The sequence below is a fragment of the Dermacentor andersoni genome, chromosome 4 (assembly GCF_023375885.2).
Source record: "Dermacentor andersoni chromosome 4, qqDerAnde1_hic_scaffold, whole genome shotgun sequence".
NCBI classification, from domain to species: domain Eukaryota; kingdom Metazoa; phylum Arthropoda; class Arachnida; order Ixodida; family Ixodidae; genus Dermacentor; species Dermacentor andersoni.
The window spans coordinates 22,068,757-22,175,716 of NC_092817.1; the positions used below are offsets into that span (position 1 = coordinate 22,068,757).

Consider the following 106,960-nt stretch of genomic DNA (forward strand, 5'->3'; position numbering starts at 1 on the left):
CATTTTCCTTCGCGAGGACATCGGCCATAATTGACCTCCCACGAAAGCGGGGAAACCTTGTAAGCCTTTTATATAACGTCTCTAAACAGGTCGAGAACCAAGGTTCAGCCATTTTTATTGAAAGTCTGATTAACGCACGCAAACTTCAAAATTCTCCTGCGTATTCTACCTAACATTCCTCACACTTCCTCAAAATATTAACTTCGTGAGTGATCTAGTTTGCTTCAGAAAACCATGAAAAAAGGCACAAAACGTTTTGGGGCGCGCGGTCTAGTTGCACTTCTAACGTTTTTGAGTGCTTCTAGCTTCGCAGTAAAACATCAGTACAACAAGGGAAGATCGAGGTGTATTGGGACTGTCATAGACTCTCACAGCACTATAACAGAGGGTCTGTACACGCGCGAAACATTGCTCGCATACTACTGTTACTATTCAGCAGTTTCAACTGCTGGGTTGGTTGGCTCACCTGTTCTTTACAGGAGGCGATAGCCGGGCGCATTTGAGGCCGGTAGTTCCTCCGCCCATGCGTCTAATCCGTTGTTCATAAACGTGCTGCCCCGCGTCCATGAGTTTAGTGTCACGTATATCTGCGAGCGGAAGCTACGAATCCTCGTTTCGCACTTTCCTCAGTAGTTCGGGGAACACATCTACAACACACACGCATATCGAAAACCTCTACGCAAGTTGCATTCACCAATGGATATACGTGTTTGATTGAAATGGCTGATAGCGCCGAGTGCAATGCCTGCGGTGTCGAGGAGACTATAGAACACCTACTGTGCAACTGCCCATCGTTTGAAACTTAAAGACATGACTTCTGCACAGTTCTAAATCAGTTAGATAGAAAACCGCTCACCTAGAACAAGGTCTTGGGACTATGGCCTCGCATATCGCAGCTACAAAACGCCACAAAAGCGCTGCTGCGATTTTTAAAGGCTTCTGGATTGAGTGACCGTCTGTGATTCGGACTGAGTGACCGCCAATGATATAGAGCTGAAAACTGTTACCACGTCGGCAATGTCAACAGTGAACTTTCCGTCCTTCTCTTAATCTTTCACTCACCTTTTCTCTTCCCCCAGTGTAGAGTGGCCAACCGGGCTGAGTCCTGGTTAACCTCCCTGCCTTTCATTTATCATTCTCTCTTTCTTCGTAAGTTGTCAAACAAAGTCGTCCTTTGGACCCTCAAACGCCAGCAGGTTCCGAATGAAATGTTCCGCGTCTGTACATTTCATTTCAAAGTGTCTTCTGCGAGCTCCCGCCACCCTTTTGCATTATCATACCCGGGGAGGGGGAGAGCTCTCACAGTTTTAGACCCCCAAGCTGAAGCAACGGACGACGTACAGTTCAGAAACTAAAGGAAGACATCTCGGAACTATTCAAACACGAAAAACAAAAACGCTAAAATTCGAGCAAGACATCGTCATCGCTTAGTGACTTTTTGCTAAAAATGAAGTGTTTTGGGTCGCAATCTGGTTACTATGTGACCCCCTCTCCCGCCTTCCTTCCCCCAAAAATGAAAAAGAGAGAGAGATAGTAATATAGGAAGGCAGGGATGTTAACCAGTCAATAGTCTGGTTGACTACCCTACGCTGGGGGAAGGGAGAAGGGGAAGCGAGAGAAGGGAGAGAGAAGGGAGAGAGAAGGTGTAGATATGTGTACGGACAGCACTTGAGTTAAAGACGCTCGCGCAAACCAGAAGTTCTGAGAAAGCATAAAAGTGCCTTCACTGCCTTCTGAGCCGATGATCGGTCGGGACGGTGCTCTAGTAACGTCTGTTCACTCAGAGGGTGATCATCTAATTTCCTCAATGTGTTGGACAAAGATTGTCTTTGTGCTTGAAATTTAGGACAATGGCACAATAAGTGTTCAATGTTCTCCTCGCATCCGCAATCAGTCATTCCAATTAGTGCTGAGTAGACATTCGTGAAAGTAACTCCAAGCCATAACCGACACAGAAGAGACGCTTCACGTCGGTGTAGACCGGCTGGAGGTCTGAGTTGAAGTGACGGGTTTAGTCTGTGCAGTCTTGTGTGCCTTGTATGTGCGGTGTTCCACCCTGCTAAGGAGATCGTGCGTGCTAAAATGCCAAGTTGCCTCGCGGCGTCGGTCCTTGAGAGAGGAATGGGGACGCAGCGGTCTTCTTGGTTTGATGTCCGAGCTGCCTTATCGGCGTCATCGTTTCCTATGATACTATAATGACGTGGTATCCACTGGAAATAGATATCATGGCCTTTTTCTCTTAAGTGATGGACAAGTTCCACGATTTCGCACGTGAGCTGATCGTGAGCTGCATGTCGGAGAAATGACTGCACACATTGCAAGGCCGGCCTTGAATCGCAGAAGACTGCCAATTTTCAAGGACTTTCAGCCTTTATCACATGAAGTGCGTCGCGGAGAACCACGAGCTCTGCAGCTGTACACGTAGTGACATGGGAAGTCTTGAACCGCTGGGTTATTCTCATTGTTGGTATAACTACAGCGCCACCGGAACTGGTTGATGTAGTTGATCCATCAGTGTAGACGTGTGTGCAGTCGCTGTATTTCTCGTACAAGAGAAGTAAAGTTAGTTGCTTGAGCGCTGATGATGGCAAGTCCGACTTTTTCTGAAGTCCTGGGAGTGTAAGGTTTACTTGAGTACGGCGCATACACCATGGAGGAATGGAAGGCCTTGCCGCAGGTGTGTAACCTGACCTGAGAGAGGCATGGTGCGCGAAGACAGTCGCACTGAATGTCGTGTGGGGCCTATCTACTGGGAGACTTGCGAGGTGGTGGGTAGGGGTCCGGGCGAAGTGTCTTATGTGCACACGCATTGCTTGAATGCTAATGTGCGTTCTAATAGTGGAATCTTGAGCGACTGCAATAACTTCAGTAGTTGACGCACTCCGCGGTAGACCAAGGCATATCTTGAGGGCTTGGGCTTGGATGCTTTGGATTACATTCAGGTTAGTTCTGCAGGTGTTGGACATGACCGGTAGGCTGTACCGCGGGAATCCAATAAATCCAAAAATGAAGCTTATCAACACTGATTACTGTCAAACAGACAGCCCTGTCGCGGAGCATTTTCAAAGATAACACTTTCCGCCGAACTCTTCTCAAAAAGCAGTTTCAAAAATAACGAGAACTATGTGCGTGGCAATATCACTGTCCTGATGTGCGGACAAACGGAAACACTTTTACGAAACAAGAGCGAGATTCAGTGATTCCCGCAGAACCCGGACGGTATCTTACCTTCTAGCGTCGGCACCGGAGCCAGATGAGCTCGCACGGCAACGTTGAGGGCTGCATCGATCTCACACAATGTTCACGACTACTCTGTCTGGCTGGCCTTACATGGCTAGTCGAAGGATCGGAATCCGGAAATTGATTCACGACCAGAGACCAAAGCACGTCGCGGTTCTTCAAAGCAAACCCACGAGGCATAACCGATCACATCGGAGTGAGACGTCCTGCAGAAGGTGCTTTTGAATGTGCATGAGCGTACCAGGACACACGTCTGCACATTTGCTTGCTTTTTCTGTCATATGCCTGCCACAGAAAGAAAGTAAACACGCGCGTAGATCCGACAACTTTTGCAAGGAAAAGAAAGAAAAAAGATTGCTCGCGCATCCTGCCTGGAGGAAAAACGAAAAGAAGCCAGGGTGTGATCGAACTCACACGAACTGTGGCACGCACGAAGCACTGCGACCCCGCGCCGCAACTGCCACAAAATTAGTCGCTGTAGAAATGTTTCTTTTCCCTCTCTCTTTCTTTTTCCTCGCTAGATCCACATTCCGGTTCGGGTCAACACTTGCGAGCCTGGGTGCCAATCTATACGATATCACCAGGACGTCTGATTTCAACGTTCGCGAATGCATCCGGAGTTACAAGCCGTCAGTTATCGTAAAAAAAAGGAAAGAAAAAAAAATACTGCTAAACAGATAAGGAAAATGCTTGTCGCAGATTTCGTACTGTTAGTAACCCCGAGGGCGTGTTTCGCAGATAACGCGCCAAGTTCACAGAACGAAACTGGCGGACCGCGAAGCGACAGTCGCACAGCGTTTTTGCCCGTTTCCGCGCTAATCAGGCAGTGCAGTCACCCCTGCCGATTGCTTGCAGAGACAAGTGTCGCAGCTGCGCTTGACGCCAGCTCCGCTAGGTCAACGCCGCGTGTTAGTAAAACAAACAGCGCGGCAGCGTGCTGTGCGAGGGCGGCTTATAGTCGGATCGTTCAGCGAGCGAGGAATTTGGAGATGGTGGATTTTCCCGAGGACTCTTTCGACTTTCTCAAGTACGTATGTACGTTTAGCTCGATATGAACAAAAATGCGCGAAGTAATCAGGCTCGCACAGGTCCGTACAATAGGCACAATAAATGACTCTTTTGCATATTATTATTATTATTATTATTATTATTATTATTATAAACTATATACACAGGCAGAATGAGAATAGAATACTAAAAATAAATAAAAGAAAGAAACCACCATGCCCACTATTTTGTAAAGGAGAGGGGAGAAACAAAAAAAGCGACGGGACCTGCCGCAGTAGCCCGGTGCCAAAGGCGCTGCGATGCTGAGCTTGAGGCCGTGGCGGCAGCATTCCGATGGGGGCCAAATTAAAAGAACGCGCATGTTTAAAGATGTAGGTGCACGTTAAAGAACCCCATGCGGTCAAAATTAATCATACCGCGGTTTTGGCACGTAAAACCTTAGAATTTAATTTTTAAGTTCTTAAAAAGGAGAAACAGAAGAGGAAGGCACAACACAACGCACTACATGACACTTACTATATGAGGGCTATCGAGTCTCAAAGAAGGGTCGAGTCCGGCAGCCTAGGAGAATTCCTGTATACCGCTTCGTGAGCCCCGTATTAATAAAGTTAGGCCTTCCGGAAAAAAAAAAAAAAAATTAAGCGAAGTTAGAGAAAGATCAAACCGATGGAACTTAGTGGAGTAGTACAGAGCGACAGCTGTTGATAGTTGAGCATTCTGAAACCAAGTGAACAAGTGCTCAATTGTTTCGCTGTAGAGTTCCACAGTCCAGGCACGAAGGGCTCGGTGCACAAGATAAAAAAAAAGGAATCAAGCAAGTAACAACGGTACAATAAAAGAAAACACGACATACCCTGCGTCTCGTCCTGTCTTCTCTCTTCGTTCTCGTTTTTGTGCGCTTTTACACTTTCAAGATGCAAGTAAGCTAACTAGCCCAGTTGTCCATTCTCATATACTCTGCGAACCATCGCTATTAAAGGAAAGTATACATGCATGCTGTCATGCATGCATACCCAATGATGCAAAATTTTCTGAAATTTTGAAAGCGTGACAAATAAAAAATCACCGCCCAAGCACTCCGTACAGATGGTTAACTAGTGAAGCTGAAACGTTCGGCCCCGGTGTTTATCACTGGGTTAATCCCGATGGTTCATTAAACGACGGCTCGGTATACAGTTGCTGCTTGCGCTCGGCTGCACGAGCCTGTTCTTGTGCCCGGGCTGCAGCATCGGCACGACGTAGACGAGCTCGTTCCCGGTTCCGCTCGCGGCGTTGTTGATTGAAAGCTGCCTGCTCCTCAGGAGTACCTATGACGCGTGGCCTGTTCCATTCGGAGCCGGAGAGGAACTGCTGCGCGTGCGCTCGGTTGCGACGGAGAGAAACGACGTCACTACTAGCGCAGCCAATGGCGCGCCTCTCTTTCCCTGTCTCTCTCTTTTTTTTTTTTTTTTTTGACGCGTGTGCATAGGTTTGCGTAGGAAAGTTTTCGGCGTACAGGCGACAAACGGACGGACGGACGAATCGGCTAGCCATATACAGCTTTGCTGTAAAAAAAAGAAAACAAAAGAAAAACAGTTTTTCCCGATAGATACGGTAACACTGGAAAATTATCGCCTTTTTACCATACACTATAAAAGAAGTGTACACTCTTTGGGGTGTATATTTGCCACACAACGATAATCGTCATCTGTCTTGCTTGCGTTTCCTTTCTTGAAAACACTGCGCTCGCTACTTTCCTGTCGAGAATACTGTGTCACGCTGATAACGCGCATGCCGTTCGTGACTTGTAAGTACCGGTCTCGCAGCGTTAAAGAAAGGAAATGCGGACAAGACGGATAACGATTATTGTTGTGTGGCAAGATACGACCCAAATGGTGTAATTTTTTTTAAGAGTGCACGAAAGTAAAAATAACAGTAGACGAGGGTGCATGCAAAGGGACTTTCTAACAGATGTGTCAACATGTGGACATTTTGTAACAAATAACCCACTTTTTCGCTCGAACATTCTTTCTAGTTTTTGGGATGCTCGTCTACCCGGCCATGAAAGTTTACACATTTATTCCATTAGACAAGGGAAGCTGGCGTACTATACGCTCTCTTCCGTAACCTTTTATCTTGAGATTACGCATGGAGTGTTAGCCCCACGTTCTATTCCTTGTTGTGGGTCCGCCACGGTAAAAACAAGGTCAAACATGCGGACGCTTCATACTCATGACACGATGGGCAAGGAGAAGTCATAAGCGCATACATTTTATTCTGCGACCCAGCTAAAAGCAGTTTACTATGATAAAGTATTCTCTAAAAACTGTTTTTATTCATTCCGTGAAAAAAGAAATGTTTAATAATAATTGAAGAAATGAAGACCAAACTTTCATAAATTTCTTGTCGGAATCTCAGTACCTCCATTTAGATGTGAAGTCATGATTTTTTTCCATATATATATTTGAAGTCCTTTTAGCCCCAGTTCTCATAATTTGCTGGCTTGAGCCTTTGGTTCATTCAGAGCGCAATTCAGTCCTTTAATGAAAAACAGTTAATTATAAGTAAATGCAAATGCTGTCGAAATTAATGAAGCCTTGAGGAGCCTATGTGGAGAACTTCACAGCGTCCTTACTCGGATTTCGAATTTGTATTTCTTGCCTTACCGAGCCTTCTCCTTGCGATAAGATGGAAAATCTTTGTACTTATGAAGCGTAACTTACTAAAACTGTTTAAATTAACTTTTTTTTTCTTTGGCGTACCTTTCAAAGAAAACTTGCCGGTCTGGCATCAGATCAAGTTAATGAAATTGTCACAAGCAACACCTTCCCAATGTTCCTGTAGAAGTGCGCCAGTTCGAATTGAGCAGCCTGACAGAAGAAAGGCTTGCGTCGAGACTGAGAACCAATAGAAAGAAGGAACTCCTGTTGAAGGAGGGGTATTTTTTTTTTTTTTTACACTGAGACAGAAAGCCAACCAAATCTGTTCCTTTGCAGATAACAGCTACTGGCGAAAAAAATTCTCGAAGTATAATGGGGAGGAGGGTGGGAGTGGTTTTGTACAACCGCAGAGAAAGCGCGAACAGTACCACTACAGGATGGTGCCGTTGAACTGACGCCAAGAAACGCAAGCTCAAGAATTCTGTATAGAACTGCCAACGTCTCTCGGCTTACGTGCGCAGTTCACCCTATAAGTTAAAGCAGTACTGAGACAAACTCCTTTTTTTAGGGGTAGCTCTCGACTTCGCAATTGCCGTGAGTCTGCCAAAACTGATCGCGTGTGGGATGGAAACGGCCACGAGTCCTTCTCTCTCTTGCGTTGTTTTGGCCGTCTCACGCTCGTGGTCTGGTTGTTTATCTGTGTATAAAAAACAAGGCGTGTCACTAAATTACTACAGTTGTTAGTCAGCGCCGTGCATCTGTGTTTCTTCTTGTAGCGTCCCATGTGGTAGTTCACTGATCATAATCACGGTAAGAAAGTTCGATGAATCGACTGTGCCACAAATAAAAATTACAGCACATTTTATGCGACCGTTCAGAACGCGCACCAAGTGCAGTGCTTCTTCGGACGTGAAAAGGGAGACTATTCTTGTCACCGAAAGTGGAGGTGGCGGCCTCGTGGTATCACACCGATTAAACTGCGTCGTGCCAGTCAGTTGGGGGCGGTGGCTAAACGCCATACAATGCCCATTTAGCAGAAAGCTTCCATGTTTTCCATTCCAATTGTGCGCTTCTCGGGGAAACACAGGGAGACACATACGGGATGACCAAATAAGAGAAAATTAAGGAAATCGAAGAATCCGTTGAATATAATGCGCTATTCCATTAAAAGATCGGTGTCCATTAGAGATACCCAACGTTACTAGACTAGCTTCAGTTGTAAAACTCCCCGCCCGCGCGCTTACAGCCGCTGTCGCCACTTCTGTGACAGCTGCCAGATGGCAGCGATGTTCCATCGAGCTCCACTGCAGACGCCTCGTCACAGCCTTGAGCTCGTGCGGACAGGCAGTTTGCGCGTGTTTCACGCTCGCTGGCGTTCTCCCTTGTCCGAATTAGTGATACCACGAGAAAGTGGTATCCACCTACAGCAATAATATTTATCGCACCAGTTCGTTAATACTGAAAGAAAGGTAAACTGCACGAAAGGAAGAAACGCATACAGCGAAGCGCAGAAGCTGCGTTTCTAAATGTGTGTTTCTTCCTGTCGTCTTAACGTTTCGCGAGGTTAAGGCTTACGAGCCTGAATATCTGGCCAAAGTGCGTGATTGTAGGAGGATCTTCATCCGCACCGAAGCTTCTCACCACGCCAAAGAAGCGCTACAAGAAGAAAGGTGAGGTCGGTCTTTGTGCACACTAGCCACAAAAAAAAGAAAAAAAAAAGTAGGATTTTTCATTCCGTAAAGATGGTTAATCAGCGACGCTGAAACGTGCGGCCCCTGTGTTTATCACTGGGTTAATCCCGAGGGTTCATTAAGGTATTTCTCAGTTATGAGGTTACACACACAATCGGCTGCGACGGAGAGAACGACGTCACGCCCGCAGTCCGCAGTTGTCGCTTGCGTTCGATGTCTCGAGTTTGCTCGGCGGCATGGTTAGCAGCCTTCGCCTGCTATTTGCCGCTTGTGATTCTTCGAAATTAAATTTCTTCAAAATTAAATCTTTCCGTTACGTAAGACCATGAGTGGCTCATACTCCCTTAAGGAATGGCTCATACCCCCGTAAACGCGGCCTCCCCATTACGACGACAGAAGCGAAGTGAAATTCTACGCTGGAATGATGAATGGTCACGCAGCCAGCTCGCCAGCTGTGGAAGACGACGACGAACGCGGGAGCAGTGGCACGAGCGGGTGCCGTTAATATCGCAGAGAGTTCCCGGTCGGCACGAGGAATCGCTCTGTTTTACGCCGTGCGAAGCGTCGCATTGCAGGGAGCACAGAAAAAGTGGTGCGCCGAATTGTCGACATCGTTCCGATAGCGGCCTATGCAGCTAGATACGCAGCACGTCGGCATCGTCTGCTGATATTCTTAAAAAACTTGGCGAAGGCCACAGTTCCACGGATGACATGCTTGCTGAAATTCGCCGTCAACAACGAACCACAGAATACACCAACGCTGCACCGCGTGCTTAGTCCGGCCCGCCCGCGTAGCCGGCCAGTGAGGAAGTGAAGTCTTTATTCTATGGTGAAGCCGGGCTAAAGCCCCTCAATTTTTCAAAAGTAGCGCCATTCTTAGATCTTTCCGCCACCCCGCTCACCCTGGCGCGTCCTCCTCTACGCCTCCTGTCGCCCCAGCCTCCTCCGCTCCCCCATTGGCCAATCTGTGTCACGTGGAAGCGGGCGCCGCGCTTTTGTATATTTTTTTCTTTCCAGCGCGGAGCAGGCGCCGCGCTTTTGTATATTTTTTTCTTTCCAGCGCGCGCCGACCTCCATTGTTGGGCCTGCGCGACGAAAATACAGCAGGCGGATTGACGGAGTGCGTTAGCGTAATAGAACGTGCAGGGCCGAGAACTTAATTGCGATGCCATGCTGCTGCGCCTTTGGTTGCCGCAACAGACACAGCGAGGGCAAAAAGCTTTTGCTTTGCCGTCCGGCGGGCGCAACGCAAAAAGAAGTGTGGATTCGCAGGATCGGGCGGGCTGACTTCGAGGAAGTGGCAAAGAACGCACGGTTTAGTGAAGTAAGGCCACGGCTACTCACAACCTCTTATTTTGAGCCTAGTCCACGCCTTCCGCTTCGAAAAAGTGGGTGTTCATGCTCTGCGTGGTTTTTAGCGCGTTGTCTGACTTTCTTTTTTCGAATGTGCTCTCTTTGTTTCATGTAGTATCGTCTTGCGGTGAAATGCACGCATCTGCAGCTGGCCTGTGACATAAAAGCGACTTTCTTCAGGGTGTGTTTTGAGCGCCACCAGCAGTTAGCACATTCTCGACGCTATTGCAAGGCTCACTATGACTTACGATGCAGTCTTTTAGCTTCGAATGTACGCCCGCATGTATTGATTTGGTTTGTGGTGATTAATGTTTTTAACGTTCCGAAGCGACTAAAGCTAGGATGGAGGTCATAGTGGATGGCTCCGGATAACTCTATCTAGCTCGCCTGGGGATGTTTAACGCGCACTTTGATCGTAGAGTCGTACGTGGGCCGGTAAATTCTTCGTTGGCGTTTCATAATACTCGCGCGGGCGCGCTAGCGCTGCTTTAGAAGTTGGCGCCTTGGCGCGATTGTATTTCTTCAATAAATTTTATTTACTAGTGTAACAACTTGTCATATTTCGTATTATTTACGGCACCTCCAGGGCACCAAAGCGGCAACGGGAACACCAAAGCTAGAACCAGCGCTGGATGGGGCTCGCCGAAGCCTGTGCATGCCAAGGGGGTATAAGATCGCGGACAGCCAATTTTGTATGCGAACACTCCCTGCGACGCCTGCATTAGTGTAATGTTACGTGCTCTTCAGAGGCCTCCGTTAGCCATTACATGTGCCCTCCTGGAGCAGTACTTGTAAAAAAACAAAACAATATATCGTCACGATTACCAAAGCACCCCGCAATGAAAAAACAGCCCTGTTGCCAGGCATTGCTGACAGCACACAGCCGGAATCTCTCACGCGCCGACCGAACAAAAGTGTCCTGCAGGTACGTGAATGAACCTACGAAACCACGTACACATACTTTCACGCTGTCAACACCTGAAACTTTGGTAATTATGCGCGTGTTTGGGTACACCGCGTGCTTGCGTCGTACGTGTTTCAGCAACACGAACACTCAACGTCGCGCGCTTTACGCCTTAAATACGCCTTGAATAATGGTCATTTTCTCTATTTCCTCCGCAATTCTAACACGAAATTCTAAAGGCCAGTTACCGATTGACGAAGAAAGATCTCGATTGAAAAAACTGCTCCGCAGGGCTCGAACGAACTTTTCTAAGGATTTCCTCCCGTAGCGTGTTAGCCGTCGTCTGCTACGGCAGGCCCACCACCGGCAGCGCCACCGTCGAGGCCGCGCCGAGCGGAGGAGGAGGGAAGCGAATGGCGCTACTTTGGGAGATTGAGGGGTTTTAAGCCGGGCGCGACTGCAGCGCCACGAAGGCGCGGGCGAATGGCGGTTCCGCGCAACGGCGCCGAGTTTTAAAACTGAAGCTAGCCTAGTAACGTTGAGAGATACCAACGAGTCGACATTATCAGGTTACGTGTAAGAATTCATTTTTTTAATTATTATGCAGGACAAAGGTGTGCTTACTAGCCCTATAATGTCGGTCAGCATAAGCCCCTCTGCTGGTACTCGAATTAATCTAGCCTTCGTATATATGTCCCCAAATGTATGTGCCGAGATACCGACCGAACCAGTCGCGAACAGCAGCCGCAGCCGCCAAGCCAAACACGGAAGGAATAGGCAAAGAAAGATTTGCTTTAATATAAATGGCATTGGTCAGCGCAGTCTGGTTATGTGAAACCCGCGTGCTCACACGGCGGTGGTGCCACTTCCAATAGTACACCTTCGCTCATGGCGTGCGGTAACAAACGGCAACGGTTGCGAGAGAGCCCCACCTAGAAAACAAGCAAATGACCCCTGAATCAATTACGCGTGAAAGGGGTCAGTATAAAATGGCACTCAAGAGCGTTCAGTTACGATCGAGTGAATCGGCAGTGCGGCGTTTACGGCCCACCGCGCACCGGCAAGATTGATTGGCTACCCGAGTCCGGACGGCCCGGAGAACATTTCAAGCCCTCGAGCAGCGCGAGGCCCAATCTGCATGGGCGTCTCGCCAGCGCACGTGACCGTGGCGACCCTTTCTAACGATAGCGTGGCGCTGAAGTTCAAAGTTGGTATCTTTCTCTCGCAGACACACGCAATACCCGATACCAGAACCCGCGCGATACCATTGCGAAAAAGCGAATCTCTTCTGTGGAAATCGAGGCCTGTATATAACGTGAGAATTCCGCTCGCTCGCTTCTAATTCATTCTTATCAATCACCGTTCGCGGCCGAGAAATTCCGGTGCTAACGTGAGGGCAGCCCCACTCGGACCACACACAAAAAGCGCAGAGGAACATAATCGGAATAGAATGGTTACATTATATGACACCATGAAAGGGTACAATCAGCACCAAGGTACACGAATTCTGCTTCAACAGCGAAGCTTTGTTTTCAGCGAAGCCGTACGGGGATTCTTTCGCAACATCGTGCGTCCCTCGAGTGGATGACGATGTTTTCCGTTCACATTTTCTTTAATGCGCTAAGAATTTCCTAACAAAAACGAACAAGTAAGGTCAAATGCGGTGAACAGGAATTCTAATCGTGAGCGTGTGTACCGCTGCTCCCTCTCGTGGTCAGGGTCACGAGTAGGAAGTTTACAGAAAATGGACTGGAGTGCATACAGCAGGCGTTACCAACTCTTGACTGGGAGCTTGATTACCACTCTCGTTGAAAGAAAAGTGTACAATCATTGCATTCGACGGGTGCTAACATATGGGACAGAAACTTGGAGTTAACGAAGAAGCTTGAGAACAGGTGAAGGACCGCGCAAAGAGCGATGTAACTAAAATTGTTAGGCGTAAGGTTAAGAGACAGGAAACGAGCGGTGTGGATCAGAAAGCAAACGGCGACAGCCGATATAGTCTAGTTGACATTAAGAGAAAAATAAATGCTGCTGCGGGCAGGCCGTGTAATGTGCGTAGGGTAGATAACCGCTGGACCATAAGCGTTACAGAATGTGTGCCGAGTGAAGAGAAGTGCAGTCGAGGACGACAGAAAATTAGTTGGGCCGATGAAATTAGAAATTTGCAGGCGCAAGCTCGAATCAGCTAGAGCAAGACAGCGGTAATTGGAGATAGCTGGTAAAAGCCTTAGTCCTGCAGTGGACATAAAAATATGCTGACGACGACGACGACGACGACGACGATCATGATACCACTACTATTAGGATGGCCACCGAGAATTGAAAATGTTGGTTCCCCTAAAGCGTTGCCCGCTTAACCGGTTAACTCGGGGCGAACTTCAATTTCCCTCATTTAAACGCATGTAAAACGCAGACCTGCTTTCATTGGACAACCTCTGAATTGATTCGAATGAAATTTGTTGCGTTTAAAAGAGAGCTGAATTCTACCGATTGTGCGCCCACACTTTGTCTCCGGGGTTGTACTGTACCTCTCTTCGCCCTAGGTTGTACCGGTTTGCGTCGACGTATTGCTGTTGTATGATACGGTGCCTTGCCAACTGCCGTGCTTCTTCTGCCCTTTCTATGTACTCGCTAACGTCAGGGTCGTCTTCGGCGCTGTTGTCTACAGGTAACATCGCGTCTAGTGTCGTTGTTACTGTCCGACCGTAAACAAGTTCAAATGGCGTGAAATGTGTCGTTTCTTGTACTGCAGTATTATACGCAAAGGTGGCATATGGTAGAATACTGTCCCATGTCCGATGCTCGATGTCCACGTACATTGAGATCATGTCAGCGAGCGTTCTATTGAGCCGTTCAGTCAGGCCGTTTGTTTGTGGATGGTACGCTGTGGTTTTTCTATGAGCAGTATGTGTTAGTTTCATAACAGACTGCATCAAACGGGCCACGAAAGCTGTTCCTTTGTCTGTTATGAGTACGTTAGGTGCGCAATGTCGTAATACTATGTGTGAGACAAAAAACTGAGCCACTTCAATGGCGGTTCATTTTGTAAGAGGTCTCAGCATACCGGGTCAGATAATCGGTTGCTACCACAATCCACCGCTTTCCTAAGGTTGAAACGGGAAATGGTCCAAGTAAATCCACTCCTATTTGTTCAAATGGCGCTGTTGGTGGCTGTATCGGTTGCAGAAAACCTGCTGGTTTGAGTGGCGGTGTTTTGCGTCTTTGACAATCTAGGCACGATTTGACATAGTGCTGCACTGAATTCATCAACTTCGGCCAGTAATATTTCTGGCGGATTCTCGCCAGAGTCCTACTAACGCCTAAGTGGCCAGCTGCAGGGTCATCATGGCAAGCTTCTAAGATTTCAGCTCGCAGCGATGATGGTACGAGAAGTAGAAACGTCTCACCACTGTGCTCGAAGTTTCGTTTGTAGAGGACGTTGTTTCGGAGGACATACGAACACAATCCGCGAACGAAAACTCGAGGCACTTTCACTTGTCGACCCTCCAGGTACTCGATGAGCAGGAGTAATTCCGGATCAGTGCGCTGATGATGAGCCATTTCCGTCGTATTCACAGCCCCAAGAAATGGGAAATCTTGCTCGTATTCAGGTGACGTAGCTTCGATTGGTGCGCGTGATAAGCAGTCAGCATCATTGTGCCGGACTTGTAAACGACCGTGATGTCATACTCCTGTAGACGCAAACTCCATCTAGCGAGTCTTCCAGAAGGGTCCTTGAGGTTCGCCAGCCAGCACAATGAGTGATGGTCGCTGATGGCTCGAAACGGTCTGCCATATAAGTATGGCCGGAACTTACTGATGGCCCATATAACCGCCAGGCATTCCTTTTCTGTAGCTGAGTAATTTGTCTCGGCTTTCGATAAGGTACGGCTTGCGTACGCAATGACTTTTTCTTCTCCATTCTGCCACGTATGGCACCGAGACCGATGTTACTCGCGTCGGTGTGGATGTCCGTTTCGGCATTTTCATCAAAATGGGCGAGTATAGGAGGACTCTGCAAACGCCGTCGTAGTTCAGAGAAGGCGTCTTCTTGTTCTTTCTCCCACACAAAAGGGACATCTTCTTTTGTCAATCGCGTGAGTGGTTCGGCAATCTTAGAAAAATTTTCTACGAAACGCCTGTAGTAGGCACACAGTCCCAGGAAACGTCTAATAGCTTTTTTGTCTCTTGGCTTCGGAAACATTCCTACTGCAGTGATCTTCTCAGGATCGGGGCGGACGCCTTCAGCACTGACAATGTGTCCGAGAAAGCGGAGCTCGCGAAAGCCGAAGTGGCATTTTTCGGGTTTTATGGTCAATCCCGCCGTGCGAATAGCATCCAGAACTGCTCTCAGTCGCTGCACGTGCTGCTCGAATGTAGTGGAGAAGACCACCACATCATCAAGGTAGACGAGGCACGACTGCCATTTCAGTCCGGAGAGAACAGTGTCCATCATCCGCTGGAATGTGGCTGGCGCAGAACACAGACCAAATGGAAGCACCTTAAACTCGTATAAACCATCCGGTGTCACAAATGCCGTTCTTTCGCGATCTCGCTCGTCCACTTCTATCTGCCAGTATCCGCTTTTGAGATCCAGAGAAGAGAAGAAGTAAGCATTGCGTAGTTTGTCCAAGGTGTCGTCGATGCGGGGGAGTGGATAAACATCCCGCTTCGTGACGAGGTTGAGTTTCCTGTAGTCAACACAAAATCGTAGCGTGTTATCCTTCTTTTTGACAAGGACTACCGGAGATGCCCACGGACTATTGGATGGCTGTATTACACCGTCCTTGAGCATTTCCTGTACTTGACTTCTTATCGCTTCTCTTTCCTTCGGAGCTACTGGGTACGGGTGTTGGCGAACTGGTCTTGCAGGTTCTTCGACCACAATGCGGTGTTTTGCGACGGGAGTACGACGGACTTTCGATGAAGTCAAAAAGCATTCTGCAAACTCTGTGACCAAGTTCACAATCTCATCTCTTTGTAGTGATGACAGCTCTCGGTCAATGTCGATAGAGGTAAGGACACTGTCTAAGGTGGCAGAAGCTGGTGATGCTGCATCGAGGGTTGACACATCCGAAAATTGTGTATAGTCATGAAGAGACGCTATGGCTGTTCCCTTCGCCACTTGTTGTGCCTCATTGCCAAAGTTAGTCAAAAGGACGTCCGCATACCCGTTACGCAGGTGAACTAGGCCTCTTGCCACGCATATTTGCTTTTCTAGTAGCAGCCCGATATTTCCGTCTGCAAGTCCCTCATAGTCACGAAACATGTCGCTCCTTACAATGACAGTCATACTGCACCGTGCCGGCACCGTCACGTCTTCATCCACAATAGGGAGAGAGGAAATATGTGGCTGTTCTGTATCAGAAATGGTAACAGCATTTTCTGTGGAAAACAACACGCGTGATTCTTGCAAGTCGATAATTGCGCCATTCGTTCGTAAAAAGTCCATGCCCAGTATCAGATCACGGGAACACTCAGGGATAACAATAAAGCTGCAGACGTATGTAAAGCCTCTAATTCCTATTCTTGCTGTGCACATTCCTACGGGGTCGACTAAGTGTCCCCCCGCTGTACGTATTGGAGATCCGGTCCAATGGGTCAATACCTTTTTCAATTTTCTGGCGAGTACACTGCTAATAACTGAATAGTCCGCACCAGTGTCTACCAACGCAGTCACTTCGAAGTCGTCGATGATGACGCGCAACTCGGAAGTAACGGTGTCATCACTGCACTTGTCGGTCGTTTCGTCACTGCCGTCGTCTTGTCGGATTGGCGATGGAGGGCCTTCGGTGTTCCGGGCGTCAGCGGCCTTGCCTCCACAGGTCGCTGGCTCTAGTTTTCCCGTCGCGGACTTTGGGAGCGACGCCTCGGTGAAATGGAAGCGGGACGCGGACTGGGCGACCTATAACGCATAGGCGCTGCTGATCGAGGTTCATGTTGCTGGGGGTTCCGAACAGTTTGGCGCGTAGATAAAAATGCATCAATCTCATAAGGACGCTCACCGTTTCGAGGGCAAGGCGCATTCACAGAGAAGCCACGCAGTCCTACTCGGCGATACTGGCATTCCCGGTATAGGTGACCAGCCTCTCCACAGTGGTAGCAGAGGGGACGCCGGTCTGCAGTGCGCCATACATCGCTTTTACGTGGGCTTCCTTCTGGCATGGGCTGAACATTGCGAGGAAGTACCTGGGGTATTGTGGCCGTTCGTCCAAAGTCGGCGCGTCCTAGGTCCTGACGTAAAGCTTGGGCGTACGATATCCGCGGCTGACGCTCTGGCTGTGCGTGGGGCCGTACCTGAGGCTCTGGCTCACAAATTACTTGCCGGACTTCTTCGCGTATGACATCAGCAAGTGAGGACACCGTAGGAGGGCTTTGGGCCAGCTGCAGTTTCTGCAGCTCTTCCCTTACGACGGACCTCACCATTTCGCGTAGGATGTCCATGTTGTTGGGGAGGGCTCCTGACCCAACGTCAAATGATGCGACGCATACATCTCTGTTGTACTGCCGCGCACGCTGCTGCAGCGTCTTCTCCATCGTCGTCGCCTCTGATCGAAATTCGGCTACAGAGCGGGGCGGATTACGAACCAGGCCGGCAAAGAGTTCCTGTTTTACACCGCGCATTAGGTGCCGCAATTTCTTGTCCTCAGCCATGTTTGGGTCGGCTCGGCGGAAGAGGTGGGTCATGTCTTCAATGTACATGGTCACACTTTCATTATTCCGCTGGTTCCTCGCTTGAGGAGCGGCTTCTGCCCTCTCTCTGCGGTCCGTGCTCGGGTACGTAGCTAGCAGCTCTCGCCGGAAGTCGTTCCACGATGATAACGACGCTTCGTGGTTTTGAAACCACGTCCGTGCAGATTCCTCCAGCGCGAAGTACACATACCGGAGTTTCTTTGTCTCGTCCCAACCGTTACACCTGGCGACACGCTCGAAGTTTTCGAGCCAGTCCTCGGCATCCTCGAATGTGTCTCCGTGGAAGGATTCTGGCGTCCGGGGTGAATCAGCGACGACGTGAGAAGGGGTTACTTGAGTAGCCATCGCACTGGTACCTCGGCTGGCTGCCGCCGCTGCCCTTGGTGAATCGGCGAGAGGACCAAACTCGGGGGCCTCACCTCGTATGCGGCGACTCGCGCGTTGGTGGACAGGCGTTAATTCTGTTGGCTCCAAACTTCGGGGATCCGGGCTACCTTCCCTGGCGTGTGTGGGGCTTGGAATCATACCCAGCACCTCCACCAGATATGTAACCAACAGTTACAACAGCCGTTTCTCAGAAAACTGATTTATGCTGGGCGAGCCTGTGCCCGTCAACAAAAACCGACTGAGCACTCAACAACAACAAAAGCGTCCCTCGAGCTTCGCTCCTTCGAACGTCGTTCTCCTCTTTGTCGCATTCTGTCGCGTGCCAATCGTCCGATTCTCGCGCACGAGCCGCCGGCCTGTCAGCACCGGCCGAGCGTTGCCTTGCGGTGCTTTGCTTGACGCTCGCGGTGTGGCGGCTATGCAGTTGGGATATGTCGGTCGTCTTTGTCTTCTCGCAATACTGGCGGCAATATATGTATCGGTAGGTGCAGTTTACAAAATTGTCGTGTTGTTTTTATCAGAGCATACTTGGTCTAATGAGAGAAGTTCTGCATTTCCCATGTATATTAACTGGGAAATCGGAGTTGGCCCCGAGACAAAGCTAGCTCCACTTAGAAAAAAAAAAGATACATTCAATTGTACAACAACGGAAACTCTGCTGCGGGCAATAAAAACTAAAAAAATAAGATGCAACGTAATTTCTAGACTGATTGTTGTGAGGGTCTTAATGGGGACGTCAGGTTTCTCGCCGAGTACGCCGCCTGCGGCGCACTTCAGCAACGACCGCTAGGTAGCACGAAGCCAGGCATCTCGGAGCTCATTCTTGTCGCCCAAGCAAGCCTTAACATCGATAGGTTTCAGGAAAAGTTTGCTAAAATTGCAACACAGTTTGATTGGAAGCTACGGCGCGCCATGCTATGGCGCTGCTCGACAAAGCGATCGAGTCCGAGCTGTGACGCCAGGCGATACGCCGCGCTCGAGCACTATGGCTCTCTCGCATTGGCTGACTCGCATTGGCTGAAGGCAGAGGTCGCTTTGAGAGAACGAAGAGATGGACAAAATGGAGGCGAATCTACTATTACGTTATGACAGGCGCTTCCCCAATTTACATGTTCAAATAAGAATCTGTTGCTTCACTTGTATATGTCATAAAGGGATCTCAATTTCGTCTCAAGTAAATAAATAATAACAGAGAGAGAGAGAGAGATAACAACAACAACAAAAAAAAAAGAAGGCTAGGCACCCTTTATGAGATGTCCTTAAGGTAACATTTCTGCACTTTTTTCTGTTGCCGTTTTCTGCTCGCCACTTTGACCACAATGTTGGTTTTTTAGAACAAATGAGTATCTGGTGTCTCTAACGTATTCCCACAGCTGTTTTTATCAATCAATCAATCAATCAATCAATCAATCAATCAATCAATCAATCAATCAATCAATCAATCAATTTAACGGGCCCAGACACAATCCTACGATCTGAGTGCCAGCCCCCCTCCCATCCACGCAGACATTAAAAATATACTGCCGGAGGTTATAGGTAAAAGAAAGAGAGGAAACAAACAAAAAGTGAGAACAAGGCATAATGCGAGAAAATAAATACAATAAACAAGAAAAGACCATTATGAAAAGGACAGTTTGCATACAACAAGACGCAAGGTAAGTTAAATAGAAAATGCAGGAGAAAGGCCCTTAAATAATGTGTGAGACGATAAAATAACAGCGCAAAAGTTCGGAAAAACATAATGACACTGAGTAAAAAAAATATCGATATTAAAAAAATAAACTTTATAACGATTGTATTCTGTGGACGCTTGAGTGTCGGCTATGACAGGTGGAAACTTGGAATGGTGTATGTAATCAGCTGATCTTGCCCGGCATACGCAACATGACCCAAATGAGGAGTTCGGGCCAGGCGAGGATATCGTGAATGAGACTGAAAAGAAGCAAAAGCTCAGCGTGTATTGGTCGGCAACGAAGTGATAGCATCGACAATAATCCAACAGTCCAGTGCCCTTGTGATGATATGTGCTTATAAACTTTATAACTACTATAAGCTACTACTACTACTACTACTACTACTACTACTACTACTACTACTACTACTAATAATAATAATAATAATAATAATAATAATAATAATAATAATCTTTCGTGCCTTCATCGTTCAGCATTTCTTCATTCATAGTTATCCCCATATCACGTGATCGAAAACTAGTGGCGATTTTCTTGTTTACAAGTGCAATAAATTTATTGCAGTTGATCATCGGCATTTTCCTTCCCCAGATGTTGTGGATTAATTAGTCCCTGACAGTGTTGCGATTCCGACTGTCATCATTGCCAGTACTACTAATGCCAACTAGAAAGAAGCTCCTTCTCCCTCCCACCATTTTTTTTCTTTTAAGCAGGTGGGCAACTATACAACTTTCTCATGGAAAACCTCTTGTCAAATCCAGTGCGCAACTTTATTGCCGAGTACAACAATGAAAAAGAAAAAAAGCAATGCAGGCGAGTTATGGGATGTTTAGCAAGCTGGGAATATACAAGCACGTCTCTCCACGTGCTCCGATACGTGAAAACGAGAGAGAGAGAGAGAGAGAGAGAGAGAGAGAGAGAGAGATGGCATAGCTTATTTGAACGAGCAATACTAGTTAACTTGACTACGTCCTTGCTATTATGAATAGTTGGCGTGGCCAAGGCTGATCAGAGCACGCTACTATATAATTGAAGAAGTGTGAACAACGCCAATCGGTGGCACTAACAGTGAGGAAAAAGAAGAAATGAACGCAGGCGCAGTTTGACAGGGGAAATAAATGCAAATAAATATATAAACATCAAGCACCAAGAACGCAAATTCCAAGAAATTGGGTTCACAACCTGCGAGACGCCCCTTGCCACATTCTCGTCTGCTGCTTTTCCCAAAATTTAGTATTTCTTAACGTGTTTATTTTGGTGTAATATATCGAAGGACCGAAAGAAGCTGATTACAAGCATAGGAATAAGTTACAGCCGTTGTTTTAGGACACGCAAACCGAGCGACCTATTTTGGCTTCTTATTTAATAAGACTAGCAGATAAAAATAATCCGCAGTTCAATGCAGGCAACAAATTATCAAACCAATGTTCTTTGTGTTTACACGACGGGCTACGACGGGATAACTGCTTTTATTGACGGTTCAAGACGGCGACACGTAGTTGTGCGTTTGGGGCTTGCTTACGAGGCTTCCATGTTGGCAACAAAAACATCACAACAGACCAAGAACTTACGCTTCAATTTTGCGGTATACATACGGGCGGTCTAAAGACTCTATAGTAAAAATAAGATGAAGCAGCAAAAGAAAAATTGTTTTTGTTTTTGTTTTTGCTGGTGTATTACTAAACTTATCCGTTCCGCATGTCACATGAAGGTTTGAAGAGTTACTCCTTACTTGCATAACAGGTTTGAGCGTTGTATATTCGTCTTCCGAAGCACCTATAGATTGGAGTATAACTTCTGGTGAATACTTGCAGCAAACGATATTTTTATTGGATATTTATATTTTTTTTACAGAGTTACGGGCTCTGACACAAATAGTCAACAAGGACGGTTTCATACTTTTACATTGCTGCCGATTATACGGCATAATCCACGGGGTTTTTTCCAGACGCCGAATGACCGCTTCCTGCGTGATGTAATCCGATCGAACACTGCTGCGCCACTGCGAACATCACTTCCGGGTAAAACAAAAAAAGAAAACGGTATCCACTGAACGTCGCCGACGGCGCCGCGAACCCAAACAAACCCATACGACGCACTCGCCGGTCGCCTCTGGCACTACTTCTTTATTAATCGTCCTATGGCGCAGTACCAGACGGCTTGGCCGTTGCATTGGGCAGCCGTTATGCCAGACTTGGGTGCGCAGTTACATAGCGACTAGCCGCAAAGTGCGCAGAGGCGACTGCCGAGCCGAAACAGACGCACAGACACATACACGAGGAAATAGACTAAAGCGTGCACCACTGCCGCGGCTTCAAGGACTCCGCTCGGCTCTTTGCATCCAGTGCGGCCCGAATAAACACAGCATCGCCGGTGTCGGCGCTAGCACGTCGATGGCGCAAACGAGGACGGCCTTTAACTAACGGGTGAGGCTCACCGCTTTCGTTTTTCGCGACGGAGCAGGTTCTGACGCAGTCTGGCCGCTACGCAGTAGTGGTTGGCCGGCGGCTCGCACTTCCGCCCACCGGCGGGTGGTGAGGGGGGGACGAGGTTGCCCGCGGGCGGACAGGCGAGGGTAGCCAGTCCCCGAAGCGGCTGTCGGGGGTAGCCGCTGGTTTCGCCGCCGCTGCGGCGAACAACACACGCACGCACGCACTCCAGCGGCGTGTTGGGGGCAGCGCTCGTGAGCGCGCGTTGCGGAAGTTGGGAGCCCACGGAGCGCGCGGCGCCGCCGGTTCCCTGAGTGTTACAGCAGCGGCTGTTGACCTCCTCCATGCTGTTGACCCCCGACGCCAGCGCCATCCACCGCCTCCCAATGCACTAGCACGGCAAGAGCGCCTCTTCCTGCTCGCTGTGTTTTTCTCTGCGTTTTTTCCTCGCCCTGTGACGTCCGCGCCGCCGTCTGGGAGATGGTTCGTCTGCACTTTTCGGCCGCCGCTGCCTGATCAATAGAAGACGGCTGCAGCGCGCGCGCGCGTAGCAGCCGCTGCTCGAAACCGCGAGTGCGTGGCGCTGCGCGGTTCATTTGAGTGGGGTCGTCGGAACACCGGCACGAAGTGGGAGGCTGCGACCCTGGCCAGAGCATCTGCCGCGGTTGCGCAACGCCGGCGGCACGGCGGTCAGTCACCGAAGAGTTGGCCTCCCCTGCTGCTGGGAGAGAAAGTCCGGGTGGGCCAGGCGCTTCCGGCGTGACGCGTTGCGGCAGAACGTCGGCTTCAGTAGCTACTGAACAGACTGGCGCTGGAATGGCGCTGGATTCACACAGCTTTTTGTTCGTAAGAGGCTGCCAATGCGTTCTCTATCTTTTTCTTTGCTGCCACAACTCCTCGAAAACCTTCCTCTAGCATGGATAGCCTAGCACTCATATGGAAGCTCCAAAGTTACTGTGTGTGAGTGGCACAGTGAATCTACGCCCTGGGATCGTGTTCACGGACATTTTCGAACGGAAGAACAATTTCTGATTGGCGCACAAATTGGCTATCGTGACGTAGGTAATGATGTACCAGCTCTTGGAAATCATGGTTCGTGTGACCCACTATGGCGGGGTTTTGTGATCTTATGCACCACAGTGATGCGGTGATGTGCGGCAGTAGTTGAGCCGACGATTCATGCTTGGGTTTCGATTTGAGTAGTTTCGAAAGTGCTCCGTGGAACCGCATGGCGCCCGATGCAGGAAGGAACTAGTGCCTCTGTACAGGGTCCTGAATATATCGCTGAGCGCTTTCGAAAAGAAGCTTTGCGCTCACCGCTGCACTGTTGCTTAATTGCATTTTGGCGTCGACTTTGTAAAGTATAACGTCGCTTTCTGCAGCTGACGGCAGACAGCGACACAAGTTCAGCAGCTCACATCCCCACAAGCGCAGGCGAATTTGCACTTTTTATTGCGAAAGCAGTTATATGGACACTCCAAGCGCATTTCTGCCGTCGCCGTGAGGTTCCGCATAAAATCCAAGGGCGATAAAACCGTCGCCGCGCGCCGTAGGCTGTATGTGCGAGAGAAAGCGGGCGAGGGTGAGCCGGCGAACGCGGTTCAATCTCGCGTGCGCGAGCGTGGACCGCGTGTCAGAAGCGTGCTCTCTCCTGTCACGCGCGGGGCACGAGGATGACGCGAGGGAGTAGGGAGGGGGGGGGGCGTTCCTCTGCGGCGGCTACTTGGGTTCCTCCATGTCCACTTCTCCCGCCGCTCCGTACATAGTGGAGACAACCGCGGCGTTTACTACGCCGTTGGTCACGCGAATTGCGGACGCCGTATGGACGCGTTGCCGGCGCTCGTTTGTCTTGAAAGCGATTGGTGCCGTGGCCAAAGTGCCCGCCCGCGCGGGCCTCGTCTTCAAAGCGATCTGCGATGTTTGGAGAGCGCGAGTAGTGCCGGTAGCTTCGTATGCGCTGTGCTTTCGATGTTTCGTTCGCTTTCAAGCGACAGATGCACGGAGGTTAATTGGCTGGCGTTTGCTGCCGCGATTCCTAACTCCAGCGTTTTCACTGACAGTTTCCGCTGTCACCGAGTGAGATGTGTTCATGTTTACCTGTGCGCGCGGGACACCGTGCTCGTTAATTTCCTTAAAACACGTTGGCGGGCTAGTTGGTTTGAATCCATGATACAATGTGTAAGCGCGACATAAAAGGGACGTAGAAAGAAGCAGACACACAAAGGCAGAGTCGCCTCTGTGTGTCTATTTCTTCCTACGTCCTCGTTCATGTCATGCTTACACATTGTATCATCGTTAATTTAGTTAGTAAGCGAATTTTTACAAGTTTATGCGACCGCTAAAACTACTATCCTTACTTCGCACAGCTATTCACTAATTTGCTATCGCAATTGGTGCTTCGCCTTTCGGGCGAAACCGTGACATTTTCGTTAAAAACCAAGCAATTAACTGTGTCAAGTGTTATAATTTAAACGAAGTAGACGCCAAAATGCGATAGTTCTGCAAAATTCGAGCTAGAGCTGTGCAAGCTGAGCGCATAACCTTTTTTTCGAACACACGCAGCGAAATATTCAGGACCCTGTATATGCTTCCCTAGAGCGCATAGTTGCACCTCTCATTTCCCTGCGCCGCTACTCGCCGACTGCCATCACGTGGTCAAAGTGACGTTAAAAGTACCGCCGAGCTGTGAAGAAACCAACTACACGGACGCAATGCCGATTTTTTGGTTTCCTTCAATGCCATGAACATCGCCATCCGCCGCTTCCACAACACGCATGGCATGAATGATACGACATGTGATGACATCACATGGCACAAATGACATGTCATAACATATATTATATGACTGCAGGTATGACATGTCACGACAGCGATGACTTGCATGCATGACGTTAACGACCTAACATGCATCCATGATATGAATGGCATATGACATGCACGACTTCAAATGAATGACTTACCATGGCAAGGATGAGATGAATGGCATGACATGCATCGCATTACAGATTATGAATGGCACGACATGAACGACAATGAGCCCATGTATAGTTGTGCAAGCTAATTCGTAACATGACATGAATAACAAGATTTTAAAAAATGGAACAGCGTCTATCCGCTCCTGCAGGCATGCAAAGTTTGGCTCCTGCGCGCACGAGGAGTGGCTTTACCGCATTGCTTTGGACTAAAACGACGGACCTTTGCGGTACTCTGCTCCCTTTGGGAACATATGCAGTGACACTAGAAATAACTTTGAAGAGAGCAGATGCTCTCCGAGTATTGCGCATCTGGTGCCCCGTATCGTACAGCGAGTACTAGAAATAAACCTAATCAAATAAATCCGCAAGCGAGAGTCCTCGCCCTAGGCGGAAGCGTAGGCGCTGGTCGTTCGCCGCTCCCTGTCCACCAGCACGCGCTAGTCCTCAGGGTCGGGGCTGGTCAGCCGGGTCTGCCACTGGTACTTCGGCTGGTACTTGCGCATGTGTACCTCGGGGCTGTCGCGCTCCCGTGGTGCAACAGGCACCTTGCAATGCCTGGACTTTACAGTCACGTGGGGCACATCCACGATGGCGTTGATGAAAGAGTTGGTCTGTAGTTGCTACCCCTACCTGCTAGGGTGTGGGCAGAACGTCCTGTTCAGTCTTAGGTGCTGTAGGATGTCCGCCTACTTCTACAGCGCGCCCGGCAGGAATGCCTGATGTGAACGTGTTCTCAGGCCGCGGCGAAAGCGATCGATTATCATGTCAGGTGACAGACTAGAAAGAGAGGAAGGGTGACAACAGAGGCGAGGGATACCTCCACCTGCAGTTTTTACTTCTACCTACAGAAACGGCGAAACCTTAGTGCAAACGAACACACACATACTTTTTCAGGCATAATGTTGTTTGTGAAAGGTGCAATCCGGCAATATCCAATATATATATATATATATATATATATATATATATTGTAGAGCAACGTGAAAAACTCCCGATACAGCTTTCTATTCTCAATACGTTCTACGTAAAAGTGTTTTTCGGAGCTTGAAAGAAGTCGGCAAATGCACGCAAAGTACCTCGAGCAGACAATCACGCGGCCATTTTGCGTGTTTTGCAGAATAATCAAAACCGCATCAAAGTTATGTTCGCCGTATCAGTCGGGGACCGGCCTTTATCAAGAAAATAAGGGCAGTATTCAACCGATACGTCGCAAACGAATTTTATCCATTTTACAACGTATATATATATATATATATATATATATATATATATATATATATATATATATATATATATATATATATATATATATATATATATTATACGAGGGTCTTGAATCCGGCTACATTGATGCCTTCAGGTAGCATATGTGGGTTTATGGACCAGTTGCCTTCACCCAAAAAAATCACGTTCTCGTGACGCCTGCGGCAAAAAGGACGTCCCACGTCCGCCGCCAAGGTCTGTGTGTGGTGGCGCTGGCTAACACTCCCAGGGTTCTACTAGGACACATAAATACCCAAGAAAGTGGATGGGAAAACAGCGCCGCGGTAGCTCAGTTGGTAGAGGATCGCACGCGAAATGCGAAGATTGTGGGTTCGGTTCCCACCTGCGGCAAAGTTGTTTTTTCATCCACTTTAATTTCCATTAATTCTTCGTTTCTTTATTTCATTTATTAAGCACAAGTAATTTCCCCTATGTTGTCCTTGGTGTCAATGTTTGTTGGCTTCTTATGATATGACTAATAAAATCGGGACCCTCGGTTAACCCCCTTTCTTCTCGTTCATATATATATATATATATATATATGTGTGTGTGTGTTTCTTTCTTAATTTTTTTGTGGTGTGATTGGTGCCACTAATTGTTAAGCATAATATGACAACCTTTGTAAACCCTCTTTGTTGCCAACATTCCTGCAGTAGCAATGCTGTAGTCGCTACTACATTTCCTTCGCGCGAATGCTGTTTGAAATAAAAACTCGCAGTTCTAGAGTTGTCTTCCTTGGTGCTCCGCCTCTGCCTTAATTGTATTGGCACTGGATACATCGGCGCTTTTAACAGTTTAGCAGCTGGTATAACTAAACGCCGCGACGCTAGATGGCCATGCTATACACAATGGACAAGAGTGGCAACAAAAGTGGAGTTAACAATACTGCATGTTAATATATTAAAGGCCGTTCGAGAAAAACTTTCTGCTGCGACGCTATCTGAGTTTCCTGTCTCGGCGCGCAATGGCTTGAATTATATCAGCAACATTAAGAAGCGAGCGCGCGGACTTCGAAAATATGTGTGTAGTGGGGGGCGTGGATATTGGAGGAACGCTGTCTTCACCCGATCAAGTGCCAATATGTCTGCTTCGAACGTATCCCGGCTTCCAAAGCGGGAAAGACCGTCTCGAGTGAGTCAAATGTCCTATGCCTCCGCACGTGGAATTCGAACGCGGTGCAGCTCTCCATCAGCTGCGCACAATTTCTCGTAAATTTTGCTGAGCGCGAGTGCGAGCACGAATATTCCCTGCCGATGCCACACGGACTAGCTTTCCCTATCCACGGCAGCAGTAGTCAATGCTAGTGGTCGACCACATAAATACATAAAAAAGCTTACAATATAACGCACGAAAATTACGGAGGCGGATAAGAGTCGTTCGAAAAGCCAGCTAGTTTCTTTTTAATTGATATGATATAAGGAAATGTTGGTGCACAATTTAAGGCGCCGGCAACTCCTTATCTCTTGATTGGTTCCATCATACAACACACAGGGTTCAAGATTACATATCAAATAATCTTTTCACACAAGCACGAGTACTTATCACGCAACGTTTTTACAGCAAGACTATAATACATACAATATACAAGTTAAATGACACCACGGTTTTGTAAAAAAAAAAGTCTGAGAAATACAAATTATACTGTCGCCTAATAACACAGTCTCTAGTCAGCGGGCGGTACTTGCATGATGTAAATTCATTATCACATATGGTCACAACAGAACTGTCAACATAACATAATCCACAGACACATACATATATACAGCAGCATTGAAATGAAAGGGACAATAAAAGTGTTAAGAGGAAGCTTTAGCTCGGGTGCTCCTATCTAAATTTAGGTCGTCAATTTTTTATTAAAAATTGGAAAAAATCGCAAATTTTCAGAAAACGAAACTATCAAGTTTACAACTCTGTAACTCAGCAAGAATAGGTGATATCGCAATTCTGTGAATTGTACCTAATAGCACATCTAAAGCGGACAAATTTGACATTTTATACATGAATCTCAAAAAATTTATTAATATGTAATTACAACTTTTGCAGAACCCTCGTAAACAACGTAACAAACTCACGTAAGATGTAAAATGACATATGAAATTTGTCCGCTTTGAATGATCTAATGGATGCCGTTTACAGAACCGCGATATCTGTTCTTGATGCCGAGCTATTAGTTTGTAAACTTCGTGCTTCTATTTTTTTTCACACTTCTGAAATTTTGTAAATCTCTTTAACAAAATTCAAGCCCTAAATCAAAATTCCGCTTCCAACAGTCACTAGAATTTATCTTTCTCTCTCAAATGCAACAAATTTCATTAAAATCGGTCCAGGGGTTATCTCAGAAAAACGTTTTTGCGTTTTTACATGTATTTGAATAGGCCGCGTCGGAGTTGGGCCCGAGCTAAAGTTTCCTCTTAATAACGGCCTACAATGCCTCTGTCTTCAAGAAAAGTATTTAGTGCTTTTAAAGCGCTCTTCTGTAAGGACGTTGTTGGCCAAGGACCCAAAAGTTTCTTTAAACTGAAAGGTCTGCGGTCTAATTTAATTAGCGTTGATTTAAGTCGGCATCTTGGTGTGTCGTGATGTGGGCAATCTAGGAGGAGGTGATATATACCTTCGTCTACAAATCCACAGTCACATTCTGGGGTTTCCGCACGGCCAATTCTGTGTAACAAATACTCTGTTTGGGCAGTGCATCGCCTTAATCGATGAATAAGGGTTTCCATAGTTCTGTCTAATGACAATGAAAATTTAAATTCATTAAACGAATCAGTATGTTATAAGTCCCAGCTCTTAGAATTCTGGTCAAACCAAGTGTTTCTAGACATTTTGAAAGACGTTGTCCTTATAATGCAGCGTAATTCATTCTTTGATATTCAGAGCGGAACCGCATTATCTTTGAGGTGTGCTTGTCGTGCTGCTTGATCGGTTGCGGTGTTGCCAGGAATGTTGCAATGGCCTGATATCCACTGGAATGCTACTGCATGTTTCGCTTCGCTTGCTTTATGAGGTGTTTAAGTGTTTCGTATATTATACTGTCACTGAATGTTTTCCCTTTTGTGCTGCAGAGTGATGTTAGAGCCGCCTGTGAATCGCTGAATATTACCCATTTTTGCGCATCTCTTACTGACAATATAAATTTTGTCGCACATAGGATTGCGAACAGTTCAGCCATTGTGGACGAAGTCGCACGAGATAACTTAAATGATTCTTGTTTGTTGAGGTGCTGTATAATGAATGAAGTTGAAGATGTTGCTGTAATGGAGCCGTCTGCATAGACGTGTGTGTATCCTGAATACCGCTTATATATCTGGTAAAGTGCTAGTTGTTGAGCAGCTTGAATGAACGTGTCTCTTTTTCTGAATATGCCATCTACTGACAATTCGATTTTTGGAAGTGTAAGCAGCCATGGAGGATATTCGATGTCTGAGTTCCAAAAGTCATTTCTTGGCAATATGTGAAGATTTTCTCGAATTTCTATATTAACATAACTTCTATCTCGTTTCATTGTCTAGAGTCAATGGGTGGCTTTTATGCTGTGATGTGTGGGGTGCAACCTTGCACGCTGAGCTCTTAGCAATATGGGGAGCGGTCAACACCATTCCCATTGACATGGGAGACATTGTAGAGCAGAGTGTGCGAAATAATTATCGGATCCTTACCGATTCGTACGAAGCAGTGGCCGAATTAACGCGGCCTACGACAGATGATGCGGTGGCCAACGACACCAGAAAAAAGCTAAAGAGAATACAGGACAATGGGACAAATGTTGAAATCCTATGGACACCGGGGCACACCGGCACGGATGGGGGAAACGCAGCCGCTCACGCAGCTGCCGCGCAAGCGGGTGGGCTTGATTACGCGTACAGCTCCCCACACTCCATTTCTTCGCCAAACCCCGCGGACCAAAATCCATACCTAAAGATATTGGCCGCAGGCTCTCCTAGCAGAGCACTGATGCATTACATTCGTACTAAAATAAAAGCAGACAGTAAACGGAGATTATTAGAAGCTACACCAGTACATGTGTTTGACGACAAGGGCGGGCTTACCCGCACGGAAGAGGTTTTCTTGAATAAGGTTATGGCCAACGCTGCATACACACCACACATACTTGAGAAATGGCACCAACCCAGACAAGCTACGATTGCGAAGACTTACACCCGATGTACACATTGCCAGGAGTCATGCAGAGCAGACTTGCAACACCTCATTTGGAGCTGTGCAGCTTTTTCACAAGGGAGATCCAACATTCAGCATCTACTACACGGAGACATTAGAACACTAGGAATTGCAATACAAACTAACCCGGAAACACAGAAAGCCATTGCGACATATGGCAGACAAAGTGGCCTGTTTCGAGTAGTGTAGAAGGGGTCGATCAGCCCATGTGAGAGCGGCGGACCTGAACATGCACCTGAGCCTGCATAAAGCGGAAGATCCCAGACTGAGATGAAGTGTTTCAGCCAACAGTCTGGGCACCCACATTCCCTTCCCTCCTAATCCCCATCAGCGGCCTAGAGCCGTCCCCTTCCTTAAAATAAAGGCTTTATTCATTCATTCATGCTGTGTTTGAAGACGGAAATAACGTCGGCATGTTTCTGTAGTTCGCATAACTGGAAATGGTGATTGGCGAGCTTCAGCTATTACGAGAGAGCTAGCAGTCGCTCGTGGAACTCCTAGACATATGCGTAGTCCTCTAGCTAAAAGTCTTTCAAGTCGCTCTTCTGACGTGTGGGAAAGTCCGTGTAAGATGGGCGCGGAATACGCAATTTGTTTGTCGTATTAATGCATTGTAAACGTTCAGCATGGACGGTACTGATCCGCCACATGATGTGCCTGCAAGTCTGCGAAGTACAGTCACTATGGCATTGACCTCGTTTTCAAGTTTATTTATGTGGGGTGCCCAGGATAGCTGCCTATCAAGTATTATGCCAACAAATCGATGCTGTGTGACAATCATTAGAGGGTGTCCTTCCAGATTAAGAGTCAAATTTTTTAACTGCCTCCGAGTGAATGGCAATGCAGCTGTCTTTGCGTGTGATAGAACCATTCCCTCTCTCTCTCCCTCTCTCTCTCTCTCTCTCTCTCTCTCTCTCTCTCTCTCAAAAATCGGTTAATGATATCGATGCCGTCTTGCAATGCCATCTGAATTGAACATTACACCCAGATGTCCAAATACACACACCATGCGCGTGCAGTGAAAACCTTAACTGTGATGACAGTCTTCTTGTTAGATCAGCCATGAAGCAGTTAAAAAAAAAGGGGCTGAGTACGCTTCCCTGTGGTACTCCCTGTTTAACAACATGTTCAAAACTTTTTTCTTCACCCGTCTGAACGAATATTTTGCGACCTGATAAAAATTCAGAAATCCACCACAAGGACCTATCAGACAGACCAAGTTCCAACATGCTTAGCAGAACATGAACGTGACTAACAATGTCAAATGCCCTCTTGATGTCTAGGAATACTGCTATAGTCATGTTTCCACGTGCACGCTCGTGCTCCACACATGTTACTTATCTAATATTGCATCCATTGTGCATCTATGTTTTCCAAAACCTACTAAGTAGTTGGACAACACATCCGTTTCATTACACCACCATTGAAGTCGTACGTCAATCATTTTCTCCATTACTTTTCATAAACAACTTGTCAAACTAACCGGGCGGAAGGATTCAAGGCACAAGGGCGTCTTACCCGGTTTTAATTTTGGTTGATTCGAGCGACTTTCCAAGAGTCAGGTACAGTTTCTTCTATCCATAAGTTATTATAGATGTCTAAGAGAGCATTTGTACCTGTCGGTCCGAGCTTTCTTGGTATATTGTGCGTAATGCCGTCCGGCCCAGCAGCGGACTTTTGGCGACATGATACAATTGCACATTGAAGCTCGCTTAATGTGAAAGTGTGATCTTATTGAGGATGTTGGGCCCAGTAGCAAGCAGTAATTTTTTTTGCTTAGCTAACAGTACTGAAATATCAAATTCTGCACATTGCGATGAAAAAGGAGGTCTGGAAATAAGCTCACAAAATTCATCTGCGACTATTATCTCACACGTGTACCGAGCTACAGCGAGAGCACAAAATGGGAAGCTTTGTGTTACAGGTCCGCTTAAAGAACGAATTACTAGAAAAGTTCGTGGGACAGACGTGTGAGGAGACAGCGTGCCGCAGAAATCGCGCCAGCACCGTTTGCCTAAATTTTCCATTCGTCTGCGCATTACATTGTGTATTTTCTGAGCGTACGTTTCTGTATGCTTCTAAACTTCCGCTCCGTCGGTACGTTCTTTCGGGTCGACGTCAGATGGCTCTTAGGTGTTCATACTCTCCATCAACTGCAGCATAATCTTTTGGAATTGGGACCTTCTTTGTGCAAATGTTCATATTATCCTGCAAAAATTCTGTAAATCTTTCCACTGTTGCATGTTAATTTGATCCGTTAGGTGGTACCGAAAAGCTTGCCAGTTGGTTAGTCTGCTGTAACGCCTGATATCATAGTGCATGCCAGGGTGATTTACGAGGATGGGAAAATGATCACTTCCCCGCGTTTCCATATCTGTTGTCCATCCCACACCATTCACTAGATCATGTGAACACAGGGTAACATCTATGCAGCTTGAGTAATTATATCCACGAAGAAATGTTGGCGACCCATTGTTTAAAACAGTCAAGTTGCATTTATCTATGGCGGACTCAATTACGTTACCCCGTGCATGACAATGATCATTGCCCCAGATGATGTTGTGTGCATTGAAATCGCCACATATAAATACATTAGAATGAGCTACTTTGAATATATCCACCAGCGCTTCTACTGAAATCCGGTTTGAAGGTTGTAGATATAAATTAATCACTGTTATATAGAGCTTGCCAAAGGATACTTTACATGCGATGAATTCCGGGAAGTCTGAATCACTGCACTGAATTTAATAAGATGGTAGGTCCTTTCTGACGCACAGGAGCACTCTGCTAAAGCACCTTGAGGAGAAGTCTTGTATATCACATAATTCGAGAGGCGAAATCGTCATTGATTCCCACCTCTTGAATGCAATGTATTGGGAAGTTGTATTGTACATGCAGTTTACGAAAGTCAGCACACTTCCTTCGAAGACTGTTGGCATTCCACTGAAATATGGAGACATTTTTGTAGCGGTTATTCATGTACTCCGATTTTCGACCCGGATTGCTGACACAATAGTGCTTCTAGAGGCAACAAGGCTTTCACTTCTGGTAGGTTGTTTGCTTCCGGCAGAGCAGATAGGATTGCCTTAAGAGCCGCGAAAAGCATTGGCAAAATCAGTTGTGTCACCGATACGGTGGTATGTTCGCTATTAGCTGGCGTTACTTCTGCAGCAGGTGCGTAGGGTCCTTGAGAAAAATGTGTGCGAATATGGGAGCTTTCTTGTATATTACTTTCTGCCTGTTGTCGTCTGGGTTTCCGTAGCATTGATGCATAAGACTGGGCGCTTGACTGCGATCCTCTTGATTGGTCTCTTGATTGCAGTGTTGGTTGTTCTCTTGAGGAGGGATAGCTTGTTGGTTCTGTTGGCTGTGGTGGTTCCGGGGCCCGCTGAGGTGGGTGATCTTGCACTGGATGAACAACCTCAAGGTTTGGGGCGGGTTCATTGCGTCGCGGTTGTCTTCCATGGATTAGTTCATGTCGACACATTTGTGCCGGTGCCTTTTTCTGAGGCAGCCTAAGAAGGAGGCGGCATGGTTCCCCGCACAGTTTGCACATTTAGGTTGAAGTGACTTGCCCTCCTTGTGGTCATGTTCTTCTCAGCAGATTTTGCATCGACGTGTGCTGCGGCAGGTTTTCGCCATGTGCGTAAATCTCTGGCAATTATAGCAGCGACGTGCTGGTCCTAGGTATTCCTCGACAGGGTAACTGGTGAAACCCAAGTAAATTCTTCTTGGAATAGGGCGATCGTCTCTGAAAGTCAGAATTACCGTGTGAAGTGGATGTGACTTTACTGCTCCATCTTCTTGGCGGGAATACCTTATCACTCTGCGTGCTGATCTAGCTCCTGCGTCTTTCAAGATGTCTAGGAGTTGTTCGTCTGTATACTGCAGAGGCACATGTTTTACTTTCCCAACGTTTCGCGTGTATGACTCTGGGATGAAGGGCTTGACTTCCAGGCCGCCTACACTTCAGAGCATCAAACGGCGTTTCGCCGATGCTAAGGAAGCAACGCTGACACTGAAACTTCCATCTCTGGTCGTCCTGAAAGACTGTACTTTTTCTTTAGCAGCGGAAACTATTTAGGCAGACACTCGCTTTGGATTTACTTGCCAAAAAGTAGTACCTTCACTAGTTGGGCGAAAGACAACCGGAATGCCTTCGGCTCGCTTTTTCTTATACATGACCAAAGTAAATGGTGCATCTTCACCCATCTCTTCATCACTTAGCTCATAATTTGATGTTGTATCATCGTACTTGCTTGCTGTCTTCTAGGCGAGGTTTCTCGCTCTCGGCTTCACCATCATCCATTATTCCTGAATTCGCTGAAGTTGATCCCGAGTTATGGAGAACCAAACGTGCCGGCTTTATGAAGCTTTGTGACGCTTGCAAGGGCCCAGGCTTTTCATTACGGCCTGTAGCATCATTCATATGGCTTGTTAGATTTGGACGAGCATAAGGCTCGTGACGATGTTCTCGGCTTCCAACCACCGTAGCGGCAGGGTAATAGCCAGGTCCTCAAAAAAGAAATGGCGTACCTGTAAGGCGCCTGACTCGATGAATCTTCACCCGAAGTCTTATTAATCAATCGTCGTCAATGATAACCGTAAATGTCCAAAAAAGCAGCAAAATAAGAGCACCACATAAATACAACGACCGAACAGATACGCTTCTTCTTCTTTTCCCTTAGCTAGTTGGTTGGTTGGTGCCAATTGTGAAATGCGAGGGATGATAGCCTTGGAATCGGGCATTGGTAGAGGATAAAAAAGAAAAACGAAGGAAAGAAAATTAGTAAAAATAAATATTTGAGGAATATTAAAAACGAATAAATAAATCAACACACCGAAGTGACACGTTGCGTTAGACTATTGTGCTGTGAACTTGAATAAATAAATAAATAAATAAATAAATAAATAAATAAATAAATAAATAAATAAATAAATAAATAAATAAATAAATAAATAAATAAATTAGGGATGGTAATACTTCTGCGACCTATTACTGCCGAGAGTAAGATGCATGACAGTTTGCTTGTTTCATGCAAACCAAATGCCTACGCGCGAAGGGAGAAGACTCCCCGAAAAATTTGGCCCAGCCGAAGCTGGCGAACGGGACCTCCCGGAAGACGTTTCCTTTTTAATGAAAATCCTCTAAGCTAAGAAGAAATGTTTTGTAATTTCAGTTCCGTTGCTGAATTGACAGTGATGGGACAGAGCCCAACCAGGTCTGTGTAAATAAAAGTTGAGCGGAGATATTCGACAATGAATTCTAGTAAGCGAAACTTTGATGCGGGACAAAGCCTGCTGGCTAAAGCTCTGAATATCAACACTAAGAAAATCAATGAGCGCTACGTTTCCACACGACACCCGCGGCTACCCGCCGTGGTTGCTTAGTGCCTATGGTGTTGGGTTGCTGAGCACGAGGTCGCGGGATCCAGTCCTCACCACGGCCGCCATATTTCGATGGGAGCGAAACGCGAAAACGCCGGTGTACTTAGAATTAAGTGCACGTTAAAGAACCCCAGGTGGTCGAAATTGTCCCCCACTACGGCGCGTCTCTTAATCACATCGTGGTTTTGGCACGCAAAACCTCATAACTGAATTGAATTGACACCCGCGGCTCGTCGTCTTTCTTATTATTTTTTGTTTTTTGTTTGACACGTGTAGCAACATCAAGGAGCAGGGGCACGTCGCCCAAGTGATAGCGGCGTTCCGTCGGGCCACTTGAAATCAAGACGCGCCGAGTGGTGGAGTGCACTTTTTACATGGCGCTGTCGTCGTCGCCGTAGCAGCAGAAGCCGTGCTCTTGGGATCGGTGGCGCCTCGCGGATCGCCTGCGACGGAAATGCTGCGGGAATCGAGAGTGGGCACGTTCGTTCTCCGCTTTTTTCTTTGGATGGGGTAAGAATGAAGCCAAACATGCGCACTTTTGTCTTATTTTTGTTCTCAACAACCTCGCTATTCGCTGATATGGAACGCTACGCCTGGTTTTCTACAGCGCCAGCTTCGCGACTGTGGCGGTCTTAGTGGTTGAAGGACTTAAGGGCAGGGGCGTCCATTTATTGGTAAGAAATGCAGAGCGTCTCTAACGTAGTGGTGACGTTCTCAAGCATACAAAACATACCGAACATACAATGGTTTTCAGTTCCGCTTGCAGCTCACCCCCTTCTGCATAATCCAACGACTTTTTGAATCTCTGCTCATTGTTGGCTCTTTCACACCTGGAACAGCCAACACACTGGACTTAATACTAAAGTCACGCCCTGAACTTGCGTCTAATATTTTGTACTTACCTGGTTTAAGAGACCACCTACTTCTGGAATTTAGTATTAACACTCCTATCTTAAAGAAGCACGCGTACGCTAAAGTTATCTTGGATTGCAACAAAGCAAATTTTGAGGCAATTAACTGAGTTATCAAATTTTCTCGACTTCTTTCCTACTAACTTTGATGACCGGACGATGGTAATTGGCAGTTATTCAATACTAAACTTCCCGAGCGCGTAAAGAAGTACATCCCCTTGCGCAAGCTCTCCTGCAACATCAACGCTCCTTGTTACAACGCTCACTTAAAACGCCTGGCAAATAGTAAAAAGCGGGCACACTGTGTCGCTAAGACTTCTTCTGAAACACGATGGGAAGCTTACTATGCTGCTAACAATGCATACGTGTCAGCACTAACTCTAGCAAGAAGTACATTTCTTCAAGAAACGTTACTTGCCATGTTAACTAACAATCCCCCCAAAATGCTGGCGAGTCATTAACCCTTCCAACCACAATACTGTCACGTGGCAGTGACGGTTGAGGACACAGCAACAATACTGTGAAAGACGAAACTAACTTTATTGGGTGAACCTGCGCCCAGAAAAAACAGGCTACACTCAATGCTCAACGAAAACGGCGAACACATCCGGCGATCGTCGAAACTTTGATCTGCAGGTCAAGCGCGTCGGCTTTTATACATCAGTTGTCGAATTTTCCAGAGTAATCGTTGGCCACCCGCGTGGCTTCCACAGTTCTACGCCATTCGCGTCGCGCATACGTGCAATCAGATTACACCAAGTGCGGTGACAGACAGCGGATGGAACCATCGATACATTCCAGAAACTTTCAATACATGCAGGCGCGTCCTGCGCTGTGCGATAGCATTTGTTAGGGGGTGAAACCTGGCCGCCCGATAAACAAGTACACGTGTCAATACTATTAACCTTGTTTACGTCACCGGTGCTACTATATCAGATGACGAATGTTCCTCCGCTCTTAATAAAATTTTCTGCAATAATTTCGTCATTGTTCCTAAGCCACCACTCCCCGCCATCACATCATGCGCATGCCTTCCTATGAACACAATAATTCTCGATCCTTGCGGTGTTGCCAAGGTTATAGAATCACTAAAAAATTTCTGGCTTGCCTGCCCACGACCTCATTAATTTTGAAAATTCTAAAAAAAAACACTACCTTGTGTTCATCAAATATTCTTTCGAAAATTTTTCAGCAGTCTCTTGACACTCACCACAACCCCGCTGACTGGAAGCTCGGAAGGTCATTCCACTCCACAAGTCTGGTAATAAGAATTCGCCTAAAAATTATCGCCCCATCTCTCTAACCAGTATTCCTCGTAAAATATTTGAACATATTCTGTCTTCTCAACTTACCTCATTTCTCGAATCCATCAAATTTTTTCCTTCTTCCCAACACGGCTTTCGAAAATCACTCTCTTAATTTGGGAAACCCAGCTACTCTCCTCCATCAACAAACTACACTTAATTTTGGATCGTAGTTCCATGGCCGATTGTATTTTTCTGGATTACTCAAAGGCATTCGGTCAAATTTGTCACAAACTACTATCTCTTTAAAGTTAAGCAACATTAATATAGATCTAAATCTTCTTAACTGGCTTGAGTATTTCTTGACTAACCGTCTTCAGCTTGCTGAGTGCAATAATAACAGATGATCTGCTAAACCTGTCCATTCCGGGGTTCCACAAGGGTCCGCTTTAGGTTACCTCCGGTTATACGACCTGCCTGACTGCGTTTCTTCTAACGTACTCTTATTTGCTGATGACTGCGTCTTTTTTCATGAAATTGCCGACGATAACGACACTAGTGCCCTTCAACCTGACCTTGACGCCTTATGTAATTGATTCTACGCATGGCTTATGCAACTAAATCCTAACAAATGCAAGGTTATGCGTGTAACTCGAACCTCATCCACGACCTCTTGCTATTTCCTCAATAATGTAATCTTGGATTCTGTTGCTTCCTACACTTATCTCAGCGTGAATATAATATCAGCCCTAAACTTTACTCTGTACACCAGCATCACACTGTATCATTGCTAACATAATGTATCATTGTATCAGTATCAATGCTAACCGCATGCTAGGTTACTTCCGTCGAAACTTCTCCTTTGCTCCGTCATCCCTAAAACTACTTCTCTACAAAACACTAGTCAGAACAAAACTTGAATACGCGTCTTCCATATGAGATCCTTCTTCTAACACTCTCATTACTACACTTGAACTTGTCCAGAATAACGCCGCTAGATTTATCACTGCCAACTATCATCGCACAGCTAGCATCATTGAAATAATAAAAAAAAATGTGCAGATCCCACGCACTGTAGGAACAGATGTAAGTGAAGCTTTCTGTGCTGGTTGTGTTGAGTGGCGATCATTAGCGGTGATGTTGACGGCGAAAGCTAAGTTCTTCAGCGTTTAGTATAACACGAGAGTGGCGAGTTGACCTTAAACGTTACCTTGCGTGCACCACTGCTGTTTGTCTGCGTACCACACAGAACGCATAGGGAGAAGTGTTTGCTTGAGGCGTTGTTGTGCGTCATAATTCATAACATCTGAGACGGTTGAGCATTGTCGTTGCCTGACATGGCACATCGCATCGTGACAGAAGTATTAAACTTGAATTATATTATGGGGCTGTACGTACCAAAACGACAATCGGATTATGAGGCACGTCGCAGTGGCGGACCCGGGATTAATTTTGACACCGTGGTGTTCTTTAATTAACGTGTCCCGAAATCTAAGTGCACGTGCGTTTTCTATTTCGCCCCCGTCGAAATGCGGCTGTCGCGGTCGGGATCAAATTCGCGACCTCTAGAAATGCCATATCGCCGCAAAGCTACCGCGGCGGGCACAGAAGTGTTATTTGACGGTCGACCGCTTCCTTAGTGTCGACTGGACCCTGCGGTATGCTTTATTTAATGCGGCTTTGCTTCTGCACGCCCTGCGTAATTTGTCCTCTTGACATATCTGCATGGTGTTTATTTTTCAGAAATAGTAGGAACGTACTGTACCGTACCCTGTACGTAAGCTTATCCAGTTTTTCCACAAACGCTGTCGCGTCAATAGTAGCAGGGTTTCCTTGCCTTCTCACTGTTGCAGAACACGGAAACATCGGAACGCACCTGCATGGCTCGAGCAGATCTCCGGTACTTAGTAATAGATAAAACTTAGCTTGCACACATACGTTTCCACTGTTTCCAAAAGAATGTGGCAAATACGCTACGGGGTATACCCACACACCCAGCACACGGCATGTACCAGCTGCAAAGCGGCGCCGTTTACGAATAACATAAGCAGCCCATCTTTCACCTCATTGGTCTATTCTCTTTCGTTGCTCATACAGAGTTATCGCGGAGCTCGGCGAGCTAGCAGTATCCGCAGAACGACCGACAGAGATCGACAGCAATGGATACGACGAAGGTATATGCTGGCACACTCAGCACGCTTTGTCTTTCTTGCGCTTTAACTGGCCTAACCACGATTTTTCTATTCAGGTGCCAATATGGCATCTCTTCTCCCTTCGGGCCTCGCCATGACGTCACGAGTTTTGACAGCGACTGCGTGGTCGGGTCTAGTGAATTGTTTAATGACGAAAAAAAAAACGCTATACTGCACTTTAAAGCAACCAAAACGTTAGCCTATGACAAGCTTCGAGAACTTTCTCCCCTCCCCACTGCAGGATAGCCAACCGGGCTCAGCCTGATTTTCCTTCGTGCCTCTTCCTTATTACCCATCTCACTCTCTTTCTCTCTTTTCCAGCCACGAAAAAAGGATTTGAAATTCGTGACGTCACATTGACGTACCGGAGTTGATATTTCGGCGAGAAATTCAATACCAAAAATTTCTGTTGTCATTTGACCAGTAATAATAAACAGTTTCCTGCCAGATCAATGAAAATAGTTTTGAATGAAGACTTTCCGTGTGCAAACTTATTTAGTCTTGCAATTAATTTTCCCTTTAACTTAGCCTTTCACTTCAGCGTCCCTTCAATATATTAGAACGGCTTCCAATGCATCCTCTTTTCGTGTGTAATGTTTTCCTTTTTTCTTTCCTTTTTATTTCAGCTGCTTTAACGACTGTATAATGACGTTCTCTTCAGCTCTTGTATATAGTGCGAGTAGTGCGACAACGTTTTGTACTAACGCAATCCGCTTCAGAAATGCATAACGCTCTCTTTTCTGTGCATATGCCTGATTTTGCTCTGCATAGTATGGGTGGCAAGGCCTATTTGAACATATTTGAAAACTGTGACTAATGAACGGAATAGTTACTATTCCTAAATAGGAACATTGTTCGAATACTTCTTGAATATTTCAAACGTAAAGTGTGCGCAATCAAACATAAAATTGGAGCAAGAGTACGATAAATTTCATCCCCGCGGGCATAGCACAGCCATAAAACATGAGAAGTCAGGTAGCGGAGCAGGGTACGTCGCTCAGGGCTAGTAACGTTGGCTCAGGGAGCCATACATTAACGGCTACATAGCGATCATTCTTCGAAGAGTCCTGTGCATACGAACAAGCTGCTTATTTGTTCCTAATGCTAAATTCGTGCTTTTAATAAACACGCTTCATAACGTGCAATACAATGACAGCAACTTGCTAACATTATGAATACTTAGATGTGAACATCGTTTTAATGACCGCGAAGACGGCTGTTAAATATTCGAAAAATATTCTGAAGATGTTCGATACACAATTATATTGGATTGCCTTGTGCTACTGCTCGATTCGCATTCAATTCGCGGTCTCAAAACGTTGCTCTTCGCACACGCCCGCTTTCCTCAGCCAACAGGTGTCTGCTGGAGAGCATCGCCGAGCGATTCGACTGCCACCCCGAGCCAGGAGCGACGCGAGATGCGTGCTCGAGCCGAGGCTGCTGCTGGTCGCCATTGGCAGAAGGCGCGGAACCCAGCCCGGTGCCCCACTGCTACTTCGCCCGTGACCACAGCGGATACCGAGTGGTCGGCATGGCCGCGCACGACGACCGAATCAGCCTGCGGATCAAGCGCCATAGACCTTCGGGCGTCGACGTGGACATCCAGAAGGTGGACGTCGACGTCATGTACTACGACAGGGACACCGTAAGGATCAGGGTAAGCGCTACGCAACGGCGTGTTTATCGTAGAAAAGCCGATTACTCGACAGCCTTAATAGACACGTGCAAAGAAATGTCGTTTGATTGTGGTGTAAAGGACTACCATCCTTACCTTATGGTAATGTTTGGAGAAAAGCTAAATGAAGAATCTCGTAATTAGTACTGGTGTGAACATGCGTTTTGCTTCCATCATTTTTTCCAGCAGCACTGGGATATATGAAAGTCTGAACGCGTAGGCAGAATTTGTAGCCGTTTAAAAAGGACAATCCATGGTTAGCATTGGGAAAGGTATACTGGAACTGTCTTGGCAAATGAATTTATTGATGAGATATTACGTGCAACGTTTAAGTCAATGGGATGAAAAGTAGCACCCAACGGTACGCCGTCGCACAATTATTTAAATATAAATCTTGCTTAAGATAAACAGCTAAAAAAATCTGGCTGCTGTATTGCAACGTAGGCAGTGACGTGATAATATTGCAGACCTCCTCGTCAAGGCAACGCTTAATGCAAACCACCAATGCTGTATTCGCTAAAATTAATTAAAGAAAAGTGTTTCTCTGCTGTAGTTGCAATGTCATTCTACACATTTGCGATAACAACAGCAAGTTTAACAGCACAAGTTCAAGGGAAAACATGCATGTGAATGTAGTCTACACTATGGAAGAACTTTCGATACTGCGGAAATCGGGTAACACGCCAGAGGCATGCGTTCCGGCAAATTTTTTCCGTGATATTTTGCGTCACTGAGTGCACTAGCAGTTAAAGTGTTCTCGTTGGTTTTTCCAAACTGATTTCTTAGAAGCCCAGTAAATAGATTCGACGAACTGATTTCACGGACGAGCTTGAATACTGTGTTCCGATGTCAGTTCAAAAGCGTGGCAGTTTGGGCGAGTTGGTATGTCATTACTTTTTTAGGCTTGTAGCGCAGCTCAGAAAGAGCAAAAAGGAAGGTGGAAGAGGTAATGAAAGGGAACGCTCACTCTGTTCTCCGTTCACTTTCATTACATCTTCCACCTTCCTTCTTGCTCTTCCTGAGCTGCGCTACAAGCCTAAAAACGATGTCAGTTCGTACAGCTAGAAGCGCAGTCGAGCATGCAGGCGCGTCGTTTGCTGCAGGTAACAGACGCCGCCCAGGAGCGATTCCTCCCTCCAGTTCCACGTATTCCTTTCCGGACCTTCGCCGGTGTGCGTGACTACTCGGTTAACGTTAGCACAAGCGGAGTCATCACAGTGAACCGAAGTGGAACGAAGGTGTAAGTGGTGTGGCATCATGTCCGTTCGGAAAACGAAAGTAACATACACAGAAATTTCAACTTTCAATTTATTTATTTTTTGGTACAGAAGAACAGGGATCAAAGCGTCACTGATGAAGCCCTATAACGTAAAACTATTCCAATATGTTTTTATTCCAATCTCCTGACGTCGCATTTGTGTAACCACCGACGCAAGCAACGGACGGTCACCCGCAGGGTTGCCTGAACAGACCAATCAAGCGGCTCTCCTCGTTCATAGGAAGTCACTTTTGTTTGCTTGAAAAACGAATAACATTGCCTACACTGAGCGGCTTGTCTGGTCTAATTGGCTGACAAGAGGCGAGGAGCACGCTCAAGTGGAGAAGGATTCGATGGGGCCAAGCCACTGCACTGAAAGTCGATAACCGGATGAAGAAGGCGGTGCTGGCGTCTGCGATTGGTCAGATTTCCCTTACTTAGCTTACGGTGGCCGGTCTAAAATCTCGGCGGCATGCAACGGAAGGTTAAGAATGCCGCTAAAAAGGATCGTCAGCAAATAAAAGTTGGCTGAGGGATGTCGTAAACGTGCCGAAAATGCTCGAAAACGTTACACGGCCACGCAATAGCTTTATTATAGGCAAATAAACCCATGATCTCCGGCAGGTACGAGTAGTCAGTGCCTGAGCAAGCGGCGGCAGCCATCTTTTATTCCTTTCGGAACGGAGCAGCCAACGGCTATTCAGAAAAAAATTCAGTTTTTTTCGGCATATTAATGCATTTTTAACGCGTACACGTCACTTTGACGCGGGGAGTTGTTCCGGTATTGTGACGTAGCGTGACAGGCAGGTGAAGTGGGTGCAGCCCGAAAATTTTTGACCAATAGCCGAGGGCTAATGGAGAAAAGGGGTCGAATCAGAAATAACTATTTTTCTTTTGTTTGGTCAAGTCGTGCATAATCAGTGTGTACACGTCATGTCAGATGGGGAGCTATCACGGTTCTTGTGACGTCGCGTGACTGACGGGTGAAGTGGGGTGGTCCAAAAAAGTTTTTGACCAATAGCGGTGGGCTGAATGCAGAATTGGAATAGAAAAGTTTGGAATAGTTTTACTTTATAGCGCCCATGGTCTCAGAGCACAACGTAAAAACCGCCTTCCTAGCTGGTAGTGCTTGGTGATGTCATTGTACCTGACCAAGCGTTCTCGCGTGTTTTGAACCAGGAGTTCCTAGAGGCGGTCTCCGATTCTGCGCGGCGGGTCAATTCTCGCGCAGAGTGGTGTACTACCTCGTTCAAGTTAGGGAGGCCCTCATCGGTGTGGGTGGCGACGTGCGCTGGAAACCACATGATCGCGGTGCTATCAAAGTGTTGTCGACCAGCTTTCCTTAGAATCTGGAGAGCTTCGGAAGAAATAGCCCCCGCTCGTATTTGCGAACTGCGGATTGTGAGTCGCTAAAAGCTACCTCGCAGAGTGGGTCGGTAAGCGCCAGCGCAATTGCTACCTCTTCCGCTGTTTCGACGTATTCCGTTGCGACACTACACGCGTGCGTAAGCCGGGAGTTAACGTCTACGACTACCGCCGTGAACCGGTGTTCTCGTGTGTATTCTGCCGTGTCTACGAAGCACGCAGTCCTCTTTCCACCCAAGGAGCGCAGTAGGGCCTCGGCACGGGCCTGGCGTCGGCCCCGACTATATATATTCGAGGTGCATGTTTCGAGGGATAGGGGCGCCAATCAGCGTATCGCTGATATCGGGTGGAATGACCTGTTTCTGACCGTGTTGGACGTAGTAATTGAAGCCGAGTTTCTGCAGGATGTTCCGGCCCGTGGCTGCCAGAGACATGCGTTCGAGTTGAGAGGCTCTTTGCGCATCAGAGATTTCCTCAAGCGTGTTGTATACCCCCAGCTGTAGCAGACGAGCAGTGCTTGTGGACTCCGGTAGGCCAAGGGCGATCTTGTAAGTCTTGCGTATAAGGGTGTTGATTTTCTCCCTTTCGATGACATTCCAGTTGTGGAAGGGGGGGGGGGGGGAACGGACGAGAACCGGCGTATTCAGCATGGTATGGCCGATGGCAGTTGTGGAAGGCAGCCACATAAGTAATGTGACTGATTGCGAAAGAGTGTATGAGGCGCATGACGCTGTCCTCCTTCATGCCCGTGTGCTTGTTCGTAATGCGTTTGATCAGGTGGGTAGCCGCTGTAACCTTGCCTTCGATTTTGCGGATAGCTTATATGTTTGACCCGTTGGCTGTTATTTGCATGCCCAAGATGCGTATCTTCGGGACTTGGGGAATGCAGGAGCCGTCTTGCGTATAGAAGATTATTTCGTCACATTGGCGCGATTCGCCTGTAGGCTTTGGCCGGCGGCGCGGGCGGTAGACGAGCAGCTCCGATTTGAGTGGAGATAGTCGGTGACCTGGTGTCTTGGAGGTAGGTTTCGACTGCAGAGACCGCTGCTTGTAAGGTGCATTCTATCTGGCCGTCACTGGCCTTGTAGACCCACAGGGTGATGTCATCTGCATACAAGACGTGATGAGGCCGTCAATCTCGTCGAGGTGGGCCGGGAGACCCAGCATCACGAGAATGAAAAGGAGCGGGGATATGACCGACCCATGAGGAGTGCCGGTGCTTCCTAGGGCATGTTCGTCGGATGTCATGCTGTCGACCGCGAGGGTGACTGTGCGGCGCGACAGGAAGTCTCTGTCGCAGTTGTAGCTTCGCTCGCTCAAGGTGAGCTTGCTTATTCAGCTCAGAATTGCTGCATGTGCTGCATTGTCAAATACCTTTTCCAGATCTAGGCCGAGGATGGCCCGGTTGCCGCTAGTTGGGTCATTGATAATCTGGTGGTAGAGCTGGAGCAGGACGTCTCGAGTGGAGAGGTGTGACCGGAAGCCCACCATAGTGGGTGGGTAGGCTCCAATATCTTCGAGGTGGTGGTTGTTGCGGGAGAGGAACGCGTGCTCCATCACCTTGCCTACGCAGGATGGGAGGGAAATGGGCCGCAAGTGATCGAGTCTGGACGGCTTGCCTGGCTTCGGTATCAGGACTGCCTTAGAGCATTTCCACGCCTCTGGGATGCGACCTGCTCGCCAGAATTTGTTGATGCATGCCGTAAGAGTGGTCATCGAGGCATCATCGAGGTTTCGTAGAGTCTTGTTCGTAACCTTGTCGGGACCAGGTGCTGATTTGCCATTAAGGTAGTGGAGAGCTCTGACTCGTGAAATTCGTCATCGAGTGTCACATTTGTCTCTCCAGTGTAATCTCCGTGTTGGAAATGCTGCATCGTACGTACATGACATCCTTACTATTGTGCGGGAAGGCGAGCTACCCTCCCCGCAGAGCTTACGTCGACCGGCATCGAGTCATGTGGCTGAAAAGGAACAGGAGTTGGAAAAGCAACGCGAGGCTTGGCGTCAACGGGAGGCCGCAATGGCCGTCGAGGAATAATAAGAAACGTTGCACCAACGATGCAAGGCTTGGCAAGATCGTGCGGGTGCCATGGCCACATAGGAACGGAAAGAAACGTTGCGCCGACGACTTTCGTAGACTATTCAGCGGATTCAGAAAGTCGTTCACTTACTTTGACAACCATCTTGGATGGTTTTCGCATAATTTTCTTTATTCTGCTTCTCCATGAGTTCAAGAATAACATTGGCATTTATGAGTTGAATTTGCGGTACCTCAAGAGCGTTGTCGTGCCTTTCTCTGTATTTAGAGCAAAATAAGAATAATATTTTGCAGTTTTCGGGATCTTTATATCAGCAAAAGTAAGCTAAATGGCATTCATGAAATTCTTTGTCGGCGCTGTAATAATCTGCGTTTCTCCCCGTTATTGAAGAAATATTCTGACGACACGTCTTTTACAAAGGAGAAGATCTAGGGCCCGTGACCTCGTGCGTCTGCTATGCACAAGGCCCCAAAAGCACTGCTGCGTTTCTTGAAGTGCACCAGCCTCTATGACCGCTTGTGACTGACTCAGGCATGAACCCTTGTGTGTGTAATACTCTTCCTTCTCCTCTTTCAATCCCCTTTCTCCCTTCCTCAGTGCAGGGTAGCATAAATACCGAGCTCCGCCTGGTTGACCTCCCTGCCTTTCCCTTATGACATTCTCTCTCTCTAACAAGAACTACAGACGAAAGTGTAGAAAGAGCAATGGTTTAGTAGAATAGCTTCAGGGCCTAGTTGGTGCACTATACACTCGGCACTCGTACCCCTCTTGCTTCTTCTATGTTGATGTAATCACTCATTGTTCTAAGCACACACTGACTACGGCAACATCTGCGCGGAGGTGTTCGGGCCCTGCTGTGACCCTGTATCCAGTCCGGCCTGCGGTTCGGACCAGCATGTTCTGCCGAGTCGCACCCAGATCAAAACACCCTAGCATTGGCTTCGCCGGCTACATACAACACCCACTGTACATTTTGACAACGCACAAAGGGTATATCCATGAGCAACTTACCTCGTCTCAAACTGCCGTCTCCTGTCGCATTAATGCGATCCGCCTTCTTCGCGCATTTCCGTGCCTAGCATAGACGCGATGAGCTAGAAATGCGGTGCAATGCGCCGCTTTTCGCATTCGTGTGAACGCCGCCTATGTTCTGGAGCACCCAGCTCCATGGAAGGCTATTCTTCGCTGACAAACTTCTCTCTCCCTGCATTTCAGGAGGTCGAAGAGCGAAGTCTCCTAACAACTCACAAAGAAAAATATAAGCGCGAGAGAAAATGAGCTCTTCGGTGACCAGCGCTGACTCTCTGTGCAGTTTCCACACGGACCTGTCGCAGCTCGTGTTTACCGACCGCTTCCTGCAGCTGTCGACGCTGCTGCCTTCGGACGTGCTGTACGGCCTGGGGCAGCACTGGGGTCCTCTCCGCAGAAGCCTCAACTGGACTAGCCAGATCCTCTTCAACAAGGACAGGCCGGTCATGGTAAGTGTTGCGTCTCCTACGGCACCGCCTACGGTGGAAGCAGCCGCGACGTGTAGCTGCACGCATTGCACAGGCCTCACGATTGTTCTATTGTAAGAAAGCGCGTACACTTGCGAAAGGAACAGCCTCCATAACATTTATTTCATTTCATTTATTATGCCATCAAGACCACAAAGGTATTACAGAGGGTAGTGGGATAATAAATAAATATGTTACAAAACAATAAAGAATAAAGGAAGGCAGCAAGTGACGTAGTTATAGTCATGTGGAGTGATTGGGTCGATTATAGCTGTGCGGAGGGGTCTTCAATGGCAACCATCGCGCCAACAAGGCGGTGCCATTTTTGTCAGGTCCTGGGAACCAAATACTCATGAAAATAAGGTCTAGTGTCACAATGCAAAATTCCAACTTTGTGGTTATGATCAATGCGAGACGGCGCGCTCGACCGCGCGCCGCAGCGCAAAGTGCGCAGTCGCTGGCGGAGTAGAGCCTGTTGTGTAAGTGCTTAACTAAATGTGGAAACAAGCTATGTCCTAAATTCTAAATAAAACATTTTGCCATGCGCCGAAACATGAGAATAAATGGCGTGCACAGTAGGGAAGCTCGGATGGCACTGCATCAACTCAACGACGGACGAATCTTTTGCCCATGTAGTGCTGGTTCACCGCATAGTGGCCAAACAAAAGCACCCCAGTCAAAAATTTCAGCTAGCGGAATGAAAACGAACTGGACCTACATATATAGAGATACCTACAATATGTGCCACTGGAGTGCAATTAGCGGATGAGCTTTCGCTGCGCTGCAATCGGCACCTTAAAAATCACCCCATGCATTTTAAAAACGGGTCTGCAGAAGTGGCCCAGGAATAAAGATCCAGCCAGTGGTATTAAACTAGACGCGATATATAGCGTGAAGCCGTTGCAGCGATTAAGCACCTACAGTGCAAATCGCGAAAAGCGAGGCATTGCTCAGCAATCGATATTTAAAGAGGTGCTTCCCATAGAGTTACTCCGACCTCATCGCCCCAGGGTCGGCTTTACCGCAGTAGACGACGTCCCGGATTCCTGGACTTGCAAAGCAATGGGGGTGCAGAGTGACGGACGTAGCTGCAAATGAAGCAATAAACGGGATTGTCTGAAGCTTGATTCACAGCGCACATATCTGCATCATTAGCTTGAACAAAAGTAACGAGAGGCATTACTACCGTAGCTCAAGCCGGCAGGTCTCTGAAACAATGTAATACACTTGCTGCGCCTTTTCATGTGCACATGTGCGCCACCTACGAGTGCTGTCTCTATACATCTATCCTTCTTTCCCTCTCCTTTCGTACCTCTATCCCCTCTTCGCCAGCGCAGAGTATATAGCGAACCAGATGCGCGTTCGATGACTTCCGATCCTTTGTCTCCTTTCTATCTTTCTCGCTTTGTTGAACTAGTTTTGGGGAAATTCAGTTTACGTTGGGAAGAAGAGCTGAATGTGAAATAAAGTACAGCTCTATCTGCACATCCATAGCCGGATTATACGTCCAAAGTCCGAAGGACCTGTACAAATGTACGACTGGCATTTGACGACAGATATTTCTGCCGTACTACTAAGATTACTGTTTTCTTTTGTATGTATGTGTATGTTCAAATTGGTTCCGCCTTTTCGCGATAATCTGCCGAAAATTTACATTATTTTATCAGTTCAACGGCAGCGCGCTTGATGAAACAAATGCGTCAATTTAAACAGATGCACACACACCGGCGGTGAACTGCAAGTGAAGGTTTAATGCCGTGCGAGACACATTTATGGCCATACTTAAAAAACAACGTATGCATGGCTATTGTTTTTTAAACATGACCACAAATGCATCTAGAACAGCATCATCGTTGTTTAATCATGACCAAAAGTGCGTCTCCCACAGCATTGCTGGTGTTTTTTAAGCATGACCGGAAATGCCTCTCGTGCATGTAGCAATAAACCTTCAGTTGCAGATCAGCGCTGATGTGTGTGTGTGTGTGTGTGTGTGTTTATGTCTTTTAATGTTTGTCTTTGTCTCATCAAGTGCGCTGTCATTGAATCGATAATGTCTGACCAACTAGCCCAGCAATACCTCATCAGCAAGTTCACCTATTATTGTCATTACTTTTTTTGCAGCCAGTCAATTTATGTTTGGCATCTTATCACGAAAAGCTCGCGAAAGAGACAATTCACTGTTTATTTTATGATTCCTTTTTTTTACGCAGCAAGACAAGAACTTGTACGGGTCGCATCCTTTCTACTTGGTTGTTGAACACGGAGGTCTGAGTCACGGTGTGTTTTTGCACAACAGCAATTTCATGGGTAAGAGATTGCCAAATACGGCTGTGGGATTTTTAAAGAAAACATAGTAGATCGAGCAAAGAAAAGACAGCCTAAATTCAAATGATACCCGTACGATTTCGCAATCTATTGAAAGACGTGATCGGAAAGGCTCAATCACATGAAGTGACCCTTTAGCGTCACTCCTAGCCGCCGTGTGTCTGTTTCAGTGCTGTCGTAAACTTCGCTCAACAAAGGTGGGAACTTGACGTGTAGGGACTTAAAGTCTTGCTTCACTGGGCTTGTGAGTAGCCTGTGAAAGCACAATCCGTGGAACTACAGCACAAGCCCACTGATTACCTCGAAGCCGAAAGGAAATTATAGAGACAGCGCATACTCTACCACACGTCGAAAAAATACATGCGGAAACTCCTCTGGGAGTTGTCTAAGTATTCGTAAGCATTGCTCCACTTGCTCATCTCCACGCAGCCCGGTGTCGTTATCATTGTTATGAAACTTGATCTGACCAGTATAAACGACAGCGCCGAGGCGACACGAACTACTGCGGACGGCGGCTCAAAGTGAATTGATGACGCAATCAAACTACTGCAGGTGGTGGCCCCAGATCGGCTGATGGCGTTCCGATCGTTATAAGCCGTTACCGCTCTTTAATGCTTTGTCCATCTGCGTCGAACCATTATCAAACGTTATCAACCGTACTCCGGCGGCGGGTGCGTATGGTACGGCCGCGCGGGCCTTATCTTGAAAGCAATGTGCGATGGGGACAGAGGGCGCCGAGTGCTGATAGCTTCGCGTGTGCTGGGTTCTCGCCTCTTAGTTCGCGTTGAAGCGAGAGGCAGCAAGAAGGTCAGTTCGCCCCCTGTATTGAAAGCGATTGTCTAGCGTGACGGAGGGACGGATGGAGGGTGTTCATCGTTGGGTAGGTGTAGAAGTGCTTACGCATTTAATAAACGCAGTTTGTTGCCAAATTTTAGCGCTCACACAGGGCAGCATCCACGACGCAAATCGAGTTTGCTAAAAGGCCTTCCAGGTTATGATGTATGAACTATTTGGTATTATTGAAGAAGGGGGCTTAATTACAAAGACGCTGTTGCAAGCTGCACGTCAAAAGAGAGAAAGAGAGAGCAGGAAAACAAGGCATGGTTAGTGTTTTTATAATTAACAAGAACACACAAAAAAGAGGCATTAAATGAACACGAGACCATCACAAACGCCTAGCATAGAGCAGGGTTGCCAACATAGCAGGGTTTCCCGCGAGCTGCATGTGTTCCGTTTACAGCGGCTACGGTTTAATGCGGCGTCAAGTATGCTTGAAAAAAATGAGCGAATTAGTGGTAAATGCGGGAGAAAAGCGTGAGCATTACGTCGCACCTCTTTGAGATCCCGGATCCATGGTTTAAACAGCGTTCACCACATTGCAAAGTGTTGTTCAGGGGCTCACTCGACACACGTCCTGCCTCTTCGAGGTGCGACGCACAACAGACGGTGACCCGGACCAGACCTCCGGACCACCGTTCACACATTTCACACACATACACTTTTCTCCCACTTTGACACTACTTACGCTAACGCATTAAAATCACGCTCAGGGCTTTTTATTATTAAAAAGAACACCAGAAAAAGATGCATTATACACAGGCATTAAAAAAGAACACGAGAGACCATCACAAGCGCTTAGCATAGAGCAGGGCTGCACAACATAGTGCCCGTGAGTTGTATGTGTTCCGTTTATAGCGGCCACGGTTTAATGCGGCACCAAGAAAACTGTAAGAAAGAATCGCAGCAGATGCAACGAGTTGGAATCTGTATACAGAGAAGCTTTGTGTGGGTTCAGAAAGAGTCGAAAAACGCGTTGACGCGCGTACGCACGAACGCACGCACACGCGCACAAAATCGGACGCGCACAAACTATACCGAGCTACCTTGAACGCATCATGGTTTCAGAGGCAGCATGCGCATTCGAATCCATTCTATCCGCAAGAAGAGTTTACTTCCTCATTACCGTGTAGCCGCAGGTGCGCGAAAGCGAACTTTCTGGATCTTTTATTTCTTTCCCTCGAACGGCTGGCGCTGCCGCGGATGCGCGGAGTCGAGCGCCATCTGGTAGTGCTGCAAAACTGTCAGTACACAGTGCAGCTGGAGCTAATTGACTTGTAGTGTTTGTCAGAGTTAAGCGGCAAGCAGGGGATGCAGCCACTTCCTCGGCTTTATAAGTGCCTTAATAAGAACAAACATGCAAACGTATACCTAACACTGCACTGAAACAGGCATCTCTTCGAAAGCAGCAACGTCTGTGAGCAGACGCTTTAACAACAACCGCCTTGGAACTTCAATCAGAAACATAACATCACAAGACGTGCTGAGGAGAGAAACTAGTGCCATGACGGCAAACAAACTGGCCCCTTATTCACGAAAATTTGTTACGCTAGAAGCAATGCGAACAATTACTGATGACATATTGTTAGCGAAGGCGGCCGGCAAATGGCAAACAGCACTCACGAATGAGAAGCTCTGTGAATTCGGACCTTGTTTTTCCGCAGGCAATACATGCAACGTCTTTCACTAAAATGCGACACGTGCGACTTTCAGAAAAGTTGGATTTGGCCCTCGCAGGTCTTGAGCTGTGCAGCCATGGCTTAGCGTAAAGATTATCATTGTGCAAACCACAATTGCACGTGAATTAAAACGCAAAAAAAGAAGAAAAACAGTAAATAAAGAACAATATTCACTTTTTTTCAGAGGTCCTTCTGCAAGCGGCGCCGGCGGTCACATTCCGTGCCCTCGGTGGTGTACTGGACTTGTTCCTGTTCGTGGGCCCCACGCCGTCGAAAGTGGTGCAGCAGTACCAGCGTGTGGTGGGCTTTCCCGCCATGCCCCCTTACTGGAGTCTTGGATTTCACCTCTGCCGTTACGGTTACGAAAACCTTAACAAGACGCGAGAAATCATGCAGAACAACGTACTCGCGGGCATTCCTTTGGTGAGTGGCTGCTACTTTAGCTGGTTAAACACGCCCTGTTTGCAAGACTACAGAAAGATTTGCTTGTTCTGCAGTTTCCGGGGTGAGACACAGATCATGTTTTTGAGGTACAACAAGTATCTCGGCCGCCTCGTTTTTCGTGATCTGCAACCAGTATTAGAAGCATATGCATCACTTAAAGGAGAACGCTGTCATTGAATTGCGAGATTATTCTCAGGACATTTATAGTAAGCCACTGACGACTACCCTTGATCAAGTGAATATTTATTCAAACATGTTGCAACTTTTTGCATGGCTGTGCAAAACCTATTGATTCAGCTTAATAGTGCTTAATAGGTTAATTCAGCTTCTTGCGCTGCTGTTTGCATCACTGTTTACTGCTCGGTGGCCTTTTAAATATAGCGTAAGGAGGCCACATTCCTGTTCGAGACGGTCCCTCGCCCCGCATACGCCAGCCTCGTGCGAGCCGTCGCACGAAGAGCCCGAAGAAGGCACTGCTGCAGTTTTCAAGGACAACGGCCTTGCAACAACATAGGGAATTGGAGCTGGAAGTAGATTACAGCTGCCTGCTGCTTCTAGAAAAAAAAAATTATTTATTTAATGTCCTTGTTGCTTTAAGTGTATCGTAGAATGGCAATGACTGAGGCAAACGTTCTTTTGCCGTGCTTTCACGCACGGCTGCAGGACGCCCAGTGGAACGACATCGACTCAATGGAACGGCGCAACGGCTTCACGTACGACAAGGAAGCATTCGCGGGACTGCCAGAGTTTGTGCGCGAGGTTCACGCTGGAGGCAGGCGCTATGTCCTCATCTTTGTGAGTGCGAGCCTTCCACTATACGCATTCTTATAGTGCTAGAAAAGTATATTTGCAGCTTGTTTATGAGCATTAGCTGCCTGTGTTTTGCATTGTTACTTATAACAAGGAGTAATTTAGACAAAAATATATCGCGACAATATACGGACAGAAGATGCTCACGGAATACGAGCAGTTACTTACGGACAGTTGCAGCTTTTTGACAAAGGCCTGCACGCATTTATGTACAGTATGCCGTGTGGCAACTCATTCGCTAAGTAAGTAAATAAGTGAATAAATAAATAAATAAATAAATAAATAAATAAATAAATAAATAAATAAATAAATAAATGAATAAATAAAAATAAATAAATAAATAAAATGTTGACAGTCACTAGCATACGTTAAAGAGAATGAAGACGAAAGCGTGTGCGCTCATAATGCATTCATTACATTACTTCACGTTTTCATTCGAATGCATTACTTCCTATTACTTGCTTTTTCCCACCAAAGGTCGTGAGTTCGACTCCTTATGAGTTTCGGTTCCATGAATTTTGCTGCCATAACGCCTGGTATGGATTTTTCGTCCCATGAGTTGTCTAAGGCTTTCGCCTTAATAAATGCACATGGACAGGGATAGGAGAGGAGGATAACATAGAGCCACTCGTAGCTGCACTTCGTTTGGGAAAATGTGCTAGTGGGCATGAGCTCAATAATAATAATAATAATAATAATAATAATAATAATAATAATAATAATAATAATAATAATAATAATAATAATAATAATAATAATAATCTTTGTCCAATTGCGCAGATTTTCCACATGAGTCGAGAAAAACTTTTTCCAGTATTTATTTTCTAGAGTAATGACCAGTGGTCTCCCTTGGAATGTCGCTGCTGGAGCCAACGCTTCGACAAGGGAGGGGACTGGTCTACGTCAGGGCGGATGCTGGCCCTGACAAAGACAATCTCCCCTCCCTTGTCGGAGCGGTGGCTCCAGCAGCGACATTTTACATTCCTTGTTCGACCGCTGTTAATCACTATACAGGCCAACATCTTCCTGTCACCTTCAGGCACGTACCGAGCCCGCCCCTTCCTCTCCCCGCCTTTTCCTGCCCCCCCCCCCCCCCCCCCATTTCCCGCAATTAATAAACGTACCCGCCCCCTCCTCCCCGCCCACGCCACCACTCCTAACACACATTCCTAAAGTGCCGCCAAATCAATCTTGAGACTTGACAGCTATTCGGCGGTCAACATTTTGCTGCCTCTTTCACTCTTTTTGGACGGCGGTAGTTATCGGCATCTCCTGGGGTGTGAAGGCCAGCTTTCACATCGATTCGGTGCCCGCGTGATTAAGTCGAGATGAGTTCAGTTGTCACGATCTATTCAACGGTCATGTGCATCGCTGTTGCTTCGTTAGTTCAACCTTCCTTATTTAGACTGATCCAGGGACCATGAAAGGGATTCGGTTCGTAGTCAGCTGGTTTGCATGCTCGTGGAACGAGTTGCGGCCGGAAAAAACGCCAGTTGGGTTTAATTTTTTTTTCTTCATTATTTACTCGAGTGACGGCTCGCCGCGACGCTGGCAGATCCTCGGAACCTCGGAACCCTCTCGAATCCTCGGAACCCGCGTTATGGTTTAGAATACGTGAAAAACAAAATCATGCGAAACAGCGTTCATGATCAAACCCTGCAATAACCCTTAAACCCATAAGCAATATGACTGTCACCTATTACCTGGTTGTCTGGTATTACCTGATTGTCTGGTTTTTCCCTAATTGTACAGCCCTTTTCCTGCAAAACTGGCAACTGGAAACAAGAGTCGCAAGGAGTTGAGAAATTAAGCGATCTACTAAGGGAGAGAGCCGAGGCAACAGCCAAACAGGAAGGAAACGCAAAAATTTACCAATTAAATGGTTGTTTGAGAAAGTATTTATGGATCAACATCTTTTTATTTAAAAAGGAAGTAGAGAAAACGCCTCCTGAAGTGGAGAACAATTCCGTGTGTTTTGAATGACGCTTCTACAGTTATCAGTCAAGCCGATTGACGTAACCACTTTTGTGCTGTGCTTATGTGGGTATTTTTCTAACCTTCCGCGGTGCGTCTAGAACCGCAGCGTTCTGCGCTCTACGCGGTTCTACGAGAATGGCGGCCGCGCATCGTTGTGCAACTTCCCAAATAATAATACGAGTCGGTTATGACACTTGGTGGAACAGTAAACGAGGGATCCAAAAGAACTCTGATTATTCCGCAAATATATATTTCTCAAAAATTCTTCCAGAGCGAATTCAAGAATCGCCACTAGGAATCTTTATTTTATACTTTCGCTTGTTTACTTGTTCTAGGCAGCGTTCTTCCTGCGCGAGTCCCTTTGATGTGGTTCCTTGCTTGTCAAGTAAAGGAGACGTGCATCTCACAGGCGTAGTTGTGAAATACACCTTATTTAATTTCTCTTTTACGGGTTTACGTTTCTTTATGGCGAACGGTGGGCATTATTCACACTTATACTAGTAAAAGTACCCCCCCTCATTTGCATAGAAAAGTTACCTTGGGCTGCCCCCCCCCCCCCCCCTCCCGAAAAAAATCCTGGGTACGTGCCGGGTCACCTTCTGTCTTATTTGGTCTTTTCGGACAAGATGAACTTGCGAGTATCCTCTCCGTGCAAGTGAGTCAGCGATGGAGGTCGGGAACGAAGCAGCTTAATTGTGGCCGCGCATGCGTGTGTGTGCACGCGCGTGCGTATGTGCGCGTGCGCGTGCGCGTAAGCGCGTGTGCGCATGATAAGTTTTAACCTATGATTTGATCTTAAATAATGCAGGCAGGATCACATCTGCTGCTGTGAAATATTGTGTTGCGACTAGAAGCGCTCAAAAACGTTATATGTCAGTTTTCAAGGTTTTCTGAAAAAGCTAAATCCCTCACGAAATTTATATATTGAGAAAATCTTGGCAAATATTACGGGCGATGTGCAGGCAAATTGTGAAGTGTGTGAGTTTCTTAGGGGTTAAATTAAAATTCCTAAACACCTGCTTCCGGCCCGTTTATATGTGTTATATATGAATCGCTTACAATGTTTCCCCGTTTCCTTGGGAGGACCAAGGTAAAACTTCGTATTTAAGGGAAGGGGGGAACCACTCAATGGGTGACGTGTAACGAAAGTTTTAACTTTGTAAGGTATTTATGGGCATTGAAAATATTTACTGAATACTTGTTTTCTTCCAATTTTCATGCGTCATACGACACATGCAGTTGCTTTTTCCCAGCCTCTTCTGTGAAATATGTGAGGCACGTTGTTTATACTTCGTTGTGGTAGGCAGCACGTTATGCGTGACAGACAATAAATGTTTAATCTGTTGAGGGTGATTACTGCCTTTGTAGAAAGGTAATTATTCAAGCGTTCCAGACTGCCATGCTGCCGTTATCCGCGATGTTTTCAAGAATCCTGAAACAACTCTACAAGACACCACCTTCCAATTTGGTGAAAATAGGCTGAATGTTAAGTGTATTGCGTCACGAGAACTTTATTTTCCTGGCTTAACTAGAAGCTTTGCAAATACTCACTGAACCCTTTCTTTCTCCCTATTTTCATGCGTCATACGTGGTTCGTAGTTGTTTTCTCTGGTGTACTCGGTGAACTAAGAAAGGCACTTTGTTTATATGACTACAAGGTTTACGTTATGGATAATGTATAGGCAAAGTTCAAGTTGTGTGCGCTTACTGTGACTTTTGCGATAATAACGTGTGCAAGTGCTCCGGAGCGTTAAAAGTGTGTATTAAGGGCGGCGCAAGATTTAGTTCGCTGCCTTGGCATCGCCACGGAGACCAAATGCCACCGAAGATGGGTGAACACTGAAAAATTCTTGTGTGAAGTAAAATGCATGCGCATCAAATAGAGCCTTTGCAATTTTTAAAAAACAATTGTCCCAAAGTGTCATACCGCCGTTATCCTATGCTTCCCAATATCCCGAAATAACTCCATGTTGCACTAAGCTTACAATTGGTGGAAATGGAGGTCACGTCATGTATAATGTGTGGCAAAGCTTTAACGTTTTTCGCCTAATTAGAAGCGTCATAAATAATTACTAAGTGCTCGTTTTTCTTCTCTATTTTCATATGTTTCATACGAGGCTCTTATAAGACGCCAATAAACAAGGACACCAAGGACAGCATAGGGGAAATTACATGTACTTATTAATCGAACTGAAGAAAGCATAAATTAAGGAATATGAAAGTGGATGAATAAACCACATGCCACAGCGGGGGGGGGGGGGGGGGGGGGCTCAAACATGTAATTTCTCTTATGCTGTCCCTGGTGTCTTTGTTGGCATCTTACGGTGTGACTAATAAAAATGGGGCCCTCGGTTTCCTTTCTTCTCGTTCATACGAGGTTCCTGTTTGTTTTCCCTGTTGTGCTTGGTGAACTAAACAAGGCACCTTGTTTACATTCAGCGAAAATAAGGAGCACGTTAAAGATAGGGAAATTTCAGTACGTGTGAGATAATTGTGGCCCTTGCAATAAATTACGTTTGAAAATGCTCAGGAGTGTTATTACTGTGTTCTAAAGCGGGGCAAAGTGTATGCCGCTGCCCCGGCATAACTACAAATTCCACCGCGGGATAAAACTTCGGTCCTGCTTTAGATGACCCGCTGCGCTGCCCTGTTGCCCCAAAACGTACTTATTATACGGTCACAGGACCCAGCGGTGAGCGGTTCGGAGACTCCTGGAACGTACCCGCCGTACGACGACGGAGTCGAAATGGACATCTTCGTCAAAAACACCACCGGAGGCATAAAAAATGGAAAGGTAAGCAGAGAAGGTTTATTAAAAACTCTGAGTCGGTTGGCATTGAGTCTGTGGTACTCGACATTGCGCAGGTGTGGAACGAAAACAGCAGCGTGTTTCCAGACTTCTCGCACCCTTTGGCCGGAGCCTACTGGACCAAACAGTTTCGACGCTTCCATGACGTCATACCTTTCGATGGAGCGTGGATTGTAAGCAACTCATGATCTATCCATGTAATCGTACTTTGTGTTTATATGTGTACAGGCGTGTTTCCAACGGAGCGATATGCGGGAGTATTGTACACAGTCGCATTACTGAACGCTTGAGCTCTTCAAACACTTAGAGGTTGGATGCGGGACTACATATATAGGGAGTCTTCAATTAATTGCGGACGCTCCTTCTCAATCCTCCCCTATCCAGCAGTCAGACGTGTGGTCCCACATCCTTTCTTCTCTCCTGGGAAGTGGAGAGATAGAGCGGATGGGGGAAGGAGTTTTCGGGGACAGAATCCATTCGCGGACCTCGGCTCCCTAAAACAGTGATAGCGCTTTGCGTACAGGACATGAACGAGCCTGCGAACTTCGAGAACTTCCACGAGGGCGTCAGCGGATGCCCGCCGGAGGAGGTGGCGAACCCTCCGCCCTACGTGCCTGGCGACGAGGCGCTGTCCAGCAAGACGCTCTGCATGACCGACCGACATCACCTGTCGAGCCACTACGACTTGCACAACGTCTACGCGCATCTCGAGGCCATCCTCACCTACAGGTGCGTGCTGGCACGCAGTCGACCGAAGAATTGCGTTGGTCTTGGCACGGCCGACTGGCGCCGGCGCTCGCTAGATCACCTAAGCTGTATAGGCAGCATTGTGGCGTGTCCTAGAGCTCTAGGACACCGGTCCAGACGGGCTTCGACACTCAAGGCCTTAAGGGCTTTGCTGAAGTCTTTAAGGACATGCAAATGGTGCGACCGTCTTTGAGTGTTGTAGCGCGTAGTATCGCGCTACCGTGTGAATTTTCTGGTACCCGCCGTGGTTGCTCAGTGGCTATGGTGTTAGGCTGCTGAGCACGAGGTCGCGGGATCGAATCCCGGCCACGGCGGCCGCATTTCGATGGGGGCGAAATGCGCAAACACCCGTGTACTTAGATTTAGGTGCACGTTAAAGAACCCCAGGGGGTCAAAATTTCCGGAGTCCCCCACTACGGCGTGCCTCATAATCAGAAAGTGGTTTTGGCACGTAAAACCCCATATATTATTATTGAATTTTCTGGTTTCCTTTTTTTCCTCTTCTTCTTCTTTCTCCTTTTATTCCCTTTACATCTTTCCCCAACACAGGGTAGCCAGCCGGTACTTACACTGGCTAACCTCCCCGTCTTTCCTCCCCTTTGTCTCTCCCCTCTCCCCTCCTTGTGACGCGTCGGTACTCCAGAGAAAGCCGTCAGCCTGGTAAGGTCGAGTACCGGTGAATTTTGTCCTGTTGTGCAATTGTTAGTGCCTGCACATGGACACGAGTGGGCAGTCATGCTCTCTACGCTCTTAACAAGCACCATTTATTGAAATATAGAGAGTAGAATAGAAAGTTCGTCTATCCTTGAAAAAGAATGCATACAATAATCATTGTTTTACGATTTGAATGCTTTGTCTTTCAGAATTGTTCAAATATTTGCCATAAAGTACGGCACAGTTCTTCAGAAATTTCACAATCAATATTTGGAATCAAACCACGAGAATGTGTCATCAGTTGCTGTAGTGACGTGGTCGGGTCTGAGACATGGCTGTACACTGCAATGCGACGTGACACTAGTGCCGGGCTGCACAACTCAAAACCAGCGAGTTCCTATGGGAGCCACACGTGCCGCACTTTAGTGAAAAGCATTGCGTATTTCGCCTCCGGAAAGAGAACCTGGCTGATGTAATTCTTTGTTTGTCCTCACCACGTCTTGTAATGCCACGTCGGTCCTCGAAAATCTGCGGCGGCTTTTGTTCGGAGTCATAAAAGAAATAGTCTGCTCACAAACCTTGGCGCTCCCGAAGAGAGACGCCAGTTTCGAGCCATCGACCAGTTTCGACCAGGTGTCGAAGAGCCCTGTCTCTCGAATGAAGGCAATGAATGAAGGCAGGAAGAGGGCGCAATGACTCCTCATTAGACACATCTGCTTTACCAGGGGCAAACGCCTTTGGTGTAATTGTACAACGTCCCCCCTTTCCACACACACACACACACACACACACACACACACACACACACACACACACACACACACACACACACACAAACACACACTTGTTCCTTTTTTTTTTCAGAGCCCTTGTGGAGATCCGTGGAAAGCGACCTTTCATAATATCCCGCTCTACGAGCCCAGGTCAAGGATCGTGGTCGGGGCAGTGGTCCGGTGACACCGAGTCGAGCTGGGACCACCTCAGGCTCAGCGTACCGAGTGAGCTGATATTGAATGGGAACCGGAACATCTTCCTCCCTAGCTGCAGTTTTCAGAGGCTTTCTTTCTTCCTCGCGTAGTCTCGTATACATAAAAAGTTTCAGCGAAGTCCTTAAATACATTTAAAAGGAATGTGTAATGGTTATATTTTTAAAAGTTATCTGTCAACACATTATCTGAGGTGGCAGGTGTAAGATTGCGATGGCTGTAAGTAAGCTCCCTAATTAACTCATCATTTTATGAAATTCGCTAACCAATTTGCTAAGATACGACGCTAGCACGCCTTATGGAATTGAACAGCGATAGTGTTCTGAAACACACCCCCGAACTGCGGCGTGTGTACGCTGTTATCGCCCACATTGTTTTGCGACAAGGACTTCATCACGTCGCTGCAGAACAAAACAACGTGATAGGGGTACTGCCAGCAGCAAACACAAAGCGAGGCGCCTGAAACCTCATAAAGAAACTAAATAGAGATATTAAGTTCAGCTGTATTAGCAAACCACGCCTATGCAACACAAGAAAGCGGCCTTCTGTGGAAAGGCCAGAAAAGAAACCCACGAACAAGAGATGGCTACGCTACACTGCCTTAAAGTTGCCAAACCGGCATGCCGTGACGTCATGAATCCCGACAGCATCTGCTCGGGTCAAACTAGTTCTTTATCAGTAAATAACTACCTTGCGTTTTAAAGCAACCAAAAGCACAACTTGGCAAGTTTCAAGAATTCTCCTAGGGCTAAAGTGGCTCAGACTCAAGAGAAGACTGACGTTCGTTACGTTCCACTTAACACACGGGCACATAAGATTCGGCGCCAGATTCAGTAAAGGGAAGCTTGCCTTTCATCTTCTCTTCCTATAGCTAACCGCTCCCCACCGAGTGAATAAGAATAGTCATGTTAGAGAGCACTATACCAGTCCAAAGTGGTTTAGTGCTTACATTTTGATTTCCCTCATTCGGAGGATCTGGCCGCAACATTGCACGCAACGCACGATGAATGAAGTTGAGCGTTCCCTATTATAAAACTCTCGGTTCGCTTTCCTTCTTGACTTCGCTGTGCAGGCATGCTCAGTTTCAGCCTGTACGGCATCCCGATGACTGGCTCCGACATCTGCGGCTTCTTCAAGGACTCCAACGAGGAGATGTGCGCGCGATGGTTCGAGCTGGGCGCCTTCTACCCATTCTCCAGAAGCCACAACATGAAGGGAAGCGTGGTGCGTACGCGCATGCGGCACGAACCCGACAGAGCTATGAAATAGACCGCGTTTCGAGCAGAGTTTTATTTTCTAAAGCGAAGCTTTCTATGGGCATACCCTCCCGAAATTCGCTGACCGCGTGGCTGCTACTACTGTATTGCCGGATAGCTAATACGCATGCAGGACAGCGCATATATATAACAAATCGGCTCATTTCGGTATAGAAAGCCCAATCTGCACTACCCTTGCAGGAGTGTCGGTGACAGGCTCTGTTCTCTACGGAATTGACCACCACTTCTCTCGCTTGCCTGAGAAAAGATAAAATACCCAAGGAAGCGTTTTCCAGATCAGTTGCGGCTAACCAGCACTCTTTGTCATTGAGATACTCGCCCGCAACAAGAACGCCATCCCCTCTGTGGCGCTTGAAAAAGCTTCCTGTGTACCTTGCTGTTCCAGGAATTGCGAAGAAGACTAGCCTGACCGCCGCGGCTCTCAAACAGATCACATTGGAACTTTTGCAATACGCTAACCGAATCCATGTTTACCCGGGCGGTTTCGTCTCGGAAAGTTCGACAGGCGCCATTGTTATACCATCTCAATCGATCGTCATCAAGTTTAATACTTCACACATAACGACATCTACAGGTTCCGAACTGGCCGCTCTTCGCGCTGCTGTGGAATACACTGAAAAAGCACCGCCTAGAAAATTGACAATATTTTGTGATTAGAAAGCAGCCCTCCAAAGCTTGCGAGGTTTACGACGTGGTAATTACGAACAGCTGGTGTCCCAACTCAACGAAATTTGCCATTGCGCTTCTGAACGAGGACATGATATAACCTTTCAGTGGTTTCCAAATACAGCGCAAAAAATACACATACACATAAAGAAGACACGAAAGACGCGGACATGCGCTTGTCCACGTCTTTCGTGTCTTCTTTATGTGTATGTGTATTTCTTGCGCTGTACATGGTTAGACCATCTAGCCCAACAGACGGTCCTTCTGAAGTATATATCAGTGGCTGCTGAGATGTTGTGCGTTGTTGGTAATCACCTCGCCGATGAGGCTGTCCGACGTGCCCAGGCAGGAGAACCGACACTCCTTATACCTTTATCGAGAGTAGACGTTGCAAGAGAGCTTCGCAGTCTCGCTCGTACCATCACGTTCAGTTGCTGGCGTACACGTTTATACAGCCTTGACCCATCACTGAAGCTGAACTTACCAGCAAACCTTTCACGATGTGACGCCACACTGCTGTGTCGGCTGTGGGTATAGGAGTAGCATTCACTAACTCTTGCAGCTATCGTATTGGAATGGTGGTCTCACCGATGTGGGCTAAGTGCAAGTGTGAAGAGATCATCAGTCACCACTGTTCTCGTTTTAATAATCAACGTCAGACTCTCCAGTGCGCCTTGAATATACTGGACGATAGGCCATTCACAGAAGCAATGATCGTGGGAGCCTGGGCTCACAGTTCATTAGCCGAGGAATCCATTCGAGTACTTCTTCACTAACTGAAGGCAACAGGCTTGAGTGCCCGACTGCAGACACCCTGCACCCAACATAGTGCATGTGAAAGTGCGATATAGACTCATGTGTTCACTCTCTTTTTCATTCCCCTTCCCCCTCCCACGTGTAGAGTAGCACACTGGACTCAGTATGTTTAACCTCCCTGCCTTTCTTCTCTATCTATCTATCTATGCAGTGGAATTACGAACAGTAGCTAAATATCCTTGGTACAACAAATATACGTCTTCAAGCGCATAGTTCCTTCACAAAAACGGAGCTTTCAATGCGTCCTTCAGGTGGTTTGACGGGTCTGCTCAATCGGCGTCTTGCCGAGTAAGGTCGCGGAGGTAGTGACATAGCAAATTGGGATGCTCCTGGAGGTGGGGGAATGAAAAGTGTGCCAATTCCGGAGACAGTGTAATCCTCCGTCGCGTGAATCACGTGGGTCGCGTGGTGGGAAACTCTATGCTATTATTGCTATCTCTACATTAGTTTCCGCAGAGCGCTGTCCTCGGTTTCGTTCCAGTCATTTCTTCAACTCAATTTTGAAGTCGACTGAACTTTTGAGACCGCCTCTGACTGTCAGTGAACATTCCTTGCAAGCGTGTTCGCACTTAATGACTCGTTGTCCCCTCTCTCTTTTTTTAACTCCACTGCATCTTACATACGTTTGCAGTTTTTTTCCCTCTCCTCCAAGTGTAGTGGGTCAACCGGGAACAGCCTTGGTTATCTCCTTGCATTTCCTTCCTTTCTTTCTCTTCAACTCTGTTTAAGACATTTTCCACTGACGCATACTTCCACCCTTGCTCCTCATTTTGGCCGTTTATTCCTCAGGATCAGGACCCACACAGCATGGGCCCCGTGGTCGTCGAAGCCGCTAAGAACGCGCTCGAGACCCGCTACGCTCTCCTTCCGTACCTGTATACGTTGTTCTACAGAAGCCACGTCTACGGGGAGACGGTCGCCAGGCCGTTGTTCTTCGAGTGAGTGCAGTTGATCATTTTGACTTCGACTTTCCAACGATCTTTCTTGCCAGCCTGGTCGAGGCTTTTGTAAGCCAGTCGCTCTCAAGTTTATTCATCAACAACTTATGTATGTGTTGGCGCAGGGACACATTTTTTTATCTAAGTGAAGAGTCGGGACCCTCGAGTGGTCTGCACAAAAACGCAGAAACGCCTGTACAGCCTACTTAGGACAAGTTTTTAAAATTTGCTATTATAATTGAAACATTCTGCTGAATATTCGAAACCAAAGTTGGGCGCTATCGTCTCGGGCAGCGACAGCGTGGTTACTGTTCGAAACTATTAACGCAACGCTTTGCCTTGCGTCATATAAGCCACGTCAGGGTGTAGTGAATGTGCAGCACGATTACCAAATAAGACGCAGTAATCACCCTGGGATGTTGATTTTTTATCCTTCTGCCAAAACACTACGGACGCTTGGATAAGTTCACTGTCTGCATTATCTGCCAAGCTGAAACAAGCGATGTGCCGCCTGCAGGTTTCCCGAAGACCCCAACACGTACGACATTGACCAGCAGTTCTTGTGGGGATCCAGTCTTCTTTTCAACCCCGTCTTGTACGAGGTATGTGGCTAAGTCTCGAAGTAATTTTATAATGAGGAAAAATAGAAAATTTGGGTATGCTGGATTGGTAGAGTTGTTTTTTGCATAACTAAATGGATAACGATTGCTGTTTTTGAGACAGGAGTAAAATGTAATCACCGTGTAATTTCCTGGATCGATATTTATGATACGACGTATACTATATTGAAAGCGACACCTCCGGAAAGTTATATATAGCGCACGGAGCTGTATTGTACACGAGTTATTTGCAGTTAGTCTTCGCGTACAACCACCGTAACAAATTTGCCATGTCTTTTGTATGTGGCAGACATAACAATAGTCTTTCTATGTATGAACTAAAATGTCTGCTAGCGTTTCTTTTCTTTTCTATTCTTTTTTTTTTTTTGTACGCATCCATCAAACGGAGCCTGCTGCGGTCGGGAGTCGAACCTGTGACATCGCGCTCAGCAGCGAAACTCTCTAGCATTGAGTGTGCGTAAAATTATGAAGTGAAATTAACTTTCTTTCTCCCCGAACATGCGTTGTTCTTCTACCTGCATAGGTGTGTTCGGCTTTCCTTTGCTCAGAACCAGACGAGTGTGCGGACGTACGTACCCAGAGGAGTGTGGTACGGCTTGGACGCGAGCGGAAGCGTGTACCACGAAGCGGAAGGAAGTTACCACCAGCTTGAGGCGCCCCTGCGGACCATCCAGGTGCTGGTTAGAGGTGGCTCCATAATCCCGTGTCAACTACCGGCTACCACGACGGAAATGAGGTAGGAGTGCTGCGAGAAGCTAGTGTATATAACTTCAAGCAGCGCGAAGGGACGAGGACATGAACATGAGAACAACCACGACAGGACGAGAGCTGTCATGGCGAAGGTGATGTACAACCAAGTGGCTGGAATTTAAAACAAGCAAGCATAGCACAAACACAAGCGGACATAATCATCAATGCTTCCCAGACGGTGATACGAAACTTCGCCAACGGCCGAATCTCCCCAGAGGCACTACGACTCCTAAAATTAGGTAATAACCACGACAAAAGTGTTCATCTCATCTCATCTGATAGCTCACACACTACCAGACGGTAGCAATGAGGTGGCCTCGCACAGCATGGCTCGAGAGCTTACGGACTGAACCTCGGTTATCCCCGCCTCACCGGCTACCGATGAGCGGGAGTGGGAAGATCGAAAAACCAGATTTCATGAAATTACAGACCATATACATTGCAGAGGCGCACATTTCCGCCGTCACATCTAAAATGAAGCAAATATCAGTCTGTCGAATGGCGGCAGTTACAAACCAGATCCTATCCGAGTCCAGCTATCATGCATCTAATAAACCCAGGTTTATACACGACTGACAAGTGGAGACATTGCGATTCTAGAGCCACTCTGGAGCATATCCTATGGGAATGTACGGGTATAATACACAATATCAGTGATGCAGCCTCAAAAGCGACAGCCTCCGCGTGCGCTGGAAGTCTGCGTTGCATAGCTCAGACCTACAGCACCAACTCTGAGCCGTCTAGCGAGCCGAGGAAGCCGCCAAGGTCCAGGCCCACTCCACGAAATTGCAGCGCACTCAGTAAAGTTATTTGAATGAATGAAATAATTTGTACGTGTGAGAAATTGGTTTTGAAGGACAGAAAATTGGACGAGTTGATGCTGCATCATCATTAGAAGCAGCATAAAACCACAAATTCCGATATAAAGAATTCAAACAAGACGAGCGCTTGCCCTTTTCGAATTTATTCTTTGGATCCCTGAATTATTTTGCTGCGCGTATTTTTGTTCCAACATAACTGCTGTGACTAAAGCAACAAGGCATAAAAGCGTTCCGCGTGTTTTTGATAAGCTCGTGCACGCCTTCGAAATGCTTTCGAAATGTCTTCACAGAACGTGACCATCCGGCAACTCAGGTATCAGAAAGCCTGAACATTGTGTGTCGCAACGGCCAGTGCTAAGACCCGTATATTTCAATGGTAGACACGAGTGATGCCTGGTACGATCATTCTTTTTTTTTTTTTAGAGCATGGTTTTCAACGCGACCGCCAATCTCTCTAGAGGACGTCTTAGACAAAGCCCGCTGGCCTTCTCTTACGTAGGAAGTACTTGACCTGCACGTTTTCATGCATCATAGCGTTCTTTGAATGCTTCTAGCTCCCTATAGGCCCTATATGTCGTTATAAATTTTGCTTGCTACGTACATACACACTTGAATTATCAGGCATGAAACTGTGTCCAAGGAACAAACCGACTCGTGAATAAGTTATAAGGACGTCTTCTTGAGGTGTTCATTTTGTTGCACTAAACCTTAAATCTCTGGCGCTCTTTGGGCATACTTGGTCCTCGCGCTACAAAACACTATATTCATCATCATCATCAAAGCTTAAATCTGCTTCAAAATAATATGGCAATTGAGTGTCAGCTACGAAGTGGGCCCGGAAGCACGAGACGACGCTCGAGGCTGCTCTAGACTTAGCAGATAAGGTTCTGACCGGAAAGAACATGTGCCGCAGAGCTTCGCGCTTAGAACTCCAATGCACGACAGCACTCCAATGAGAAATGTAGTATGACGGAACACGCCTTACATCAGGTTTGCGATGGTGGACTCTCACGAACGCCGTATCCAGGCCCTTCAAGAAAACGAAGGGTTGACGTAAGGACTTCAGTCAGCTGTGTTGCGACGTAATAAAAAAAAAGTCGCAGTTTCACCAGAAAGGCGAAGCATCGATTGCGATAACAAATTATTAGACAGCTCTACGAAGTAAGTAAACATAATGGTTTTGTTAGCCGCGTAAACTGGTAAACATTTTCTTACTAACTAAATTAACAATCACGGTGTCACGCACGCACAGGCAAACATGAACACCTCTCACTCGATGACCGCGGACACTCGCTGTCAAAGCGCTGGCGCGAGGAAGAGCGGCTGTAGTAGCGTGCGAATTGACCTTCGCGCTGCCTCTCGCTTCAACGCAATGTATAAGCGGCGAGAAAACAGCGCACACGAAGATATCAGCCCTCGCCGGGTCTAGACTCCGCGGTCGTATCTTGCCACACAACGATAATCGTCATCTGTCTTGCCCTCACTTCCTTTCTTTAACGCTGCGAGCCCGGTACTTCCCAGTAACGAACGGCATGCGCGTTATCAACATGGCAGCATTGCCGACAGAAAAGTGGCGGGCGCGGCGTTTTCAAGAAAGGAAACGCAAGCAAGGCAGATAACGATTATCGTTGTGTGGCAGATATACACCCTAAAGGGTGTAAACTTTTTTTTAGAGTGTGTACTCATCGCAGATTGCTTTCAAGATACTGCCTGCGCGGCCGCGTCATACGCAGCCGCCACCGAACTGTCACCGCTATCATCATCATCATCATCCTCGGCCTGTTTTATGTCCACTGCAGGACGAAGGCCTCTCCCTGCGATCTCCAATTACCCCTGTCCTGCGCCAACCGATTCCAACTAGCGCCCGCGAATTTCCTAATTTAATCGCTGCACCTAGTCTTTTGTCGTCCTTGATTGCGTTTTCCTTCTGTTGGTACCCATTCTGTAACCCTAATGGTGCAACGGTTATCTAACCGGCGCGTTACATGACCTGCCTAGCTCCATTTCTTCCTCTTGATGTCAATTATAATATCGTCTATACCAGTTTGCTCTCTGATCACCGCGGTATGTGACGTTTGATTCTGGTAGAGGTTTCATGCGTCGTCGATAGCATAACCTTCCTCAGTGGCATGTGGTCTGTTAGTGCTGTTCGATGTTTTCGCGGCGCATTAGACGCGGAAAACAGAATAGACAGACAAAGCGCACGTGCATAGGATGTCCCGAGCTTCCATATACTACACCGTGCTCGAACATGTACTGCTGTACTGTACCGTCGCAAGAGTAACGACACCGCGTAAGACCCACTCTCGCGCGGCGTAATGAATGACTGTCTGCATTTCCCTTTCCCCCAGCCGAAGGAACCCGCTGTCACTTGTCGTTGCCCCAGACGAGCGAGGAACGGCCCGAGGCGAACTATTTTGGGATGACGGAGACTCCATAGGTGCGTCAAACTGTATCCGTTCGTATCGTGTTTGCGCAACATCAATGCTCTGCTGTGTCGGTTACTTAATGGCGTACGTACTGTCTGACCTTTCTCTGCGGCGAGTACGTGCAATGTAATTTCTGGCGTCGTGTTCTTGGGACGAATTTGGAAACATAGAATTGGCCAAAGAAGTGTTTCTAGCTGTTTAATCTGACATGACGACTATGAAGTATGTTTGTCTTCTGGTTAAGCTCCCTACCTTTCGCACCTAATTCTCTCTCTCTCTCTGTCTCATACACGCAGCAATAAAAGATATAGCGTGCACTCATTCATAGTTATAGGTAGGGAAGCTCGGGTTAAATCACGTGACTAAAATTCACAGGGACATAAAAAAAATATTTCGCAGATGTATGCCAATCTGAGCAGCTGATACATGAAAGACGGCAAAGCTGTATAAGTAAGTTCTTGAGTTCTCACTAGAGCTCTGTATGCTGGTCGTTCCTAATGATGATTGATCATGATGATCATAATAATGATGAATATACGGCCATTGCGGGGCTCCCGTACAAGTTGTGTTGCTGGACCACGCCATTCAAATAAATAAATAAATAAATAAAGTTCGTTATTATTATCGGGATACAATGCGACAACACGATATTGAGGCGCGGAGCCGAAATCCCGAGATTACTGGTAAATTGTCCTGGTGATTCTTGGCAATGCGGTATACATTTTCATACCTGAAATTTAACTTACTTGCTGAACGTACATAAGCACGACTCAGTGAAGCTAGGAGCTTTTTAGAGCTTGTTAGAGACCTCCTGTGCTCTTTTACCTCTGCGCAAATTTTACTGCAGTTTCCTTCTTTTTATCTTATTATTTTTTTTTTCTTCGGGGAGTACAACTCCCAAAGGGCTATCAAGTCACTAACTAAAACTGGCATTCTGATTTTCGACGCAGGTGTTCCTTTCGTGCAACGTTTAATGACCTGCTGTTTGTTCAAATTTATATATCTTCTTTTTTTTTCCTGATGGTCGTACATTCGAAAGCCTCAATGTTTATGAATAAATACATGCGTAGTTTTCTTTCTGACTGTCCACAAAAATTTAATGACCTATATACGCTGCAAACGAACACACATCCCATACCATAGCGCAGCGTTAAGAATCAGTGTTATTAATGAAGGGTTTCTTTTCTTGCAGATACTGTACAGCGAGAGCAGTACGATATCTACACGTTCATACTAATCGATGTAAGTTTAATCCATTCATTGTAAGACACGTTTTCACTAAATGCACTGAACGGCTTATTTTACTGCATGCTTGATTGTCTTTGACGAACGGATGTAAAACTGCAAAGCCATATATATCACCCTAGTGTAGTACAATGCCTGTCCATCCGACCGTTGTCATCAGTGCAATGATTATTTACTATTTTTATATTATTGCTATAATATTTATTATTAATATATATTCTTATATATCTTGTTGCGAAAATTTCTATATATTTGTACATTGTGCAAGTCTCTTGGCGCTTGCAGAGAAGCCAACTCGTTGTGAGCGCCACCCACCATGGCTACGCCGGTGGTTTGTACCTGGGAACCGTGGCCGTGTTCGGGATCCGGCAGAAACCCGCATTCGTCTCGCTAAAAGGCCGGAGTCTGCCGTTTCGCCACAACGCCGAAACAAGGGTACGCTGAACAAGGATGGTAGTACGCATTGCAATTATAATGCAAGCCGATTGTTTGCGCCATTTGTCATCAGGTTGAGCGGAACCGTGTTTGCGGCCGATATGTTAAAAAACACACTTCTCAGATAGGTTCTCCACATCGCTGCATTGTGGTCAACACGTTGGAAAAATTATTCTTAGCGCGCAGTTCGTGCACCGTTGTCGCTTGTTTCTATTCGTGTACATCGCGTCAATGCCCGGCGGCAAGTACACTGCTGGAGTACAATGCGCTGGCCGCCATATTTTGGGCAGTCGCGCATTACAGAAAAGCCAGCTTAGCAGTTTTCAGATTAATCTATCTTGCGTTATACTTGCGTTATGCAAAACCCAGAATGTTATATTCGTTTCCAGTTTAACCAAGTGCACGTATTCGAGACATTGGCTACTGCAGTGCATCTGTCAGCGTACAGCGCCACGCGGCTACTTCAATGAATAGGCACCATTTTAGAAGATGGATAGATTTACATGACGACTAGATTTGAGCGCGTGTCAGTGCACGTTTGAGACGGGGCTCTATCCGCGAGCGCTCATGCCGTGCACACACGCACGCACGAACAAGGAAAGAAAGAAAGAAAAAAAGAAAGAGAGAAAGAAAGAAAGAAAAAAAGAAACAAAGAAACAAAGAAACAATCAAACAAACTAGCGGAGTGCTTATTAGTACAGTGCTGTAGCCTAACAAAAATTTAATTCACTGTCCAAGTGAAGTATTAACGGTTACTTTCTGGACGCTGTGCACGCCGCATTGAAGCGATCTATGTATGTAAAGATGGCTGAAGAAGTTGTTTTCTATCTATCGATATAAGTACCAGCTTGTTTAAGGTGGCCACTAAAAGGTGTCGGCGATTAAAATGCGGTTCGGAAGGTTTTCGTTACGTCGCTTTTGACACGTTTCGCAACGTGCAGGTGCTGACCATCGTGGACATCTGGGAGCCCCTCGCCGAAGCATTCGTCATTTCTTGGTCTACTTGAGCATATTACGCATATAGTACTAATAAAAAAACAAATTAGCACTGAAGGGCTGTTGTCGCTGTTCATTAGTCCGTCTTTCACGTGCCTTCTGGCGTATACGCGCTTTTGTGATGAAAGTTTTGGCCTTATTTGGAGGAGCGAAGCGGGAACTTTCTTCGGACATTAACGATTGCTTCGTATGTTTTTTTCGTAGAATGTGGATGATTCTCTGAGTTATTAACAGCGACAAGTGTAGTGTGGCAAGTTTCTCAACTGATAGTGTCCCTTCTTGCAAGAGTGTATTTTGTAAGCTGCGCCAGGCCAGGAGTAGGTCGTTAAAAGGACGTCGGGTGAACTTCCAGTAGCGATGCGTAAAGTGAACATTGCAAGTCCGGACACGGATACGTGGCAACGCTTACCCCCTGCGGGCGTGCATTCTTCTCTGGAGATCAGCAGGAACGACGACAGTGCGTCGAGACGTCGGATTCGGCGACAAGGCGAAGTTGCGGCTCACAATGGCGCCCTGAAGAAGCTGCTTTTTCGCTCGAATACACTCAATTGCTGCGAGAACAGCTGTGCAACTCATGCGCGCTATAGGTGGTATAGTGGCTACGCTCCAGTAGCCTATAGATCCCTGTCAGCCTATGTGGATACGCCGTTAATCGTGCCCGTAACGTTGCGCAGAACCAGTACAACTGTGCAGATATAATTATCATCTTCACCATACCACCTTCCTTCTTCATCTCCTTACCTGGGGGGGGGGGGGAGTATTCTGTATAATGTTCACTAGGTGGAGTCTTACAAAATACCGCCCCCCCCCCCCCGCCCAGGTCTCTGTCCTCTTTCCACAAACCACTTCCCTCAGCGTAGAGTACCAGGCCAGATGCACGTCACTCAAGCCGACCTCTGCACCTATATATGTCTCGATAAAGTCCCTCTTATTTTTTTTATTTTATCAGTCTACATCTGCAAACGTTCTAAAATGCTTAGAAAATTCACCTGCAAGGTTCTGAACTCACTGCATAGAATTTAGAACAGTGCGCGCGCACTGTGGTACAGAACGCAACGGTGAAAACGTATAATGGAAACTAAGACATTAAAAATGCTTCTGCTTCAGCAGCACATGGTGACCAAAGCACGAACTTGAGAATCGAGTATTTGTGTTGCGCTGTTGGTCCAAATTATTTCCACTGACGCAGCTCCCCACATCGCGAGCTGCAGGAAAGCAGAAGGTGGCGACCGCGTTAACCTGAAGAGCTATATTTCGGCGAATCGCGGACAAGGTCGCCGGAGGGCAGACGAAGAAAATATTGCGAATGAGAAGGCGCAGTCGGTATAGTATCGGCTTTCTTTCCCGGGTGGCTTGGCATCTGTGCTCAAAGAGGCCGTGACACTTGAACGCGTTTCGAGCGGAAGATAAACTTGGGTTAAAAAAGATAAGGGGCTAGGCGAAGCACTCGAGTACTGCCTTGTTGGCGTCGGAGGGTTTCTCGCAGAGTGGCTGACAAAGTTGGTAAACAGCATATATTACGATGCTCACCCGGTCGTGTCTTCTAGTTTTGAGGTAAGACCCTTACTCCTTACTTTCACACTTACGTAGACACTGCAGCACTTATCATCTGCACGTTTACGAAGAAAACATGCCCTGCGACACATAGCATAAGCTTCGTTTACACGTTGGTGGACACAAGAACCAGCGCAAGAACGAAGGAACGAGTGAATAAAACGCGACACGAACGCTGTGTGAGATGGCGCTCGTGTCGTGCTTTTCTTACCTTTTCCCTGCGTCTACGCACTAGTCTCTGCGTCTTCCGTCATGAAAATACGACCTTACCAATTTGGAGTCTTAATATGGTAACATGCACTCGACTGAAGTTGGTCGGATCAGAAGACTGGCCCAGGCCGACCTGTCCTCGTTTACATGCGTTTTGCCTGTAGGGTCGGACAAGTCAACCCTCGTCCGCACGCAGTAGGACTTACCCAGTCCGCGAGCGCTTACATGAGCCTGACTAAGTCGGTCTGAGTCAGCTTGTCGGTCTGAGATGCGGCTGTCGGGCTCGTGCAAACGCAGTCATAAATATACACCCAAGAAGGGGGCGCCAGAAGTGCTTGGTGCACGCAAAGCTCACTGGAGACAACGTTAACCATGCAGCTTCCTCCCGCCCTTCTGTATGCAGCTTCAGCAGCCGCGCCTCCCACTGAATTCTATTAGATAAGCCGCCAGGTAGACAAGTAGGCTTGTAAGACAAGTACCAATGGTCTACCTGGCAGGTTATCTAACGGAAGTCAGTGGGAGACGGCTGCTGAAGCTGTATACAGCGGAGTGGAAGGAGGCTGCGTAACGTTGTCTCCACTGAGCCTTGCTTGCACCAAGCACTTTTCTAGGACGTCTGTTTATGGCTGCGGTTGCGCGTTTGCGTTGCACGACTTGTTAACAAAGTCACTTGGTAGCCACTGGTCTAGGGCCATCGCCAAGAAGCATCAGCGGGGAGACTGATTCGGATCATTGCAGCAAGCGTGCGTGCATACGGCGTGTGCCCCGCCGGGGCCAAGGTTGATTGGCAAGCAGACAGTGAAGGTTGCATGGAGGCCAGACAAGTTTGAGTCGTAGTGTTGATTGCGTGCCCTGCGCGCAGACCATTGCAATTTGTTACGTTCGTTCATTAAATAGTGTTCTGTTGCAGTTAACCACTGTGGCATCTTTCTGGTGATGACTATCAATTACGGACCCTACAAATAAGCCAGGTCGCTTCACGTTATGTACTGATCACTGCCGTATTAGCTGAATTCCTCCAGTTGGACCTCGGCAAAATTAGCCGACATTTACTTCAGCTCGCGTCCACTCATAATCACCAGCCCTCACTCAGCGAGTGAAAATGAGCGAGTTCGGCGAGCAGTCGACCTACATGATCAGCCGTGCGTTGAATGGACGTCGTTTGGGTTGCAGCGAAAGGCAGACATATACACAAGGCATCAGCGTCCCCTGGTTTGTTTATATGTATTGCGGCGCTGTCCTTCGTCTGTTTCGCGCTACAGTCCGAAACATGCGCAGGACCTGCAACCGCTTGCTACAGTGGCACTCACGCTCACTGTCTTTATAAACCCCCCCACAATGGCATTCACTCAACAATCACCTGCGCTCAGTTGTACACACATCCGCGGCTCTATAATAGTGAGTGTACTCATGAGTGTATTCAAGTGTGAGTGAGTGTACTCAAGCTACGCAGTATGCACTCGTTACACCTTAAAAGCAAGTCGACATTTTCTTGGTTGCACCTACGAGTGTTTGAAGTCTACATATTGAAAATTAAGAACCCTTTGAGTTTATTACGAATGTTCCATAGTCATCTTTGACCAAATAATCTATTCACACACGAATCCCGTACACACAGCACAGCACTGTGTTTGCCCGGAAGCGGTGAGACTGCGTCAGCAGGCAGCCCTAACATCCTGTCTGGAGGCGACGTTCTGGTTGATCAACCAAATGGCAAGTGTCTGCTCCACGGCGCCCGGATAGCATCTGCGTTTCCACATGCAGCGCACTAAAAGGGGCCGAACCGCAACACTCATTGTGCACATTTTGTGCCAGGTCAAGAATTCTAAGAGGATTCTCCCACATAAGCATGCTCTCTCTTGGGGGACGAGCTTGTTGATTAAGTGAGGAAGTTAATTACATGATTTAGTTCATCAAAGAGGTTATTGGCACTTATCTCAGTTTAGCATGTCTACCACTGCCATTGATAATTAATGAGCAGAAAGTGTCACTTTGCCTTTTTGTCTTTTGTAATCTTCATTTACAGACGTGTCCTGCACGAACACTGATTGCTAAATACATAGGCCCGTTTATAACTCCGTTTGAATTCACAGCAGTGGCGGACATCAGTACGCCACTGCTATGGATTCGGACAGGGCTATGAATGGGGCGGTGGGTGCAATCATTGTTTGTGCAAGACTCGTCTCGGTCATAGAAAATTGTCTTCAGTCATTGAGAAGATCACTGAAACACTCAGCAGACGTGACCGATGCCGACGACCAATGTTCCCTGCGGAGCATTGCCGATCGCTTCGATTGTCACCCGGAGCAGAACGCCACTGAAAAGGCGTGCCGCGCCAGGGGTTGCTGCTGGAGGAGCGGCGCAGTGGAGGGATCCGACGTTCCGCTCTGCTTCTTCCCAAAGGACTACATCGGCTACCGAGTGGTAGGCATCGCCTCGCACGACGAAGGCGTCCGTCTCAAGTTGTCCCGGCAGACGCCCTCGGGCATCGACGACGACGTGCAAGCGGTTGACGTGAGCGTCGGCTACTACGATCGGGACACAGTCAGAATAACGGCAAGCCTGATTTTCTACACTTAACAAATCACACTGCTTTTTTGCAAGTGCATGTTAAAAACATGAAGAAGACGTACGTTGGCTTCGTGTACAAAGATATCAGGACTGAAATTTGCACAGTATGTAGGCACAGTGTAAATATAGCAGCGCCTTGTGACACCGACAATAAATAAGGAAAAGTCGACACAGAGCACTGTCATCAATTCCTGACTCTTCAAGTCGGAAGTAAGCGATTAAGCAATTCTTGCTGTTGTTCTCACTGACGGATCCTTGGGCGCTATAACGTAAACGATTTACAAACTTTTCTATTCCAATTCTGCATTCAGCCCACCGCTATTGGTCGAAAACTTTTTTGGACCACCCCACTTCACCCGTCCGTCACGCGACGTCACAAGAACCGTGATAGCTCCCCATCTGACATGACGTGTACACACTGATTATGCACGACTTGACCAAACAAAAGAAAAATAGTTATTTCTGATTCGACCCCTTTTCTCCATTAGCCCTCGGCTATTGGTCAAAAATTTTCGGGCTGCACCCACTTCACCTGCCTGTCACGCGACGTCACAATACCGGAACAACTGCCCGCGTCAAAGTGACGTGAACGCGTTAAATATGCATTAATATGCCGAACAAAACTGAATTTTCTTCTGAATAGCCGCAGGCTGCCCCGTTCCGACAGGAATAAAAGATGGCTGCCGCTGATCGCTCCGGCACTGGCGACTCGCACCTGCCGGAGAGCATGGGTTTATTTGTGTATTATAAAACTTTCTGCGTGGCCGTGCAGCGTTTTCTAGCACTTTCGACACGTTTACGACCTCGTTCTGCCAACTCTTCTTTGCTGAGGATCCGTTTCAGCGTCATTCTTAAGCTTAAGCCGCCGCGATTTTCGACCAGCCACCGCAAGCTAAGTAGGGGAAAGCGGAGCAATCCCAGACGCCGGCACCACCCTCTTGATCCGGTTATCGAGTTTCAGTACAGTGGCTCGGCCCCATAGAATCCCTCTCCATTTGAGCGTACTCCTCGCCTCTTGTCAGCCAATTAGATAAGACAAGCCACCCAGTGTAGGCAATGTTATTCGTTTTTAAAGCAAACAAAAGTGGCCTCCTATGAACGAGGACAGCCTTTGATTGGCCTGTTCAGACAACCCTGCGGGTGACCGCCCGATGCTTGCGTCGGCGGTTACGCAGATTTGACGTCAGGAAATTGGAATAAAAACATATTTGAATAGTTTTACGTTATGGGGCCTCTTGTTTCAAGGCGCTGTTAATTCGTTATGTCACATATGACTAGTCCAGCAGAAGTTGTTGGTCACCTTCCGAATATTCGGTCTTCTAAACAAGCAGCGAAATAAAACGCGCTGACTGATCCTGATATACTTTGTCGACGTTTTTTATAGGTTGAGTTCGCTAAGCGATCTCAATGCGTCCTACACGCTTGATTGAGCAACATGGACTCGGTGGTAGCATTGGCGCACTTGCGACTGTGAAATGGTTGGGAATTCAAAGAATTCAAAGTAAACAGCGGCAACGTAAATTAGGCCAGACAGAATTGATTACCAGCCTCAAACGAGGGGCAATGTCTGTGATAATTTCAGCAACGGTTTCTTGGTGTATTAAGGCATAAAATGACAACAGCCGTGACTCAGCTCGTAATATTGTTTGCGATAAGTTTAATGACAATCGAGCGCTTAATCTTGTTCTTTCTATGGAAAATTAACTCGCGGTGGGAGAGAACACAGGACAGAAAAAGAAGAGAGCTGTAGGATCGATGTGTAAGAAGCACGCTCATGCTCACTGAGTGACGAACCGAAGCACATCACGCAAATGCAGCGAGCTACACGCACTTTGCGCGCCTGATTTTGATAGAACTGACTGACTCCATTGCGTCTAAATAAAGCATATATTCAAGTTACTGTAGCTATATAGAGAGTAATATCGTTTGTCGCAGGAACCACCGCGCTTGACAGCTACTCAATAGACGCAAAAAGACAAAATGAAAACATTGCAATAGACACGTTAAATTTATTTTTGTTTAGATTGTTGATACAACGCGGGAACGCTTCGTTCCCCCTTTGCCAGAGATACCCCAAAAGACATTCAAAGGTAGACGGGACTACATCGTCAACGCTTCAGACTGTGGAGTACTCAGTGTTCACCGCTTGGACGAGCACAACACAACCTTGTAAGTACCTAATAACCGCATGTCAAGTGTTTCTTACGAGTTATTGTTAAAGGCACTACGACAGAGGTTGAGAGACGATATCGCCTAGGTCATTTGCGGTTGAAGAAGTCAGTATCTATTGACAATCACTGGTTTTCAACATCATCATCAGCCTATTTTTATGTCCACTGCAGGACGAAGGCCTCCCCCAGCGATTTCCAACTACTCCTGTCTCGTGCTAGCCGATTCCGACCTACACCTGCACATTTCCTGATTTCATTACCTCACCAATTTCCTGCCGTCCTCGACTGCGCTTCCCTTCCCTTGGCACCCATTCTCTAATTCTAATGGTCCACCAGTTATCTTCCCTATGCATTACATTATCTGCCAAGCTCCATTGTTCTCCTCCTAATGTCAGGTAGAATATCGGCTATCCCTGTTTGCTATCTGATCCACACCACCCTCTACCTGTCTGTTAACGTTACGCCTAACATTTTTCGTTCCATAGCTTTTTGCGCGGTCCTCAACTTGTTCTCAACCTTATTTGCTATCCTCTATGGTTCTACCACATATGTTACCACCGGTTACCACAGACTAATTTACTGCGATTCGATTAGTAGTTTTATTAACAATATTAAGAGGCATGTTGACAATGCAAATTGAAGATGGCCAGCACACAAAGTACATCCATATGTTTGGAATTCTCTGTTGTAAAACGCCAGTTTAGATATATGCGCACACAAAGTGTGCGGCAAAATACATATATTGATATTTCAGTTACTATTTTACCGCACTGCACTAGTGCAGAATGCTGAATGCTGAACGAATGCTGAACTAGTGCTGTTCAGAATGCTGAACTAGTGCAGAATGCCTTACCGTGCAATCACGGTTCGATTCAATAGCTTCCCAAGACTTTGTACTGGGACACATAGACATTCTCTATCGATTCCTTTCCAAAATATCCCACTTCCTTTCAGTTTCAAATTTTTTTCACGCATTTAACCGGCTATTCCTCCTTAATATACAACTGTTACGCCGCGAGGGTGAACACAGTGAAGCAACTGTTGCTTTTCGGCTTTATACTCGTCGTTCTTCCTGCAGGTTCAGTGCAAACCTATCGCGGCTTGTGTTCACCGACTACTTCCTGCAGCTGTCGACGTTGATGCCCACTGATCTCGTTTACGGCCTCGGAGAGCAGTGGACATCCCTGCGACGCAGTGTTGACTGGAGGCGTTACTACCTGTTCACCCGAGACGGCTGGCCCAGGGTAAGGCAAAGCGTGGCTCGTTTTCTTGCCACTTTCGCGCAGTGTTAATAAGCGGGCCATTTAAACCTAATCAGCGGCCATCATATCTAATCGTTTTCAGACGTTCTAAAAAATAGAAATATTCAGCACATATTCGCAGTCTATTAGCGAGCACACATCAACAACTGCCTCAACTGAAAGTGAATACCTAAAAAAATGCCGAAAGGATTTCCCAACATAATTTTTAGCTGATGCTCGAGTTTTCGCAAAATTGGTCAAGTCTGTAGAAGTTTTCACGACGGCCATTAGAAGTTCTGATAAGGTACTTCGCTGGGAGTCTGACTTGAGTTTTCTCAGTCTTTTATTCAATTAATTGCTCCCAGCCAGGCAGATCTTTGCAGAATGTTTACCGCTGATGTCGAATAGAGAGCAAGTTTCATGGTTGTGCGTCGTCTCCTTCTTGGAAGGATTGAGAACCATTCTGCACCCTTGCGCTTTATCCCACCTCCTCCCCTTCAGCCCAATGTCAACCTTTATGGAGCGCATCCCCTCTACGTGGCTCTGGAACACAGTGGATACAGCCACGGCATATACCTTCACAACAGCAATTTTATCGGTAAGCAATTATGCAAATTATTTCCCGGTTCTGGAACATTAGTCAATGCACTTCATGACGTAAATAACTGAAACGCCAAACAAGCATAAGAATAGGGGCACACAGAAAGGCTACTTTCTACGAATTGTATTTGATAAGCTCTACGGAGTAATTACCGTATATGCTTGCTCATACATACATAAACGCATTACATACAAGCACAATGACCTTAATATCATCGGTCTCTATTCTGCACGCTTTCTTTCGGCGTTATAACTACAATATGGACGAAACTCGATCACGTGTGTGCTTATAACTATTGGGAACATTGTGGTGTCCGCTTGGTTCTTAACCTCCTCCGTCATGTCAGTCTATAGTGCTAATTCATATGGTTCGCAAAGGATAACTATACGAAACCTGATGCAATTAAGTGTTCACACCCTGCAGAGATCCTGCTGCAGCCGACGCCAGCGGCCACATTTCGCACCCTGGGTGGCATGCTTGACTTCTTCGTTTTCACGGGCCCCAGTCCGGGACATGTGGTGCAGCAGTACCAGCGTGTGGTGGGCTTCCCCGCCATGCCTCCGTACTGGGCCCTCGGCTTTCACCTCTGCCGTTACGGTTACGGCACACTCAACAGGACCCGCGAAATCATGGAGAAAAACATCCAAGCCGGCATTCCTCTGGTGAGGAGCGTGAAACTTCTCGAAGCGCCAGGGCAATCGGCTTCAAGCATGCATATGTGTTGTGCGCTGCTCCGCTCTGCACTGATTAAATGAGAGGGAAAAATAACATTGAGGACGACGGCGTCGGAAGAATGCGTACGCAGAAGCACAGTAGACTGTGGCGTGTCCTAAACTTGTTTGCAAGCCCTCGAATCCAATGAAGTGTCGTGAAAACGCTTAATAAGGCCGTTATATTGCCTGACTGGCCCATGTCGAGTCACACAAAATGCTCAAATCGGATGTCGTTAGATCACAACATAACTTGTCACACCTTTCAGTGGTTGTATTTTTTCTACAGACATCACGTACGCGCAATCGATAAAAAGCCTGCAATTACTCAATCTTTTCTACAGGCTGCTTCGGCTCACAGTGTCATTTTGCTGTTTTGAGAACAAGGAACAAAAAAAAAAGATAATAGCCTATAGGCTATGGTTTGCTCATCACACACACAAAAAAAAAAACAGTACTGAAATGCTAAGCATACGGTTACTTCTAAAGTAGTGCCCGTTGTCACTTTCCCTAATCAATCTGCTTGCAAGCTTTGTGATTCAACCTGTACCATGACATCACGTCAGCGCCAAACTTTGGTTGCAATAATATCATAAACTATACAAAGAAGTCCAGGGAGAGATATCCAGCGAGAGCTGAGTTCTTTCAGCTCGGAGCTGATTGGACTTATGTTTACTTACCGCTTCTGGTACAGGACATACAGTGGAGCGACATAGACTACATGGACAGTCTGAACGATTTCACCTACGACAAGGATAGGTACGCTGATCTTCCAGACTTCGTTGCGAAAATCCACGAGGGAGGGCGTCACTACGTCATGATATTCGTAAGTTCCTTCGCAGCTACGCGCTTCGTTAAGTAAGCGTGTACGTTTTCTTTTTATTGATATCTCCTTCACATATTTCGGTCACAGTCTGTATTAATAAATTATAAAAAGAAGCAAAAGTCGCTAGCGCATATGTTTACTGCTATTGTCACTAATGCGCCTCGACCGATTCTCTCGGAAATCGCAGGACCCAGGAGTGAGCGGAAGCGAAATGCCCGGCACCTATCCGCCACTTGATGAAGGACTTCAGATGGACGTTTTCGTGAAAAATGTGACAGGTGGAATCGTGTACGCCAAGGTATGTCTGCTCTCTCACGGGCTCTCTTACGTTGAACTCCAAGGGCCACCGATCGCTTGCTCCTGCCAGTGCGCGTAGTATCCCTTTGAACTCTGCCAAAAGTTAAAATGTCTCATCACACAGCGAGGCAAACTTTGGAACTAATTGATTCGCATGCACTGCAGGTGTGGAACAAGGTGAGCACCGTGTTCCCTGACTTCACGCATCCCAATTCGACTCGTTACTGGACGAGGCAGTTCCGAAGATTTCACGACGCGGTACCTTTCGACGGAGCCTGGATAGTAAGACCACGATATTTATTTGGAGCACTATAGTGTTGTAGCTGCCGATCGGGGTATGTGTATACGGACAGCTTCGTGGCGAAGGGTCGCGTTGTGGTTCGGGCGCCGCCTTTGCCACTTCTTGTTCTTTGCACTGGAAAGCCCATAATAGCAATCTGAAAGCATCTAGGCTGGATATATGTATTTCGAAATTTGGGAATAATGGCGAAAATTTAAATTGAAATATCGGCAGGATGTCATTTCGAATAGATAGGCTTTTCGGCGAAATATAGGCGGCTACGCAAAGTTCATGTGAGCCAATAATTTTTCGGTGTCTATTTGGTTATACTAATATTGTAGCCAGTACTCCTAGCGCACAAAGAAGCGCAAGAATTGAACCGAGAAAATTGCGCTACAGGACAACCACCACTGAGTGAAGCTCAACACTTTCATAAGAAAAAAGAGCACAACGCCTACGAAGCGAAGGGAAAGTAATAAGGAGAAATCAAATTAGGAACGCAAGCGGCTTTTCTATCATCAAAATTTGACAAAGGAACAAATCTCGGAGTTTTAGGGGAGCATGTGCAATGGGACTAATTTTCTCGCACTCCCAGCCGAGACACGTAGCCTTGTAACGACCCCAATTCTACTGTTATGATATTGTTAAATGCAAAAAATGCTTCCTGCGAATAACTGATGCCGTCGCACATAACAATAGACTGGGACGCGCTGCATGGCACAGGACATGAACGAGCCGTCGAACCGGTACGACGGCCACAAGGACGGATGCCCACGCGACCAGAGAGTGGAGCGTCCGCCTTACGTTCCGGGCCACGATCCCCTCTCCATTCACACGTTGTGTATGAGCGACCAGCACTACGTGTCTTCGCACTACAACGTGCACAGCGTCTACTCGCAGCTGGAAGCTAGGGCCACTCACCGGTGAGTTGTCTAACTCTCAGGGCAGATATGGCAGTGACACGAGGGAACCGCTTGATGTACCTGGCGATGAGCTGCGCCGTCGTTAAATGACTGTGCACCTCGTTCTTTACCATGGCATACCATACGGGTTAAAGGATAAAGGACCCTCCCACAAAGAATCACAGGACACACTTTGCAACTTTTGGCATCTTACTTTCCCATCAGGTTGAGCGGCAAAGGTGGACAAACAAAGTGCAAGGGATGCTGACCGGGACTGAACCCTGTTTCGCACTCCACACTGGTGGCGAGAAAAATTGTTGAAAATAATAAAGGGAGAATAGTACATGGAGCATATGTACGCTACGATCACTGCTTGCGTCACAGAGGGTTATTGAGCGTGGTCGACATTAAAAGCCTAATCAGTGTTATTTGGGCTTTCTTCGGCTGCGACGTGAGAGACCAAGGTTCTACGATCTTGCTCTTCGAGAAAGCTGTTCCACGAAGCTGATTTAAGGAGCTTTCCATCATCAGCGCTGTGTCGGTGTACCGCTGAAGAAAATAAACTTTATTAAAAAGAATGGTCCGGCAAGCTACTATTCTTGCTGTGTTCATACAAAGACTAGAAACGTCAAATGTAGACACTTATATTTGCAGCAGGAATATTTATTTCGGTGTATTTGCGTACCACGTCTGTACTGACTAGTGCAAAAAAGACAGCTAGCTCTACCAGGGAGACACGAACTGTTTTCAACATAGTATCACTCATCGTCATTAAGAAAAAGAACTGCACGAATAGCCTCTCCACAGCTTTAGAGCCAGGTTGCAAACAATATCTCCAAGAAAGAATGGCTGCTGTATGGCTAGCTTTCCAAAAAGCGATAAATGAATGTTTGCCGAAAAACGATAAGAAATTAAAAAAAAAAAGAAGAAAAAATCTTCTGAAAGACTGGTGTGCCGTAGACACATGTAAAATGGCCCGTTGCATGGGAAATATCGCAGGGCGTATAGCGTAAATGAAAGACTGCTACATGTCTACACTGACAAAAACAATAAATCACAGACGACTACAAGCAAAAATTACCATGTTGCCATGTAGCTTCCGGGGCACCCGAAAACGAAAACAGCGCTTGCATTACTTATTTTGTTTTTTGCATTGTTTCGAAAACGTTTGTCGTTGCCTCACTTCTGATAATTTGAGATACCGTGTTTATCAAGCGGAGAAAAGTGACCAGACTTTAACTTTCGGTTGTTGCGAAATATTTGGTTAGATTCTAATATTCGAGAATACCGAATAGCTCCTTTTCGAATAAGAATATGAATAATTACGTGGAGTGTTCAATTCATATTCGAAACTTTAAATATTCGCCCACCCCTACTAGAAAGGTATTATTACGATACCATCAACTCAGGCTTAAGAGACGAGCCGCCGCAAGAAAGGCGATGAAGTGTCTGGGCGAGCGTCTGTTCAGAATGTACTATCGTTGGGTGCCTCTAAACTTGGGCACAGCGACGGGAAGGTTAGCACTGCCATTGAAGATTTCTGTTTAGGATCAATGAGATATAAACTCTGTATACAAAATGTTAGGCCTCCTTGTCTTTCATCCAAATTGAATTTGAATTGTTTTATTTTTGTGGTTATGGTAGGATTTTCATATTTACAAAATCATGCAGGCTCTGAGCTCTGTCTTTCGATTCTAACTTAACCATGTATACAATATCTTGCACTCTTATTGGACATTTTACTTCGACCTACCCGATTCTTGGTCTATCCCCCAAATTGGATATACGTGCCAGTATACCTTAATGATCTACATGTACAGTCGCGGTCAAAAATACGCGGCCCACGGCTCCAGTCGGCGGAGCGGCCGCGAGCCGCACCGCGGCGCTCGCGTCGGCGCTGCGAGAGTTTGCGCTCTGACGACAGGTATCTCCCTCGCTCTCGGGCGGATACGTAACGGACGATACGTAACGGGCGGATACGTAACGGATACGGACGATACGTAGGGAGATACCTGTCGTCAGAGCGCAAACTCTCGCAGCGCCGACGCGAGCGCCGCGGTGCGGCTCGCGGCCGCTCCGCCGACTGGAGCCGTGGGCCGCGTATTTTTGACCGCGACTGTACATCTACGTCTGCCTACTATATTGTTTGTCTTTGCTAATTGTATATATATTATGTGTAATCTTAATATTGCACTAATTATTATTGTTACATAGCAAGATTACTATGTATGCCCTTCCTGTTATAATCCCTGATGGGATCGACAGTATGAATAAATAAAATAAATAAATATGTCGATGGTATCGTAATATCGTAATACGCCGGTGGCAGACATGATCGGTCGCTTATGCAGTACGAAGTGTGTTCCTCTTTTCACTGCACCTATGGTTTCCAGGGCATTGGTAGAGATCCGCCAGAAGCGTCCCTTCATTATTTCGCGGTCCACCTCTCCGGGTCAAGGTGCCTGGTCCGGTCATTGGTCGGGAGACATACAGTCCAGCTGGGAAGATCTGAGGCTCAGCATACCCAGTATGTACAATTTGTCTGCACGGCCTTGCTCAAGATGCACCTCAGAAACATCACGCTTGCGCGGATATGGCGCCCCCGCGTTCGGCACGTAGCTTCGAGAAATGGCGTATAGAGAGACTCGGGCAGCAAGACGGAGGGATATTCAGTCCCTTTGGCCACGGCGGAACGCGTCCGTCTCTATTGGGAGCGCAACAGCGCAGTAGATTGAAGCAAGCGCAGGAGCCCTGACCATACGAGGGGGCCGGGCTCGAGCGGCACAGGGTACTCCGACGCCACCATGGAGGGGAGGAGGTCATTTCTTTACCTACCCAAATGCCTTCCGCAAATGAAACGGTCCCACTACCAATAGGAATACAAAATTAAACCGTAAGACCACCACTTGCTGCAACGTAAGTTAAGCACGTAGGCTTTCTAATGCGTGAATAAGCGCAACTTGGGTATTTGGCTACGTCATTTGTGCCCGTATACACTTTCTACAGCACGTCCAAGACGTTTCGCGTAGACTCTGCGGCTGCGTCTCTGATAGAGCCTACCTGATTTTTGTTTTTCAGATGTTCTCAGTTTCGGCATGTACGGCATACCTCTGTCCGGTGCGGACATATGCGGTTTTCAGGGCAACACCACCGTGGAATTGTGTGCCCGTTGGCAAGTTGTGGGAGCGTTCTATCCGTTTGCAAGAAATCACAACTCCCTTTCCAGCAAGGTGTGCATAAATTTACCTTCACCTAATCTCATTCGCGTGCGGTGAACGCATTATTTGGTGTCCCAGTATATACAACGCGTTGCGTTACGGGTACACCCTGCATGATCTGATTTTCCAATGCTTTAACTATGCCCATGCGGCATCCTGACGGCGCAAGTCCAAGTGTGAATCGTGATTGCGACTCGCAAAGCGTAGTATGCGGCTTTAAGCATGTATGTCGTCCTTGTACCAGAGCACGGCAAAGTGTTCGCTTGCCGATGATTTTAGCCATATGTTCGTGCCAACGGTCAGCTGTATACTGTAGCTGCTCCTTACTTACAGTTTAGCAAATTTTAGGAATTTGAATACTGTTTCAAGCTCTTATGTTCTTTTTGTTTCAGGTATTCACCGCTTGCAATAACGAATTAAGGAGTCAAAGAGTTCAAGTGTGTACCCCTTATTATGAACATGCGGCATACTAAACCTTAGTGACTCTGTTATCTACCGTTCAAGAGGTGTGATTGTCAAGTACATAGGGCTTCAATCTGGTATTTACAAGTACCTCGTGTCTGACGTCACCTGCAGGCACAGCCAAAGCAGTCTTCGGGTTTACTCCGTAGCCGCAGCAGCCGATCACGTATGAGACGCTTGCTCAACCCGGCCGTGGTTGCAATAAAGGAAACAGGCACACGGAACGATTAAAACGCGAGCGTCGAGCCGGAAGTATGACGTTGTGGTTTTTGAGGGGAGCACGAGGCTCAGAGGCAAGGCAAGGCTTGTAAAGAAGGGGCAGAGAGAGAGGACGGTTGGCTATACTTGGTCCACTTGGCTACCCTTCGCGTGGAGAGGGAAACGGGAGAAAGGGAAGAGAGAAATTCGGATTAATCAGGTGCACAACACAAGGCGTGCACAGCTTGTCTACACACGACCACTCAACTCTATTGCCTTCAGGTACTGGAAAAGCGTGCACCCGTGTCTCTTTATGGAATCATGAGAGCCGAGGTGAGACCCCCATGACCCTAGCTTCGGGGAAATGACGATTGTAAAGGCTTGTAGGTTCCCAGGTGAGCAATGCGAACGAGCCCTTCAATCGGCCAAGCAACGGCGAACACGTCCCAGTAAAATTCATTGCTAATGTATCGTTACTTACAGTGGTCTATGAGCATGTTGACGCTACAAGCATTTCGTTATCTACACGAACGCAGGACCAAGACCCGTACAGTATGGGACCTGAGGTAGCGCGAGCCACCAGGATTGCCCTGACTGTCCGCTACGCTATGCTGCCATACCTGTACACACTTTTCTATAGGAGCCACGTCTACGGAGAGACTGTAGCCAGGGCACTTTTCTTCGAGTGGGTGCTCATATCTACCGACTATGAACATGCCAATCAGACATTTTAAATCTTGAACTTTCTTTATGACAACTGTACATAATTACGTTATCATGTTTCTTGTTCCTCAGCCAGCATGCTCTATGTGATCTACGTCTTAGTCATCAAAGGTAGTGCGTATGAGAAATACATGCAGCTGCCCTCTTCGCGTCTTTTACAGCGTTTGTGTGCCACCAAGCAATAGTATACTGTTGTTTAGCGTTGTTTATGTTGAATCTGGTGCCTTTTTACGAATCAAATCCGAACAACAAACAGAAACACATCTGTCAATTAATTATGACGAAAATAAAGTTCAAGTCGTTTAGAATAGGACGTAGACCCTTATTTTCAGCTATGGGGTACTAATGTGTTTTTAACAAACACTGCAAAACAGTTTACGAAGAGGTGTACAAAACTTTCAATAAGTCAAGGAGATAATTAGCCGAACCCGTTTTTAGCGATATATGATACATAACCGTCATTACACGGCCTCCCAAGTCTAACAATTCCGGAAATTCTCAGGTTTCCAGAAGACCCCCGCACCTACGACATCGAAGAACAGTTTATGTGGGGATCGGCATTGCTCATATCACCAGCTCTCCACAAGGTGAGTTTGAATTAGTGTAAGATTCAGTGACGTGCACGTACGTACAACACGTGGCTCACAGTCAATCTTGCACTAATTTAATTATTTAATTATGAGGTTTTACGTGCCAAAACCACTGTCTGCTTATGAGGCACGCCGTTGTGGAGGACTCCGGAAATTTTGACCACCTGGGGTTCTTTAACGTGCACCTAAATCTAGGTATACGCGAGTGTTTTCGCTTTCGCCCCCATCGAGATGCCGCCGCCGTGGCCGAGATTCGATCCCGCGACCTCGTGCTCAGCAGCCTAACACCATAGCCACTGAGCAATCACGGTGGGTTCAATTTTGCACTGAATTTGATAGCGACGAACAAATGTCGATAAGAACGCCCTAGTTCGTCGACAAGTAAACAAAGCGCTACTCATATGTACAATATCGGACCACACAAAATGGCGATCAAGAAATAATGGAGTTTTACAAGCACCTCCTTTGAAACGGAGCGCTGGCTGACGGAGCTCGTTATTTTTACCTTTATTCTGCGTTTATATGCGGTTCTTGAGAACCGCGATTGACATCAACTGGTGCGCAAACTGATAGGACAAAAAAAAGAAGACATTGGTAGTGCACCGTGGCCTCCGCGATCGGGCGTAGGCCACATGTTGCTATCAGTTGATCTGAGCTCTAAAGGGCATCTCTTTCACACATTGTGCGCAGAGTGTCGGTCGGTTGGTCGGTCTTGCAGTATACCACGGCTTTCAGTACCACGAGTCCTTACCAACTTGCTCAACTTACAGTCGTCCGAAAATTTTCCCTTATGAATTTCGCGCCGAAGCCTCAGCTCTGGTACGGCCGGTACGACGTCATCGATTTCAAAGCATTTTCTCGCATATGGCGCCGTTTTGGCGCAGGAAGTGTTCTCAATCCTCGAAACTTGCTACATTTTGAGTCTTTTGTGAACAAAAATTGACTAGTTCCGAGGAGTCGCTGTCGGAACCCGTGACGCCTCGGCGAGCTGGTGCTAGAACTTCAAGGCAGCGTCGCCGCCATTTTCCTTCCGCGTTTTTTCTCGCTTACTAACCCTCACTTCGTGATAGGAGTGACCGTTTAGAAATTGCGGATGATTAGTGCTATAATACAAGCTTAATTTTCCTCTTTAGTGTCCCTTTAATTACTCGCTTGCGTGTTTGCTGTGGTTGTTGTAATTATTGCATCCGGGCCATTGTAATACTCATTGCTTTGTCAACTCTCGCTTTTAACTGAATGTCAGGTACAAAGCCCGCAAAGAAACGCTTCCTGAACGACGCTCTTCCGAAACGCAGGCGCAAACGGAGGTGAAGGCCTACGTTCCGCGGGGCACGTGGTACGACTTGTACGACGGTCGACGTTTCGAGCAACCCTCGGGCGGCTACCACTATTTCTCGGCGCCTATGGACAAGGTGAACATCCTGGTGCGCGGAGGTCACCTCGTGCCGATGCAAGAGCCGTCTGTTACCACCACAATGAGGTCAGCGAAAACAGCTGCACCGCAGAGTAACATATCTTCCGTAGATGTGAGAGCAGAATGTAGCACGCTCCTAATTTGGAATCCCACACGACTTCTTCGCGCGCTAGACATTCTTTCTGAGCTCTTGGACCACACAGAAACGGCACCTTATACCTAAAGACTACCACGCCTTCTTTCTTTTTTTTTATTGCCTTATCACGGAACTGAACAACGGGTAAAGTTTGCCTAGAGAAAGGTTGAAAAATCAACTTGGGGCTTATCCACACTCGAGAACGTGTCTCCAAACAGACGGAGAACACGTCTCCCACCAGTTGGCCAACGTGTCAGTCGGTATCTGTATTTCTAAACATGCTGTCACGCTACACAACAGCGTTAGCGACAAGAGCAAGTTTTGTCCATGCAGAGTGACAGCCTTGGCAACAATAACGAGGGACAACGTCGCCCCACATGGGCGATGGCGTTCACACATTGCGGCACGCGCTACAGCGCCCCTCTAAGATTTGACAGCGCGGTCGTGGCTGGTTGCGAGAAATGTTGAATGACGTGCTGCCCAGTGCGAGTGGCTCTTGCAGCATCCATCTTAGGCACCCGTACTAGTGCTGTGCATAAAATAAATTTCGGATTAAAACGTTCATTTCGCATCCATATACATTACAAATGGCGTTAATTTAGGCATATTTGTTACTAATGGTTTGTTTTTCTTAACCTTTTCTTCTAACAGCTGCATAAATTTTTACACTTTTCTCTGCATTCTTTTTACTTCGAATTTCGCGGCGAGATCGCATTTTTTTGGTCCCACAACGTTGAATAAAGCACTCAATTGACATCTTTGCTTATCTGGTCAGTCAAGCAAAACCTGAAAACGCGAGGCCATCGCGCCATATCCGGGGGAGCCGCGCGGGATTCAAGTGGTCTGATCGCGAGTGAAGCACGTGGGCGCTGGAGCAACTCCAACTGGCGACGCCTCCTCGTCAGGTTACTTGATAAGCGACCCCCCTGAACTCCGCGGCCTCTTTCCACCTCCCAGCGCCTTCCCTCTCGCCATGTCACTACGCTTTCAGCCGTCTGTGCTGCTCTACTGTTATTCGGTTAGATAAACAACCACAAAACTCGCGCAAGAGACAAGGAAAGCTATCACATATATATATATATATATATATGAAATCGTTGTATGCACACCTCGCCATCGAAGAAGCGCTCGAGCTGCTGAAAAGAGACGTGGGCTGGAATAAATGAAATCTTTCCATTGCGTTGATGATAGGAGACACGATATTATTTTTCAGTGGCTGGCGGGTCATTGTGGCATCGTTGGTAACCACCTCGCCGACGACGCTGCCCGACGTGTCCACAATGAAGCGCCGACACTCCTTATACCTTTAAATTGCGAAGCTGCAAAAGAGCTTCGTGATCTCGCTCGTAATATCACGCTGGGTTATTGAAACACTCTGCAGGAGTCAAACCATAACTCGTACAGCCTCGATTCGTCATTATAACTGCAGTTACTAACATTTTTTTTTTCCCGACGAGACGCAACACTGCTGTGTCGCAGGTGGGTCTGATTAGGCTTCACTAACTCAAATACAGCTATCACTTCGGAATGGCTGACTCACACATGAGCGCTAAGCGTAGATATGAAGAAGTCATCGCTCATCGCCTGTGCCACTGCTCCCGCTTCGACAAACGACGTTCGACTCTCCAGCGTGCCTTGAGTAGACCGGACGATCGGCCTTTCACAGAGGCAAAGTACTTAGGAGCCTGCCCTCACAACTCATCAGCCCAGAAAGCCATGCGAGCTCTTCTACAGTACATTGTACGTATAAAACTCTCGTGAGACCTAAATTCGAATATGCTTGCTCAGTTTTAAGCCCTGGTCAATTTACACTAACAAACCTTCTCGAATTTATTCAGAACCGCAATGCCCGATTTATCTTGTCCGTCTATTCTCTTTATACCAGTGTTTCGTTAATGAAACAAACACTTGGCTTAGATGACCTTGCAGATCGCTGAAAGCACCTTAATCTGTGCATCTTCTAGAAAATATTTCATGATTTCAGCCTCTCAAGGACGAGCTGCTGCTTCAGCCATCATACGTGTAACCTCGGGTGGATCATGCCATGAAAGTTGGCACACTCGAGGCCGCACCAACATATACAATAATTTCTTTATCCGAAGAACCGTGCCTCCAATGATTGGAACCACTTTCCCGCGCCACTATTGCTGCTGTAACATGTCCTAAAAATTTCAAATCAGCTGTCAGCTCACGCATTTGTTCTCGCCTCAACTCTCTGTAAAGCCTTTGGGTGATTGGGAGCAGATAAATAAATAAATAAATAAATAAATAAATAAATAAATAAATAAATAAATAAATATGAAGGCGACAGACTTGACTGCCCGATGTAGATACGCTGTACCTTGCATAGTGCGTGTGAATGAACTGGGCTCACGTTTCCTCTCTCCCTCACAAACGCATATATTTTCTATCCCCGTCTCCACCTGCAGGGTAGGAAACTGGATAGTCTAGTCAACCTCCCTTCTTTTCCTTCTCTTTCTCTCTCTCTGTTCACCGCCTGGCAAATGACGATGTCAAGTGTTATTAAATGATGGGGGCCAATATATGCGATCTTGCTGCCAAATTTGAACGAAAACAAAAAAGCGGTATGCAAGAAATCTTTTAAGTATCATCATCATAATTAGCTGCATGCAGCTTATTTTATGTACACTGAAAAACGAAGGCATCTTCTAGCGATCTCCAATTACCCCTGTCCTGCGCCAATCGGTTCCAGCTAGGGCCTGCAAATTTATTAATTTCCTCACCCCACCTATTCTTCTGCCGTCCTAGACTGCGCTTCCCTTCTCTTGGCACCCATTCGGTAACCCTAATGAACCACCGGTTATCTTACCTACGCATTACATGACCTGCCCATGCAGCTCAATTTCTTTCTCTTTATGTCAATTAGAATATCGGCTATTCCTATTTGCTCTCTGATCGCCACCGCTCTCTTCCTGTCTCTTAACGTTACGCCTAACATATCAGAATATATAAACGCTGATCACTGTGCCATGCCTGCCTAACCGCAGTATTTCTTTGTTTGCTGCTACGTTCCAGGGGGATTTGTTCTCCCTCATGATGAAATACACTTTCTGCTATGAGCTCTTCTCGTTTTAACAAACTGATAATCAACTAAAACCTCGTGACTGATTAAGTCTTCTGGAGCGCATGTGTGTATGCGCCTTTTTATGTCCCGTTTGTGCTTCTTTAGTCCTGACTTCCGCCTGTCATTCTCAAGAATCGCTCTCTTTTGCCGCCCCCTGTCGCCCCTATGCTGAAAATTTCGACATTTAGCAACTGTGCGGATCGTTACGGCCATTTAAAGAAATTTTTTCTCGCACTCTGCAGCCGCAAGAATCCGATATGGCTCTTTGTGGCGCCAGATGACCAGAAGAAGGCCCAAGGCGCCATGTACTGGGACGACGGAGAATCTCTCGGTGCTTCTTAAAACTTTTGACTGAGAGAAGTGCATGCATGTCTCTCTCTCTCTCTGTTTTACTTGCATTGCCATGCATATATAGAATGTATCACCAAGAGGCGAAATTTACTCTTCTAGATGCCGTGCAGAAGCAAGCGTACAGCATGTACAACTTTACCCTGGCGAAGGTAAGCATGAAAACACTGCTGTTTAGCGCTTTTAGACTGTCGTAACACTGTTTTTATACTGTCGTGTCGTACGGTGCGTTCGCGTTTGTCTCAAGTTGCGACGCCACGACGCCCATGGCCAAACATAATGCCAAGTGGGATTTTCCGACTGCTGCGCACCACATAAACTTCTTCAAATGCAAAAAAAAAAAAATTTAGTGCAAAACGTAAATGGTCCTTTCCGAAGCTCACGGAACACTGATATTCGCGTTGAGAACGCGCCTTAATTAACTGCTCTCTTGCGTTTTCAGAACCTGTTGACCGTAAACCACGTGGACAGAGGCTGTACTGATAAGCTGACGTTTGGCGGAGCCATCGTGACCGGCGTAGAAGAGCAACCTCGCTCGGTCAGAATTGTTGGAGGACGTCCTCTCAGATTTTATTATTCACACATTGATCAGGTAAGGCGCCTCACAAATGTTGTTGCATTAGACGTTGTAGACTTATAAGAAGATACCGAAAGACATGGAATAGCCGCGCTGTTCGCAGCGTCCTGTGATGCCGTGATCAGCCAGATATTTTTTTTTTTTTAATAAGGTGGTTGTTTTGCACAATGCTTTGCACAATGTTTTGCACATTTCTGTATTCCGCTGCTGGCATAAACGTTGTGCGCCCATAGACTATATAAGCGCATGCACTATAGCGTTCCTCAGCTAGTTATCCCGCCCATACCTCACAATATGCACCCTGAACATAATCCGGAGCGACGTGCAGAAAGAGCTAAACAACTGCAAAAGCGCTACGACCAAGCTGCTGACGTAGCCTACGTGGACACAGCGGAATACCCCAACCAAAACGTCATGGCGGTCGTCGCAGTCGCGGGCTCGCAGTACCGCCTCGCTGCGGCCGCATCAACACTCACCACGCAATCCGAAGAAGGAGAAGAAACGGCCGTCGCTTTGGCGTATACGCAGCTACCAGTGCACACTGCATCATCAGCGACTCAAAAACGGCCATTCGCAATTACACAAGAGGATTGATAGCGCCCCAAGGGCAGAAGATACTCTCTGGCACTCCTCCCTCAAGGCACCGCCGCGTCCAGATCATCTGGGCCCCTGGTCACTAGAGTCTTAACGAAGCCGCCCATGATGCTGCCCGAGCTCTCACACACCGGGCGCATCATCCTTCTCCTGAGTCTTCTGATCCCGACCAGCCCTCTGCTCTACATCGTGGTCAAGCGCGGGACCGAATGGTCACGTTCAGTGAAATTCTCCTCCACTACCGCAGAAAGCGGTTACGCTACCCCCCAGCACACAAAACACTGAATAAACATCAATCCACCACTTGGCGACTCCTTCAGACGACGCAAACTTTCCCGAACCCCGTGCTTTACAACCGCATTTACCCCGATGCATACTCCCCACTCTGCAAAGCGTGCGAGGCCCGCGCTGACCTCGATCACATTATCTGGCAATGCCCCAAAGTCTCACCCACCAACACCTACCGCACCAACACACGCATCATAACTACGACCGAGCAGTGGGAGACTTTGCTGCTCAGCTTGGACCCAGAGGAGCAGCTCTGGACCGTCCGGATGGCCGAAGACGCCACCAGAAAGCAAGGACTGGCCGCCGACTGAGGAAGGGGGGGACTGGAAGTTAGTCTCCCGACCCCCGCCACCCCTAAAGTTATAAAGTTATATCTCTCTGCCGAGCGGCTTTGTGCGCCCACTTGTCTAAGCGGAACGGACGGTAAACGTCCAGCCAACGTTATCGAATATTTATTTCGCTGGACGGTGGGTGCTCACTGATTCCGACGGTTTGCCGCCGGTCTCATCTCGCGTTCTATCGAGGTGCGGCGCCTGCAACTCCACTGGATGCACTCATCATAATATCGGTGTTGTTGGACGCCTGACCACTGTTCCTTCTGCCAAGTAGCGTTTGCCTTGCGTGCTACGCCACGCCGACGTAACTATGGAGTGCACTACTATACACTCTAATTTGAACAGTGCCCGAGGGGTTCCATTGCAAGAGCAGGAGATCGAAGCAAACGCGCAGGTGCATCTACGAGGGCTGCGGACTTGAGCGGCACAGGGTATATAGAGGTTGTCCCACATAACTTTAGCCAAAGTTTTAAAAATGAAAGGCACTCTGGACGCGAGTTGAACCGAACGCATAATGTTGGCACTGGCCTAGAGTTACTCAGGCTATTTTTTATTTTCCCCTTAACTAAGGATTAGTTATGTTTAATTAACCAACTCTTTAAGGATTGGCTGCAGACCCCAAGTGTGATACGCAAGGTTGTAGAGCACCTTGAGAAACATCTCAATAAATTATTTCCAACACGGTATATCGCACGTGGTCCTTTTTTCCGCGTTCCAAAGAAATCCCGCGAGATATGAAAAAATATCACGTGACGGGGCGCTTGCGCACTGTTTTTGTGCTGCTCTCGAGCGTGCTATGGATGAACAAGGTCGGCTGTAGCGAGACTGGCCCGCGACAGGGCATTTGCACCGTCATGCGATAAGAGCCGCATGCCCAGATACCTACACCAGGCATAATGTAGAGACTGCGGAGAGATGGGTGACGCGGAGCACTTAATATGGGCTTGCCGGCGCTACACGGCGGAGCGAAACATTATACTTGACCAGCGTGAGATGAGATTTCCCGTACAACTGCGCACAACGTCTCGCGTTTCCAGAAGGTCACCAGATCATCCGAAGAGAGGTACTACATGCCCTATTCTTGTGTTTCTTAGGGACAGTGGACTTTCAGACATGTGGTGGCAGACTGTACATCCAGAAAGAGGCGCTACAGGCAGACCAAGTGCCGGCCTCGTCTGCCAGGCTAAAACCGCCTGTGGCACCACCACCGGATCTAGAAACAGCGGGCGCAGTCATCTTGCGTACTCTAGAGGGCCAATACGCACACACAAGTCGGAGGCACTGCGCATGCGCAAAATCCTGAAGTAGTGGCTAGCGCACTTTTTGATCAGCTATATCTGAAGTTGTTCACTGTCGTGGGATTTTCCATTCTTTGCGGTTTATGGGAAATTGTCTCCAAGCCCATTTTCAAAACACTCATTGATGACAATAAATGCTGCTTTGCTTCCTCTGAATCCTAATTCTATCGCCGTCGTACAGCGCTCTAGATAAACAATTACCATTCACCTTGTCAAAACTTTGGCTCCAGGCTGAGGCTTCTGTTGATCGATTCAAATCTACCATCTTACTCTTAGGGGGCGCGTCCGGTGCCGATTAAGCACTTAAATATGAACCTGCTTGCCGGGTCAAGAATGCGCAAAATACCTCAATTTGTTTTCAACTTCTATGTGTTGGAGCTTTTGCGGTGCATCTCATTAATTTAGAAACGTCTTTCTGTGGTCATTCTTTAGATGCTGAGAATTTTCGACATCGCCCAGCCCATGGACGAAGACTTCAGCATTACGTGGTCCAAGACATCTTAATAACGATAAATACGCATTATTGCACCCATGCATTTGTCTTGTATGTATGCTGTCTGCCTAAATGAATAAAGCATACAGAATATCGGCGGCCATTTATCGGTAGATGCGAGAGAAATGCATGAGCACTACGTCGCATCTCACTGAGTCTCGAATCCATGATGTAAACCACGTTCGCCACATTACAAAGTGTTGTTCAGACGCTCACTCGACACGTGTCCTGACTCTTCGGTGAGCGAAGCGCAACTGACGGCGGTTCGGAGCAGACCATCGTTCGAACTATTTATGTGGTCCGGAGAAAGTGGACGGGAACACGGCGCCGCGGTAGCTCGGTTGGTAAGCTCGCACATCCACAGGTCTCCATCGCACACGTAATGCGAAGACGTGAGTTGGTATCCCACATGCGGCCAGTTGTTTTTTGTATTCACTTGCATTTCCATTTATTTATTATTTATTTAATTCATTTAAGTATGACAAATAATTTCGCCTATATGATATCATTCGTGTCATTGCGTGTTGGCTTCTTATGATCTGATTATACATATATGTCAGGTAAGTACTCAGGATATTTTTTCGGGGGGGGGGGGGGGGGCAGCCCAAGGCGACTTTTTTATGCAAAAGAAGGGGGGGGGGGGGAGGATCCTTTACTAGTACATATGTGAATAATGCCCACCGTTCGCCATATAGACGCGTAAAGCCGCGAAAGAGAAATGCAATAAGGTGTATCTCACAGGCACGCCTGTGAGATACAGCTCTTCTTTACTGGACCAATAAGGAACCACATCAAATGGACTCGCGCAAGAAACAAGCCCGGGAAGAACACTGCCAAGAACAAGTAAACAAGCGAAAGTGTAAAATAAAGATTTCTAGTAGCGTTTTTTGAATTACCTCTGGAAGAATTATAAAGAAATACATATTTGTGGAGCAATCACAGTTCTTTTGGATCCCTCGTTTACTGCTTTACCAAGTGCCAAAATCGACTTTTATTGTTATCTGGGAAGTTGCGTAACGATGCACGGCCGCTAGTCCTGTATAACCGCGTAGAGTGCAGGATGCTGCAGGTCTATACGTAATGCGGCCAGCGCGGAAGGTTAGAAAAACACCCATATAACCACAGCAGAGAAGTGGCTACGTCTGGCGGCTCGACTGATTACTGTAGAAGCTTCATTCAAAACACACGGAATCATTCTCCGCATCCGGCGGCGTTTTCTCTACTTCCTTTTTAAATGAAAGGATGTTTATCCGTAAATACTTTCACAAACAACGGTTAAATTTGTTATTTTTCGCTTTTCCTTCCTGTTTGGCTGTTGCCTCGGTTCTCTCCCTTAGTAGATCGCTTAATTTGTCAACTCCTTACGACTCTTGTTTCCAGTTGCCAAGTTTGCACGAAAAGTGCAGTACAATTAGGGAAAAACCAGACGAGTTAACAAGAGACATTCATATTGCTGAGGATGAGCAAAACGTGAACAAGGTTAAAGCAGGAGCCAACGTTTCGACAAGTGGACTTGTCTTCTTCAAGGCGACATTGCTACGTCGCCTTACGACGCCTTGAAGCATACGTCGCCTTGAAGAAGACAAGTCCACTTGTCGAAACGTTGGCTCCTGCTTTCACCTTGTTCACGTTTTACTCACCGTCTAGAATTTCCATCTCCCGCATTCCCCGTGTTTTCCCTGGATTCATATTGCTGATGTGTTTAATGGTTATTGCAGGGTTTGATGATGGACGCTGTTTCGCATTATCTTATTTTCCACCTTATCTAACCGATATCGCGGGTATATGGTTCCGAGGATCTGCCAGCGTCCCGGCCAGCCGTCACTCGAGGAAATAATGAAACAAAATGTGAAGTTAAACGCAAGTGACGTTTTCTCCGGCCGCAACTCGTTCCACGAGCGTAACAGACCAGCCGACTACCAAATGGATGCTTGTCCTGGTCCCTGGATCAGTCTAAATAAAGAAGGTTGAACTAACGAAGCAACAGAGATGCGCTTGACCGTTGCAATAGATGGTGACAATTGAACGCAACTCGAGTTAATCGCGTGGTCACCAAATCAATGAGAAAACTGGCCTCCACACTCCAGAAGATGCCGATAACTATACCGCCATCCGAAAGGAGTGAAAAAGCAGCAAAATGTTGACCGCCGAATAGCTCTCAAGTCTCAAGATTGATTTGGCGGCGCTTAACGAATGTTTGTTGGGAGTGGTGGCGTGAGCAGGTATGCCGCTTAATTTCGGGGGGGAGGGGCACCCCTCTGGGTACATGCCTGATGTATGTATATATATATATATATATATATATATATATATATATATATATATATATATATATATATATATATATATATATATATATATATATATATATATATATATATGATGTGTGTGTGTGTGTGTGTGTGTGTCTCTGTGTGTGTGTGTGCAAGAAGCATGCATATACACAAAAAGCATACACGCTCTTCTAAGCTCTCCCATACCCTTTTTACCTCTACAACGTGACCTGCTTCCCACACTTCACACAAATATACACTTCCTCTTTTTCTTTTCTTTTCTTTCTTCTTTTTTTTTTACTCAAAATAAATTGCCATGCTTTCACTCTGAACACAATGGAGAACGTCTCCGTCGTCGTAAGCACTAAATTTAGACCTGACTGACACACGGACGAAGACATCTCGCGAGGGAGGCATGTTGGGGTGTGGGGGAATAAGCGAAACGCCAGTGCATTTCGCTGCACCGTATTCCAGGTAATTACGCATATCATTTCGGATTTCTGCATAACGACCTGTTTTCAGTTATACTTATACAAGCACACAAGCACGCACACACTATATATATACACACACACACACACACACACAATATCACAACCCTATGAAGCCAACAGACAATGAAGCCAAAGATGTTCCACACACGCCCGCCGTGGCACAACTGCATGATAGTGCAACGCACGTAATGCGGCGGTTGTGTCTTCCGATCCCGCCGGTGGCAAGTTATCTTTACATTCACTTACAATTTCAATTTTCCTCATTATTATTATTTTCTTCATTTCAATTGAAGCACAGCTAATGTGCCCTGTGCTTATATATATATATATATATATATATATATATATATATCGTAGGGTTGTTCAACGGGCCAGACAATGAGTGAAAATGATTTCCACAACCTCGCGGTAATCTTTCCTTTATTGCCCAACAGTTTCGGTCGGTGGGTGGACCGACATTCGTCAGGCGTTACAGGCAAGGCCAAGTGCAAGTATTCCGACAGCATTTGGCAGCGCTTTTGATTTCCCAGAACTAGTAACCTTGTTTTATCAAGGGACCTTACTCGGAATAGACGTTGAATCGACGTAGTTACCTCGTGGGACGGTTCACATTTGCCCAGACGCGGAAGGGAAAAGCCGCAAAACAAGTCAGCTTCAACGCTCAGTGATGTGTTTTGTCTTATTTAGCTGTTCCATCCCCAGCTTAGACTATCGCAGATGAAAGTGCGGGACTCTTCTTACCAGAGGTGCTCGCACTTGTGTGGATACACACACACACACACACACACACACACACACACACACACACACACACACACAGATATATATATATATATATATCAGGGGCGTAGCCAGGGGGGGGGGGGCTTATGGGGCTTCAGCCCCCCCCTCCCCCGAATTTTTTTCGCGCTGTCGATGCACCGTCGACCAAAGCAGCCCCCGGCGCCAGAAATCATTCTGGATTTTCTCTAGAATGTCTTTTTCACGCTCGTAAAGACATTTCACCGCGAACATTGCTAACTCGGGCTGGATTTCGCGGCAACGCCCATGTACCGGGAGTCACATAACGCAAGCAGCCCCATCCGAGCACAAAGTTTCAAGGTCGTTTGGATGGCGAACGGGCTCGCCGCGAAATCGCGCGGAGGCCGCGGAATCTACGGAGCGCATGGATGCCAATTCCGAAACTTTATGGATATAAAGTTCTCATAAAATTTTGATATAAGGTGCATTGGCATTTCCAAAGTTGTGCTTTAGATTTTAAATTGAGGAACTCTGTGGGTTTAATGTTGTTATAAACATTTGACGCCAAAGGTGCATTGACTTTCCTAAAGTCGTACATCGGAACATACAACGAGACAAGCCAAATCAACACACTATTAGACAAGTTGACAAAGCACGCAGCGGGGTTTGATGAGAGGAAGCTTTGTGATGGTTCATTTGTTCCGTCATGTCACAGAAAAAAATATCAACATTCTTTTCACATGCGCCATAGCATCCGTGTCAAGACACTAAAGCCAACCAGGGTAACTACATTCTTATTTGTTTTTTTCTGCTTTGACTTTTATTCGCGAGGACACATTGAGCCTCTTCAATTTTTTGTTTATTCTCGCTACCCTACCCGCGGGCTGCCAGAACCTGCCAGAGCGCATGCGTTTTTTTTTTTTTTTTTTTTTTTTTTTTTTTTTTTTTGGTGTTGCCCCGACCACCGCGCGGCGCACTTCGGGTTTGGTTTTCTCTGGCCGAGTGGATTTTCGTCTGGCAGAGTTTGGGACGCCTTCTCGCTAGCAGACGAGAAAAAGAAATAATGGTCGCTCACCACCATCACTGTGAGGACTCGACGTATTTGCAGCACGTTCGCTTGAGCGCAACCTCTCCGGAAAGTCTTTATCACCGGTGTAGAATACCGAGCACTATGCGTATGGTTCTCGGTGGACCAAGCGTCTCACGTTTTCTTCGATATTCATTCGGTAGCCACATTAAGTGCCCAAAGTAGGCATTGGATTGTGGCCGACTTACTCTGCTTTGCGCTTTTTTTTTTTTTCATTTCGGTGCTCCCGCCCCACAAAAGGAAAAAAGAAACATTGTTGCGGGTGCTCCCGTCCCACAAAAGGAAAAAAGAAACATTGTTGCGGCGCAGCGACTTGTCGCATGGTGAAAGTTCGATTTTGTTACTTTTTGTTTTGCGGTAATCGGCCGCGGGACGCTTCATTTCCCGGATACTCTTATTACAGTATTGTGATAGCAATTATATGGACACTCCAGGCGCATTCCTGCTGTCGCCGTTGCCCTCATGTGTCGTATGAAGTCCAAGGGCGATAACATCGCGACCGCGCGCCGCCTGCTGTATGCGCCAGTGAAAGCGTAGGGGGCGGGGGGGGGGGGGGGAGTGGAATGGGTGAGCCGATAATGGTGGCTCAGTCTTGTGTGCGCAAAGGAGAAGAGCGGGGAGAAAGCGCGCCGCCTTTCGTCGCGCGCGATACATCAGGGGGATTGAAGGGAAAGGGGGCGGGATCTAGGATTCTGTGAATCTGTGATTGGGCAACATGTTTATTTGCCTTGTTTGACCCATTATATACAGTGACATTTTTCTTAGATACGTAGACTTATTGGAGACTTATATGTATATTTAAATATATCTTGTTGCGAGGTTTTGTGCGACGTGCAGTGAACTTTCTTTCCAGTGACAATTTTTTGCCTTTTATCAAGCATTTGTATATTCTATTGTATCTTCGCATTTCTGATTAACGAGGGCGAGTGAAGTGAAATTGAGCCTACCCATCCCGCGCAATAATGGTTCAGTTCATTATCTGCGAGGCATGCGCGTAGCACACAGGCATCTCTCATTTACAAAAGTGACACGCAGGTGTGAGAGTAAATGTTCTTTAATGCTCTCATAAACTGGGTTGAACATAGTTGGGTGACGTAATGGACGCTTCAGAAGTTGAGCAGCGTGGTGCCCTGAGGTTTTTGACAGCTGAACGTGTTTCCCAAAAAGAAATTAGTCGCCGTATGGCGGCCGTGTATGTTGAACGTCGCATTTCATTGGCCACTGTGAAGCGTTGGAGTAAACGGTTGAAAGACGGACGTGAAATTTGCAAAGACGATCCAAGACCGGGCCAAAGCCATCGTGCAATCACCCCCAACAAAATTGCAAAGGTTGATGAGATCAGGAGACAAGAAAGGAGGATAAGGATCGATGAACTGGCAGAGAGCGTCAACATCAGTCGCGGTTCGGCTCAGGCCATAATTCATGAACATCTCGGTTATCGGCTCTTGTGTGCGCAATGTATGCCCAAGAATTTGAACCACCGCCATAAGACAGAGCGGTTCTGCGCTGCCTTGACTCATCTGATCCGGTATCACAATGAGGGTGACGACTTCTTGTCTGCAATTGTGATCGGGGACGAACCATGGTGCCACTACCACGAGCCTGAAACACGACGGCAAAGCTTACAGTGTAACCAATCGAATTCACCTCCCACAAAGAAAGTAAAGGCTGTCATTTCCGGCGGAAAGGTGTTGTTGACGTTTTCTTATTTTTTTTCCATCGTCAGGGGCCATTACTGATAGAATTTGCTAAACCCGGAGAGACTATCAATCGTTTACGATATTGCGAAACGCCGGATCGGCTACATGTAGCAATCAAGAACAAACGACGTGGAAAATTGACGAATGGGGTCATCTTGTTCCACGACCTGGATATGGTGTTGGGCTGCTGAGCACGAGGTCGCGGGATCGAATCCCGGCCACGGCGGCCGCATTTCGGTGGGGGCGAAATGCGAGAACACCCGTGTACTCCCATTTAGGTGCACGTTAAAGAACCCCAGGTAGTCGAAACTTCCGGAGTCCTCCACTACGTCGTGCCTCATAATCAGAAAGGGGTTTTGGCGCGTAAAACCCCATAATTTAATTTTTAATTGTACTACGACAATGCCCGTCCCCACGTCACTGATGTGGTTAATACAAAACTGGCAAAGTTCAAATGGGAAACGCTGCAACATCCGCTATGAGATCTGTCGCTTTGCGACTTCCACATTTTGGGACAAATGAAGAAACAGCTCAAAGGAAACAGATTCGTGCCGGACGATGACGTGAAACAGTCAGTTGCAGACTTTTTGAAGCAGGAAGCCAACGAGTTTAATGAGACTGGAATCACACGACTCGTTAGTCAATGGGACAAATCTATAAATGCTTATGGAGACTACTTTTAAATAATGTGCCCCGTTTGTCATATATTCGCATTGGCTCACTTTGGTTTGACTCGCCCTCGTATATTTTGCACAACGGCTTTGTATATGTGCTCTCTGTTGGGATAATAATTTCGGTGCCATTACTCACGATACGCGACCGGTGACAGCTGCTCATGAGTAATACATTGGAATAAATGACATCTTCATTGAGATTTTTCACTGGCCGCTGCATATGTACAAAAATGTAAACAAGGTTCTTGAATGACAAAGTCTCATTAACATATTTATTCTCAACTTGTTCATTTCATGACCTTTACATTTTTTCATATCAGTGGCATGCACTGCTTTGCTGGTTTCGAACTGATGTAGTTCTAAAGTTCGTGTGATGTTTTCTTTACTTATTAAATCGACAAAAACATGGAAGCATTGATATCAGTTATTTTGGGCACAATGTTGGCACATAGGAGTATATATTTTTATGGGAAAAAATCATATTTTACTTGTTTTGACAGTGCGTAGCGTTCAAGAATTCGTTTGCAGCATCTTTGGCAATGGGAATGCAGTTATTATTCATGTATTCGATCCCTCGACAAATTGTTTAAGAGGAAGCTTTAGCTCGGGCACAACTCCGACGCGACCTATTCAAATACATGTAAAACGCAGAAACGCTTTTCTGAGATAACCCCTGGATCGCTTTTAATGAAATGTGTTGCATTTGAGAGCGAAAGTTAAATTCTAGTATCTGTTGGAAGCGGAATTTCAATTTAGGGCCTGGATTTTGTTTAAAATATATTGAAAAAATCGGAAGTGCGAAAAAAAAAAAGAACAGAAGCACGACGTTTATAAACTAATAGCTCTGCATCAAGAACCGATATCACGGTTCTGTAAACGGCGTCTATTATAAGAGTCAAAGCGGACAAATTTGGTATGTCAATTTGTATTTTACGTGAATTGGTTACGTTGTGTACAAGGGTTCTGAAAAAATCGTATTTCCTTAATACAAAATTTTTTCGGATTCATGTGTAACATATCAATTTTGTCCGGTGTATATAGATGTACTATTATATGCGATTCACAGAATTGTGATATTATTTTTCATTGTTGAGTTAGAGTTTTAAACATGATAGTTTTGTTTTCTAGGAATGTGCGATTTTTGCCAATTTTTAATAAAGAATTGACAACCTAAATGAAAAATTCGAAACCAGAAGTCAGTAGAATTCAAGTTTTTCTTTTAAATTCAATAAATCTCTTCAAATTTGGTTTAGTGGTTGCCGAGAAAAACGAATTCACCTTCTACATTGTATTTAGGAGCACCCGAGCTAAAGCTTCCTCTTAAGGAGGAGGCCAAGATGCAACGTGAGCCCCCCCCCCCCCCCCGAACGAAATTTCTGGCTACGCCACTGATATATATATATAAACGATAAGGAAGGGGATTAACCGAGGGACCTGATTTTTTATTAGTCATATCATAAGAAGCCAACAAACACTGACACCAAGGACAACATTGGGGAAATTACTTGTGCTTAATAAATGAAATAAGGAAACGATAACTTAATGGAAATGAAACGGTGCCGCGGTAGCTCAATCGGTAGAGCATCACACGCGAAATGCGGAGGTTGTGGGTTCGGTCCCCACCTGCGGCAAGTTGTTTTTTCATCCAGTTTCATTTCCATCAAATTATCGTATATATATATATATATATATATATATATATATATATATATGGCTGAGGAAATCACGCTGGCCCCGGTATATATATATATATATATATATATATATATGCGAGTGCGCGTGTGCGTGCGTGCGTGTGTGTGTGTGTGTGTGCGCGCGCGCGCGCTCCAAAGTAATTTAACATTGCGATTTTCTTTTTTTTTTTTTTGCGACCTTCAAAGCGTTTGCTTGTTGCTCGAACCAGGTTGACCATCGGAGAGGAAGTTTGGCAGGGAAGACGAGGTGATGTAAAAACAAATAACAGAAGCTTAATGCATCGTCACGGGCGAGCGGTACGCTCAAGACATAAAATACAGACACGTTCAGCGTGCGTGCACCTGGACGCAAGGGCAGAGAAAATGTGTCTCCAAGTGGCGGCTCGCTGGCCTTCTTATACCCTCCACCATCCGGGCAACCTCATTCTCTCTTGCTCCCTGGTAGAGGGCCTTGTCAGGATATGCCGAGGCAACCCACACAGAGGAACACGGAGAACAAGTCACTTTTTGACGTAGAGTTGAACGTAGGACAAAGGAGATTAGGATTGGCACTGGTGCATAATCCCGTCGCACACACCCGACGGACAAGCCTTTCCATGTTGACGAGCGTGACGATTAGGCACGTCGTGTCTCAGACATTTGGCATCCGTTCCATTCATTGCCGCACAAAGTGAACCGTGACAGACTACGCCGCTGCCGCCGAAGTTCTCGATGCAGGGGACGACATCCGTTGGCCAGAGGGATGACGCAGGTCGGTGCTTGATCGTCGTCGGTGGTCGCACAGCTCTCTTGAGCAGGAAACACTGTGGGTGTTTTCCCACGTCGCTCAACGTCTCGGTCCAAGCCTAGATGCCTCAGAAGGGTCCGAAACAGTTTCCCGTTCATAGCACG

At 46.8% G+C, this 106,960-nt stretch overlaps 2 protein-coding genes across 9 annotated transcripts; both read left to right on the top strand.

The window, feature by feature from the left end:
* The first annotated feature begins 8,235 nt into the window (after positions 1–8,235).
* Positions 8,236–72,341, top strand: LOC126536008 (lysosomal alpha-glucosidase-like). Its single transcript, XM_050182896.3, has 21 exons — positions 8,236–8,557; positions 36,120–36,353; positions 40,096–40,172; positions 41,540–41,847; positions 42,969–43,105; positions 47,840–48,005; positions 50,234–50,330; positions 53,049–53,287; positions 53,972–54,103; positions 58,779–58,889; positions 58,961–59,077; positions 59,428–59,633; positions 61,170–61,303; positions 62,364–62,515; positions 64,840–64,988; positions 65,506–65,590; positions 66,157–66,344; positions 69,531–69,619; positions 70,801–70,850; positions 71,139–71,288; positions 72,230–72,341. The coding sequence occupies exons 2-21, from the start codon at positions 36,298–36,300 to the stop codon at positions 72,293–72,295; spliced, it is 2,709 nt and encodes a 902-aa protein (XP_050038853.1). The 5' UTR covers positions 8,236–8,557; positions 36,120–36,297; the 3' UTR covers positions 72,296–72,341.
* A 1,301-nt stretch (positions 72,342–73,642) lies between these two features.
* On the top strand, positions 73,643–97,499 carry LOC126536007 (lysosomal alpha-glucosidase-like). 8 transcript variants are annotated; one of them, XM_055073488.2, is made up of 21 exons: positions 73,664–73,838; positions 75,667–75,761; positions 76,288–76,604; positions 78,643–78,788; positions 79,869–80,034; positions 80,533–80,629; positions 81,056–81,294; positions 82,037–82,168; positions 82,356–82,466; positions 82,631–82,747; positions 83,469–83,668; positions 86,041–86,174; positions 86,726–86,877; positions 87,258–87,302; positions 88,062–88,210; positions 88,751–88,835; positions 90,134–90,318; positions 93,716–93,804; positions 93,924–93,973; positions 94,264–94,413; positions 97,346–97,499. In XM_055073488.2, exons 1-21 carry the CDS (start codon positions 73,807–73,809, stop codon positions 97,415–97,417), a joined length of 2,763 nt encoding a protein of 920 aa, XP_054929463.1. In that variant the 5' UTR covers positions 73,664–73,806; the 3' UTR covers positions 97,418–97,499. The 8 variants fall into 8 exon arrangements, 5 of the variants coding, with proteins under 5 accessions (XP_054929467.1, XP_054929466.1, XP_054929463.1 ...); XM_055073490.2 differs by lacking the exon at positions 87,258–87,302 and having other exon boundaries at positions 73,669–73,838; XM_055073489.2 differs by having other exon boundaries at positions 73,748–73,838; positions 75,672–76,604.
* Positions 97,500–106,960: the final 9,461 nt, after the last annotated feature.

Excerpts from the sequence above, each read along its gene's own strand:
- LOC126536008 (XM_050182896.3), top strand. The coding sequence starts at position 36,298 with ATGCTGCGGGAATCGAGAGTGGGCACGTTCGTTCTCCGCTTTTTTCTT. Across the intron at positions 48,006-50,233 it reads ACAAGGACAGGCCGGTCATG|CAAGACAAGAACTTGTACGG; the intron begins GTAAGTGTTGCG and ends TTTTTTACGCAG. Across the intron at positions 65,591-66,156 it reads TCAACCCCGTCTTGTACGAG|AACCAGACGAGTGTGCGGAC; the intron begins GTATGTGGCTAA and ends TCCTTTGCTCAG.
- LOC126536007 (XM_055073488.2), top strand. The coding sequence starts at position 73,807 with ATGCTCACCCGGTCGTGTCTTCTAGTTTTGAG. Across the intron at positions 80,035-80,532 it reads CCCGAGACGGCTGGCCCAGG|CCCAATGTCAACCTTTATGG; the intron begins GTAAGGCAAAGC and ends CCTCCCCTTCAG. Across the intron at positions 88,836-90,133 it reads TATCACCAGCTCTCCACAAG|GCGCAAACGGAGGTGAAGGC; the intron begins GTGAGTTTGAAT and ends TCCGAAACGCAG.